The 144,179-nt window shown below is 32.7% G+C and overlaps 13 protein-coding genes across 16 annotated transcripts; 7 read left to right on the top strand and 6 right to left on the bottom strand.

Moving 5' to 3' along the window:
* Positions 1-31,064: 31,064 nt before the first annotated feature.
* On the bottom strand, positions 31,065-32,194 carry LOC122598035 (bZIP transcription factor 11-like). The gene has a single exon (XM_043770641.1). The coding sequence runs from the start codon at positions 31,795-31,797 to the stop codon at positions 31,267-31,269; it is 531 nt and encodes a 176-aa protein (XP_043626576.1). The 5' UTR covers positions 31,798-32,194; the 3' UTR covers positions 31,065-31,266.
* An 11,094-nt stretch (positions 32,195-43,288) lies between these two features.
* On the top strand, positions 43,289-50,299 carry LOC122594887 (phosphatidylinositol/phosphatidylcholine transfer protein SFH8-like). The gene is made up of 15 exons (XM_043767186.1): positions 43,289-43,395; positions 43,494-43,537; positions 44,638-44,968; positions 45,700-45,799; positions 45,943-46,209; positions 46,302-46,379; positions 46,462-46,563; positions 46,688-46,737; positions 46,859-46,958; positions 47,062-47,160; positions 47,261-47,371; positions 47,957-48,086; positions 48,456-48,859; positions 49,929-50,003; positions 50,087-50,299. The coding sequence occupies exons 2-15, from the start codon at positions 43,504-43,506 to the stop codon at positions 50,105-50,107; spliced, it is 1,902 nt and encodes a 633-aa protein (XP_043623121.1). The 5' UTR covers positions 43,289-43,395; positions 43,494-43,503; the 3' UTR covers positions 50,108-50,299.
* A 1,682-nt stretch (positions 50,300-51,981) lies between these two features.
* On the bottom strand, positions 51,982-58,537 carry LOC122594888 (phosphatidylinositol/phosphatidylcholine transfer protein SFH12-like). The gene is made up of 15 exons (XM_043767187.1): positions 58,461-58,537; positions 58,227-58,251; positions 58,043-58,146; positions 56,970-57,225; positions 56,022-56,121; positions 55,673-55,939; positions 55,493-55,570; positions 55,270-55,371; positions 54,773-54,822; positions 54,553-54,652; positions 54,383-54,466; positions 53,751-53,834; positions 53,555-53,657; positions 52,701-53,068; positions 51,982-52,179 (listed from the first exon to the last, which is right to left on the bottom strand). The coding sequence occupies exons 3-15, from the start codon at positions 58,128-58,130 to the stop codon at positions 52,087-52,089; spliced, it is 1,773 nt and encodes a 590-aa protein (XP_043623122.1). The 5' UTR covers positions 58,131-58,146; positions 58,227-58,251; positions 58,461-58,537; the 3' UTR covers positions 51,982-52,086.
* A 1,229-nt stretch (positions 58,538-59,766) lies between these two features.
* On the top strand, positions 59,767-64,696 carry LOC122595924 (bifunctional dihydrofolate reductase-thymidylate synthase 1-like). 2 transcript variants are annotated; one of them, XM_043768403.1, is made up of 12 exons: positions 59,767-60,016; positions 60,450-60,889; positions 61,248-61,623; positions 61,721-61,765; positions 61,883-61,948; positions 62,391-62,452; positions 62,557-62,631; positions 63,010-63,175; positions 63,266-63,389; positions 63,921-64,027; positions 64,107-64,224; positions 64,343-64,696. In XM_043768403.1, exons 2-11 carry the CDS (start codon positions 60,465-60,467, stop codon positions 64,215-64,217), a joined length of 1,557 nt encoding a protein of 518 aa, XP_043624338.1. In that variant the 5' UTR covers positions 59,767-60,016; positions 60,450-60,464; the 3' UTR covers positions 64,218-64,224; positions 64,343-64,696. The 2 variants fall into 2 exon arrangements, with proteins under 2 accessions (XP_043624338.1, XP_043624339.1); XM_043768404.1 differs by having other exon boundaries at positions 64,329-64,696.
* Positions 64,697-65,120: 424 nt separating this feature from the next.
* Positions 65,121-73,625, top strand: LOC122597949 (SNF1-related protein kinase regulatory subunit gamma-1-like). The gene is made up of 7 exons (XM_043770545.1): positions 65,121-65,434; positions 67,046-67,230; positions 67,644-67,754; positions 71,229-71,387; positions 71,770-71,852; positions 72,146-72,337; positions 72,922-73,625. The coding sequence occupies exons 1-7, from the start codon at positions 65,143-65,145 to the stop codon at positions 73,298-73,300; spliced, it is 1,401 nt and encodes a 466-aa protein (XP_043626480.1). The 5' UTR covers positions 65,121-65,142; the 3' UTR covers positions 73,301-73,625.
* Positions 73,626-74,671: 1,046 nt separating this feature from the next.
* On the bottom strand, positions 74,672-75,722 carry LOC122597490. The gene is made up of 2 exons (XM_043770079.1): positions 75,410-75,722; positions 74,672-75,273 (listed from the first exon to the last, which is right to left on the bottom strand). The coding sequence occupies exons 1-2, from the start codon at positions 75,720-75,722 to the stop codon at positions 74,672-74,674; spliced, it is 915 nt and encodes a 304-aa protein (XP_043626014.1).
* A 7,661-nt stretch (positions 75,723-83,383) lies between these two features.
* Positions 83,384-88,853, top strand: LOC122594956 (adoMet-dependent rRNA methyltransferase spb1). Its single transcript, XM_043767239.1, has 11 exons — positions 83,384-83,886; positions 85,054-85,101; positions 85,186-85,341; positions 85,472-85,518; positions 85,793-85,949; positions 86,069-86,130; positions 86,406-86,595; positions 86,746-86,835; positions 86,913-87,055; positions 87,146-87,272; positions 87,621-88,853. The coding sequence occupies exons 1-11, from the start codon at positions 83,410-83,412 to the stop codon at positions 88,632-88,634; spliced, it is 2,511 nt and encodes an 836-aa protein (XP_043623174.1). The 5' UTR covers positions 83,384-83,409; the 3' UTR covers positions 88,635-88,853.
* Positions 88,854-89,000: 147 nt separating this feature from the next.
* On the bottom strand, positions 89,001-92,367 carry LOC122594957 (probable pinoresinol-lariciresinol reductase 3). Of its 2 annotated transcripts, none has more exons than XM_043767240.1 (5): positions 92,024-92,361; positions 90,870-91,004; positions 90,200-90,437; positions 89,518-89,721; positions 89,001-89,293 (listed from the first exon to the last, which is right to left on the bottom strand). In XM_043767240.1, exons 1-5 carry the CDS (start codon positions 92,240-92,242, stop codon positions 89,127-89,129), a joined length of 963 nt encoding a protein of 320 aa, XP_043623175.1. In that variant the 5' UTR covers positions 92,243-92,361; the 3' UTR covers positions 89,001-89,126. The 2 variants fall into 2 exon arrangements, with proteins under 2 accessions (XP_043623175.1, XP_043623176.1); XM_043767241.1 differs by lacking the exon at positions 89,001-89,293 and adding an exon at positions 89,336-89,432 and having other exon boundaries at positions 92,024-92,367.
* Positions 92,368-94,116: 1,749 nt separating this feature from the next.
* LOC122597489 (putative pectinesterase 11) lies at positions 94,117-97,022 on the bottom strand. Its single transcript, XM_043770078.1, has 5 exons — positions 96,784-97,022; positions 96,227-96,386; positions 95,913-96,101; positions 94,536-94,774; positions 94,117-94,441 (listed from the first exon to the last, which is right to left on the bottom strand). The coding sequence occupies exons 1-5, from the start codon at positions 97,020-97,022 to the stop codon at positions 94,255-94,257; spliced, it is 1,014 nt and encodes a 337-aa protein (XP_043626013.1). The 3' UTR covers positions 94,117-94,254.
* Positions 97,023-101,095: 4,073 nt separating this feature from the next.
* On the top strand, positions 101,096-105,947 carry LOC122595963. 2 transcript variants are annotated; one of them, XM_043768449.1, is made up of 5 exons: positions 101,096-101,548; positions 101,670-101,749; positions 105,328-105,446; positions 105,542-105,618; positions 105,698-105,947. In XM_043768449.1, the coding sequence occupies exons 1-5, from the start codon at positions 101,362-101,364 to the stop codon at positions 105,751-105,753; spliced, it is 519 nt and encodes a 172-aa protein (XP_043624384.1). In that variant the 5' UTR covers positions 101,096-101,361; the 3' UTR covers positions 105,754-105,947. The 2 variants fall into 2 exon arrangements, with proteins under 2 accessions (XP_043624384.1, XP_043624385.1); XM_043768450.1 differs by having other exon boundaries at positions 101,106-101,548; positions 105,713-105,947.
* Positions 105,948-107,746: 1,799 nt separating this feature from the next.
* On the bottom strand, positions 107,747-111,370 carry LOC122595548 (transcription factor bHLH63-like). Its single transcript, XM_043767928.1, has 7 exons — positions 110,697-111,370; positions 110,364-110,582; positions 109,972-110,106; positions 109,779-109,850; positions 108,998-109,207; positions 108,650-108,752; positions 107,747-107,999 (listed from the first exon to the last, which is right to left on the bottom strand). Exons 1-7 carry the CDS (start codon positions 111,123-111,125, stop codon positions 107,962-107,964), a joined length of 1,206 nt encoding a protein of 401 aa, XP_043623863.1. The 5' UTR covers positions 111,126-111,370; the 3' UTR covers positions 107,747-107,961.
* A 23,788-nt stretch (positions 111,371-135,158) lies between these two features.
* Positions 135,159-136,166, top strand: LOC122597488. Its single transcript, XM_043770077.1, has one exon. It carries the CDS (start codon positions 135,159-135,161, stop codon positions 136,164-136,166), a length of 1,008 nt encoding a protein of 335 aa, XP_043626012.1.
* Positions 136,167-140,298: 4,132 nt separating this feature from the next.
* Positions 140,299-142,188, top strand: LOC122598392 (epoxide hydrolase 4-like). The gene is made up of 4 exons (XM_043770988.1): positions 140,299-140,979; positions 141,246-141,338; positions 141,486-141,553; positions 141,929-142,188. Exons 1-4 carry the CDS (start codon positions 140,338-140,340, stop codon positions 142,059-142,061), a joined length of 936 nt encoding a protein of 311 aa, XP_043626923.1. The 5' UTR covers positions 140,299-140,337; the 3' UTR covers positions 142,062-142,188.
* Positions 142,189-144,179: the final 1,991 nt, after the last annotated feature.

The raw sequence follows: 144,179 nt of genomic DNA, 5'->3' as shown, positions 1-144,179 counted from the left end.
CTGAAGTCGTTAAACGTCTCCCTGTTGTGTTTGTATCAATATTTATATTCATATTATTATTATCATTATATTTATTTATTATTTATGTATTTCAATTTTGTATCTTATGTATTATCTCAAGCAACAAGTTCACACCCTAAAGAACACTGTTTTTGTTAATATTTTTATGTAACGTGTGACTACTTTTTATTTATATTATACACTATTTACGCAAGTTAAGTGTACTAAACCATCTACGTTTTAGTTAATTGTGTAGTTTAAGAATAAAATAAAATAACTTATCGTTTTATATCCATTGATAAAATGCATTTACTAAAGATATCAATTGATGAGATAAAGATTGACTCCTCATCTTATACTAATGCATATAGTTTGCTCACCTATTGGATATTGATACAGGAACTTGGATGTATATCCAACAACCAAATTTATAATTTTGATGGTACCATATTACCACATATAAGATGCACAATAGTATCACGGATGATATAAGCAGTTCCAAATTTGGAAGGTTGTTTATTGTTAATCATATTGTCTGCCTACTTTAATTGTTTAAGTACGTCCATATACGAGAAAAACTTATTTATGTTCATAATCAATGCCCTATATATCTATATATATATCTATATAATTATTAAAAAAAGTATTAATCCAAGCATTTTAAAAACATCTTCAAAACTAAATCTATACTAAAAAGTTGCCACATAGGATTTTACCTACATGGCATCTCCATAATTTTTTTGACAATATTTATATATCTTTAATCAAATTAAATATTAAATACAAGAATAAATTATTACTTTAAATTTAAATACAGTAAATATTAAATAAACAAATGAAACTATATAATACAAAATTAACAATGGAAATCCTGTTAATCTTAATAAAAAAAAAAAGCATCGTACGTGTATGGGGAAAAAATGCAATCTTGGAAGTTATATCATGAAATCTCAAGATTATGAAGAATTATATATTTCAAGTTTTAGTAGTTGATATTGTTTACAAATTGCATTAATATAAAAACTATATATTTGTTTATCGAATTTTTATGTATTATTTTGAATGCTTGAAGAACGAGCAACACCCCATGGAATTGTAGCAAAAGTATTTAAGATCAATCTAAACCAACAATTTGAAATTCTTTCTTGACATAGTTTTATTATACATTATAAATATAATTGCATAACCATAAAATATAATTGCATAACCATAAGTTTATTGAGTATGTTGCCTTTTGTTGATAATATTATTGATCTTTTACATTTTATATGAGTAACGAGTGAGAATGACTTGGTATGATTTGAAACTTTTTGTTGACTAGCTTTGTCACTATTTGTGATTTGCAAGTAATAGTTGTTTACCAATCCTAGGATGGAGCCACAAAGAAAAAAAAATCGGAATACAAGTGATTGTCGTTAATGGTTTGTTTTTTTTTTTTTTTATCTTATGAATTTTGTATAATTTAGAAATATCTACCAATTGGTTATGTATAATATGGTGATATAACAATAAAAACAACAAAACATCATGAACCAATCATGAATACATGTACATCTGAACTTTTATTTTTAAGTATTTTTGGACACTAATTATAACAGCTCGCGCATCGCGCGGATAAAATACCTATGATTAAAATAGTAAGAATCCTGGTCTTCTAAAGGCTTCTTTCAACTTAATGCTAGCTTTAAAAATTGTCACATAGGATTTTGTCTTACGTGACATCTTCATAATTTTTTTACTATATTTATCTTAAATTAAATACATTACTAAATTTTAAACATATAGAAACTATATACATACAATATTTAAAAAATAAGTTACGTACGTAAATAAAAAAAGAAGCACCATTTGTATGAAAATTTAGATCCACTAGATCTAAATTTGGTAAACATATTTGACAAACTGTTTATAGATTGTGATCATTCACATATATGCTATATACAACGTAAAATTCATGAATATCCTTATTTGACAATATTTGCTTAAAACATATAATGTGTATATAATTTTTGGCATAACCATTCAAAGACCCACGAGTTATGGTCATTTATTCATCACCTTGAATCAAACGTTTAATATATTATAAGCAATTTACCGAAAATTGAAAGCAAACCATCCGTGGTTTTACAGACTGTACACTTAGTGGTAGTCGAAGCAGGCAACCATTGTGTTGTATATATCCACGAACATCATCATCCCTTAACTCAACCGTAGAAACCCCATTTAGGCTTCACCTATTAGTATTGGTATGTTATACATTTATACCATCTTTTTATGGTTTCTAATTAAATACTCATGAATATGTTTATTAATTAAGTTTGTGATAATACATCAATTTTAAATTACCACATAGGATTTTATCCTATTTGGCATCTCCGTACATTTTTCATAATATTTATCTTATAATACTTCTTCTCAAACCAATATAATTTATTTTATTAAATATAATATAAAAATATTAAATCAAAACTATATACATAAGATATAAAAAAAAATAAAATCAAAACTCATATTAAATTAAAAATAAAAAGTCGTCCAACACAATTGTGTTGTTTCTCTCCTTCGTTCTCTTGGCGGAAACACATAATATACAGTAATCAAATTGGTTGTTATTCTAACCACATAACAAAGTCTATAATATGCATAAAATAACTTTTTTAACTAGCCGCGTATCGCGCGGGGTAAAATACCTAGTATATATATATATATAATGTATAACCGTAATAGAAACTCAACATAATATAGATTATAGAACTTCATTTATTCATGTTACACAAAGAATTGATAATCGATCCTACCAAACATTTTCCTGCCTAACGTTAACTAAGATATAAGGATAATTTTTATACGTCTTCTCATCATAGGGTAGCTTGTATATGTATATTTTTATTTTTATTTTTTTTTGCATTATATATACTCATAGTAATATTTATATGAGACATTAGAAATAACCATTGACATATTATGTAAGTGACTACATATATGAACTCTTTTAAACTAATATGAGGGACTTGCTTCTTTTTAACACTAATTGAGGGACTAAATGAGTTCTATTTACACAAAAACGTCAACGTGTGGAAGATATAAATTTGGTCAATTTTGTAACCCACAAGATTTTTAACGTCAAGTAGTCGATCGATTGTGTGCCACACTGCCACATACCGCATATAGATGCGTAGTTGTACTAGTAGCGCATTGATGAGTGTACGTTGACAAAAAGGTAAACGTATACATGTAACATGTTTCGGAAACAGAAGTGGGGTTTGCTTTTTATTTGCAAACTCTAAAAAGGAAAATGTGTGAACTACAAAAGTTATGTCGACTAGAAGGAATGATATATTATTGGAGAATTACAAAATAGTCCCTCGACTAGTTTTGGTATACGAGTGGTGGGACTATAGCGGTTTTGAATGTCTTTGTTTACATTTAGTCAAGAGATCGAGATATGTATGGTTCATATGACTTTGAATGAAATTGTAGACTAGCTAACAAGACATAAAAAGGCCTACCAATATACTAAAATAGGATTGTGTATTTTGTTTATCGACATTTGGCTCTTTTCTTGCACGACATGTATCACTTTTGGTGTAATTAAAAAAGATTTTTAATTCATAATTACTTAATTGTAATCAAATATTAATCCTTAGATTTAATATATAAAAGAATTTTAATCAAAACTTGGCGCATTCCTTGAACGACATGTATCACTTTGGTGTAACTAAAAAAGATTCCTAATTCATAATTACCTAATTGTAATTAAATACTAATCTTTAGATTTAATATAACTATATAATTTCCATATATATGATGTATAAATTTTTTTAATAATGTTAACAACTAATATATTAATACAGAATACAACTAACATATATGCTAATAAACATCTAATTAAACACACACACACACACACACACACATATATATATATATATATTATACAATTCATGGGGTTTCATATAATATGTAAAAGGATCTGTATCCAAATTTAGGTATTTAATAGTCACATATCTCTATTCTATATATAAATGTAATTGTATTATCATATATTATATAATTCGTACATCGTACGAGTATTAAGACTAGTTTATAACTATATATTTCTTTTTTAAAATAATGATAACTCTATCAGTACAATGTGTCTTTAATTTAGGTCAAAAAAATGATAAATAATGAGAAAATTTACGTCATATGATGTCATATCACACTTTAAGATGTTGACATAAACGTCTTAAAGTAATATAGATAATTAACATAAACAATAAAAAGTACACTAAATTAGTTATTAATTATTATTATAAATAAAGAAAGAGATGTGATTAGTGTATATCTTATATATTTTTCTTCCAAACACACTTAAAACATATATTTTAATTATTTTGTCCAGACATCACAATATAAATAATATTGGAGTAAAATATTTAATTGGTTAGTAGGTCATTAGTAAGGTCTTATATCTTGAGGAATCGATCAGGGTTTGAATTTCACTTTTTATAATTGGGTGGTTTTCAAGAGTTTTGAGTTTCATGCCAACATACGTATTTCAAACTACGCATATTATCCAACTGGATGTCTTTATGGTGTATGTATCATGCTAACTATTAATTACTATGTATAAATTTGTTGTTCAAAAGAAAAAAATATTGGAGTAAAATAAATAGAGTAGACATAAAAGTGGAATGAAATTAAAGAAAGGAATTGCGTGGTTTTTCTTTATTGCTGCCACCGTACACGTAAACCTGTTGTTGATGGTACCCTTCTAGTGCATATGACACCCTTCTATCTATCTAAATTTAATATGTGTGTTTGTTACATCGTCATTCACGATTTCACTAATTCAAATCAACACGTATGTGCAATCAACACGTATGTGCTATGGGTTTTTTTTTCTTTTTTCTTTTCTTTTATCTCATCAAGCAACTTAATTATATATATACGTATAATTTGATGTATCACTCGTAAGATTGTTTAAAACATACTTACGTGTGTATATTAACAAGCATCTGATAAGATTCCAAAATTATTGCTCTAATAATTCAACGTTTGTAATGATAATTAACACATTAATCATTGATTAAAAAAGTTACCAGAAAATGCCAATGCAATGTCACCCGAATGGTAGTAAAAGCCTAAAAGGTATTCATTTTGGCATACCAAACCATCTCACTTTGCACATAACCAAGGGATTCACGAAATGCAATAAGTAACATTCACCGAAACCATGGTCGAACCTTTAAATGGTCATTTCATGTTCAAACGTAAACAATTAAGTCAAAGAGAATATGATAAAACACGATGAAAAAGAGCTTGTTTTCAATCACATCCGCCAACCAACAAGTGAGTTTATGATATTAATTAGTTAAATTATACAGTACATGTTTTGCATAATTATTTGTTAGTTGATATCAACTACTTGTATACATTTTGAGTCAAACTTTATGAAGGTTACTTAGTATTTGCATAATATTTTGTAGGTTCATTATGTGACAGCTAGAATCTTAATGTAGCTATTTAAATGCTAAAATGGACAAAAGAAGAGTTAAAAGTGACGTACAAGTGAAGTGATGATATTCAGGTATGTTCGAGGAATCGAGGCAAAGTCATGGCGTCAGAGCACAAAATACAAAAGCTAAAAATAAAAAGAGGGGTTGCGACGCAGACGCATTTGTGGGCTGAGATTTATTATTTCGGCTGGGCTTTGACTATGATTTCAGATGGGCCAATGTACAAACCCAAGTTTTGGTATTTTGGGCCGTTTCTTTGTTGTTTGCACACTCTGACACTCACGCAGTGACGCAGCAAGCTCATTGGTGAATTTCAATTTATGAAAAGTTTGAAATTTTTTATGGATGACTTTTGATGGTAAACAAGTAATTGCTGTTTATACATTAATCATTTTTGGATAGTAAAAAAATCAATCATGTGATCTGTTAAAGAAGTTAGTAAATACGTTATACGGCTGTGTGGGATAAAAAGCCCGAGAGATAAGAGGTTTAAAACCGAATATGAATGTATGATTATGCAAAAACTTTTCTACACTAATTTATGTGAAACTCTTAAAAAACTTAACTAAATTTATATATGCTTGTGTTATAAAATAAAGCAACCTTCATACTCCTGCTGTTTCTCCTATTAACAAGCCCGACCTGCGACTCATGTCCCGTGAATAAGGCCAACAAGTCAATACTTCTTCCACTTACTTATCTCTTTCTCGTAGTTGTTGATGAGGATGCCACCATCATGACTATTGACGAAGCTTTCTAAGTCTTGCGAACTTTTGTAAATGGTAAGGAATCACTTGTGACAACACATCCAGTCGTGTAACCTCCAAAATTTTTGATAAATCACTCAACATAACCTTCTCATCTGACCTTTACAAGCAATCACACCACAAAACTCTTGAACTTCAAAATAACGTATATATTGGCACCCTGCCTACTTTAGGTAACCTCACTCTTCTCCAACAACTAAACCGCCATTACCACAAAGGGTTCTCTTCAATATTCCCTCTTCAATTACTCTTTAATTACTAGCTAATTAAACAACTCTCCTTTTTGTAATTTATATACGACTATACGAGTACTTTACAACCACAATTCAATTTTCCGCATTCGTATAATGGAATTTTAATGTGGTAAATAACTCTTTCACACTACAACACTTTGTTGAGTATATATATATATGCACGTTCTCCATCTCGATGAATCAATATTAGTTCTTACTTCCAATATGAGCTAAATACAACATATTCATTGTCTTCATACAAAGAGAAACTACAAAACAAACGGGTTACTTCATTTTCATTCCATAAAAAGAAATACCATTTTACAGTTTCTAATTGTTGTTCCCTGAGAAATTTATAGAGTGTTGGAGGTTATTCAACTAATTTACATATATGCAAAATAGTTAATAAGTATCATATGAATGAGATATATACCTAAATTGTTGGACGAAAATTAAATTTAACGTTTACAATAATAATTATTAATTAACACATTAATCGTTTATTAAAAAGGGTACCCAAAAAAAGTGCCAAGGCAACCTCACCCAAATGGTATTAAAAATTTAAAAAGGTATTCCCATGTCAAAACCTTTAAACATCCATTTCAAGTTCACCAGTAGTCAAAGAATTGAATTCGATAAAAACACAACCAAAAAGAGCTTGCTTTCCATCACGTCGACGAAACAAAAAACAATTCACCAATTAATGTACTTCATTTAACACTGAAAGACAGCTATATATAATTTTGTCATTTTGAGGTACAGAGCTATATCCACATATGGGTGTTGACTGTTGAGAGTGAAAAGTCCAGCCCAAGTCACTTACTAAATGGGCTACATTTTTATATTTATTTGTTTGGGCCTTCTATCACCCTTGCCCTTGCCTCTTTACTTTCAAATTTTAAAGCGTTGAAGCTGAAGCTGCTCAGTCTTTACTCTTTACATCCATCACCCTTGCCTCTTAACATTCAAACTTTCCGAAATATACTAAGTCGTTAACTGATAAGAACACAAAAATGCCAAGCAGCCTATAATTAAACTTAAAACAGAAATGGTTGCTGGCGAAACGGGTGTAATAACGTAGGTCATATATGAGAAATTTTTAACAAGTTTGAGAGACCTTACTTTGTTAGTTTCTACTGGTATTGATTTTGAGGGGTCTATTTTAATGTATGTGGAGAGATTGAATAATTAGTTTGTAACAAATGGTGTTGCAACAGATAGTACGTGGTACACATAAAATATACTGTAATATATAATCACATGTTAAGTATATATGCAAACAAATTTAATTAGGTTATCAAATGAAGTATGTTAGAAATTAGTGACAAAGAGATGAGATGATTATTGGAATAAACATTATTCGATTCGAGTGATAAAACATCCTCAATCGTCCTGTAGAACCTCTAAGAACATTAAAGCATAATTGCTATTAATTTCGGGTTCCCATAAGAAGATGATTGGGTAATAATGGGATGAGTAATTCGGCTGGAACATGATACACGAATTTGAGAGGAATACCCACACGAATTTTAGGGTTTATTATGTGTTGGGATTAACCTTAACTTAGGGTTAATTACCCTATTTATAATGAGAGTAATTACACATTCAACCTTTTAGTATTTACGTATTCAACCCTTCTGGTGTTTAATGTGTGTGTCATTAGTCCTCTTAGTTACAATCACCTAATGGGAAACCCTATACTACGTCTCTAAGAGTAAATACGCCCATCATATATTTACTTAGACATAGGGATTTCAGTTATCGTCAATTATCATATCAAGAATGATACATGATCAGTGATGGTCACACTAACGTGGTTCCAACAATGATTACACATTACCGGCCTATCTAATTTAACTAACTTTAAAATATATAGCAACTCTATTAAAATACGATATCCTTTTCCTCCTCCTTTTGCATGTGTCTATTCAACAGATATTTGTAGAAAATTATATATAGGGATGAATTAATAGTACAAAACTACAAACCATAATCATATTACTGACCAATGACTAATTTCACCTACGTTTTCATTCTAACAAAAGTAAAGAAACAACTCAAATCAATCAATTAAAGTACAGTTGGTTGCAAGAAAACAAATTGAACAATAGAAAATGACAACTTTGTCGCCAAGTAAACCGATCACTTCGTCTAGTGCCCTTCCTGTTGTGAAAAAATGATTAGGCCGAAGAGGTGCAACCGATCGACACCCGCTGAAAAAGCATTTATTTATTTTTGTTACTTTTAATGTAACTTCTGGACAATTTTATATATCATAATATCATTCTACTTAATAGCCCGCTGACTTTATAGATAAACATTGTTGATTTTAGTTTTGAAATCACTGAAGAAATTGGCTAACAAGTAAACCGTAGAGGAGCTATGTGGTGGTCACGGGTGGCCATGACAACCTCACAATATTTCTAAAACTCTATATTTTTAGTACTGTTTTTATGAATTTATTTATTTTTAAGGTAATTGGCAACCCCAGACTAATGTAATTGAATTTTGTAGTTTAATTTTACACTTATTAGTATCATATATAATCGTTTGGCGACACCAGAACAAAAATTCTGGCTCCGCCACTGCAAGTAAATGTTGTATATACACTAATCACTCCTTTTGGATGCATGGTAAATACATATCCATCATGTGATCCGTTGAACAAGTTACTTGACACGCTATTCGTTGCGTGGGAGAAAAAGCCCCAGAGATCGAGAAGAATTAATTTTCATGTAATTAATTAATATATTTAGCAGATTCAATTCGTGGATATATATTTAATTAGCTTGTTGAATTGAGGAGAGGTTTTAATGAATGACGAGTTTTGAAGCAAAAGCAAATGATTGGTATATTCTTAAAATTTGGAGTTGCTCTTACTAGCATGTATGTGAAATGTGGATGCATTAATATTATAAGTGAATATGCTTATATATATATGGTCATAATTTGTCGGTTTAAACATAGTTATAGTAGGATATTTTTTATTTTATTTTTTTTTGCAAGAGATGATCTAGATTTAGATGTTTGCAGTTTACGTACATTTCTTGATAACATAGCATGTGATCACTTGCTTTATTGGTTTCCTTTTTCGTTAGTGGATAGTGATGCCTCGAATAGTCTGGTAAATAGGTTGTTGATGAGTGCTTATAGGAAGCACAAATTGATTGGTAGCACATATATATGAAAAGGTTAGCGGGTCTACTATTCGAAGATCACATTCATATGTCAAATTAAAAAAGCTTCTTACGTACAATCGATCTTCTTTTCATTAATCAACTTTGTTTCTTTTGCTTTTTCTTTTCGGTATATAACAGGTCTCTATTCACTTTGATGGTGGCTGATTTTCATTTGCAGTGAAACGTGTAAGTGTTCATTTATGTCGATTAGACAACTTTTGGAATTTGACTATTCGTATTCTCATTTTCTTCTCCAGTTTTAAAGTGGCGAGTAACATGGCAATAGTGGCAAGTACACACTATAGTAATTGAGGGATGAGTGATAAAACATATGTTAGTAATTATTAACTAGTAGAAAATTACAAGTCCCTTTTTCGAATTTCGATTTTGTTTAGGCAATATGTCACAAAGGAGGAGCCCATGGATCTTGTTGATGTACCTAATTAGTGGGCCTACTTACTTGGATTTATTGGTAGAAAGATAAAGGTATACCCACTTTCATTATGTCGATATTTACCTTTGTATTTATCTAAATTGTAAATGCTTGGAGTTAAAATGGGAGCTACTGCTTAACAATTTCCTATAAGTAATTTTACTAGATCGAGTTACTCATTCTTCGATAAACTAGTTTGTTAATGAATTTTGGTGCTAACAAAAATGTTATAGTAGTGACATTCATGGAGGATCATTGGCGACCTATGAAGTACGAATTAAGTTGGGTTTTTTTTTAACAACAAAGGACATTGATTTGATTAACGTACGTTCTAATAAGATACAAGTGATTAACAAAGTTGTATCAAATTATAATACAAGTAGGTTGCAAATCTTAATAATGCGTGCTACAAAATTAACCTAATACGAAGTAATAAATTTTTAGTCTAATTAATGATATTTCCTCATGATACTTTTTAAACTTTAAAATAAGGATAGATGGTCACTACTCTTTAATCTTTAAAGAAGAATATGCTTTGTGTAATATCCTAGTAAACCATGTCGATATTGGCTGGCTAGCTTTTTGAAAACTTTAGTCGATACTAACATCTTAAGAAAAATACATAGTGTTGTTGACATAATAAGAAATAAAAACGTCATAAAGTCGTCCCTTCGTCCATCCAGTATTTCTGGAATACCCATCAGTAACTTTGACATGTACGTCATAGATAAAAAAGTGTTCCACTTAATTGTGTAAGTGCGATATATACGTCTATCATCAAATGTGACAGTACTTGATCTTTTCTTTAATTTAATGTACCGAGTGTTATCTTACTACTACAATTAGGTGATCTATACAATAATAATTATATTGTAAATTACAGAGACTTTTTCTAGCTATGTATTTTACCTTTATGGCCAATCGCAAGAAACGGTATATAATTAATAGTTCAATACCGATTGTTGTGCAAATTTATACAGAAAATAATTGCTTGGTTAGTAGCAGCATCACATGGTTCATAGTTTAAAGTGTTTAAGTTTCTAAACACCAACACAAAAACCATGGATTAACTAGCTAGTTAGTTAATAGAAAGTAGGGGTAATAGTTGATGTTCCCATTAATCTTGGGGGATGTCATTGCAATTGACTAAACATGAAAGGACCTCCCAGTTCCAATGCGATAGAAAAGACAATTCCTTGTCTTTCTCTTCTAGTCTCTCTTTAAAAGAAATGATTGAATAGGTTGATATTTATAATTAAAGATCTCATCATCCTCCATAAATTTCAACTAATAAGACAATTTCAATAGTCCATGATTAAATTCTCTGTTTGCTGTCATAATCATAAGTTAAGTGTACGTGACGGATCTAATTGTTGTAATATACTATCTTACCACGAAATCGACTCAACACAACTCTTACAAAATACGGAGTATAAGAACTTTGTTAACATAGATAAAATTGTCCTGGATATATATAGATACATATACTTTCGATGTACGTAGATAAAAACAAAAGGACAATTGATCTCGATCAGCTACACTTTCTCTAGTCACCTCAAATATATATATATATATATATATATAATAAAATTCTTCCATAAAATTAACCAATTAAGGATCGAGACTAATTAATTGTATTAAGATCAATTAAAGTTGTAATTGATCTCAGCAAGGAAATAATAAAGCTATAGGGAGTGCATGCTTTGTGCATAACTACATCTATACGAAGATAAATTTAATTAGTTGAGAATTACTACTATAATTACTTAAAGAAATATATAAGCAAGTAATCACCCACTAAACCAAACTAAGAAAAGGACACTTTTTATCAGAGCTCATGTGAACCATTCAAATTATCATGTCTGGCCACATGCACCACAACCGTATAAAGTATACACCCTTAATTGCAGTCTCCCTTCTTTTATTCAATCAAAAGATCTCTAAAGTGAAAAAAGCATACCATGACATGAGATTTCATCATCTTTGTTCCCTATTATTAATTAGTTATACGCCAATATTTATATGTATAGTTTTTTAATGTCAAAATTAACCTTGTATGCTTGTGCTTTTCAAAAGCAATGCCAATTAATACTTGTATAACAACAAAGGTTAAAATTCAACCTTATTAATTCTACTAGAGGTATAGTAAAATGAATGTCAAAACACATGATCGCTCAGTGGATAATGAGTTAATTGGCAAATATTTGTTAATGTGTCTCAACTTTCGAAAATAATAACATTATTATTATTATTGTCTAACTGATAAAATTAAACTGCATTATCGTGGCAAGAATCTATAAGTACGTTTGCACAAATATTGTTTCACATATGTTTTCATATATATATAACTCAATTATACTGAATACATATGAAGATGAAAAAGGAATTATCTATACTATATTATAAAACAAATAGGTTTCAACTTTCAATTTCAACAATGTACACATGATAATACATAATGTACCATACATCAATGCCTACAACTTTCTCTCTCCTCCATAAATCATATTATTCATCTAATTCTTTCAAAATTTTTTATCTCAAAAACCGTAAATCGATAAATTATAAAAATTATATGGGTGTTCTCAAAAAATTTCATGCTCTTTCATTAGAGATGTCATTCGATATACTTTCGACGAATTTTTAAATCCGAGGGCGGAGCCCGTACGGCTAAGACATTTGGCTATGACACTTTATGACATATCACATCCTATGACCTATCATACTCTATGACCTATCACCCTCACCGTCTCACCGCCGCAACACGCGGGTACTTGCTCTCGTATATATATATATATATATATATATATATATATATATATAAGCACATTAGTTATTCAATTCTATCTTTAAATTATCATATTCTCGTAATTGATAGAGTGCTTAAATCAACGTAAGTAAATATGCTAAAATATCCGCGACCTAAATCGATCTCCGGTTTTGTTAAGCATTCTAGCTGTCATCAATCTAATTAAGTCTAATGTAACTCTAGAATATATAGGTAGATATTCTTAACTTGAAAATTAACTAAACTTATAGTAAAGTTTTCTATTGGAATCAAGCATTTGCTAAGTGGTTTTTATAGAATAGCTGATCAATAATAGGCTTTTGTATTCAAGAATTCACCTTCCCCTGCTTTTCGTGTCATTTTTTTAATTGAACTTCTTCAACTTTATGTGTTTGTTTTATGCGATGCTTTCCATACATATAGCAAACATAGAATATTATCAAACATGACACTTGTTGCACTGAGTATCTTCAGTTGTATAAAAAATATATATATATATTATAGGCTAGCTGTTAATATGGTTCGTTGATTCGTTCATATAAGCCGAAAGTAGAATGTAAAGTACAAGTAGTATCCTTGATACTATATATAAGGTCTTTCAATACATTTCTTATACGAGTATATATTTTGTGGGTGGAGAAGAAATAATCTATGGAAAAAAGATAGATAAATGGTTCAAAGGAATAAAACCTTAACCAACCACCACTCAACTTGATCGAAGAATATATCAATTATCAAAGGGTTGGGGAGGACTGAGGAGATCAAAGAGAAAAGTTATATCTTGTTGGCTAAGAACTATATCGACTACTGTCTTTTTTAATTTACCCAAAAAACTATCGTCGATCTGTCTTTTAATTCTTTTTTAATTAATACCTCAAAAACTATGATATATTTCACTTAAGGATACACAATTAATATAAGGTTTTTTAACTAAGAAACTATTGTTAATTAATTATCATCCCAACTAGGAGTAGTATTTAATTTCCACCTATGGTGGGTTTGTGTGAGCTTTCCTCTCTCCAAATTTCTGGTTGACAGGGATTTTTCATCGAAAGTTTCAATTGGAAATCTATTCTGCGAGAGTACTTTTTTTCATGAGTCCGGTTAAGATAATGTATGTTAAACCTCTTAATATTCACGAATAATTCACACCTTTAATCATAGTAAAAATAATGTATCATTTATCGCACGGGAGGAAAAATCTTATCTAAGGCAATTTCGCAATTTTTTTAATATATTTTTTTTATCGAACAATTTTCTACACATACATTTATATTAGCAATAAACATTTAAATGTACGAATAATTGTAATTGAAATAAATTTGAAAAAACAATACTAATTAGTAAAATGATGATAAAGTTAATTTGATCTAGAAGATAAATTATTTTCATATTTTCAATAGCACTGTTTTTTTCCATGTGGTTTGCAAAACCATTTATAATATTGCAATATATATTAAGAAACATTTTCAAAATCTTAAATATTTTCAAATTAAAATATACATCATTTTATCGTTCAACAACCAAGACTGTTTAAGTCATTTATATATATTTAACCAAATGTGAGACTTATACAAATGCTTTTTACATGTTTAGTGACCAAGCATCTTTTAAAAACTTTGGTTGATGTGATTGTTCATGAACATTGAGTTATAGCTAGTAAAATTTCCCGCAACGAAGTGCGAATGTTAACAGCTTACCCCAAACATAATTTTTATTGTAAAAAAAAAAATTTATTTAACATTTGATCTAAATATATCTTATCAAATATTAATAACCAATAACAATTTCTTTGCTATTATTATGTTGGAATATGTAATAACATCTTTATGTATATTAGGTTTTGATAAAGTATAAGTTTTTGTTTTATTAAAGAGAAAATATATCATATTATTTAGTGTAACATCCCAAACTTTTTATTTAACAATTGACCTGAGTCGTTAAGTCAACATTACGTGTCCGTTAAGCCTATACATGATTTAATGACTATATGTGTTTAATGTGTTATATGTGTCAAGCTTTAGTGCCTTAATGATTAATGTGCTAAAGTGCTTAAGATATGTTTTATATGTCTTTTGATGTGCTTAAAGTATTTAATGTGTTGTAAGTATTCCCAATAGGTGTTTTGAGTTAAATATGAGCCATAAAGAAGCCTAAGGACTAGTTTTGACATAGGTGGAAACTAAAAAACGGGATTAGGGTCTTGGAGCAGGTCATTAGCTTCTAATTACTCATATTATCCTTTTCTCTTTGAGCCTTAACCATTCCCCATTGCCATAATCAATTCCTTGTTCGATTTCATCTTCGTTTGGTTGATTCGAGAGTGTTTTGATCAAGTTTTTACATTCTCCTTATAATCTCCAGGTATCCCAGGTATAATAACATTGATTTCATGTCCTTTCAATCCTTTGATTCGATTCATAACTGATCTAGGTCTTTAGAGGGTTGATTGGAGTCAAAAACGTGAGTTTTAATCGATTCGGTAACCTAAAATGATTGTTGTTGTGTTGCAAATCAATTGGATGTTGAGGGTTGTTTTCATGACATCATTAGAGTCTTAAAATGATGAATTTTGAGGGTTAAAAGTCGTTCATAAGGTTTGGGGTCGTTTGGGGTGTGTTTGGTTAAGTTTTGGAGGTTAAACAATGAAGTTTGTGCAGAAACGGGGCTAGCTGCGGCGCAGCTACTAAGCTGCGGCGCAACTGGAAACCAGTGACACATAGCTGCGACGCAACTTAGTAGTTGCGACGCAATAGCGACGGAATTTTCAAATGGCCATAACTTTTGAACCGTAACTCCGTTTTTAACAAATAAGCTATCCACGGAATCGTAAGAGAGTCTACTTTCTAATGGTTATGTTTTCAAAAGATGATTGTGATGTCAAGTTTCCAGAAAGGTTAATATAGTGAGTGAATGTCGAGTTTTGTAAGCTTTAAAGTACTAATCGAATGTCCGATGCATCAAGCCTTGTCATGGGCCATGTTTATAGATACTTAGGCTTGATTCATGAACAAAAGTAAGTAGGTACTTATTTAGCTTATTATATCGTTTAATGATTATAGGTAGTCGGGAATACTTGCAAAGCTCGGTAACTTACGTTATCATTTTGTACGCTTCTAAGAGGTAAGATACACTACTTTGACATGCTGAGGGTTCAACAAAAGATGGTTTCTATAATAGCTTCCATTTGATATCTTGATCGTTTATGGGTAATCGGGATACATGGGAGGTGATATGGGCTATGTAAATGACATTTGAGGCCTGATATGCAGTCCCTATGATATGAAATGAAATGAAATGATATGTTTTGAGATGTATTGTATGGTGCATGTTTGTATGGCTTATTAATCTAGTTCACTAGACTCTTTAAGTTGCCATGTCACGTGCACGTTTAAGGGCCCAAACGTAAAAGATGATTATGTGTTATGTTTAGGTAATGTAGATTCCTGAACTATATGTAATGTAAATCGAGCTCGTATATGATATGAAAGTGTTAAGCTTAACCCGTACTTGCCCTTGCCCGGTGAGTACGTATATGGTTGCTTGGGTGGCTCCTTGCAACATAATTACGTGGTTAGAATATCTCCGAGTGGCGTGATTAACCACCAATGTCTTGAACATACGGACTACTCCTGGATTGGCTTGTCATTCCTTAACGACACTGATGGACCGCCGTAAGGCTTATCCATCCAGTCGGGTGTGAGGTCCCCGTTAGGTCTTTTGACCGCCTACACACAAACTTACACCTTATATGATATGAGTGACTTATGTCACACCTGAAATGATGTTATATGTGATGATGAAAAGATGATTAGGCACATCTAAGACGAACAATCCTATACGAATGATGTTTATGGCTATATGAGATGTTATGTGCCTTAATGATGAAATATGACTTTTAATACGTTTTAATTGGACAAATGTTTTTATAAGCTCGTGTTATCTTACTTAGCTAATTCGTTAGCTAACACTTGTTTCTTGAAATGTGTTGTTCCTTCAGGTTTAGAAAGCTTTGAGTGTTGATGAATAAAGAGCGAGGCATGGGTAGATTGTTTGAAAAGGATTATAGTTTACCCATAGTGGCTGCTCCTTTAGACCTTTGAATTTTATGTTTAGATATTTATGAATTGTATTGACTTGTGATCGGTTGTTTTATGTTGGGCAACCGATAGATTTCCATTTAGACTTGTTTCAATGATATGGCTAGTAACACCGTTTGATGAATAAACCAAACTGAAATTATTGGTTTGGACTTTTAAATGTTTTTCCGCTTTCTTTGACACCGTTAGGTGAAAGCTCTTGGAAATCCTTGTTTTTAAATGATGGGTGTTACATTTAGAACGAACTATAACATATCAACTACAGTTTAATAACAACGTATAAAAGTATACACTATTTAACATGTGGTTAGAGTAACCACAAAAATGATGCTAATTATAATACGAGTAACACACTGGATAACATTGCCAAAAGAATAATATTACAACAATTTGAAGTAAAATAACATTGTATAAAAGCGTATGTTATTATTTAATAAAAGATATCAGAATAATCAAAAATGTGATTTACAAATATCGTATACTATTTAGCACCAATCATAACATATGAATTATAGCAAAATAACAACGTATAAAGTATCCGCTATTAGTCAACATGTAGTATTAAAATAATTATAAAGGTTACATTAATTACAGATGTATTACGGGCGCACAATCCCAAACGAACAATATCATAACGACCACAGTAAAAGAAGAACGTGTAAAAGTATGTGTTATTATTTAAAACATGTTATTAAAATAATCACAAAGTTAGATAATATTACAAAACTGCTATTGTGAACAGTGTTGGAACGACATATATTAGGCATGAAACGACAGCCAATTCTCGTCATAATTGAGTTGTAGTTAAATATCCAGCAAGAATATATCGTAGTATTTAATACAAATTAGAATTTTCGTAAGAAAGATTTATCACATTCAAATTTGTTAAGCCAAGATACTAATCAAGCTATGTTAAAACGAAACTTGTACCACCAAGGCACCAACCAATACCTTTGCATTATTTGTATTTCATATTATCTAAATTAACTATATTAGGAAAACAGAAAAAGATAATAATAATAAAAATTCAACAAAAGTAATTAATGCCTGGATATAATCTTAAAAAGTAGTGGTTAAAATTGAAAATAATAAGGGGTTTGCTAAATATAGTCTTTAGGGCTGTATTTAAGGTGCATAAATTATTTGTACATTTACCATGAAAATCAGGGGACGAACTTTTAATATGAAAGGTACAAGTTTTTTTATGCACGTTACATACAGCCCTTAAGGCTGTATTTAGCATTTCCCAAATAATAAAAAAGTTAAAGATCGAAAATGGAAAACTATATAAAGTTACTATTTATAATCTAACTAAAATAGGGGTTTGAGGATACACTTGGCACCTCTAATAACCTTTTTTAGTCTAAAACTCTCTCCACATTAATCCAATATTTTTTGTATCTTTTTTTAATTATTATTATTAAATTTATAAGCCGATTATACTATTAATAAAATAATCTTTTCAACTTTAAAATTCTCCTAAAAACTTTCAACCCTCACGGCTTCACAAAAATGAGATTCGACCTTCTCAAAATGATTTTTTCTTTTTACGTCTTAACAATTTAGTTATAATATTAATATTAATATGTTTTATATTACACCATTTGCCCCAACCTTTTTGTTTGTATTAGTAAACTTTGAAACAATGCATGCTAAATTGGAGAATTTGGTGTTTGCGAGTAAGTTTTTTTTTTAATAGTACACTACCAAGAAGTCAACTACCAAAAGATTTTTTTTTAATATAATTTATTTATATTTAATTATTATTATTATTTAACATTGAGTTCTTATATTATTGTTATTATTATCTCTATTAATTTAGTTTGTTATCTATTATAGGTTCATCATGACTTTTTCTTCGACAACCAAAAATAAGACCACGTTAGTTCATTTTGAAGATCTTAAGCCAATACATGTTAATCATTATCTACAACTTCGTGTTATGCATGTATGGACTGTTTTGGAGTAGGACAACCTAAAGAAAATCAAAACACTCGATATGGTCTTTGTTGATGAATTGGTTTGTACTTTTCAAATTATATATTTTTCTTTAGTTTTTAAAATTATAGTTTAAAATTGTTGTTTGTGTTAGTCTTAAGTTTAGATATAACAAACTACAATTTTTTATTTAACCGAAATTGAATAAAAAAAGGGTTAACTAGATTAAATATTTTTATAGAGTTAAATTTCATATGTTTTCTTTTTTAGTTTTCGTAATTTTAGTTTAAAATTGTTTTTTGTGTGTGTTTTAAATTTAGATATAACAAACTACAAAAAATTTTATTTAACTAAAGTTGAAAAAAAAAAAGGTTAATTAGATTAATCGTTTTATGTTTAATTTTTAGGTATTTTAATTTTATTTGGTATCTATTTAATATACTTGAATTTTAAATTTTTAGTTTTGATTAATATATTTTAAGACTACCCGTCCAAATGGACGGATCTCAACACTAGTATAATATACAAAAGGTTATTATTGGTAAAAATATGAAAATAGCTAGAAAAGCTAAAGATGAAAAATTAAATGTTACTATTCACCTGGTTTGGTACTTGGATATTTTAACTTTAATGTTATTATTTTACCTTTTAATTTATAAAAATTCTAATCCTTTCACTTTTTGAAAAATATTACAAGAAAGTAAGTATATAAACGATCCAATTGTATTTAAAGAATCTCAATTTTATGGAAGAAGTTAATCGAAATTATCCAATTTATCTTTAACTACTAATTCACATAATAAACTCTTGTCTTTAAATTTACATTTTAAGCTTTTATCTCCTAAAATACTTCCATTACCACCTTTACATTGGTTATATTATGTATACCACTAGAAACCACCACTACCACCAATAGTCGTTGCCATCACCACTAGAGATCCCGACGCTTCCGACATCATAGCAGTGTGTGGAAACTTTGTTAATAAATTTACATGGTTTGCTAATTGCTAATTGCTAATTTATATTGTAGGAAATAATAATCCAAAGTGCTTTGATTTTGCATATTGTTTGGCTAAAAGTGTGACTTTGTTAAAGTCTTGTTTGCTTTAGTATCATATCATAACTAATGCAAAAAGATATTAGAACACTGCTTATCAACACACTTAAGTAATTAATGGATATGCATTTTTACTAGTCAAATGGAAATAATGCATTGAATCTACCATTAGACTCTTGATCTTTCTATGATTCAATTAAATCCAAAGATAATTAGTTTTTCACGCGTTTCCCACTTACCCTTCTTGCTAAAACCAAAATACCCTTCATGTTATCTTATGCAATTAAACTACACATGTTTTGTGGCAATTCTATTTAATCTTAGTTATTTTATACCGAGTAACTCCTTAATTGCTTGTTATGTTAGCACACGACTACTTGAATCGAGAGGCGAAGTTAGTATGAGGGCTAGAGGAAACTCGGTTTTTCAACTAATTAAGACAAATCTCTATATAACTAAGAGAGGATAGTATTTTGATTAGTTGACAATTATGAAAGAATGTCAGGTATGATTTTTCATTATGTGTCATACTTACATTAATTTCTTAATTTTAAGGATTCTTTTAAAATTATTCTTTATCATAATCATCATTAATTAATAATAAAAAAATTAAAAAGTAAAAAATAAATAAAAGTAAACATGATAACAAGTCGAATATATGATAACTAGATTCACATCATCCTATTTTTTTATAGTTTTCAACTTAAAATTTGTCTCTTAAATTTTACTTTCTTCCTTCCATTGCCGTTCAACATCTTTTTATATTGATTTTATATTTGTTTTAGGGATTAGTTTCCTGGAATATAATTATCTTTGACCGAATGTTTATAGTAGGAAAAACCTAAATTCGTGTGTATTGTATGTAAGCAACTCGAAAAAATATTTATTGTATATAAGAAAATATACGTGACAAACATATACACATGCCACTTGTCAGATTTTAATTGGTTGAAATGAAATTCTTACATACAATAAACATTATTTCGAATTGTTTACATACAATACACATAACTTTAGTTATTTCCTACTATAGACATTCATTTAAAGTTTTTTACATTTCAAGAAACTAATCCTTTGTCTTTATTATGGTAGATTCAATTAAGGATGTAAGTCTTGTGAAATGAAATATTGTAATGAGATATTTCTTTTTACTCACGGTTAATCATACATCTCCTTTTAAAGAGTTAAAAATTAAAAAAATTTAAATTTTTTAACATTGGACACAAAATATATTGGGATAGACAGTATAATTAATTTTACAACTAATGTAATTATCTATGAATTAGATTTGTAATTTTGCGTGATTATTTTAATGATTTTATTAAATAATGTATTTTTGTTTAACTTTTTCTAATAATAAACTTATACGGTTAGAACAATTTATATCGGTCATTATTATGTATGAGTCCTTTACTAAACAACTATGATACCATTTATCAATATATTTTTTTAATCAAATTATTTTATTCTTCCTTCAAATTTTATAGATGAGATATTTGAGTTTTTTTTTATAAGTATGTTTAAGTAGTTCCATTTTATAATGATTTCATGTATTAGTTAAATCAAATGATATTAATTAATCGTATGCTATATTATGAGTAAAAGGTATAAAACGTTTTAGTCTTTTAATCAAGCAATGTTTTTTTGACTTTTATAGATTATATTTTGATAATATATAGAAGATTAATCATTATATATTTCGTAATAAATTATGTTTAGTTTACCTTGCATCGTACGTACGTGCTTAATCTAGTTATTAATATACATTTTCAATCCAAAGCTTAGACTAATGTTTATTACTCCAATTGTCTATCACAATCGAACAACCGGCCCCTTTAATGTCAAATCCTGTCTCTGTCACTGCTTGAATCTGCTATTTCAGTTTTAACTTTTGACTGATACCGGTTTGAGGGATAGTTACGTAATATCACCAGTTTGGGCTGCTTGATTTTTCTTGTGATGTTTAATCATTGACTAAGGTAAGCAAAATCATCCTTAAAAAAAATAAGTCTTAAATTCGTAAAGCTTGTACTAAACCATAATTTCTTTGCTTCAACAGCGACATGAACGTGACAACTCTTTGTCCATTTGCCAACTTCCTTTTTCAAAAAAGGAAGGAAAAAAAGAGGAGCTAAGGCAACAAAGAAAAAACCAATTAGGTCTTGATTGCAAAAGTTCACCAATTAATTAATTAATCTTTTCATTTGTATGATTTTTGTTGTTTGTTTCTTGACTTGAGATAGATGCAGAAAAGTTTAATGGAATCTAAAGAAATCAATCACTAGTATTTCTTGAATGGAAATCAAGTTGCAGTCCCATCTGCTAATTAAGGTGATCATTCTGTCACTTTCTTCACATGAAAGTATATATGGTGAGTACCAAATTATAGATATCTTTTCTTCTGTTTGGGAATTTCTTTTAATGTACATTGGTGGTGGGACGAGCCTTTAACAACCGATAATCTTGCACTTTTGCAATTGAAAGAAAAAGGTCAATAAAAATGCCTCTTTATAAAAACTACTAGAAAAAGACTCTTTATAAAGATTTTGTAAATAATTCTAACAAAATAGACGTAGAGGATCGAATGGCAACTAGCTAGAAAGATACACCCCCGTAGTAAAAAAATGTTTAAACAACTACTCATAAAGTAATTATTATAACGTCATTTCTTTGCATGATCAAGAAATCTCTAAAAATGATCTGTTTGCAAAAACTGCAAGAAAAAAGACACAAGATTTTCTTAATGATCCAAACAAACCAGACGAATCTTGATGGGTGGGGGGCCATGAATCAGGAAAAATGGGAGATATGGTACAAGCCTTTAGACAGAAACATCAATATATAAAAGTTAAAAGATGATGTGTCAAACTGTCAATATATGCAAACATTGCTAGCTAAGAAAAATATGTATATGAAGATCATTTTCATTTTCTTGATGCACCAAGGGATCATATATACTCATACATATGTATTACATGAAAATTATGTCTAAAAACCTAGCGATAATTAATCTTTATGTATGAGGTTAGGAGTTTAGAGAAAGGGTTAAGTATCTGGAAGTGTAAGTAACTTTTATATTTTTCTATTGTGTGAATGTAACTTTCATTTGGTTCATTGTATGTAACTAACCTGTTTTACGTTGACCAATCAAAAACTTCTACATGGCAGCTCATATGGTGTGCCACGTATACACTTTTACATTAATCGTTCAATTTAGTAAGTTAGTTACATACAATAAACCAAATGAAAGTTACATTCACACAATTAGAAAAGTGTAAAAGTTACACCCCCAGATACTAAACCCTTAGAGAAACGACCGATAGTTTAAGTAATAGTTCAACTCTTTGTCCAGCATGAGGTTGGCTGATATGGAAAGTTAGAAACGATTAATTCCAACAAGGACGCGAACCCAAGTGGAATATATATATGAAGACATAAAGCACACGAGACATTTTTATGGCTAACTATGAGATCAAATCATCAAAATATCAAGATTTAGACTGGAATTCATGATGCTCTATTTCGATGTGTAACCTTTTAGTTTTGTTATTGGTATTCTTCTAGTGCCTTAATGCTAGTTTCAATAATAATAATATAACATGTTGTCGTTCAAGAAAAACAAGGCTTGTTTACAAGAGATATACAATATACATCGAATATGTATATGAACAAGTGTGGCAAGAAATTGATAATTCAAATGGGCCAAAATTCATTATGAACGTGGAGGCTATGGGTCAAACTAAACCTGACTCATTTACTTTTCCTAACGGTAATTAATGGAACTTCCATTAAATACCAATAACGTGACTCATTTAACGGTCGTACGTAGTTATAAGATGTCTATATGTTTTTTCATAGCAAAATATAAATCATATATTATCGATTGAGCTACAAGTCATTGCGCCATACAGAATAATTCATCATTAATAATACTCGTAATTAGTAATGCATGAGATCGCCTGTTGTACGGGTATATAGAATTATGTTGTGTACTTTTTTAAATTTCGTTTTAATTATGCAAAGTCTACAAAAAAGAATGTATGAATACTAGACTATACTTTTATACAATATAGAGAAAGCTTGAGTCGCCAAGTAGCTAGGTGTTTGATAATAAAGAATTATAAAAGAGTGAAAAATATAATAGAAAATGAAAATAATATTAAAAAAAAAGTATGAGTATTAAAAAAGAAAATGTATTCTGTTGTTTAATACCCATACAAAATAAATATAAAAGTTAAATAATAATAATTAAATTAATACATATAACATCTTAGAAATTTTTTTTTTTTTTCATTTTCATCTATTTATAAAAAATGAAAAGAATAAAATTGATTCTATTTTTCCATTCTCGCTCATTCTTTTTCTTTTTTTGCAAACAATCAAAAAAAGTATTTCTTAAATTTTTTTCCCCTTAAGTTACATTTCTATGATATAACTTGATGTGAAGTCAGTGAAAGAATCATGTATTGTCAATTTTGACCCAACCCGAAAAAAATCAGGTTAGGGTTGAGTATTTTTGACCCATCAACCCGCCAACTTACCAACCTGATTTTTTCTGGGTTGGGTCCGGGTTGAGTTGTCAGGTCGACCCGCCAACCCAATATCTTTAAAATAATTGAATTATATATAATAGTTCATACTCCACATTACACTAATTCATACATCATATTCTCATTTTTTTTATATTTCTAACCTAAAGTAATTTCAAATATGAAATAAAAGGAGGATTCAAAATTCTGTGAGATGATAAGTGATGTAGGATGAGGCGGTAAGTTTGTTAACTTTGTGCCAAGTATTAACAATACCCTCGTATTTTTTTCTTTTTTGTACCATTCGTTTTCGGCTTACACCATCAATGATAAAACTTTATATTGGTTGATTTATTCCATTTTATATTTATATATATTTGCTTCTCGGGTCACATGGGTTGGGTCATGGGTTGGCGGGTTGTGGGTCAAGGTTAAAATTTTTGACCTGAAACTTTTAATGGATTGGGTTAGGGTCGGAGTTTTTCAACCCATCAATCCGCCAACCCGAACCTGTCAACTCGAACTCATTGACAGCCCTTTATTTGTAGTTAATTTTCTGATCGAATCTTGAATCGCCAGATGTCAAAACATGTGTATGGAATCTAATAAGGGAACAGTGGGTGTGGGTCAGATATTAGTCCCGTACAGACATTTTACTTTTCTCTGATGTGATGAAAAGAAAAACAGCAGAAAATTGCTACACAATGATTTTCTTGGTAATTTATCTATAGCTCAAAGTATCTTTATTCACCGAATTTCATGATCCATGACATCTAAGCTACGAGAGATTGATGAATGGGAAATGTGAAAACGCTTAACAAAGACCAAATGAAAGTCTTAATTATTTAATTTCCTGATTAATTTATGCATCAAATACACCATTTTGAAACTAAAGATCTCATTCATCTATTTTTATTTACGGGCTGACATTGGACGCATTATAAGTGCGTGGTCGCTACGGCACCACCAAAGAACACTGCCGCCATCAAACGACCACGTGTGGTGGTGTGAAAATGCATGGTCAGACCACGCTATTGACAATCCATATATTTTTACCAATTTGATGCACTTCAAACGGCTAGATTGAATGGTTTGAACGATCACTTTTGATTTTTTTTTTTTAACTTTAATATTTTCTTATATATACAACTAAAACTCTCACAAATTACAACTCAAACACAAAACACACACTTTTTCTTTCAAAAAACACACTACAACTCAAACACACACACAAGAAAAAAATAGAAAAATGTATTGGTTTCACTTCAATCATAGATTAACTATTCGAATGGTCCGACGTCGAAAGTTCTATCGCGACTACTTTTGAAGAACCCAAAATACAACGATGAGTTTTTTTGAAGGTATCGTATGCCTAAGCATTTATTTTTAAAGATCGTGCAAGATCTTGAGTCCGGATACGAGTATTTTCAGGACTCGTATGATGCCCGGTTGACAAAGAGTTTTACCCCGATACAGAAATACACATCTGTAATCCGGCAGCTTGCAACCGTTAATCCACCAGATGAGTACGACGAGTATTTAGAGATGGTCGGGTGAACATCACGTGAATGTCTTCAATTTTTTGTGATGCTATTGTTGAGACATATAGCAGCGAATACTTGCGTAAACCAACAACACTTGATATCATCCGTTTGTTTGAAGCACACGAAAAGAGGCATCACTTTTCTGGGATGCTTGGTAGTCTAGATTGTACACATCTTGTTTGGAAGATGTGTCCAATAGAGTGGAGGGGTCATTACAAAAGGGGTGATCATGCATACCCCAAATGTTGGAAGCAACGGTGTTTCAGAATTTAGGGATATGGGACGCATTTATTGGTCCTCCGGGTGCTCTAAATGACATCAATGTGCTGCAACAATCTCCCTTGTTCCTCCTCGAGTGTATGAGAACTGCTCTTTCCTGTCCATTCATTGTGAATAGGCATACTGATATGTCCATTTATATGCATATTCCCATATCATTTCTAAGACGTTTTAAGCTTAATTATGTGTAAATTATATGTATATTCGATGCTTTGATGGTGTTGCTAGTGATTTCAGGCTTAGAACAGGTAAAATGGTTAGAAACAGCTGTTGGATGACTTTTAGATGCATTGGGATGATTCGTGGACGCATACGAGTGAAGATGGAATGGAAACTACAAGTTTTGGCTGAAAACAAGGTTGGTGCGTCGAACCATGTAAGGAGGTGCGGAGCATTTTCTATTCAGAAACTTGGAAGAAGTTGGAAAGCAGGGAGGTGCGACGCACCAACCCTGTGGTGCGTCGCATATCGAGCAGCTTCAAATTTGGTAACAAGGCCAGGTGCGCCGCACCTGAAGCTTGGTGCGTCGCACCTGAAGCTTGGTGCGTCGCACCTGTAGGTCGGTTTGTGAAGACCTCTTGCAAACTCTATAAATACAAGGCCATAACCCTCCCATTCAACACACAATCACTTCTAGTCGACTTTAGGGTTCTTTGGGGGTATTCTTAGCAGCTTTTTCGTCCATCAAGGTCTAAGGGTTGTTCGTGATCTCCAAGACATTCGGTTGTCGATTTTCTTAGCGTTTACTTGTTTTCTACACATCGGTACAATATGTTCTTATATATTTTTACTCTTTGTGCTTTGTTTTTGATTATGAGTAGCTAAATAATTCGTCATCCACTGAGATGAAGTGATACATTGAATAATGGTTGCATAAATCTTTTGAATTCAAGTTGATTTGATTTAACGTTGTGTCGTAATCTTAGCTTATTAATTCTTTGTTATTTAACTCTCAATTGCGGATAGTTTTTGCATAACTTCAGTGGTAACTAGGTTGTGTAGAAGTTATTTTGATTGCTTGGTTAGAAGCAATTGTTTCTATGACGGGTACGGTATGAAGTAATTGATAGTTAATAAGGGTTAACGGGTTAATGGTTGGGTACAATCAATAGACACAATTGTTATCTAAATAACCAAAACAATTAATTGGCTAGGAAAGTTATGAAAGGCGTCTTGGGGTACCGGTCTTAGTAATAGAACTAGTTAATTAAGGGAATTTAATAAAGTAACGAACTTGACGGGTACGGAGTGAGTCTTTATTAGTTCTCGATAATAAAATCAACATAATTGAATTGTTTCTTCAAATATATGCAACCTAAATAATGTGTATCATGGAGTCGAAGTGGATGATCTTCTCATCGTATTTGATTTAAAACAAATCTCTTTTCGATAAATTCTACGGAATTTCTAACTCTTTCAATCAACTAACTTTCAATTTAAAATCAATATGACGTGGTGTCTTTAAAAACCAAACTCTTTTTAAATTACTTAAAACTCGCTAACTCTTATTAGTCTCTGTGGAACGAAGCTTTACTTACTTCAATCTATATTACATACGAACGGGTCCACTGCCCGATTGTGTGTAGTAAACGATTCAGAGTATTTATAGGAATTTAATTTAACTAGATTTTCACACATCACATACTTATAGACGTGGCTACTATTTAGTCGATGACATATATCTTACGTGGTCTACGTTTGTTAAAGCGTACAAATACCCTACCGACCCGAGTGAAAAAATGTTCAAAACAGCACAAGAGGCGGCTCGCAAAGATATTGAACGGGCATTCTGTGTTCTTAAAGGAAAATGGCATATCCTTTCCCGATCGTTTCGACAACACTCACTTAAAACAATAAGGAACTTGGTGTACGTGATTATGCACAACATGATCATTCAGGATAGTGGTCGTGCGATCTGCCCAGTTCATATATCCAGTTGTCCAGCCAAGTAGTGACTGCGACATCTTACCGGAGATACAAAACGTGGAGACACATTTCCGTCTCTAGTATGATCTGACATAACATATGGCGGGTCTAAACTTACCACACCTCCAGCCGAACGATGAGTAGTATTAATATTTCTATTATTTATGTTATATTTTTTAAGTATTTATTTTATTTTATTTTTTTTGTATTTGTTATATGGTTTTTAAGAATTATTATGTAATGTTTATGTATTTTAGTATTATTATGTAATGTTTTTAGTTTAATGAAATTTTAATGTTTAAATAAAATGAAAATTGTAAGATGGGTGGTGAAGTGAGTGGTTGGATGCCAACAAAATTTGGATGAGTGTTGAGTGAATGGTGAAGTTGAGGTGGCATAATGTGATTGATTAGAAGCAAGGTTGTAAATATCGATTTCGGTATCGTATCGGCTGACCCCCGATATGCGATATATCGGATATGTCGGGGATATATCGGATAATCTAAATTGTAAAGGAATTCATCTAAATATATATATATATACTAACAATATATACAATTTGACATAACTTTACATACCTTTCAATCTTAATTGCTATGTTATGAAGCAAATTTTACATACCCTTTAATCTTAAAGTCAGAAACCCTATTTTTGGTTTATAAAAAAAAAGGAAAAAAAAGTCAACTTTTTTGACCTATATTGGCCGATATTGACCGACATTTGACCGAAACGATAAGTTCATCCGATAACCCATACATCGTATCAGTTGAAGGCCGATATCCGAGATATTACCGATATATCGGCCGATATGACCGATATTTGCAACCATGCCCCTATATATATTATTTGAACCTACTTATTTGTGTCAATATTGGTGTAAAACTATTTTGTTCATTAAGATTTTTATAATGCGCATGTGTACGTACTTAGACAAAGAAAATAGTACAATAGGGGTGAGTTATTTTGAGAACTTATAAATAAAATAACTCAAAAATCATTCTGGACCACACATTTTTTTTTTCTTTCTCTCTTCAATTAAATAATAAAATTCACCAAAATCATTCAAAATGTTTTATCTTACAAACCGTAAATCGTTCGACAAAACAAAAAACATGGGTACTCTTAAAGTTTCGTCCTATTTCATTAGAGATCCAATTTTATATACTTTTGACGACTTTTTAATTTTCGTTTTCTTTTTGGTAGTTACACATGTGTAGGTTGAACAAAAAATTATAATTCGGAGCGGGATTCACCCTTAAAGATATTCATAAACCAAACCTGGTGGGGGTGATAGGTCATTGAGGGTGATAGGTCATAGTGTGATAGGTCATAGAGGGTGATAGGTCATAGGGGGTGACCGGTGATGGGTGATCTACCTAACGGGCTCCGTCCTTAGGCTATGGCTCCGCCATGGACTGACGGGCTTCGCCCTTGGCCACCATGGCTCCGCCATGGATTGACGGGCTCCGCGTTTAACCTTCATTGTTGTGTACATATATTCATTTACTAATTTACATGTGAAAACAATGATCCTACACTTGTGTAGGTACATAAGTACAAGAGGAAAAAAAACGAAAATTAAAAAGTCGTCAAAGGTTTATCGAATTGGATCTCTAATGAAAGATGACGAAATTTTAAGACTACTCATGCTTTTTGTTTCGTCTAAAGATTTACGGTTTGTAAGATAAAACATTTTTAATGATTTCGGTGATTATTTAATTGAAAAGAGATAAAGAGTGAAATAATGTATAGTGTAGAATGGTTCTAAGTTCTTTTTTAGTTGTAAGTTCTTAAATAACCATTTTGCTAGTACAATAACCTTATATCTACATGCGTTTTTACACCACTTGTTTAATTACTAAAACCCAAGATTTGGTGGCAGCCGGAGGTTGCAACGTGTACCATAATGATCGGCAATAGCAGCAGTGTGGTCGCCAATTGGAGATAGCGGTTGTTGGTGGAGGGTGGTTGTGCAAGGCCGGGCAGTCACCAAAAGTTTGTATCAGTGTAAACGTGCGGTGGTAATGGAAAGGATCGATGGCTAATGTTTTATTTCCTTTAGTTTTAAAAGTAATTTATTATTAAAATCATAAAAGTAGATTAAAATCATAATACTAAATTAATTAGGGTACGTAATTGGTGATCATTTCAATTAGTAAAGTGACGAGCATTGATACGTACAATTGTACAAATTTAAAGTTTAGGTATGCCTCTTCAGAAAAAAAAAAAAAAAAAAAAAAAAGTTATTTGTAAGAAAATAATGAACCGATTCGTGATAACATCCGTGCTTTGTATTAATATTTGAGTAGATTAACTTACAAACATAAACTATTGACCAGTGAAAGAATAACAATCTCCAGATTAATAGTTATTATACGTACGTACACTAGATGATTCGTTTACGTATAGTACCATGATTCAGTATTCAATTGATAAAGCAAAACAATTTAGTACGTAAGAAATTTAGCATTATATTTATATGTTAATAAAAGTAGTACTTCAAAGTTAAGTTAATTTACGTCATTACGTACGTATATATGTGATAATAACTAACATGAAAAATTATTCAAATATTATCCCAATAACATTATACGGAGTATATTAACTCAAAGCATATTCCTTCCATATATATATCACAAATACTTCAATTGGGCATTTAGATGAATATAATGGATTCGACAATTTTGTGAAGCAATCAAATTTACTTGCAGTTGTTCATGGAGATACTTTTAATGCAATCATTCCAGACTTAATCTTTATAAAATTTTAAGAATACTCGTAAAAACATACTTATGATAACGATAATATTATTAATAGCGACAATCATTATATCTTTAACTAGATGGTCCACATGCATTACAATCATAGCTATTTGTACACATAAATCATCCCATAATCTTCATTCTCTTTTAATTTGTACACAAATCTTTTTATTCATAATAATTAACATTACCCCCATGATCCCCACCCCCACACTTTTGGAGACTCATTCTCAGTATTGAATCATGTAGTCTGCGGAAGCCAAGATTGGCTGATTAGCATAATGATAACTCAGTGAGTTAACCGTGAACTCGTCTACAAAGTCAGTTCCAAAACTAGTTGCAGTTCCTGCTCCACCTACGACATCTCCATTTTCGTTGCAATATTTGTCCTCATCAAACCTACAAAAGGCAATAATCTCGTGCAACGAATGCAGACGGTTACTTAGCTCAGCAACTTGAGCTCTCAAGACACGGTTTTCAGCTTCCACACTCATATAATGTTGTGTGGTGATACTTGCACTAGATATGACCTGGTTGATATCTTTCCTGAGCTGACTCAGTTGGCTTGTTAGCTCATCTAGATGTTGTTGCTTCCTCATTCTTGATCTCCTAGCCGATTCGCGATTGGATATCATTCTCTTCCTTTTTCTCTGATCCATCAGGTTCTGAAGATCCTCTTCAGAACCTGGATTTTGGTTCTGGTATGAACCCGAACCACCTGATGATGTTGTAGTAATAGTAGTACCACTAGATGAAGCCATTAGATTATAAATAATAATGCTATTATAAGTTGATATAATTATTATTAACTATTAGTTATATTAATAAAGCTGGTTTTATAGTAAGATAATAAAACTAAGGGAGCACAATAATCATGAAATGTAATAAAACCAGTAAAGAAAAACAACTGAAAATGATTGAACTAAATGTGTCCTTCTTCTATATGTAGAATTTATCATAAACCCGGAAAGAAACAATTCACTGAGAATTTGAGACATGTATTTCAAACATTAACAACAATAGATTGCACATTAATGTTTTATTTTCTGATTGACCACGCAAATTAAGTTACAATATTTATAAATGGAACAACAACAAAAAAGCTATGGGTTTTTGCAGTTTTTCGAAACAGCAAATACTTAAGCGGAAAATTGAGGAAAAGAAGGAAAAGGTTTAAAAGCCTTAGCAAGATGAAGAAGAACAACAAAGAGAAGGTGATCGATCTAAAGGATCAAAGGAAGAGAAGAAGGAGAGGGGGAAGAAGCTTAGGAAGGATTTTGGGTTGATTTATAGGGGAAATTTTCTAGACTAACTAGTGAAAAAGGTATCATTGTGGCATCTTTTTCATTAAATAATTCAATAATCGTATCAAAAAGAGAATCATCACTTTATTTTTCAACTATGATGACTAATACATTATTGACGTTTCACCGTAACTATTTATATGATATTTTGACCACAATGTTATATATATATACATATTTTTTTAACTCTATATATAAGTGGTTTGTATATATCTATCTATATACTTATTAAAACAGTAGTTAACCAAACGATTTTAGAGTCTTCTCAACCTAAAACTAGCTTCTAAGATCGTCACGTAGGATTTAATCTTATGTGACATTCTCATAATTTTTTTACAATTACTATATTAATATTTATTATATATATAATAAAATATTGAAACAAAATTAATATGGAACGGATCGGCTTCCAAAACAATTGGCAACAAAACTTTAGAAACTATTAAAAAAAAATACCATAAACCGTATATGAAAATAAAATCAATTCATCTATTAGATCAAAATTAGTAAAGTTATATGACTAAAAATATATCTACATTATAGTATATTATTAAATCCTTTGATTAGGAATTTAAATCTTTCTAATTAGAATGATATCAATTAACATTAACCAAAAAATCACAAGCATATTCGCCCTATACATACACGAACATTATGTGTTCTTGGATATTTGTGCACCCTATACATACATGAATATTATATGTTCTTGCATATTTGCTCTACAGTCTACACAATATAATTAAATCTGTAAGTTTGTATATTACTTTTTTATTTATTTGAAATATATGTACTTATGGAATTTAGTTTCTATTTTTTCTCATAAAAAGTAAATGAAAAGTAAGTATATATTACATTGATATGATGAATTTCTTTTTCCTGAATTTGACTATTGCTAGCATTTTTATTATCAATTTGATTTAATTTAATAGGTGATTGAAGTTGCAAGATGATAAGCAAAAGTTGTAGATAATGGGAATCCCAAAACTTTGTCAAATATTGAAGTTGCCAAAGCTAGACTTCAAGAGCTAAAGTGAAGTATGACTATTTTGGATATGTGAATAACTTGAAGTCTTCGAATAATGGCGATTGCTTAGCATTTGCTTTCAAAAGAGGAACATTCGTGTAATCGTGCATCTACCTTGTCAAGTATTTCAAAGCAAGCTTAACAAAGGTTCGCTAAAAACATTAATTTGTCGCATTAGTCGATTGTTTATAAAACAATATTTATAACAATCTGCGCATTGCGCTGGTAAAAGACCTAGTATATATATATATATGCGAGCAATAGTATCCGCACAATACGGTAGTGAGATAGTGGGGGTGATAGGTCATAGGAGGTGATAAGTCATAGAGTGTGTAGCTAAATGTCTTAGTCGTACGGGCTCCGTATTCGGATTTAAAAATTCGTCGAAAGTATATTGAATGACATCTCTAATGAAAGAGCATGAAATTTTAAGAACACTCATACAATTTTTAGAATTTATCGATATACGGTTTTGAGATAAAGATTTTGAATAAATTAAATGAATAAAATGATTTATGAAGGAGAGAGAAAATAATGACTGGTTGAGATTTGAGGAGAGAAAAAAAATGAGTGATTGAAATTTAAGGGTATTATAGGTGCATTAAATAGAGATGTTTAAATTAGTTAATAAAAAAGAATTAAAAAATGACAAAGTGTTTTATAAAATAATATAGTATAATCTGAATCAGATATGTGTATAGTAGCTTTGTACATGATTCTTTTTTTTTTTTACTGGCAGGAATAATTTTGTGTATGAATCACCTCTTTTTATTTACATGTTACACACACCGTCCAATGCAAATATAAATATAAAATATTATATGTTCGTATATATGCTTCTAAACTTTTCTGACTATAATATTGAAGATGTTTGTATTGTATTGAAAGAGGGGACGCAGGTGCAGGTGGGTAAGGAAATGTGGTGCTCCAGTGTTGAAGTCAGGTCCCTGGACTAGAGTGACTGAGTGAGTTCATGCGCACTTAATCGTGTCCTTTTCACCATGTGCAATTTCACGTACTCTTTATCATTCAAAAATATGAATCCGTACATCTAGCTAAAAGTTTATAGTTAAATACATAAGTAAACTCATATACATAGAAAATTCAAATATACGATAATATAGTAGCACATTGATGTGTAATTTCAAGTCCTAGAATTTATAATTACGAATCACCTAACTACTGACTACTACTATACACATTTGCGGACAGTGAATCCGCTTATATGCAGTATAATTTATTGATAAATTCGAGATTAAACGCGAAAACTGTTGTATATTAAAGTAATGCAATTAATTCATGTGTTTTTACCTATAGAGCTTTAACAACTGTTTAATATAAATAGAGAATTAAACCGATAAACTCATAGATATGAAGTATGAACCACCAAAATTTTAATACGTCATGCGAGCACCATGGTAAATGGAAAGATCTAGAAAAGGCACGTTAAAGCATCTTTACCCCCAACATAAATTCTTTCATATTTGCGGAGGGTTTTTTTTTCCTTTGATTGGCAAAAAAATTTCGGTTAAGTTGGTGAAGAAACGAGTCTCTACAATTGTCATTTGTAACGGGAAAACCAACGTAATTTCTTATTTGTACACGGTTGTCCATTATATTTTTTTATTGATTAAGTTTACCCATAAACTTTTTTTTTGTACACGGTTGACTCATAGTTGACCGGTTTACCGGTTATAGTCGGTTAATGAAGCTGACATGGATTCACAACGACATATTTAATCTCTGGATGACTAATGTCCTTTTCCATTTATACATGTTTGACCATTGAACTTTTTAAATTGATGTGTATTACCAATAAACTCTTAAAATTTATACGTGGTTGACCCAAATCTTCAAAACTGATTATTTCTCATGCTCAAATCTTCAAAACTGCTTATCTCTCTAAAATGAAAACTCATAAATTTTAATTAAAAAAACGAAAGATTTTTCAAAGAAAAAATCCAACAATTATATACATGTTGTAGTAGAAATTTTTTGATTCGGAAATTTGTCTCATTTGGTTGACAATCTGGTAGATAATCATAAATGTATAAAACGAATAATTGGCTAATTCGGCATTTACATTATCAATTTCAAACTCACATTCCTAAGTCAGATAAAAAATATCTTATACACTCACCTTTGTTAGCCTGCAAGAATTCAAACATCTCGCCGGAAAACTCAAAATCGACATTTTCTCTCTCGTTTCTTCGAATTGAAACTCGAAATTTGTACCAAAACACTCGAAATTAAAATTCGCACAAACCCTAACCAACAGAAATACGAATTACAATTTTCCGGTGACTGAGCGGTTAGCGGTTGTATTTTTTTAAGAAAAATCTTTTGTTTTTTTTATTAAAATTTATAGGTTTTCTTTATAGAGAAAGAAACAATTTTGAAGATTTAAGTATGAGAGAGAACTAGCTTTGAATATTTGGGTCAACCGTGTACAAATTTTAAGAGTTTGTTGGTAATACACATCAATAAAAAAAATTCAATGGGCAACCATGTACAAAAGGAAAAGTACATTAGTCATCCAGTGATTAAACTTGTCGTCGTGAATCCATGTCAGCTTCATTAAACGTCCACGTGGTTGCCACATCATTAAAAAAATGTGATTATCGGTAATATGGGTCAACCGTGTACAAAAAAAAAAGTTTGTGGGTAAACCTCATCAATAAAAAAATATAATGGGCAACCATGTATGGGAAAATACGTTGGTATTCTCGTGATTAATCCCATTAATTAAACATGTGATAGTACATTATATTCCTCTAGCTTGTCACATGCCTTCGTCTTGAAGTAATTCTTTAATTTTTGAAGTAATTATGCATATAGCTAGCTAGTAGTAGTATATGTCTAACAAAAAAGACCTATTAATTCAATCCTGTGTGATTCAACAATACTTGTTAGAATTATTATGAATGGAAATCATAGGACAATTTATAGAAGTTTTCATTTTTGGCAAATACATGTTAAATCGTAGGACAATATCGAAGATATCTTTAATTCCATATCATAGAGTTGCATATTCATGCTTTCCATTCAATATATGCTTTATGACTGGTATCCTACCGTGTCAAACTGTCAATTGTGTCAACTTAACTTTCAGACTTTCTTAAAATTTAAAAGTTATAATCTTAAGACACATGTCATACATTTTCAAGTTATATGGGTTCTTCTACATATAAACTTGATCTGCTTCTTTTTTTCTATCACTCGTAATGTAAAACAAACAATTTCCATTTCTGACAATAGGGTAATACGAAAGTTCTGAGACTAGTGTATGGACGTATGGTGCATTGGTACATTAATTAAGTTGGTTGATTTTTCAATGTCATGGCTTTCTATGGAAAGTAGAAACACATTTTAGTTTGTATTAGAGAAGTAGAGAAAAGGTTATTATTTTGCAGCTTCTGCCCAATAAAAAATAATGGTCCAAAACTTGACAAGGCCAAGCAAGAAAGCTAATCGGCGCATGTGGGCTTAAATGAAATATCTAGCAAATATGAATTTTATGATTTGGGCCAGTTATGGATCCGGTACTTTGGGGAATTGGGAATTTGGGATATACTTATGATTTGGGTGATTTTTTTTTTCTTCATAAAACCCCTACATATTTTTCTGTTTGTTTCTTATAGACTATCATATTTCTCTTAATTATTTCTAGGTCAATAAAAATTGTCAACTTGTTCCATATAGATCATTTAGGTTTCAAATTCTATTAACTATGATGAACTGACTATTATTTTACTGGATATAGACTCATAACTCTTTAAATTGAGATGACATTGTTTGTGTGTCATTTAAGTATGGGTGATGATTCTTAAGCCACTTTTATTGAGTCGTACTTCACCAAACATGTTTCACTTCATTATACAGTATAACATCTTAAAGCATCTTTGATGATATACGACTAAAAAAACAGCGGTATGCGGATCATTACTCTTTCAATAAATGTCAAATAAATAATGATACATGAATTATATGAGTTAATGTCACCTAGAATGATAAACACGTTGTCATTATCAACAAGGTTTGAAAATAAATGACTTAAATGAGACAATTTAACAATTTTTTATGACAAAAAATAGAATAAAAAAGTTTGATGATCTAAAAAGAACAAATTGATAGTATGTATGGGTATTAAAGAAAGACCGCTTATGATTTTATGAATTTTTATGATGGTTCTTTTTATCTAAAAGATATTGCATTGCAAAAATTATTTTTTCTCATTCAAAATTTTATATATCTACCAATACAATAAAATAGGATTGAATCTTTTTGATCGACACGTGATGTTTTTGTTAAAGAAAACCTGACATTTTTAACTTGTATTGAATAATGATCTTATTTTTTAGATAGCATAGATTTTTTTTTATTTTTTATTTTAAAGGTGTGGATTACTCACGACAAAGGGTCTAGCATATATTGTCTTAATCGGGTCTGCGCTAGAAAGCTCTCTCACCTCTAATACCTAGGAGGAGGAGATACACTTAACTAAACCGTCTGAATGCACGACATTTAATTAAAATAAAGCACTGATAAGTGATAACTAAAAATTTCAATTATCTAACACAATTAGTACTCTTATTAATGAGACTTGTAAAGTTGTAATAAAAGATTTAAAATAATGCAATAATAATACCTATAGAGATAAGTATATTGTTAATAATAATTCTTAAAAATAAAAAGAAAAAAAAGGTAAATGCCTAGAAACCCCTTAGTTCTATAGAGGAATTTTTCCTCTCAAGCTAGCGAACCTGCAACGCTACCTGACATTGTTAATAATAATTCTTAGGATATGGTTAACACATAATAATGTATTTTATATAATATAATATTTTAAAATAAATAAGTTTCAACATGTACAAGTCACTCATACATTATCAATAATCTAATATCTAAACCAAAAATCTTCATACATATCTTACATTCCACCAGTGTCCCTTCTGGAAACATACGTTTTTTTATTAACTATACTATCATTTTACATCAGTTACATTTACATTAATAATAACCGCACCACTAACGCCACCATCACCCGTCGTCATCGCCGCCCCGCCGCATTGTACGGATACCATTCTCGTTATTTGAATCACATTAATATTTTAATACTACTTAAAATGACCATGAATGAAAATTATGGGAAACAAACACTAGTCTCCCTGTCAAAGGTAAACAAAACTCTCCCAAACAAGTTAAGATTTAGTATATCATTTGCATTTAGTTACTCATTAATACTTAAGTGTGTCTATTTGGTAAATATGCTAAATCTTGTAATTTGAAGTCTAGCTTACACTTCCATACATCATTTCCAAAATACATTAGAATATCATATGCGAAAACTAAAAATTGTAAGAATTTCAACATGGCAACTTTCATGAAAACTATATATTTGTATATTTACGAATCTATGATCAAGGATAGGATGCCACTTAAAAAAAAGTTGAAGAATATAAAAGGATCGATATTGGTAGGTAGCCCCTAATTATTGACTATAATCATAATTACTCATAATTTATCCACCGCATGTCTATTTGATTAATTTAATTCTTGTAGTATTTTTATCTTTCCTCATCTATTTTGTAACTTGACTTGATTCCATTTCTATATTTGATCATCGGTGTGGTGTTATATCCAAATTTTAATTAGGATAATTATTAAAAAAAATTATTACTATTATTATTATTTTTAACAGTAAATTTGGGCTCAACGACATACTTTTTCATATACCCAACTACGATTGACAAATCGTGTCTTAACAGGTTCGATGCGCACAAAATATTCAGCTTCCAAACATGAAAATGACTCATTTAACACTTGTTTTTGATGATTTGAGCATGACAGTTATTCGTTTTATGTATCAAAAAAGTTAAATGTTGAACTTTAAAATATTAAAAACAATTACTTTTAAAAATATAAAAAGTTGCATAGTACATTTTTTGCTTAATAGTTACTTTAACAGGTTTTAACAGGTACCCAATTGTCAGCCTTGTACCTAACTCCAATTTCAGAGGAAACCATACTGGGAAAACCTCTGTCTCCATTCCTGGGAGCATTTTGCTCACACCAGGATTTGAACCCAAGACCTCTCAATCTCAGGCTCCACCATATACCAATCCATCTATCGATGATTGGTTCAAAAAATTAATTAATCAATAATTCTTTTTTATTTTTAACGAGATATGTTACCCGGGCGTTGCCTCGGGAGACATTATATTTATTGTGTTCCATACTATGTAAAAATTATCACATGCTTTTAAAAACATTATATAGCTCAAACCTGGGTTGATATTAATTTTTTAATGATTAAGCAATTATAAAACCTTTGAAAGACATATTGGGAAATCTTTGCCAATGAGGTGGAGCATAGGGGTTTTCTATAGCATTAGCTAGTTTCCTCCAGAACTGTAGTGGGACTTCCACCGCCTGTCATGCCCTCGGATTGACTGTGCTGGTGACGTGGTCGATCTCTACCAGACGATGAAGAGGTATGCCGCTAAGTCCAATCACTACTGCTGTTAAAAAAAAATCGACAGTAACAGATTAATATATTATATAAATTCTAAAAGATAATAAGTATGAAAGTAGATTATTTAAAAAAAAGTTTTTACAAAATATTAATACAAACATAATTAAAGCTAATTTCCCAAATCATTGAAAATAGAAAGTGAAACAAAAATAATCTATAATAATAAAACATCAACCGAAATAACATTGAAACTAATAAGTATTTCAAACAAATTTTTCGGAGATGGTTAGGTGTATATATTCAAAACATACACCTTGCTGTTATGTGTATATATACTATGTAATAGTTTACTTGTAATAAGATGAGATAATCTTAAAAATGTTACAAACTTAAAAAATAATAATATGCAATTAAAATAAGTGATCTTTGTAAACAAATTAAAATCAATTTAAAAGATCGAAACATAATTTGTCAAGCCCAAAATTAAAAATATAAGATAGGTCCAAAAGAAAATGAAAACGGGCCAAAAAAAATAAAATGGTCCGTTACTATTCTTTATACGCATTTCCGTACCTTTGTGATTGTAGATGGATATGTCCAAAAGAAAGAAAAGGTATAGTTTCATCAAGGATTATAAAAAATAAAAAAATAGTGAGGGTTGAAAAGAAAAAGTTTTAGTTTAGCAAAATATTTTATCCATGAATTGTCTGATTGTTCACGTGGGTCAAACACTCCAATATGGGCAGGTTGCACTTTTGGAGAACTGGCATAAGCCCAACAGAACAAAAACCCGATACTGTAGTTTACACGAATTTCGATGGCTTTCTTTTTAATATATATATTATAATAAATCAATCAAAAAGTTACAAATAAATAAACTTATCATTTTAAAAAATTATATAAAGTTTTAAAGTTAATTTAAATTCAAATTACTTAAACATAAACGTTTTTATATGCTCAAAGTTGTGGGTTACTACTTGACAACAACTTTTCATCATGGTTTTTAGTTCATCCGAAAGATATGCAAGTATCCATTGTTGTGTAGCTTTGTGGCATTACGAAATGTCGAAATCCCATTAATTGCCCTATTAATTTCATTCCTAAATACTATTACTAATAACAGTCTAAAACAATTTTACTATACCCATTGACTTAAAACGATAAGAAACTCAGACAACTTGACAATAACAGTGGTTACGAAATCCCATTAATTGCCCCATTAATTCCATTCCCAAATACTATTACTAATAACAGTCTAAAACAATTTTACTCTACCCATTGACTTAAAACTATAAGAAACTCAGACAACTTGACAATAACAACGGTATGATGGTGAATACGATGATTGGTGATAGTGGTGTTGGCGACAACTGACAATGGTCAATGTTGGTGGAGGTGATGACTGACGGTGGCGGGCGATGGGTGGTGATTGCAGTGACGACGACATTAGAGGTGACGAGCATTATAGGTTATTGATCCAAAGGTAATTGATGTAAAAGAGCTGATGTAATTATTTTAATATTTGAAGGATAAATTTTGTAAATTATTTTATTAAAAATAGTTTGAAAATCATTTAAAAAAGGAAGTGAAGTAATAATAAGTAAAAAGTATTTTAGTATTTCGTTACCTTGTGCTTAGAGGAGAAAGGGGTAACTAACATGTATTTAAGTATTTAAAAAGAATTTAAATATATACTAGCATTTTATCTCGCAATGCGCCGGCAGTAATGGTGACAACTATGGTTGGTAGTATGGTGGTGTGACGGGTGGTGGCAGTGTTGTTATTGTAAAAATTTTTGATGTAAAATGCGTCGTAATATAGTTATTTCAGGAATTAAACTATTTATGTTGTAAATTATTGCATAAAAGGTATTATAGGTATTTTAAGTAAACATGTTTAAATTAATGAATTAAAAAAATGAAATTAAGGGGGTGTTTGGTTCATTACTTTAAATTCCTGAAACAGTTTTAAGTAAACATGTTTGGTTCATTACTTTAAATTAAGGGGGTGTTTGGTTCATTACTTTTACTTTAAAAAGGTATTATAGGTATTTTAAGTAAACATGTTTAAATTTATTAAGGGGGTGTTTGGTTCATTGGAATTCAATGGAATTATAAGGAATTAGAATTTAAATTCCTTTCATTACTTTGTTTGGTTGAGAGAAGGATGGAATTGGAATTTATAAAATTCCATCAAATTCCCTAAAACAAGGAATTAACAATTCCTCCACTAATGTGATGGAATGTTTAGAATCCAAAGGAATTCAATCTTGTTTACCAAAATATCCTTTAAAAACTAAACACTTACATAAAAAATTCTCGCGGCTAGAAAAACTGACTTACGGATATATGTAAACCATTATTCACCATCGCTACTGAGACACCGCCATCACCGTCCACCACCACTGCGGTTGTTCCGGTTACCGGAAAAACCTTATGGATGAATGAAAACAACCATAGATCTTTGTTACACCTTCGGGACATGATGGAAGCAGTCATAGATCATCGTTACAGCCATAGATCTGCCGAAACAAAAACTTTATGCGTGTGAAATTAGTGTTTGTGTGGCTGCGTTCAAAAAGAGGGTAGTGGGTGGTTATGTCTTGTGTGCAGATAAAGGGGATGGTGGGTTTATTAATATTTATTCATTGTAAATGGAATGTTATGTTATTAATTATTATTTATTTATTTATTTAATTTTTGTAAAATTATTATTATTATTATATCTTGATTTATAAGTATAAATTATTACATTGAATATGGACTAATATTATATAAAGGTTAATTTTGTCATTTGACATAATTTATATTTATTTTTATTACCTGAATTCCATTGAATCCTGTCAACCAAACACAACACAAATTTTAAAATATTCAGATTCCAATTCCCTCAAATTCTAATTACTTAGACAGATTCCAATTCCTTTAAAATCATTATGTGAACCAAACACCCTCTAAGAATTGAGTAATCATTATTTTTAACATTTTGTTTTGTATACATATGCGAATTTTTCGTTATATAGATAATCAAAAGTAAAAGAAAAATTCTTTTATTCATTCTTATTCTTCCCATAATCTCCACGAACCACCTACAAAACTAAAAACCTAAAACCTTTGACTTTATAATCACATGTCACCGCCCTGCCCTGTTTTACCGAATCATTACTCAATAATACCAACAACACGCCGGCTCTCCATAATCCCAAAACACCCAATATACGGAGTACTTAATAATTCAATTAGATAAATTCTTTTGACTTTATAAAGAAAAGCAAAAAAATAAACCCAACCTGCCACGTGGCATCTTATACCCCACTCACCTATCCTGGTCCCACCTCCTCTCACAACTAAACCCCAAATTCGTGTATCTTTCTCTCTCTCATCGCCCATCACTTTTATTTAATTTTCTTCCAAATATCTTCCTTTTTTAGTTTTTCCTCCACAATTTTATAAATTTATTTCTATCTGAAATTGTTTTTTTTATAAAAATTTTAAAACTCTTCATAGTAGTATTATTTATTATACATCATATCCGATAAATCCAATAACAGTAAAAGGTACGTCTAATTTAATTGTATGTGTATATATCTGTATCTGTATGTATATGTATATGATGAATTCAGCTGATTTCGTGTTTTGTGTCTTTTTGTTGTAGCTGCGAATCGATGTCTGGACCACTCGATCGATTTGCAAGGCCTTGTAAGCTCTTTTTTGTTCCTTTTTTTTCATAATTATTTTACTCTATTATTTATGTAATTTTAGTTAATTAGGGTTTCACTGTAGCTAGGTTATAGAATTAATTGGATTAGTATATTCGGATTAGTATAGTTATGTGTTTTTATGTTCTCTATGTGTAAAAAAAGTGATTCGGTATGATGCTTAAGACCTTGATTTACGGATTGAGATACGCCGAGAAATGATGAGTAGAGGGGAAATGCGGAATTCATTTTTGAGTTTCATTGTAGTTTCGAGTCGGTTAGATACTAGTAAACTGAAAGTGTGTGTAAGGGATGGCTAGGACGATGTTTGAATCGATGATCACAAGGTCGTTAGGAGCTAATTGATACCAGTGGACCATGTATTGAAAGAAGTAGGAATATATGGCTGATGTTTTAGGCGTATCTTTTATCATTTTTGTGTGTTGTAGTATATCTTTGGGAATTCATGTGAGAAGGTCTTTTTTTTACTTAAATATACCGGTAAATTAATCACTAACATTTTTAAGCGGCATGAGGGCATTAGGGGTCTTACCATCAAGAGGCTGTGGGTTTACACCTTCTAGTGGATATAGCTTCAGTTGTTAGTTTGGCTGGATATTCGTTTGTTCATAATCATCTTAAATTATTTCCTTTTTGGGGATTTATTACTGCTGCTTTTGTTATTTTTCTTAGTTCTGCTAAATGTGTTATCTGACCAAGCACATCGATGCAGTATGTCATCACATTCACGATTTTTTCTTCCCTGATTGTATACACATTCATTGTGTTGTAAGTTACTGCCTCTAATTGTATTGATAAATAACTCGAATCAATTCAATGAACACTGGTATTAGATGGAAAGTTTGAAATTTTAACTCCCACTCTCCTAAAGGGGTAGGCTTATTGTTTTTTCTGCTGACGCATGGTGAATTTTTGTTAACTTGAAAAGTGAACTTTTGCACCTATAAATTATAGAGTTTGTAATTGCTGTTATCCGAGTTATGGATTTTAAATGATATATGTAAAAGTGGTTGTTACCATTGTAGAATTTGTCCGTGAGGCTTCAAAAATGTGTGTTCTTATGTATTTGGTATATGATAGGCTTTGAGGGGTCGTCAGGCAATGATGAGAGACCTGAGAGAAGAGATAGGTCAGAGCGAAGAGAAAGAAAGTCTGATTTTGAAAATTCAGAGGATGAAAGGAGGACAAGAATTGGCTCACTGAAAAAGAAAGCATTAAATGCATCTAGCAAGTTCAAACATTCTCTCAAGAAAAAGAGCAGTAGAAGAAAAAGTGATGGACGAGTCAGCTCTGTCTCAATTGAGGATATTCGAGATGTTGAAGAATTACGGGCTGTTGATGCATTCCGACAGGCACTTATTTTGGAAGAATTGCTGCCAGAAAAACTTGATGATTATCATATGATGTTGAGGTACCATAGCTTCTGCTTGTATTTTTGGTAATAAGTTTACTATGTACAAAAAGGAAACCATGCGCAGATGAAAGTATATGCTTTTAGACAGAATAATTTGCCTTGCCATATCTAATACCTGTTGTTTTTTTCCTTTTGTTTTGTTTTGGGTTAATCAAAGTAGGCACTCTTGTTTAACCAAATTGAAACCTATGGTAAAAACATAGGTAAAACCATATTTGCAGCTATAGTGATGACCAAATGATTTAACCTTAAATTCCCGGCACCGCACTGCAACATCCTGTAACCTCTTAAGCCTTCTGGTAAACATAGGTGAGGCCACAATTGTCAAGCACACAATAGTACCTAACAAAAACAGATATCTATATTATACCTGCAATATGTGTTTTCTGTATGGACTTCAGCGTGTAGGAATTCATGCCAACTACATTATCAATAAATCATGCTATAACCACTAATAAATTTTTACATTCAAAGATAGCAGTTTCGCTCATTGCAAATGATCTATTCAGTTTTAGTCAGGTGCATTAAGCAATAGGATGTTGTAAGCTCTTTTTTCACAAATTCGAGTCACATGTTATTAATCGTTTTTTAAATTTATATTCATAGTGTCGTGTACTTTCTTGCTATGTGTTAGTATTTCCCGGTGACAAGGTGAATTACCACTTGACTTAAAAACATAGTCTGATGCATCTATACTAGGTTATAATTCAAGTTTCATTTTGCTTTAGGTTTTTGAAAGCAAGGAAATTCGATATTGAAAAGGCAAAGCAAATGTGGGCTGATATGGTTCAATGGAGAAAGGACTTTGGAGCTGATACAATTATTGAGGTGATTATAGTCCGGGATGCATAAAACTTTGCTTACTTTGTCGTAATTTGTTTGTGATCTGACTCTAAACAATGATATCAATTAATGTGGTTTTGCCATCTGTCTAGCAGCAAAACTGATATTGCGTTTCTCAATTTAAACAGGATTTTGAGTTTCAAGAGTTAAGTGAAGTTTTAAAGTATTATCCCCATGGTAATCATGGAGTGGATAAAGAGGGAAGACCTGTCTACATTGAAAGATTAGGGAAAGTTGATGCTAACAAACTTATGCAAGTTACAACCATGGATAGATATATAAAATATCATGTTCGGGAGTTTGAGAAAAGCTTTGCTTTTAAGTTTCCAGCCTGTTCTATTGCTGCAAAGAGGCACATAGATTCGAGCACAACCATTTTGGACGTCCAGGGTGTGGTATGTTTCCCCTTTGGCTATATTTTGATGGACACTGGAACTTTTTCTGTAGTTTTTCTCGGTTATATTATTTCCATTTTTGAATATTTCAGGGACTGAAGAACTTTAGTAAGAGCGCCCGTGAACTTGTTATGCGGCTGCAGAAAATTGATGGCGACAATTATCCTGAAGTAAGATCAGTTGCTTGAAACATGGAAGCTTACCATGCTTTGTTTATCTTTACCATCTATAACTAAATCATTGTTTATTCAGACGCTTCATCAAATGTATATAATCAACGCTGGTCCTGGATTTAGACTGCTCTGGAGTACTGTAAAGTCATTTCTAGATCCCAAAACGGTTGCAAAGATTCATGTATGTTTGACTATTTTTATGCTGTGTTCATATAAATCACTGGTTTACGATATAAGCCTGTTGAAAGTTATCATTATATGTTTATATAATTATATCTAACATTTTTCTTTTGTTCTTTCTTTAGGTTCTTGGTTGCAAGTACCAAAACAAATTGCTTGAGCTAATTGATGCCAGGTAATTCTCTCTTCATGTTATTTTAAGCCCTGGTCTATGATGTCTGCATATTGGTTATGCTTCTAATTCATGAGTAATATATATTTTAAATAGTGAAGACTGAAAGTAACACTTCGTGCAGTGAGTTGCCAGAATTCTTAGGTGGCTCCTGTACATGTGCAGATCAAGGAGGTTGTCTATTATCTGATAAAGGACCTTGGAATAATCCTGAAATCTTGAAGGTTATCTTTGCTTGCATCACATATAAAGTTACGATGTTATGTTATTGCTAGTTTTGTCTTTATTGTATAACTGAATAAACTGTTAATGGACTCTATGCTGCAGTTGGCTGTTAACAGTGAAGCACGACGTGCTAGGCAGGTGGTTAAAGTTTTAAATAGTGAGGGAAAAATTGTTGCATATGCTAAGCCTCAGCTTCCGGTGGTAGGAAGTCCAAACTCTTGTAATCTAATACTTCATTGCTGCTCAACCTATTGGCCCCATTAACTGCTTGAAAAATTTACGTTCTTATTCTTCTGAGCAGTTAAGAAGCAGCGATACATCTGCTGAATCAGGATCTGAAGCTGATGACATTGCATCCCCCAAAGCAATGAGGAGTTATTCACATCTTAGGTTGACTCCTGTTCGTGAAGAAGTGAGTATTGACCCTTTTTTCTTCCTTTGATCACTCTTTTATCCTGTAAAAGTTACACTGTGGGTCCTTAAAGAATATATTGAAATTAGATCGTTCCATGACCAATTACTGTTCCGTGTCAGAAAAGATTGACCTGATTGATACAATATCATTATATTAAGTACTTGCTTTGAGTGAACCTCCAACGCGCTACTTATCTAATCTTTTACAGAATTGGTCTCCTTTTGAGTGTACAAGGATATGTGGAGCTCAGCATGATTGAGATAGCAATAAGCAAACATTCTTTTACTTGATCTAATGTAACACAAAACTAAACTTGAACCTACTAAAATAAACTTAAATGTTACGTACATATAACTGAGAAATCAATTATTTATATCTTTTGCTTTTTGCCTCGTATCATCTTTTAATAAATATTATGACCTAAAAGTATATACCTAGCATTCTAGCTTTACTGATTTCTGAAAAGTTAGCGGCCCTATGTGGTTTTTAGTTTTGGTTGGTTTAATAATTGAGTATGGATTATCGTTGTTCATAACACCATATTATTGTAAAGCAATTATCTAAGTTATGTGTTGGGTTTAGGCCAAGACGGGAGCTACAAGCTATGCTGGTCAATTTTCAGTATATGATGAGTATGTTCCCATGGTTGATAAAGCTGTTGATTCTGGATGGAAGAAACAACCTTCAACTCCAAAGCCTTATGACCTCAGAGGTCAGTAATATGTGCTTTCAGATGTGTCGAACTGGTGGTCTAGTCAATTTGGGTAATGAGTTGAAACAGGTTGGGTCAACGCAGAACATATTTTCTACAAATTATAAATCTTCGATAAATCCTTAGTGTGTTCAGTATGATCACAAATGTTATAATATTTCACTAAGGACACACTTTGGGTGACTTTCTTCTCATTTCCGATTAAGTTACTTTTAGAAAATTTCCTCGTTGGACCCATTAGAGATTAAGTCATAAAACAGTATCCAATTAAATCTATCCTTTGGTAACTGACTTGAAATTGCCATTTCCAGATTAGTGTAATATTAATTCTGGCACAAGAGATTAATGTGATTCCAAATGTTGGTACAGCGACACTTATTGAACCTACTGCTCAGAAGGGACCGGAAAAACTCCATTCTCAGATATGGCTGATGCTTGTGGCCTTCTTCATGACCGTATTCACCCTTTTTAATTCAGCCATGAGCCGTGTAACTAAAAAGCTTCCTGATTCACCCTCGGAGGATACCCAAAATGCACAGGAATTCTCCTTTGAAGCAGTAAACAAGGAAGAATTTCGGCCCCCATCACCTACACCATCCTTTAAGGAGGCTGAAATTCTTAATTCTGTTTTGAAAAGATTATGTGAACTTGAAGAGAAGGTTGATACACTCAATGCTAAGCCATCAACGATGCCATATGAGAAAGAGGAATTGCTAAATGCTGCTGTTTGCCGTGTTGATGCTTTAGAAGCAGAACTTATTGCTACTAAAAAGGTAAACATCCACTCTGTAGATTTGAAAGATTAGAATATGATTTAGTTTAGTTTTATAGCATTCTTTTTTATTGTCTATTTGTCTACACACAACATAAGGCAGTTCTTCATGATAACCATCTTATTGTAGTAGAACATTGTATGATCAAGGCTTCACACACTGTATACAGCTACAAGTCTATAACACAAAATTGCATCATGTTCTATTTTTTTTTTTTTTTCTTTTTTCAAGGTCTAACATTATCTAATAAGCTCTTCAATAAGGACAAACGTATCTTGTAGTCCAAAGTTAAAGTAATTAATAACTATATGATACTGATAATGGGACACATTGAAGTTTGAATCTCTAGGAAAGGAGATGTTGCAGTTTTCACACGATTGAGGAGTTGGTGACCGAACTTTCATAGCGTGACACATACTGAATACACATAGGAACCATAACGTTAAATATGATCTGTATGAGGCTCAACCAGTTTCCCGTGTGTATCGTCTATAAACGCTATAAATTAACAAATTTACAATCAATAATTTTAGCTATCATAACCGGTTTTGTACTTAAAACTCTGTGGTTGAATTCATAAAGTTGGTAGAGTTCCAGATAATAAAAAGCAGCTACATATCCATCACTCTATGTGTCATTAGAGGACTTTTCAACCCAATATATTGCTCTTTATTGGTGTGGCCATCTTTTGACTGGATTGGTGGCAACTTGGCAAGTACTTTGTGACTTGTGTAGTTATATGTATTACAATTGATATAATGGGCAGGTTGGGTTGGTTGAGTATTTGTCAAATACGGGTTCAAGCCAAAACAATACCTGAAACACTGTTAGAGAATTTGTACTACAGTATTGTATGATTGCAAAGATGTGTTCTCTTTTTTAAATAGAATGATGTTGGGGTTTTTTTTGCTAGGCAGTCAATTAAGGCAACCTTTTGATTTGACTGGAATCAATCTAAGCTAATTATGTCGATTTGACCCATTAGAGATAAACCATAGCTCGAAATAAATGATTCAAATTGCCACCGCTATTGTTTGCTAATCTGACAGAACCACAACGTTTTGTGCAGGCTCTGCATGAAGCTTTGATGAGGCAAGAGGAATTACTTGCATACATTGACAGTCAAGAGGAGAAAAAGTTCAGGGTGAGTTGAAACTAATATGATTGTTTAATTGTTTAGTATAGTTTTCTTGATAGTTGATGCTATTTATTGCTTTGTCTTTGCAGAAGAAAAAATCTTGCTGGTGAAGAGTTAACAGTAACGGATGTAAGGATGTATACTCAAATTTTTTTTTTTTTTTTTTCTCTCATTTTTTTTTTTTGAAAATACTGTATACAAGCATGTTAACATTTCTGCGGACCAGTTGTACTAAGTTTCTAACTCTGTTGACTTTGAGAGTGACACTATAATATTAAGTTTTCTGTGATGGTTTTGAACAAGCTTTTGGCAATATTCCCTCTCCCTGGCTTTTAGTAAAATGGTCAAATTAAATGTACTATTTTGGACCAGCCTGAGATTTGTTTGGGATTGCTTGACACAATGACTCCACAAGTTTTTGGTTGAACGATTAGCGATGTACTGATCCTACCAAACCTTATAGTCTGATGGTTACACTTTTGGTGTGGACAGTTGTTGGGACTAGGTTCCTTTTAGCTTTGGGTCTTGACAGTTTGCTTGTGTCACACCCCGTTTCATCTTTCCTGGTCCATGACTTAAGATCACAGCTAAATTTCTATATGGATTGCAGAAGTTAAAGTTTAAAGACAAATCATATATGCAATGCAAGAGTCCCTCTTAAAACTGCATTACTAACATAAAACATGGACGCAACTTCATGCTTTTAAAAACTATATTTAATATTTTTTTTCATGGTTTGAAGGTCAGATTGACATATGTACAACTCATATCTTTCTTAAAGGACAATAGCTTTCGTGCGATTTGCTTCAGAATGGCACACACTTCAGTTGTTTCACAAACAACATATCCTCATGTGTAATCAATCAAAAATCTGTTTATATCATCCGCATTATCATACGGTTCCAAAACTAGATGAACTTGCTTGGATTTAAATCCTTTGTGGTATCACAAACAGCCTTTTTTTTTGGAAATGTAATAAACTCATACATCATTAATCTCTATGAACACCACCCCCCCGGGACATAGCAGGATTTGAATCCCAGTCTCCGACTGAAAAGGGGAAATTAGCTTTGCCCCACTAATAGACTACCTAAGTTTCAATTCAAAAGGCCCTACTTAGTTTCACAAACCTTTGTCGTTGTCAGTCAACTAAGTAGGGCCCGAGTCCCTCTGTGAATCCGTATATTTGAGGAGCATGCCGCAACAAAAGGATGACCCCTTATGCTTTCATTCTTTCCAGAAGGGAAAAAAAGGAATACTCCCATCATAATGAACCTTTCCTGGGTCAAAACCCCTCATACCTCCACATTAGTCTCCACGTCAATTGATAGGCCTAATAGTCTAATAAAATACACAATACCAAGAGACGTGACACAAATATTAGTTTTCATCAACGTTAGGTATCTGCAATAATGAAGGGTGTTTTGTCCTTTTCAGTTTTTACCAGCCACATTTAGCCTTATAAAGTAGATGTTCACTAGCTTTATGTATTTCTTTTTGTGAAAGTGTGTAACTTGAAGGTATCCTACGAAACCAGTAGATTTATATAGTGTACAATATTTACGAGACAAACTTAATTTTAATCAGAACGATTAACATATCAACTAGTACTTAATTACACTACTTATACTACAAGTTAATTGTCCTTTCTTTTGGTATGTTTCAAATTGTCCATTTACAATTTTAGCAATAAAAAAATCATTTACAAATTCCAGATTGGTACGCTTTTCATGCCCTTTTTTTTGTTCTTTCTATTAGCATTAAATGGTAAATATTAAAATATTTATTGTACTTTCTTAGTTATTTAAACTACGTGATCTAGGAAGGAGCCAACTTGTAAATTTGATTAATTAATAGAATACCTTCTAGCAGTAACCTTTGAATTATTCATGAACAATCGAACATAAAAGAAATTGGAAGATAAAGGTCAAGGGCAAACTTTTATTAAGTGAATAGTTAAAGAGTTGCTACATGAGGTGACCAGTTAAGTCATCTAGACTTAGAGATTTTATGCACATAGCAACTTTTTTTTTTTTTGTTTCCTTAGCGAGTATTATGTGGTATATTATTTGGTGCATATATATGCAGTTCAAAAAACAAAGAACTTCCTCTTCCTTCTTCTCTTTTGCTTCTCTAGGTACGCCATGAGCTCTTTTTGTTGAGTAAGAGAATCATTAAGAGCCTGCATTATCAGAGCAAGAAAGGTTAAAAAGTAGTCATCAGCTCAAAAAGTTTAGCTTCAAATCAGCAAGTGGTCCGTCTGCACTGTTTATTTTTACTGCATCGTATGAACAAACGGTCACGGTCATCATGTATAATATCTAATATATCAGACCCTAAGTTATATTTTCATCTTTTTTTGCTGGTAGTATGAGTTTAGCTGATTGTGTAAGATATATTTGCTATAAATGACAACCGATACAGGCGAACTCTTAAATTACATAGATAGCAAGTCTTTCTTATACCATGTGCTTGATTTTTAGTCCCAGCAATTTGGTAGGCGTCACCTTACTAGTTGTCAGACAATAAATGATTAGAGTTGGCTTTGTTAGGCCGTTTATATGGAACTTGGTCCATTCGGTTCGCATTTTATCGGTGACGGGTCAAAAGTATTTAATGGTGAACTCCATCTGTTATGACTATAAACAACATGCTTGTTTTGGTATTCAGATGAGCACAAGAATCTTAAAGAGTTAAAGGTACCTTCTTGGTAGCAGCAAGCTCTGTTTCCAAGGTGCTAAGACGACTCAAAACGTTATTAAGCATCTCTTCTTTGTCAGGGGACAGCTCGGATGGTCGACTGTTTAGGACAATCACCTTTTCCTCCAAGTCCGCTAAACGGTTCATCAAGGTTAGGTACTCGGTGGTGGAGATTGTGGATGCTTGCTTCTTCTTTTTAAGAATATTAGCTTCTAAAAAACCAGTGGAATAAAGAGTGGCATTTGTAAGCTTTCTGGGCATACTACTGGTCACACGAAGCACAGTCATAACTCCCATCATCAAGGCCATAAAGAATGTTAGCAGGCGGTTGACTAGCTTACTAGAACAAACTTGCTTACAAGCATCAGTATCTATATTTACAAAAAAAAAAACACCATAAATATATATATTTAGCACTTAATGTTCTTTTAGGCGGTTTCAAATGAGTTAAAAGCTATACTCGTTCTCGTTGTTCAGTTAAATTAACGATTTCCATAAAAGTTTTGACCAATAAAGTTTCAAATAAGAAACCAAGTACTCTAACATGATAAGCAAATGGGCACTTTTTAGTTAACTTTGAACATATAAATTGCACTTCGGTCAAGCATGTAAAAAGGGTAATTGGATGGGAATCCCCTGATCCCATGTACCATTTGATACCCACTAATCCCCCAGCCAAGCTAGTATCCAGGTGATTTTCAACCACTTAATACTCTCCTGATTATCTTGAGTTTGCCTTTGTCAAGACTCGAACCCAGGATCTCCCTTGGAAAGTGGCGGCTGGTGGCCACTGGGCTATTACCCAGTGGTTCCTTCTGACAAGCATGTAGTGATCTTATTGACATCAAATTTTGTACCTTTGCTAACGAGAAGCTTCTGCTCTGATTTACAAGAAGTTGCATCGACAGCCTTGTCAATCATGGGCTCATTTGCGCTAGGATTGTTATTGTTCGTTGGATCCTAAAATCATTTCCAAACAAAATAAAATTTAGGATCCCTTTGGCCTTATAAACTCTATGCACATGATTTGAAAATAACGCTGATGTAACTTACGTCTTCACGAAGAGGAGGTAGTTGTGCCTGCTTGATGTGCTCCTTCTGCTTTTTGGAAGATTCATCATCCAACTTGAAAGAAGCCTGCTTAGTATCATTCTTAAGTACATGAGAAGAGTCATCATGTACCTAAACTTACAGATCTCCTATTTTTTCAAAGCTGCTTACTATTTGAGGTAACTATATATGGCAAGATAGGCGGGCTTGGTAACAATATGATCACATTTGCAATGATATGGATGTACATGTTGGACAGACACATGGGGTTGACCAGCAAGCTTGTTTTTTTTTTTTTTTATAAATCTTTATACAGACTTAATGCGTCAATTATGATTACAAAAAAAGACATCACTACAGTAAAAATTTGATCTTTGAATAAGACAAGCTAAGAAGTTGATCCATTCAGCCTGTTTGATCCATCTGACCATTTCCCTTCTAGCTAAATTTTTGATTGACCTGTTTAAAATCAACTAACGCTATCCATACCAAGACATTTATAAGTAAAGGGTGTGCAATTGCCACCTCTCGTTACAACGGAAACAATGAAAAGAAAAGATATTTTATTTTTCAGAAGTTACAGAATATGTTTGATGTTAAACCCTTTTATAAAGCATGTTTGTCACAGTGGATACCTTGTTAGCAGACTGATCCTCAGAAATGATCTTCTCTTCTGGAACTGCATGCTTCGAACATATGTGTTCACCGTCATGGACCATCTGCAACACAATTTACCAGTCATATATGTGTACAGATAACTATAGGATTCAAAAGGAGAAAGTCTCAAACTAATATGAATGATAACCTTCATGATATCTGGATCTTGCCATGGACCTCTATCAGAGCGCATGCAACCACCTTTATCTGTACAGGTGCAAGTACCACCCAAGAATTCTGGAAGTTCACTGCCAATGTACAAGATAATGAATATAATATAGAAAATTAGAAACTGTACGAGTAATTAATAAAAGGCTACTACATATAAATACATGGGTTTTTGCCCTGGAAATTTTTCGGAAAGCTACCTGGCATCGATCATTTCCAAAAGCTTGCTCTGGTATTTATTGCCCAAAACCTAGTCAACAATTTCCTTCACTTTACATGAGTTCAAACAGATTAAATTATCTTGAGGTCAAAAGATTGGTACAACGAGATGTGGCAATATGGGCGGGTTAGGCGGTTTGGGTAACATGTCCAAATGGGTGTCTTTCGTACATGTCAGTTGTATTAGGTAACTTAGGTTATACTGACCTGAGATTCTATTAGTCCATAAGCTTAAAAAAACTAAAAGGTGTCTCATATAGTATTAGAAACTTATTGTTCTTTCTGTATTTATCTGATTTAAAAAAAATGGTTTAAAAGGTCTAAGGCAATAAAATTCAATGTGTGCCACTTTCGACCTTTTTGATCTGTCTCCTTCTAAGCTCATTTGTAGCTTTTTATCAGTTTGGAATAAACATAACCCGCAACAACCCATTCAGAATTATACTGTTTCAAATGGTCAGATCTAGTATAAACTTACATGAATCTTGGCTGTAGTCTTTGGGTCAAGAAAAGATTTCACTGTGTTCCACAAAATCCTAAAGCCAGATCCAGCATTGATAATGTACATGCAACACAGAGTCTATATGGAACAGAAAAAACAAAATAAAACAAATAGGCGAACGGATTATCAATAAGCACAAAACCCATAACAAGTTCAACAAGAAACTTCTCTACCATCAAGTATTAACTAAAGATTGTACCTCAGGATAGTTGTTACCATCTATACTCTGGAGACTTTGGATAAGCTCCCTAGCAGCTTTGTTCATGCTTTTTAGTCCCTGATTCATTACCATGCAACTGATTTGATTACCTTATCAGATCCCAATGAGCTAGAACAGCATGTATATGTGGTTATGAAATTATCCAACCTGTAGACTTACCACTCCATGTACATCAAGAATAGTGGTGCTTTGATCAACATGTTTTTTAGCAGCAATTGAGCAGGCCGGAAACTTATCACTAAAGGTCCTTTCAAACTCCATTACGTGATACTTGATATAACGCTCAAGGGTTGTAGCTTGCAAAAGCTTGGTAGCATCAACCTGACCAAGTCTCTCAATGTATACTGGTCTTCCATCCTTATCAACCCCATGATGTCCATGTGGATAATACTCGATGACACTTTCCTTTTCTTCAAAATCAAAATCCTATACAAATATGTGAAATGGAACTTTAAAGAAGCTCATAAAAATGGGGTATGACCATTTCGACATGTAATCCCGAAAGTACCTCCATGATGGTATCTGCACCAAAATCTTTCCTCCACTGGAGCATATCAGCCCACATTTGTTTGGTCTTCTCAATATCAAATTTCCTGGCCTTTAAAAATCTGTAGTGTCATGTCAAAGTTGAAGGAAAAACATTGTAAGGTCACCCGTAGTGCACTGAAAGTACCAGTTAGAAATTGTTTTGATGCTTTCCAATACTGTACTAGGAAGAAATAAATAATGCAGTAAATGGGGCAATGTGAGATTGCCAGCCCATATATATGAACATGGATCATTTTGGGGTGAATTTCTATTGGAAATGAATCAAACATGTCAAATATAAAAATGTAAGTAAAAATGAAACGAGTTATATGGGTCGAAGGAATCAGAGTAGCCTAAAGTGTATCCAAGTGCTTACAATGTGCTATATCTATACTAGATCATAAAAGCATTTGAACTTGTAAAAATTTAAAAAAGTACAAATGTACTACTATATTACCCTTTCATCTTTATCCTTTCTATATCCGTTCTATCTAGTCGTTTCTGTCTTTAAGTATGCAAACAACAAACGATAAACCAAAGTTTTATATACCCATGTGTTAAACAATTCAAAGCCGGCGGTAAGCACCATCAACACTAACTGCATGTACTAATTGAAGTTTACGAATGTTGCAGGGACCACATAGTTGTCTAACACGACATGTTCATTGACCCTGGTGTATTGCACAGGCATCATGCTAGTTATAGCTGACAGTTATATTACAATTATAAAAATCATTTTATGTACATTAGTAGATTTACAATATTCATTAAAAACGGATGAAAAAGTGTAGGCAGGTCAGCCCAACCCAACCCATTTAGACCCGCACATATTACCTACTCATCTTGACCTCTTACCTGATCTGCCCATTTCGTATCCTTAGTAGTACACCAAAAATGATTGAAAAGAGATTATAGAAAATCGAATAACCTTAACATGGTATGATAATCATCATGCTTTTCGGGTAGTAGTTCCTCCAAGATCAAAGCTTGACGTAAAGCATCAACTGCCTTCAATTCCTCTGCATCATGGATATCTTCAACAACAGACATGACTCTGCTGTTCCTCCTTCCCTTCTTGGTGAGCGATCTGAACTTCTTAGAGGCACTGATTGCCTTCTGCTTAAAAGAATGGCGCTTAGACTTCTTTTCGTCATCAGTGCTTTCTAGGTCCTGTTTCTCCATACCTGTTCATAAGAAAATGTTACTTAAATTGATTGAAGCTTTTAATTTTAATTTTTTTAGCTTATATGAATAAGATCGACTGTTGTAATCAAACTTGACCATATGTTTTTATCAACTTAGTTTTGGTACACCTTAAAGTTGAATGATCAAAGTTCCTTCTTGCATATGACACTTGAAAAGTTCATGATTCTATTTACTTTAGCCAAGTGAATGTTATTAGCTGCATATTAATCACATAGTAAGTCTATACATGGTTAACAAACCTTAAATATGCAATCATGTTCTAAGGATAATCTATTCTTCTTGCTCATTTTACCAAAACTGGTGTTTTTTTCTTCCACCGAGAAAGAATGTTAAAAACATAAATTGGTTTTCCATGTCTAACAATTTCAGTCAAACTGCCAACATGTCTTTTATCTGTTTAATGACTGGTTTCATGATCTATTTTCTGTTGGAAGTTGAATTTACAACCACTTGGTTGATACCTTATTGACATCTTGGAGACTGCTAAAATGACGACATGTTGGCGCTTTTTAATGCTCATCCTAAATTGTAAAGGAACGCCATAATAGGTGGTAAAGTAAAGATAGAGCTAAGGTGATAGTTGGTGGAGAAGTATTAGAATTTTTGGGGTAAAATGAACAATATAGTATGAAACTTGCATAAAACGTCACAACATTTTCTTGTATGTTTGTTCTACATGTTTCAGTGGTTATAAAAAACAATAAAATCTGAATTCTAGTTAAAGTTCTCATGCGAAAGGCAAACAAAAAATCAATAGTTGGTGCCAAAAAGAAAGAAACTTGGGCAAAAACATACTTGATCGAATTGGCCGGTCAAGAGGTCCGTGCATTTCGTCACCTGCGGTAACTTGTAAGCTTGATTGTGGTGCCGAATTTAGGGTCATTGTCAAATGCCTACACCTGTAACCAAACACATGTTAAAATTGAGAAATTAAACAAATGATTTTCAAAATCAAGTTCTAAAAGGAAAAAGCCCATACCAGTGCTTTTACATAGGCGTGCATGCTGCATGATCCAATTTCGGCACATCCATAAACAAACAAAGATGATATCCATTAGTATCGTAATTATTAAAGGTTTTGCTTAATGAATCAATTTTCAACAGCAACAATCATCCAATTTCTTATGAACATCAATCATCCTCGCATCAAATGCTAAAGAAGCATTTACGTGTGCATACCCTAAAATAAAATCATGGAGGATCAAGGCATTACCTTTGACAAATAAAATTTGCAGGACCTTTTGGACAGGAGAAGAGGATGGTGCTTTAAAAAATTTTTTATCATTTCATTTGCCCATAAAAAAAAAATGCACGAATTTTGAAAACCATCCATTCAATATTGAGTGAGTTTTTTTGGAATATTTACATTGGTTTGACCAAGTCCATAGTTGTCAACTCGTGACTCGACTAGTTTTGTGAAATTTTAAATCGTGACTTGTATCGTAAGAATCATATAATAATATTATATAGCAAAAATATATAATATTATGTAGGAGTCTAACAATTCTTATAATATATTAATAACCATTTCTGTCTACATTGAAGGATATAGATAAAAATATATACAGGGGCTCAAAATCTTTCTAAGACAATCTCTCGTTTGTTCATGGCGAAATTGAGTATCATTTATATTAATATTGATTAGCACGTTACCCGCGCAATGCGGCGGTGGTCGTGACAATGCCGTTGTAGTGGGGGCCGAGTGTTGGTGATGGAGACGACATCGAGTGGTGTAGATAATTGATGTAAATGGTTAATGAAAATATACTAAAGAATAAATGATTGGTAGTGTAAATTAATCATTAATGTTATGGGTAATGTATGTTAAAATATTTTAAGAGGTGTTAAGTGAAAATATTACATATTTCCATAAATAAAAAGGACTATTTCTTTTATAATAAAAGTATAAATACTGAGTTATTGACACATTAAGGGAGAGACAAAATAATTGTAATGCAGGCCAGAAAGGGTTAAAATTGAGAATTTGTGTACTTAACTAACTTGCTTTCTCAATGCCTTAAAATCCTGTTTTCACATTGGTGACTTGTACATCAAAACTCAAAAACTATGCTTTATTTCAAATATAAAAGTACTTATCTTTCATAATATATTTTCATACAAAATGTGACGTTCAACATCATATAATAGGGCTATATATGTGAGTTATAACATTTTCTATCGACACTAATTTATGCTTTCCAAGTAAATTTATTGAACGACAAAACAAAATTAATATAAGGCTATCTCCAATGCTAAAGACGCCCTTAGGCGCCACATCATATCTTTACAAATCCTTACACATCCTTATAAATTCTTAAGATCGTATAATTTTATCTACAACCATACAAACATCATTATATATCCTTACATATCCTTTAACTCCACTAAAAACAAAAAAATATAAGTAAGGACACCTAAAGGCATAAAAAAATCTTAAGCTTTGGACATGCTTCAACCACAAAGGATATTAAAGGATACCCAAGAGCGCCAAAAAACGTCCCATTGGAGATAGTCTAAGTTAGGAAAATCTTCTCTGAGACAATTGATATTGACACATTACAAAAGACGGTCCCGAGAGAAAATGCCCCGATCCGATCCGTCTTACCCGATTGATCAGACCCGTCTTTAGTTTTTCTCTTCCCACCAACAAGAATTTCTTGAATATCATTAATCGTTTCAACACACGGAACGGAGCCAGTTTAAACCCATAATAATCATTTATCAAAATTAAGCAAAATTTCGTTCTTTTCACGCTTTGGTCTCCCATTGGTAAATCTCTTTCTTTTTCTTTATATATTTACTCTTTACTTGTTTCTTTTGGAAAAGGCTTTCTATGCTGTTGTTTAACACAACCCAGTATCATGGTTTCCTTTGATTTTTTTTTTTTAATTTTTTTTATGAATGTCTGTAGTGCATTTACAATATAACTTATCTATTGTTATTTGTTGTGATATAATAATGCTAAAAATAAATCTTAGTTTATTCGACATTAGTACTTTGGCCCTAGATGGACTCGCGAAATACTAACTTTGATTTATATCATTTAAATCTTGATTATCAAACTGTCTATAAGTTACTAGAGCTCGAGCTGACTCGACTCTGACTTAATTATTGTAATATTAAATCATGTATGTACTTTCAAACATGCCTTGATGTTAGGATAATTCTGCTTGCTGCTCATTTTTTTTTTAACGTTTTACAGACTCGTAGTATAGTCATGGCGAGTGAAACGATTGCTAATGGAGTTGCTGCTACTCATGCACATCCTGATCCACGGAGAACTTATCAGGTGGTTGTTGCCGCTACCCGAGCTATGGGTATTGGTAAAGATGGAAACTTGCCGTGGAGATTGCCTTCTGACCTTAAGTTCTTTAAGGATCTTACTATGACTACTTCTGATCCAGCCAAAAAGAATGCAATCGTAATGGGAAGAAAAACATGGGAGAGCTTGCCCTTGAAGCATAGGCCACTTACTGGTCGCCTAAATGTTGTTCTCACTCGATCCGAGAGTTTTGAAATTGCGACAGGAGGAAATGTTTTGATTTGTGGAAGCATGATGTCAGCATTGAAGCTGTTAGCATCGTCTTCTTATCGTTCATCTATAGAGAATGTTTTTGTTATAGGTGGTGGCCAAGTCTTAAGGTCTGTTCTCTGTACTGTATTCTCCCAAAGGTGGTAAAATAGGCGGGTTGGGTAATGGGTCACAAAATGTCAGTTTTTTAGTAAAAGTTGAAATGTACTGGTTGAACCTGTCCTCCAAATTCTAATAGACGAATACATTTGAACAAAGTGATTAGGAGGTCGTATGCTTTAAGAATACTTTTAGGCGACTTTCAGGCTCTTTGGCCTATTTGACCGATTCTCTTTTTAGCTGATACTCAAATTTGTTATCGATCCATTTTTAAGTGAATGGGTTGAAACTGAAACTTCTGTATCTACCTGTTGAGGTTTGCAGAGGGCTATATTGTGTCTGCAATTAAATGCATATTTTGTCTTGCAGGGAATCCCTCAATGCTTCTGAATGTGATGCTATCCACATTACGGAAATTGAAACAAATATTGACTGTGATACTTTTATCCCTGCTATTGATGTTCAGAAGTTCCAGCCATGGTGCTCATCTTTTCCGATTGTGGAAAATGGAATTCGCCACTGTTTCACCACTTATGTTCGTGTGAGGAGTTCTGCAGATGAAGCCCCTACAAAGGTTAATGGCTCATCGAAATTTGACGTGAAGTCATTTTCTTTCCTGCCCAGAAAAATATTCGAGAAACACGAGGAGTACCTTTATTTGAAACTGGTGGAAGATATCATTTCTAATGGTGCTTTAAAGAAGGACCGCACACATACCGGCGCTTTCTCTAAATTTGGCTGTCAGGTAATTTCAAGCCATGATTTTCTTTTGTAACAAAGATGAATTCACATGATTGTTGTCTGTGAGATTTAATTTTTTCTTTTTTGATTATTTGTCACAGATGCGGTTCAACCTAAGAAAATCTTTCCCCCTTCTTACTACCAAGGCATGTATGTTCCTGTCTAGATTTTTGAAATGTTTCAGTCACTACCAAGTATGTGACACAAGTTGATTAATGCTTTGTTTTTCATTATTATGATTATTATTATATGTGTTTGAACAGAAAGTCTTCTGGCGTGGGATTGTAGAGGAACTTTTATGGTTCATTAGTGGTTCAACAAATGCCAAGGTAATATTTTTGTTCGACGTTGTGTCTAAAAGCTGGATATGGACTCTCTTACTATGGGGGTGCCTTTTGAAAGTGATTATTACACCTCAGGCCCTCAACTATTATAAGTAGTTGATCAAAACTAGGTATAGAAAAGTAATTTTCTTTCTCACATGCTTCCCAGCATCTGATTATTTTCACCCTGAGTTGTTTATAATATCAGTGTAATAATCACTTTTACCTGAACGCTCTAAACTAGTTGTGGTGACTTCAAGTCTCGATTATCAATTTAAATCCAAATTGAAACACTCCCTGTATATGTGCGTGTAGTGAACCAATGTACCCTGTTCTACATTCCACAGATTATGAAGTCTCATCATCCATATACAGCTTATAATTTTGCTCTTCAGATGTGCTGTTTGGGGGAAAAATGTTTTACCTCTTGGTTGTTTGTTGCTATCAGGTTTTACAAGACAAGGGCATTAATATATGGGATGGCAATGCATCCAGAGACTATCTTGACAGGCAAGTGCATGCCTATATGCCAATTAACTTGCTCTAGGATGTTTTCTTTTTCAACATTCTATGTTATCGTTAATGATTTTTTAAATTTTTTTTACTTTATTTAGTATTGGTTTAGTGGATCGAGAGGAAGGTGACTTGGGACCAGTATACGGGTTTCAGTGGAGACATTTCGGTGCAAGGTTATTTTGCTTCTTGATCGTTTGACTTATTATATACATTTTATTCGTGTTAAGTCTAATCAACTTTTGTAATTGAGTTGTATCACTAAAATGAGACATTTCAATAGTTACCTATTTGACAATAAAATGAGACATTTCAACAGTTACCTATTTGACAATAAAATGAGACATTTCAACAGTTACCTATTTGACAACTAAGGACCATTACAAAACATTTATGAAATTGATTGTCTATTAGTTTTCTCATTTGTGAATTATTAATCAGTCTTCTTGTATACAGTGTTTCGGTAAACATTGCATATACACGGGAGAGTGTTAGCTTATGTATTTTTGGATAAATAACTCAATATTTACTCGTAAGATTTATAATGTTGGCAGTTATACTAATATGCATGCTGACTACACTGGCCAAGGATTTGATCAGTTATTAGATGTTATTAACAAGGTGAAAAATAATCCTGATGATCGCCGGATCATTATTTCAGCATGGAATCCTTCAGCCCTCAAGCAGATGGCCCTTCCACCTTGTCACATGTTTGCGCAGGTTTTTATGAATGTCCAATTGTAATTGCTTACATCATATATTGATTCCTAAGTAACACTCTATATGTTATCTTTATTTGTTTCACTATAGTTCTACGTAGCACAAGGAGAGCTATCTTGTCAAATGTATCAACGTTCTGCTGATATGGGACTGGGAGTTCCATTTAACATAGCATCATATGCATTGTTGACATGCATGATCGCACACATTTGTGGTAGGCATTTCTAAAATTTCAAGTAGTTAATCAATGTTCTGAATAAGCTTTACTGCTGAACTGGAGGTGGGAAATTCCCAATTACTTGTGAATGATTTGATTTGGGTTTATGTTATTACCTACAAAGGGCCAACTGGGTAAAATAAAGAAATGTGGCCTGAAGTAAACGGGTCAAATGGGTTCAACGGTTTAAAAGGTGCTCAAAGTGTACTTTAGTACCTATATCTATATTAGATTATTCTTGAAATAATATATATATGTAATATATGTTTCACATGCTAGTTATATGTTAACAGTATTAACAAGTTTGGACAAAGAGGGTTTCAGCCTTCAGGTCAACTTCCCTTCCACAAATCACCCCCTTTTATCCAGATCCATTATGACCCGTGATCGAACCCGGCCATTTTTGCCATCTATGGTTTACCAATGAGCAAGATTCATGCAAATTTGCACAGTTTGTTAATCATATTATTGTACTTAACCTTTATGTAGCATACAGTTTTACAGATGTTATCTTGTACATATGGACAGATCTTGTTCCTGGTGATTTTGTTCATGTTCTTGGTGATGCTCATGTCTATAGCACCCATGTGAGACCTCTTCAAGATCAGCTTCAGAAGACGCCCAGGCCTTTTCCAGTAAGCAAAGTTATGTTTTTTTTTGGAGATCGTATCTTGACTATGTTCGTATATCTTACATCTAAATACATTACTGCAGATTTTAAAGATCAATCAACAAAAGAAGGACATAGATGGGTTTGTGGCTGATGATTTTGAACTCATAGGATACGATCCTCAGCATAAAATAGAAATGAAAATGGCAGTATAAATTAGAGGTAATTTCTGCTACAGATAAATGATTATTTTTTTTATTGGTTTTAAGTGGTTTGAGCAAATTTTTATCGACACTATCTTTTACAACTTATTTGATTCAAATAAGTCTTGCACGTGCAGGTATGACTTGGCATAGAGTTTTCGATATCAAACGTTTCAGTTGTTGCTTATGTAGTATAGACTGAGAACCCATTGCCCTTGTTTCTTTAAGAAATTTGGTTTCAGTTTTTATGTGGGAATCCTCAAATTTTCTTGTTGGGATGAATTTTCTGGCAAAAATATACTTGATTGAATGAGTAGGCCAAGAGATCCGTCCGTACATATGGTCACTTGTAAGCATGATCGCAATGCGGAATTTAGAGTCATTGTCAAATGCCTAAGGTGGACTCCATCAAATGGCAGTTTTATATGGAAGTAGCCCAGATTGTTTTAAGTAACGATGTAACATCAAGTCATAAGTTTCCATTCGATATATGCCTCGAGAGATTATTTATAACTTTAATACATTTATCTATATATAATATTTTTTTTTTTTGTTAAATAGGATAGGTGTGGCTACAAAGATACTTATGGTTTAATAATGTATGTAATAAAAAACATTTTTTTTTTTACCAACAAACGAATAAAGTCTAGCTATCCGGCATGTAATTTAGTACACTAAAATCTGGCCTGGCTCATACTTGAATCTATGGATAATCCAAAAACTTTAGTTGGGACAAACAACAATACAAGCCCATGAAAAGCCACGTGGCAACATAGCTTACACGTGCTCACACACCAACCAACAGTCATTCTATTCCATATATAACCACCATTTATATATTATAATCAATAAAAACAACGTATATATAACGGAATCATATCATATAGAAGTATAAACATATGAATAAGAGGAGGAAGAAACCATAGGGAAAGAAAAAATGGATCTACGAAAGGTAGAGGAAATAGTGAAAGATTCAAAAGGTGGGATCATAGAGAAGAAAGATGCAATCATGTCAACCCTCCTCAATAATAATTCTAATTCTAATAATGATTCTCCTGAAGCATCATCATCATCTGGCCGTGAAGGTGGTGGTGTTAATATTCATGGTGATCCAACAACAACGTCACCAGCTGCAACTACTATAATAGATTCAGCTAGTGCTCTTCAACTGTTTCTTGATCATATCCCCATTTCATCTATTCCTGGAATCCATAATTCCCCTTCCACCGGTACCTACCTACTTCACTTTCCTCCATCTCCAGATTTAACATCATATCTTTTCTTTTGTTTATATGTATTTATATATTTATATATATGTGTGTGTGTGTGTGTATTATTCTTTGGCTATAAATATTTGTATGGCTCTGTCTGCCTCAAAATAAGTTAAATATCCTCGCTTACCTTTGTCTCAAAATGATTGTGTCTATTCCAACTCTAATAATAATTTTTTAGTTAAACGTTTGTGCATGATATGTCATGTTAGGATTTTCGTGAGAATAAATTATTTGGGATTTTCCGTTGGGTCCCTTTTCTCTTAAAAATTCAACGTGACCTTGATCATAAATTTGAACTTGAAATTAAGGATCCTAACGGCTATTAACTGATGTACTAATTATTATAGTCTATATATGATATATATCTCAAACTGTGACTTATTTTGGGACAAAAGGAGTATTGTTACTGGGAAATTTTTTTTTCATTTATCTATACTATCTATATAAACAAACTACCCCCTCCAAAATTTAACACTCTACCTTTAAAATCTCTAATTTACCCTTTTAATCTATACTCTTATCAAACACTTTATCCTTGAAATTCCAAAAATACCCTTAAAAGAAAAACTTTAGGCATGTCCCTTCCTTTCCCTGAAACAACAACGGCGGTTTGCACTTTCAGCCGGACTAAGAAACACTTGAGTTGAATCATACATTCATATAATAACACGGTACCGTTACTTAACTAACGTTTTTTTCCTATGTCCCGCCGCATCGCGCGGGTACAAGACTAGTTTTTTATGATTTAGTCTATGAGTAGGATAAGAAAATTCAATGAATAGCTTTGAAAGATTTAGACGCGTTTTCGGAATAGGCTTCTTAGTAATTAAAGTGTAATAGAAGGATTAAAGTTAGGCTTGTAAATAAGTCAGGATTTATAGAGTGTGAAAGTGTATGACTGTATGAGTCACTGAAATCTCAAACTCAGATAGGAGAGTGCCATGTAAGTGAGAATTGCATAGCATAGTTAACAAGCCTCATAGAGTTGACTCATGTTAGTGAGTAGTGTGCATGTTGAATTCATTAAGCAAAATGTCAAAAAGGCCAATTAAGTAGACGTGGCCCAGATGGTCGATGATCACCGTTGACCACGGACTTCAAGCTGATTAAACACCTTGTTGATTAGGGGACTCATGTTGTATTGTGGACTGCGTGTACCCCCTTGAACTTCTGGAAATCATGTTATGCATGTTCTATGTGTACATGATGATCTAGTCGCGTTGGTACCTCAGCCATCCCGCCTGCACTTTATTGTTTTGGTATATATATAACAGCTTACCTTTAAACCAAAAAAAAAATGTGTACATGATAATAACATATATAAAATGTCATAATTTTCTACCTATCGCCTTCTTAATATTCTGCCAAATAAAGGGTTGAAGTATTGTTTTTGGAAAGTGATCCTATGGGCGGAGCTACATACACCAGAGACTCAGAGGGGGTAACCAGCAGAAATTTTTTTTTTAATGGGTTTTAGTACATGCAACTCATGTGCTATTTATGAACGACACAATAATAACTTCATTACACAGATAGTATGATTGATGTGATTTGAATGTGTGGCAGTTGCCGTTGTGAGAACACAGGACAGTGTCAAAAGTGGGATAAGGAGGCTGTATGAGAATAATGCGAGTGGAGCTCTGATTGTGGACAATACAGAACCGGATCCGACCAAGATGCTCACCACATCATTCTCTCATCCATATGTTGGATTCATAAGCTTTTCCAATATGGTTCTGTGGTCTCTCCAGGTTATTATAATGTTTATGTTTACGAGTCAAAGTAATGTATCTAAATTGTTGGTTAAATACATCTGGGCTCGAGCCATAATAACTAAATCATGAGCGTCTTCACAATGCTATCTATCTTATCGGATGTTCCTAATGGGGCAATATATAGTCCATACTCCATAGTCCATTCATTACCTTGGTAGTAATACATGTATATATGTTATATTGTAGGCTTCCATCAAATTCTCCACCGAGAGTGTCGCATTCAGTACCTTGAAGTTGAATTTGTGATCACTGTCGAATTGTTCATTATTTTCATGCATGATAGATCTTCAAACCATTTTCCTAAGTTATATATATTATGTCAAAGTTTGGTTCATGCTAGAATTTTATTACTATATCAGAAGCATTTTGATGAATCTTTGTACTTCTAGGAATACAAAAAACATCAAAGCGGAATTAAGAAGGATCATGCTTTGAAGAAGATTAAGCCAGATGGATTCTTTTCTATGCTTGATAGAATTCCAGTTTCTTCCGAGGCTAAGGTGATCTCTCTATATTGTAGGTTTTCTTTAAAGGTTAATTGCCTAAATTAACAATCCACTTTTCTCAATCTCCATGTTTAGACATTGTACTTCTCTTTGCACTTTGGAATATTTTGGTTTTCAATTCATTGGTGGGCATTCTAGCCAAAAATGGTATTATTATTTATTTTAAAATAAAAATTACCTTTTATTTCGAGTAATTCTTATAGTTCATATCTGTTAGGAATAAAATTGCACACACACACAATAGGAACCAGAAAAATAACAAGAATGAAGGACACGAGAGATTTAACGTGGTATCTCACACTAAACTGTGTGAACTAATCCACGGCCTGCAACTAGAATGTTTTATTAAAGCTTTCTGCCTCTCTCTCGTGATGAGGAATTACAAGTACATAACAATATATTTATAATAGATAGATTAGGGTTAATGACTTAATTCCCAAGTTACCAAGTAACCAGGCCTAAGTTAATTAAAGGGCCTGCTGTGACTTAAGTTGTAAGGCCTGCTGCCTTAACAGCCTTCTAAACTGCGCTTGCCTATCAAGTCTCCATAAACCCAACAATCTCCCACTTGGAGGCTTGATAATCTTCAAACTGCCTTCTGCTGTGAATACTTGTACTTGTATGTCTAGTAACTCCATCATTCCATCTTAGTTGCAGCAACCTTCTTATCAGTTAACCTGAAGGTCTGTTGAAACTCCAGTGAGCTTCAACTCATCAGTCACGGCTATCTCTGCCCCTGACTCGTTCTCTGTCTCTACCGGCTCCCACTGAAACGAACTGCCAGACCCTGAGAAATTCCGAGAACAAACACTCTCCTTTATAAGCAAGAAATCATCTGGAGAGACTTTATGAGTCGAAATACTGGTTTTTACAACCCACTGTCGTCGGGAAGATGTAACTGAAGCTTTGACTAGCTTACTGCCAACACTCCCACTGTCACGATGTCCCTTGACTGGTCTAACCTTTCGAACTCGTTCATCCTGAATCTTCACATTGGCTCTAGGTTTCTCTTTTGCAAAGCAAACCCTCTTCTGCCCACGAGATTCTGTGAACCGGACTTCTTTTTTCTTCAGAACTGATCTGATCTTCTGATGTCAAGCTAACAAAGTATAATGAACACCTCTTGTGTCCACGAGCTATCACGAGATTACCTTTAACAACTTTCCACTGCCCATTCCTGAACTTTACCTCGTGCCCCGAGTTATCCAACTGCCCAACTGAAATTAAACTCTTCTTCAAGCTTGGAATAACCCTCACGTCTTTCAAAGTGAAGTAGTACCGGCTGAAGTTATCAAATCAACATCTCCTATGCCCGTAACATCAAGTATATCATCATTTGCCAGCTTAACCTTTCCGAAGTCCCCTACTTTAAGATTCTTCAACGTTACACTGTCGTGGGTAGCATGAAACGAAGCACCAGAATCCATTACCCAGGAATCCATACTATCTACACTACAGATTAAAGCATCTGCTTCATCATCTGAAGCAAAAGTAGTATTCACCTCTTTCTTTTCATTCGGACATTGATTCCTAAAATGACCGACCTCCTTACAGTTCCAACAGGTCACATCATTACGAGCCTTAGACTGACTCCTTTTTCTGTTTCCGCTTCTACTACCTCTGTTATTACTCCTTCCTCTACCTACATTCAACAAGTCACTCGATGATTCAACAGAATTCTTTCGTCTGACGGCTTAGCCTAGAATTAAATCTCGAATCCCTTCAAAAGTGAGCTTTTTGGATCCTGCTGAACTTGTGACGGCTGTAACAGTCCCTGACCAACTATCAGGTAATGAAGATAACAGTAGCAAAGCTCTCATCATCGAATTTTATCTCCACTAACTCAAGTCTAGACAAAATCGAGTTCATATTATTGATGTGTACTGTTATTGAACTTCCTTCCTTCATCCTTGTATTCACCAAATCTCGAATCAAGAAAACTTTATTTGCTGCCGAAGGCTTCTCGTACATATTAGACAACACATCCATGATTTCCTTCGCTGTCTTTTCTTTTAGAATGTTGAACGCAACATCCTTAGATAATGTCAGTCGAATAACTGCCTTGGCTTTCTTATCCAAAGTATCCAATTCGTCTTGTTTTATACTCTTTGGTCTTTCACCCGACAACACAACATCCAAATCCTTTTGAACTAGCAAATCCTCTACTTGCATCTTCCACCAACTGAAATCTTTCCCGTTAAACTTTTCAATTGTAATCTTTTCGTCTTCTGCCATTATATTGACTTAACAAAAAACTGATCACGAAAAGAGAGCATCTAATAAGAGAAAACAGTATATCTGCCGCTGATTAACAATGAAGACCCAAATCGACTGTTGATTGACACTGTATACCCAAAAACCGACTGCTGATTAATGCAATATACCCAAAATCGAAGCTTACTGACCTGGAATTCCCCAAATCAGCTGCTAATTCACAAACTGAAAACCCTAATCTACCAAATTGAGCCCTAGTCTACCCAATTAAACCCTAATCCACCCAATTGAACCCTAATCTGCCCAAAATCAGACCTGATTTTACCAAATCCGACCTAATTCTGTCTAATTCTCCCAAGTCAGACCTAATTATGGCTGACTGTGGTGGATGTAGTGGTTGGTTTTGGTCGAAACCCTAATCTGGGTGACGGCTGTGTTGGCTGGACTTAGCTAGAACCCTAATCTGGGTAACGGCTGGGTAGGTGACGGCTGTGTGATCTGTGTGAAACCTGCTCTGATACCACTTGTTAGGAATAAAAACTGCACACACACACAATAGGAACCAGAAAAATAACAAGAATGAAGGACACGAGAGATTTAACGTGGTATCTCACACTAAACTGTGTGAACTAATCCAAGGGCTGCAACTAGAATGTTTTATTAAAGCTTTCTGCCTTTCACTCTCGTGATGAGGAATTACAAGTTCATAACAATATATTTATAATAGATAGATTAGGATTAATGACTTAATTAAGTTACCAAGTAACCAGGCCTAAGTTAATTAAAGGGCCTGCTGTGACTTAAGTTGTAAGACCTACTGCCTTAACAGCCTTCTAAACTGGGTTTGCCTATCAAGTCTCCGTAAACCCAACACATATCTTGATTTGGGATATCATGCAAAGTTCGTTAATCCTATGAAAATAACCCTAGCACTTATCCGTTGGACACAAATCGTGAATTACTAACATCTGTCTAAAAAGAATCCAACTTTGGCTTTCGACATGAAAGTATTATATATACATAATTATAAAAGACCTCGCATACACTAAAAAATTGACATACATTGTACTTGGCCTTACTTCCGTAGGTGTTGGTGAATCATTAATATTAGCTTGAAATGAATCCGATTCATCTTTCTTACACGTAGTAGTTCTCTAGTTAAGAGAAGGTCACATATGCTCAAAAAAATGATGTTTATTTTCCTTCAAATAAGGTATGATTTCTGTATCATTTGATATTGTTGACTTGAACCAGATAGGCGAACTAGCAGCATCGTTTTTATGGAATCCTGTTTTTCCTGTAAAACCTGACCAGACGATCTTCCATGTTCTTTTGTTGCTATCTAAGCATCGACTAAGCGTGGTCCCTGTCACTGAACATTCCAGTTCAAAGGTTGTAGGCTATGTTACTGAGGTAACTCATTGTTTTCATAGTTCTACTCTCATGCGTTGCAGTGTTATAATCAACTGGTAAGTGTTCACTAGAGTTGGAAAATTTGACCAACATACCTATGAATGGTTCATTCGGAGTTTTGTATATCTCCAAAGGTATAATATCTCGAATATACGAGTATCAAACTTGTGGAAAAATACAACCTTTCAAAGTGTTATATTCAGAAACTTATATTATTAGTATCATACTTAACACTAATAATTTAGGAAAAACATTTCAGTTTGCCCTTTTACAGCCACCCCTGACATGCCCATTTTGCCACCTCGAGTGTTCACCATACCAGCTTTTTTATGTCACAGATGGGAGCTTAAGTTTTATACTTTTCTTTTTTCTCTTTTGGTAGGATTCAATCAATCATATACTTCTACAGTCAAGCGGACTAGAATGGTTTGACAGCATTGCAGATAAACCGCTATCAGATTTCAGGTTGCAACTTCTTTTACCTTTAATTACCATAAGGATAAATGTAATATATGGGCTATGCCTTGATAAGTCTAGGAACTTTACAGTTTAGCCAATTGATAGATGTATCATCTTTCCCCTCCATTTAATAACAATGTTATAGTTTAAGGAGGGGGAACTCTAATGCAACAAATAATGCATTTAACAGTTCCATACTGGTAAATAAATAGCAGTCGTGACAACGTTTTTGCTTGATGTTAGTCTAATTAGTCATATCTGTTTATGGCATTGTGCTAATTTCAAAGCTACTTCTACAGGTTTGAGTACAATAATCAAATTGTATCAGTCTATAATGACCAAAGCATCGCAGAGGCAGTTCATATGTTATGGACAAATAAAGTTTGTGCCATTGCAGTCGAGCAACGACATACACAGAAGCTCATTGGATGCCTCAGATACAGTGATGTTCATCGTCTTTTGGATGATGATAGCATCTTTTCTGTTAAAGAGTACACACTTATATCTGTATCAACATATTGTATACCACAAACGCGAAACTAACATCAAGTAAATCATGCATGTTGTGTTTCGAAGTTGTTCTTAAATATAGATCTAGTAAATAAACTTGTCTAAAGAGAGAGTCATCAGAAGACTCGGGAATGGGGACATCATTTTTGTGGTACACTATAGACATATCTCTGGTAATTCACCCGTAAGTTTTCCAAGTTCAAGCTTCTAACTTAAACGAGTAAGTTTTAGCGGAACGCTCTGCACACCATGTTAGTACTAAGTGTGATTGTGTGAATCATGAGCTGCCCTTGAGTTAACAAGGGCTACCCATTAGCTTCTTCCTAGTTTTAGTTTTTTTGATGTCAATTTAGCTGTTGATATATGCTTGGACAATAAAGATAGATAGTGACTGTGTCACTAGCAGCGGAAAAGGGCAACTTGGGTAATGGGCCAAACATGGTTTTGGGGTGAAAAGGGGTAAATTGTCAACACAGAGTTCGGATCTTTCAGTTATTTGGACCATTGTTGAGCTTGTCCTATCATTTTTTATCCTATGACCAAATATTGCCTTTTGTGTTTACAGGGATACGAGTATAGAACAATTCATACATAGACACACTGATCTGGACCGCCATGATGCTAACCATGAGCTCGGGGCTCTAATATCTGCAGGAACTCTTGCACTGCACAACAAGTTCGAACCGAGAATGGACTCACCTGTCACAAACACAGAAACGGACACCCTAAAGCAAGTCATGACAAATTTATCAGAAAAGAAAAGCAATTTTAGTTTTCTTGTAGATGGTTGTGGTAAAGTAGAGGGGATGATTACAATAAGGGATATTCTTATGGAGTTTGCACCTCCTAGTATGGACTCAAGGATTGATGGTGGTGGCTTTTTTGACACGGCTTTAAAAGAGTCAGGGTGCATCATCAGAGACGGAACCATGGTTCATCTATAATGAAATGATCAGAACCACAACCCGTCAAGTAGAATTTAGATTGCAAGTAGTTTTTGATCTGCCCATGTAGTGTTGTATGGCTCGAAGCTTTTCAAGCGGTATTTAGATTTCAATATAACTCTCCATGAAATACAAATATCAGGATAGATTGGTGGAGGATGTTGGTTGTAAACGTGCTGGTGTACGTATATGATTAACCGAGGCTGATACTGATTATAGTTGTTTATTTCTACTGTGCCTTTGATTTGGATTTTGTTCATTTCCAAATCCATAGAATAACCTATTCCTTCTAACAGTGTAATGTTATGATAACCCGTACTTGGAATCGTACCATCATCCACTTGCTATCTTAACTATGTTTGCCTTTCTTCGTATTTCAGTTTTTTTGGCTGGGGAAACTGTTCAGTTTTACAGTGAAGTACAACAGATTGAAAAAATATCCAAAAAATGATCCTGTACGGGATGGATTATTAGAGAAAATGTGTCTGCTATAAAGGATAACCATAATATGATATAGGATAGAAGAAGAGATTTAAAGTTTGGCATATCAGTTTGTACATCAATCTCCTTTTAAATGAGCAGCCAAAGCCAAATGGTTTATATGCATGCATTTATGTAAAAGTCTATGCGTTTATTTAGTTTTCATATATAAATTACTGGCTTTGGTTTCTTGATTTGTATACAAGTGCACCTATGGAGGTAAATATATCTCATAGGAACCGATTAACAATCTTCACAACTCCTAATCTTGCTCAACCTCTCAGAAATGTTGTCAATGAGATCTCGCAGTTGCTAAAAAGTTAGTTCTTTACCTTATGATATAGAAACATAACCTGATCTCAATCCCTCAAGTTAGTCGCAAGTTTTTAGAGAAAGCTAGATGAAAAACTGAGGCAGTTCATGTAACAGGTCAAAGTGGGCCGGGTTAACCAGCATATATATCTTATAAAAAAATCAATGTACGAGTATTAAATATGATTACCAAAGCAATGTTTTTAAAGTAATTTAGACATTTGAATTGAATGGTTTGATAGGTTGTATGCACTATAAATACACTTTGGGCGTAGGCACAATAAAGATGAAACAAGGTACAGAAAGAAAACATAGACCAACAACCAAAACATCGTAAACATCACATGTCTGGAACATCAGAATAAATATCAATCGCAATTAAAGACATATATTTCTCTTAAGCATATGACCTCTCATAAAGCAAATGATTTGAGCATCTTGAAGCAACACCTACGGAGGCACTGCAATGATTAACTACATACATGGATCACTTTGAATATAATAATCTATATAATGGGTCTAATCTCAACTCCTTGAATAATAAGCCCATGTAGAACAGTTGAAGAAAAATTAAGACAGTTAATTTGCATGCGGTGTAGAACAAGGTGTGAAAAAATCAATTAGTTTTCGAAGTGTTGTTCTGCTGCTTCTCTTTTTTCCTTGAACAAAAGATGGCTGCTGCTGGTTTCTCTGATCACAAGTAGTCCCGGTGTCTAACAATTCAAGACTTTCAACATACGGTTCCATGTCATATATGTGAGAAGATGCAATTGGGGTACCAGGGTTCATACCCTTCCAGCTTGATGCAGGGATATCCACAAGGCGTGATCCCTTCCTTGTCTCGGGATTATAAACTTGCCAGAGGTAAGGGAAATCAAAGTGTACCAAAAAATTACCCGTGGTAGTAATGTGTGAGGCATTTCCATATACTTCAGCAGATCCATACTCTTCCAGCTTACAATGTACAGACCAACAAGGAATATCATTATTGTGCTCTCTTCTTCTAACCCAAATCCAAGTATTGTTATGGTCGGAAGACATCACAGCTAAACAACCGTCGATGATCATTAGTCTACATCTGGTTTTCTCACGATTCGGGAGATCAATTGTTCCAAAACCATGAGTACTGAAATCAAAAGTCATAATACAAGCACGCCATTTTCCATCTGCTGCTGCACATTCTACCACCCAATGAAATACTCCATTGACCAAACATCCTCGAATCTCCGGATGGATAAACAAGTTATTGTGGGGGGAGCAATGTTACTCCAAGTACCTGTCTTCATGGTGTAAACTTAAGTGTATATCCATTATTACTGGGACATGATAGTAAATGCAATTTCTCTGGTGAATGTAGCGTGTAGAAGTCATCACCTAAGTTTTGTACAGTTTTAAAAGCGATGTGAACAACAATAGTATGTATAATCACTACTTTTTGTGGGTGGGATTGTAACATGTGCAGACGGATGAATTCACGACTATCGATACAAGAGCACAATGATTTCGAGACGGACCTAAATCGGAGGAGGGATTTGGGTGGCAGTCTTTTGAAGATATCAACAATCAAGTCTTCACATATATAGGAGGAGGACATCCTCATATCTACCGATAAAATATAACCAAATTTCATTACTATGTTCCAACGGAAAAAAAAAAAACCCCAGTAGTTGTTTTGGTTTCTTTGTTTTGTCGACCAACTTTCTTGGAACTTCTTTACTGCCACATGATCCAGACTCTCCTCAGGACACTCAATGTCTATAAGAATAACTTTTTCAGAATTTTTTCACTACATCTATCAATTAATTATAATTTATCTCACACACACAAATACACCTATATATACCCCACACATATATAAAACAAATAAAAAAAAAGATAAAGAATTGTTGTTGGACCCACCTGGAGCGTCCATCATCTTCTTGTGGAAGAATTTTGCTGAAGACGCAAACACAAGGACTATAGGTGTCAATAGGTTTGGAGCGTCTTTGGAGATGAAGACGCAGTTGGGGACGATCTATAAGCACCGGCCTTACAAAAACCAATCAATTTTGGTCTCTTTTTCTTTTATAGAGTCGGCTGTTCATATTTTATATTAATTAAATTTTGGTCAATGATATACGAATATAGATTTAGAAAGAATATATATGATCTTAAAAGTTCGTTCATTACTAACATATCTAATTTAATTCTTAGGATTAATAAATTAAAAGTATTAATAGAAGACAAAGACAATGCAAATTAGAAAAAGGAAAAATTCATAAAAAGGTAACATATTTACTCAAAATTCCTAATAAAAGGAACCTATTTTGCTTTCGTCTATCAAAATGATTTCATTTTTAAAAATTTCTCAATAAAGGTAATATCGTTAGTTTTTAACGTCAAACCTTCGTTAAGTGTCAGTCGGCTTGCCATGTCATTAAAAAAAATGACGTGGACACCTGAGTGTATAATACTTCTAAATCTTTTTATTTTGTTTTTCTAATAACACACAATGTATTGAAGAGGCCACATACAAAAGTAAAATCTAAATCATGATTTGAAAAATAAGTCAAAATTGAATGTCCGAGAATTTCAATAGCACACATAAAAAGGTAGAGCTAATATTGTAAACAAGCTTATAAAGATTCCACCTTGAAGAGCTCTGTCAAGAAGGCCTCAATGTTGTGTTATTCGGTGAAGGTATAACATTCATGACTTTTGACCCATTGACTTTTTGTACAATTTGACTAACAATTTAGTTAGTAAAATATTAGATGACATATTTGGAGATCAATTGTGGACATATGCTTATTTAGTCGTTTTATTTGGCCATACGAAGATAGTCGGCATTTAAATGGACTAGAAATGTGAAATGGGTTATCCGTGGGTCCGACCCATGAACCAACTAACTAACCCAACCCTATCCCCACCCCTCCTCCCATCCATCCATCCATTTTCATTTTCTTATCTTTCCTTCTTTCTTTTGTTACAAGACCAAACACACACACATACGCACACACACACACACATATCTCCTTCTCTCTAGAATTCTTACACCAAGATTATTTTTTTCAAGTTAGATTTTTGTTATAATCATCATCTTTATCACATATCAAAAATTTGGAATTTAAAGTGTGACAAATCTTTCACTATAGCTCAAAAACGGGTTCGACACTTTGAAGGAAGCTTTGGTAAGTTAAAACTATCTCAAATTCATCATTTTATGTTATTAATCATGTTTCTAGTCAAATCTAAGTGTTCTTGGGTTAAATTTCGAGTCGAAAACGGTTTGGGTCAAAATTAGGGTTTTGAGCTGGATGAAATAGGTCAAATTCGGTTTTGAGCATGAATTGTTGTTATGAACCGAGTTTTTGATGTGGGTTATGTCCATTTATGCTTAAGTTCGGGTCTTAAAGCTTCTCCTAATCGATTTTGAGGTCAAATTGAAGTTTTGGATTGAAAATGGAGTTCATGCCCACCAGTGGGAGTACGGCCTCTGAGAGGCTGAGCACGACCTTTGTTCTGCACAAGAATCGTGCTCTACTGATCTTGTCGACTACTTTCTCACTTCCCGTTTCGTTCTACATTCAATCGACTTGTAACTTTTAGGGAAGCCTTATATCATCAAAGAAAGGTCAAATAACTTGTTAAAAACACAAATTTAAACACCTTGATTCTTGTGTCAAATTTTGGTGCTAAGTCATTGGACCGTATTTAACCAAAACTTTTCAATCATTGTTTAAACGTTTTTGAACTCGCTTCTAAAGTACCTTTGGGGATTGTGACATAGTACAGAAAGTTAGACCTTATTGTTAGGATGCCTTTGTGATGATGTGATGTTGTAAAGTAGTTTGTGATCGTTGTTGAAGTTTCGGTTGTGGACATTTGACGATAGTTGGACATTCATAGAATGATCTTAACTTGTTATTGCTTGGCAAATGTGAGTTTCGTAGCTCCCTACTCAATTGAGATTCGGGCTGAAAAGTGTACAACTTTTGTGTGTTGACTTTTTTGAGTGTGCAATTATATGTTTGCCTTGATTTATGACATAATTCAATTGTGCATACGCTTAATTTTATTGATTGATGACATGACTTGATTGTGCATATGTTGAGTGTCTTGGGTAATGACATTATGGAGGACAAGAGGACAATTGTGGGACAATATGTGTATGCATGAAAACATAGGACTTGTTAGGATACTTGTTGATATCATTATTACTTGTTCTTGCTTACTATGCATATTTTAAATACCTTGATGTAGTTCATTATGTGATTACAAGTGCGAGGGTCATTGATGGACATGGTCAATATGGAAACATTGGATTGATTTATGGATTGAATGAGTATGATTGGTTTATTTATGATTAGGATAGTTGTACATACATGGAAGATGATGATACATTTAATGAGTTGTAGATGTGGTGGGAAGGTTGCGGGTGACCCTATATATAAGCATCTAAGATTCCTTAAATGTAAAGTCATATGAAATGTATGTGCTTGTGTTTGGTTGAGTTGATGGACAAGATGTACTTGATGACAATATGGGGACAATTTAGGGACAATGTATGCAAGTGCAATGAACGTATACTATACATACTCAATTGAGGGGCAATGTGTGCAAGTGCAATAAACGGGTACTATATGTACTTGATGACAATGAACGGGTACTATACGTACTTGATGACAATTGAATGACATGAGAACAATTGAGGATATTGCTGAACATGTTTGGCATTTTAGAACTTGATGGATACTTGTTGATATCAATATTTTTGTGTTATTGTGCATTATTTTCTAGCTATTGTATAGTTTATGCAATGGATACATGTGGGATTAGGTTGCGCTACGAGCCAACCAAAATTGAATACTTGTGCCTTTTAAGGACTTACTGTAAGTGTGTTCCTTGTTCATTATCTTTGTTCATATTGTGAATGGCTTTAGCATCGGATTCCTGTCATTCGCTCCTACGTCACCAACCTAGTGTTGACTTTGTTTAGTATACTTTTCAGGTAATCAAGTGAATCCAAGATGTGACGGTTGATTGATGCTTGCTAGAACTTGGGCTTGGACTTACATGGATCCAGGATTCATTTGCCCCTTATTTTGCTTTATGCATTATGTACTTGTTGTTGATGTTGGATTCACCAAATCCTCTTCTATTCATATAGTTCATGTTCTATGATAATCTCATGCATACGCTATATCATTTCAGTAGCATTTCGAGCCTAGCTCAGGGTGTTACTGAAGGTTTCCTCCTCAAACTTGAATGCTTGTTATCAACTGAACAAAACGGAGATCTCCATATCTTCTATTTATGAGTTGTACAAATCGATTTTTCCATAGACGCATTAGATTGACCAGATTCATTAAAGGAAAAAGAACTCAGGTAGCTAAAAAAGATAATAATAAACGGGTACTATTTGCCACATGTTAATATTTATATAGTATTTAAAGTGGTTTAGAGAAAATATAATATTGAATATCCAGATTTTCGATGGGGGAAATTCGATACTTGATAGTTAGTAAGTAAACGGGGACCCGTCAGGTTCGGATTTAAATCCGGATTTTGAATGGGGATTTTTAATCGGGTTTGGGCCCGAGATTACCTAAACTTTGCTTATACTTGGTCCGTTGCCATCACTAAGTACCAATGGATTTTTTTAAATTGAAAACCTAAATAAAACCTAATCACGATCATAAATCCTATAACTACAATTACTAATTTAGGGCTCATATTCTCTAAATCTCATAAAAAACGATTGAGAATCAAATGATTGTGACGATACAAACGGTGGATGTGGCTATCATTAAACTTGATAACATCTTTTAATGATCTAGTAAAAAATAGTAAAAGTTCAATGACCTATATGAGACAACTTGACAACTTTTAATGACCTAGGGGATAAAAAAGTTTAATGGTCTGAAAGGGACAAAATGAAAAGTATAGAAAAAAACCTTAACTTTTTTATGGAAAGTACTAAAATTAAAAGCTACTTCCTAATTAAGTATATCATTTCTTTAAGTATATTATTCTTTTATGGTATACGTATGGTCGTATAGATTGATTTTAAGTGTATTTTATTTTAAATTATAATTAAATACATATTTTAAGAATATATTAACTAAGCACATTAAAAATTAATGTATTATTTAACAAATTAAAAGATTAAAAAATATAATTTAATGGTCGTAAATCAAGTTTAAAATCATTCAATGATTTTTATCTTTTTAAAGATTATTTTAAAACTTTGATATATGTAGATTAGATATATCTAATGGATGGGAAGTTAGAAACCCAAACTTGTTCACAAAACTTTCGTGTCAAAAACAGAAAATACACAAAATTTCAAAGACTAAAAATAACGCCTCTTAAAACCTACCCTCCATCAGGGTTTAGAGTGTATTCTTGAGTTTTTTTAAAAGAAAAGAAAGGGGAAGAAATGATAGAAGATTAGATATATAAAAGTCATTTTTGAGTTTGAAAGGAAAGTGAAAGAAAAATAATCGGAACAATCGCTGGAAACCTGCAACCACCGCCGGAAACCACCCTTTCCACCTGCAACCACCCCTTCCACGCAGCAACCACCGGAAACCTGCAACCACCACCTGCAACAACCACCGGAAACCTGCAACCACCGCCTGCAACCACCCCCTGCAACGCAACCACTACCGAAAACCTGCAACTACCACCTGCAACCACCACTTCCACGAGTTTCCTTCCAAATCAAGCCAAAATGGCCAGAAAACTTTTGGGGGAAAAAACCTTGATTTTTCCTTCCCTTCACTTTCTTTTCTTTTGGAAAAAAAAAACTCTAAGAATGCAAAAAGGTGATTTTTTTTTATCTTTTTCTTTTTTTTCCTTTGGAAAAAAACCTCAAGAATACAGCCTTAGGGTTAACATAATCTTTCCCAAAACCCTAAAACCACCTAGCAGCCAAAAATGGGTTGAAAATTAAAAGGAAAACACAAGTTAGACAAATACTACAATCTAGCCAAAGAACACGGCTACAGATCACGTGCAGTGTGGAAAATCATCCAAATCGATTCAAAGTGGGTCGGGTTAACGGGCTAATATCTTAGAAAAAATCAATGTATTTAATATGATTACAAAAGCAATGTTTTTAAAGTAATTCTCCTTTTGAATTGAATGATTTGATAGGTAGTATGCACTGTAGGTACACTTTGGGCGTCTTGCAACCCCTTTACCCGTTCCCCTGTTTTGAAATGAGAGATCCTACATGTTTCAACACCATGGGTCAAAGTGTCAAACCACCAAGCTGTGGTGCTCCGCAGTGGTTCTGATCTTTTAGTACTTTACCAATGTAGCTTCAAAGGTACCAAGAGTCCAAGACGCCTTATACGTGCACTCAAACGTTCGCTTACGGTATTATAGTATATTAAACAGAACATAGCCATACAATTAAGATGAAACAAGGTACAGAGAAAACATAGACCAACAACCAAAACAATGTAAACACCACATGTCTGGAAGACTGGAACATTACGATGAATATCAATTGCAATTAATTAAAGACATACTTCTCCAAAGCGTATGGCCTCTCATAAAGCAAATGATTTGAGCATCTGGAAGCAACACCCACGTAGGCACTGCAATGATTAACTAACTACACGGATCAGTTTGAATATAATCTGGATATAATGGGTCTAACCTCAACTCCTTGAATAATAATTAAGCTCATGTAGAACAATTGAAGAAAAAATAAGACAATTAATTCGCATGCGGTGTAGAACAAGGTGTGAAAAAATCAGTTAGTTTTCGAAGTGTTGTTCTGCTGCTTCTCTTTTTTCCTTGAACAAAAGATGGCTGCTGCTGGTTTCTCTGGTCACAAGTGTCTAACAATTCAAGACTTTCAACATACGTTTCCATGTCATTTATGTAAGAAGATGCACGGATATCCACAACGCTTGATCCCTTCCTTGTCTCAGGATTATAAACTTGGTCGAAGTAAGGGTGAGCAAAGTGTACCAAAAAATTACCAGCGGTAGTAATGTGTGTGGCAACCCCAAATACGATAGCATATTCATACCCTTCCAGCTTACAATGTACAGACCAACAAGGAATATTATTATTATTATTGTGCTCTCTTCTTCTAACCCAAATATTATTACCTTGGGAAGACATCACAGCTAAACAACTGTCGATGATCATTAGTTCATAATTGGTTTCCTCACTAGGATTCGGCAGGTCACTTGTTCCAAAACCATGAGTACTGAAATCAAAAGTCATAATACTCCAATGATACCGTATTCCATCTGCTGCTAAACAATTTACGACCCAATGAAATACTCCATCGACGAAACATCCTCGAGGCACGTTTTGGGGGAAGCAATGTTACTCCAACTACCTGTCTTCATGGTGTAAACAAAAGAATTTGTTTCATATCCTGGTGCATGTTTGTAGTTTATCCAAACAATCTTGTAGTCATTGTTGATGGGATCAAAACCAAACCCAATCATGTCATGCGTCTTCCGGTATGTCAAAACATGATTATCGGGTATCTTTAGTATGCGCCTAATTGACGGGTTCCACATACAGATATGTCGAGATGCACAAGGTTCTATGTAACAAATAAGAATAAGTCCATTACAGGAACCAAGAATGTAGTAATTTTCGAAAGGAAATTCTTCCGGTGTTATGCCAACATATCCATTATTACCGAGTGGCAATTTCTCTGGTGAATGTAATGTGTAGAAGTATTCATCTTTACGACGTCTGTGGCCAACACAATGTATAATCACTACTTTTTGTGGGTGGGATTGTAACATGTGCAGACGGATGAATTCACGACTATCGATACAAGAGCATAATGATTTCGAGACGGACCTAAATCGAAGGAGGGATTTGGGTGGCAGTCTTTAGAAGATTTCAACAACTAAATCCTCACTTATATCAGAGGAGGACATCCTCGTATCTATCTAGTCTAGTATAATAAACTAAAACACTAAGATTTGATGATTATATATGTTCAAATGGTGAAAAAGAAAAGAAAAGCAAAGTATTGTTTTAATTGGTTTCTTTGTTTTGTCGACCACTATTACAAAAACCAATCAATTCTGGTCTCTTTTTGTTTATAGAGGCGGCCAAGATTAAGATTAAATCTCTACTAATATTCTATTGATAAAATTAGATTAGAAGATATATTTGTGGGAGGAAAGTTGGAACCCAAACTTGTACACAAAACTTTAGTGTCAGAAACAGAAATATACAAAACTTCAAGGACTAAAAAAAACCCACCCTCCATCATCCTTTCACTATAAACCCTACACTTAAACACAATCCTTCCCAAAACCCTAAAAACCACCCAGCAGCCAAAAATGGGTCGAAAAGCTAAAGGAAAACACAGGTTAGACAAATACTACAATCTAGCCAAAGAACACGGCTACAGATCACGTGCAGTTTGGAAAATCATCCAAATCGATTCAAAATACCCTGTCTTCCGCTCAGCACACGCCGTTCTCGATCTTTGCGCCGCCCCAGGTGGGTGGATGCAAGCTGCAGTCGAAAGGGCACCTGCCGGGAGCTTAATTATCGGTGTTGACCTTGACCCGATTCGGGCCATTCGCGGGGCGATTGCGGTCCAAGAAGATATAACAAGTAACAAATGTAGAGCAACTGTTAAGAGGTTGATGAATGAAAATGGAGTCAAAGCTTTTGACTTGATATTGCATGATGGGTCACCTAATGTTGGTGGTGCTTGGGCTCAAGAAGCTACTAGTCAGAATTCGCTTGTTATCGATTCCGTGAAATTAGCTTCTGAGTTGCTGGCGCCTAAAGGGAACTTTGTTACCAAAGTATGTTATATGGTTCTTCCTTTATATTATATATATTTTGCAATGTATCAGTATTTGTGTATATATTATTATCCGTTTAGAAAGTGTAAATTGAGCTGTGGAAGGTGTAAAAAGCATGTTTGTTTAATCTTTCAGAATTATGGGTTTTAAAGTTTTGGTCTTTAACCATTTGAGTTGAACTGTATCAGAATTTGTGTATATTCAATGTTGTTAGAATGCAGTAGTTCAGTTGGAGCAAGTTTAAAAAGCATGTTTTTTTAATCATTTTGAACGAAGGGTTTTAAAGTTTTGGTTTTTAACTGTTGAATTTGGGTGGTGTTGGAATTTTTTTTGGAAAAAGGTGCGTCTTATGGTGGTGTCTTTTTGATCCTGATTAATATTAGTAACTGTTATTCTGTAATAATGAACTTTTGAAGCTACTGTGATTATGCTTCTATGAATATCAGTTAGTTTATTGTTCATCATTTTGGGAACGAAAAACTTGGCTCTTGAGCTTTTTGAGTCGAGTGGTATTGTGTATCAACGAACTTTCAAGTTTAGTGCGATTATGCTTTTATGGATATGAGTTAGTTTAGTTATAAGTACTATAGGTTGCTTAATCTTTGTTTTGTAATGGCTGTTATCTTTAAGAATGTTTGTGATGGTTATAGCTTTCATGAGGCAGCCTGTTGAGTGTTGAAAATATAGTCTCTTTTATGTGATATATATTGGTTTGAAGATATCATGTGTTTTTGTTAGTTAACCTATTCAGTGATATAAAGTTTTCATCTTCAGTATATGTATGACATTTTGAGCAATAGCTTTTGATTGTGTTGTATTGTTGATTTTTCTATTTACTTCTTATGTATGCATGTATGTTGAGCTTAACTTTACTTTTGTAATGAATAGATGTTGTCTGTAACAACGGTGTGGTGCTTTTAGCTCTCTGTTACTTCTTGTGCTTCTATGCAAAAATGTGTTGATTTTATAACATGCGTACAGGAAATCACATTGAAAATGCTTTTATGTATCTGTATGTGTTTTTTTCACATGATGGAACTTAGCTAATTTCATCTCTAAATGTTGGTTTTATATTGTTTACTGATATCGCTATCTTTTTACAATTGTTTGTTTTTTTTTTTTTTAAGTTTGATATGACACTCACTAACTTGATATTACATGCAACAGGTTTTTAGGTCAAGGGATTACAGTGCAGTCCTATATTGTCTTAGACAGGTATTGGATTCTTTTCGTCTGCAGGTCATTGCGTTTAGTCCACTCTAAAGAGATGAAGTGTTTAACTTTGGATTTTGTTTGCAGTTATTTGAAAAGGTCGAGGTGGATAAACCACTTGCCAGTCGCTCGACGTCTGCTGAAATTTATTGCATATGTCTAAATTACAAGGCCCCTGCAAAGATAGATCCCCGTCTTTTTGATGTTAGGCATCTATTTCAGGGAGGCAAAGAGGCCCCAAAGGTATCATAATTTGAATCATCTATAAAGCAGTTTATCTAGTCGTAGATATCTTTATGTTCGGGATCCCCTTTCAGCTTTTATCAATAGAAAACTAAACAGACTATTGTTTTGCCTGAACTTGCCAATTCAGGTTCTTGATGTACTTAGAGATCCGAAACAGAAGAGACATCGTGATGGGTAAGGCCTTTTTATATGCATTATTGATATTAGCTATGCAGTTATAAGTTTCTAAGTTGTTTTTTTGTTGTACAACACTGTTTGGTATCTCCTTTGCGACAACATGAGCAGTTGAGCACCACCGGTGCCACTAGGATCTTGTCAATATCTGATCTATTTAATTCTTTGAATAAGTTTCTTAGTTAATTGAGATGAGAACCTTTTGCTGCCATTTATTTAAGGCACGAGAGAGGTTATGGTTGTTGGATTATTACTAACTCTTTTAATATATCAGGTATGAAGACGGTGACACGACTTTGAGGAAAACTTCTTCAGCTACAGACTTTATCTGGTCAAATGCTCCTCTTGATGTTCTTGGTACTGTTGGATCTATAACCTTTACAGATGCCACTTGTCTGCCTATCAGGGATCATGCATTGACTACAGAGGAGGTAATCTTCTGCGATGTTTTATTGAAACGAGTGGAGCGAGATTGACGTGGCTTTTTATTTTACCGTTTGATATATCCTTAAAAAGTCTTGTAATTATATATAACTTTTTGGTGTACCAGGTTAAGGCACTATGTGATGACTTGCGTGTTTTAGGGAAGCAAGACTTTAAGCATTTGCTGAAGTAAGGAACACTCTGCATTTTCTTGCCCTTTTTGTCAAGTATATTTGTGTTGTGTGTGCTTCAAACTTCACTACTGGATGTCGTATCTTTTACATGGAGTGTAGCTATGATGCGATTATTCTGGCCAAATTCTTGAATCTTATGATCACATTTTATCGTTGTTGAAATGATGTAGCAATATTCATATAACATAGAATAAATTATATGTTATATAATTTGTTTCATAGACTCTGTTTTTTTTCTTGTTTCATATTTTTTATGTTTGGCATGTGTAGGTGGCGTATCCATATCAGAAAGGCATTGTCTCCAGAAAAGGAAACTCCTAAACCTGCAGATGTTGAACCTGAAACCAAAGTTGATGAAGACGAGGATGATGATGGACTGAAAGAAATGGAGGAGTTGACAAATGCTATGTTGCGGAAGAAAAAACAGGCCAAAAAGATTCTTGCAAAACGCAAAGCTAAGGTTTGTTTACATTTTGATTATTGTCCATCTCATTTCTACGGCTTTTTCTATCTGTGTTTTTAGTGTGTTTGCATATTGCCAGAAGCAAGTTTTAAATTGACTGCAATTTTATTATAATGCTGATTCATTTTGGCATTCATTGATATGTAGGATAAAGCAAGGAAAGCAACTGGTATGCAGAGTGATGTAATGGAAGATGGTTATACTGATATTGAGTTATTTTCTCTATCATCTATCAAGGTCAGATTCATATCTTTTGGTAAAACAAGAGGTATAAGATTTGAACTTTGTCTAAACCCCATTTTGCTGTCATTTAGGGAAAGAAAGATTTGGTAGCCGTTGATAACACCGAAGATGACGGTGCAATTAATGATATAGTAGATAGTGATGATGAGGGAGGCCAAGTCGGTTCTCAAGATGAGGAAGACAGCGATATAGATTCTGACGAAGAGCGTCGAAGGTGAGCACATGCTTTGTATGTGTTAGCTGATAAGATATTGGTTAACAGTTTTAGGTAGTTATATGATTAAGTGTTGCATTTTGCTTTTAGGTATGATGAGAAGATGGAGCAGTTATTGGATGAAGCATATGAGCAATATGTAGCCAAGAAAGAAGGAAGCACAAAGCAGAGAAAGCGATTAAAGCAAAAGCACTCTGAGGATGGTGAACTTCTTGAGGTTTGGATTTCTTTTTTGTTCTCTTTGTCGCACACCCTAAAGGCACGCTTTTTATATCCTCTTTTGTTTGCAAATGATTAATGTTTGAAATATGATTAAAGAATTATGTTATTACGATGGTAATTGAATATTTGAAAAAGAATCATTTTTGGAGGGTTTTTGTGCATCGGATACTGTTGACCTGCTTTGCTGGTTTTCAGTCTCGCTATCTTTTTTTTTTTTTTTCAGACCGATACATTAACACCTAATTTGGGTTGACATTGCTACATTTGCTAACAACTGACCCATCCCATTTCTTGCAAATTTTTGCGTTAGAAGGTTGACCTTTACTTGTGTTCTGTCGTGTAGGGTGACGAGGATGATGATGATGCCCTTCTTCCAGATGAAGACTCAGACAATGATCAGCGTGATCAAGAATCCAATCCTCTAATGATACCTCTTGACAATGACGAACCAACTGAGGAAGAAATAGCTGCAAAATGGTTTAGCCAAGATGTCTTTGATGACGGTGATGAACAAGAAGATACAAAAATGGATGTGAGTGAAGATGATGAAGACGAGATGCAAGTAGATAACAAGCCAGATGACCAAATCATGGTCCCTAAGAAGCCGACATCAAAAAACAAAGCGAAAAAACCTCAGTCCTCTCTGCCTGCACCTAGCGAGGATTTTGAGGTTGTCCCTGCTACACAGGCAGATTCTAGTGACGATTCATCGTCAGATGAATCAGAATATGATGTAGAAACAAAAGCTGAAATATTGGCATTGGCGAAGAAAATGCTTAAAAAAAAGGATAGAGAAGAGATGATTGATGATGGTTACAACAAGCGATTGTTTGATGATGGTTCTGGATTACCCAAATGGTTTGTAGATGACGAGAAGAAACACATGCAGCCCTTGAAACCCATAACAAAAGAAGAGGTTAATGCAATGAAAGCTCAATTCAGAGAGATTAATGCCCGACCTGCCAAGAAGGTGGCCCAAGCAAAGGCCCGAAAGAAGCGGGATGCAATGAGGAAGATGGAGAAGGTTCGAAAGAAGGCCAACACTATTGCCGATCAAGCAGATATCAATGATCGATCCAAGATGAAGATGATTGATTCACTATATAAGAAGGCGGTTCCTGTGAGACCAAAGAAAGAGTTGGTGGTTGCAAAGAAAGGGGTACAAGTTAAAACAGGTAAAGGGAAAGTACTTGTGGATAGGAGGATGAAGAAGGATCTGAGGAAACATGGAATGAAAAAGGAAAAGGAAAGAAGCAAGAAAGGTGGGAAAGGAAAAAAAGGTATGCCCAAGGGTAAAGCGGGAAGAAATGAAAGTAAAGGATCCGGTCCAGCTAAGGGCAGGACAGGAAGAAAGTGAACTTTACCCGCCCAGGGATAGAAGAGATTAATGTTGAAGTTATAGACTTACAGCAATATGGAGATAATGGTTTAGTTCTTCGTAAAGAAGATTTTTGAAGTTAAATATTGTTGTGTTTTGATTTTAGATTTTATAACTTCGTTTGAAGGATATTTATATTTTAGCAACTGGAGACTATATACTTGTATTTTATTATTTAACATTCTCCTATTTCTACCATCCTATGTTGTCTGCATATGGAGTTTCTAAAGACACAACAAATACCCTCACTACTCTCAACTTCCCAAGTGAATGTTCGTCCATGACGGATCAAGTGGTGTTGCACATTGTATCAAAATAAATGGTATTCAATCTTCAACACTGCAATCCTTCTAACTAAATAATTATTAGAAATATTTTCAATCAATAGTACAAACATTCTATAACAACATTGTTTAGTTTTACTTCTGTTATATTAACAGATCTTCCAAACTAATATTGAGGTTTACAGAATCATAACAGGGTGTCTAAATACATGCTTATGGTGGTATACTTCAGGTAAGGATACAATGATGTCCCTTCCACTCCTCCGGATGCCTCTACATCAAAACATGTCTGAAATCCCTTCACGAATCCCGCGTATATGAAAACCATTTCCATGTTGTCTGGATATGGAGTTTCTAAAGACACAACAATTACATTCAACACCACATATAATAATATGATAAGCAATGGCACATACTTTCACATTTTCACCAATAGTATCTATGCTTTGAACCAAACCAGAAGTAGTAACCTTCTTACATTATTTGCCATTTCCTATTATTGGCAAGACCAGAGGTTTTGCTCAATAACTGAAATTATAAGTCAAAAAATATTAAATTACTTACTGGATGCACATTACCTTTGATCTTCTTGAGAAGGTCTTCTTCAGTGACATAAGTCTTCTCAAGCTGCTTCCCGATCTTGCATTCCCAACTCTCAACTAGTTCATTCATGGAGAGGACATTTCCAGGCGGCCTCAGATATAACACCTTATTCAGAGTGCGTGGATCGTCTACTGTACTAATTGTGAATGCAGCCACGTCTCTTTCGTTCATAAAAACACCTATAAATATCAAAAGTTCGCTCTCATTCTTCTAAGGGTCTAAAAGAACAAAATTAGATTTACAATTCCTGATCGAGACAGCCTGACCAGTGCTTTAGGAAGTACCTTACAAACAAGAACTTATGAGTTGGTTTTTGGTAGAGGTGGCAAAATAGGTACCGTGGGATTTTGGTTCTATCCAACTTTGTAAAACTTCAATTAGCATTATACTACATAAGTACATATGATTACTAAGACTAGAGTACCATTATGATGATAACATTATTTAATGAGTAAGGCAATATAATTTGTATATTTTGAGAGAGTTTCAATCCAATTAACCTGCTTACCTTTTAGCTAATTTTGTTTTTTACCCTCTCGCGCCATTAGAGATTAAGCTTAAAACTAATCAGCCCATTCAAAGTAAATGATTCAATATCCTCACCTCTACTTTTCAGGCAAAAAAGAAGGGCGTGACACGGATTTCCAACAAACATACCTTTGACAGTTCCATCCCCAAATATGGTTACTTTATCCCTTGGAGGGACCTTCAAGCCTGGCTGAACTAGAGAAGGAAGCAAGTAACTCATGAAAAAGTTGCAAGAAATGTAGGTGTGTGGAATGCCCTCGACTTCTACAAGGCGTCTAATTTCGGATTTCCTTGAATAAAAGCCTTGATCCATATTGGATATATGCATTCTATCGGGATCAGATCCAAATTCTGAAGGAATGAATCTCTACAATGATCATGAATTTCAGTAAATGAGTTATAATTGCTTACACAACTCACAATAGATGAATTTAGTGTGAATCAATTAAGGGTTCAAGCCTAATTCAAGATAATTGGTGTAAATAAAAGGTGTAAAAGAATGTGAGTTTATGTCTTTCAGGAAAGAAAAAAAAAAGAGCTTTAGTTTCATTTTGCAATTGGAAATTGTCATTGTCCAAACTTGAAATATGTAAACATTTAAAAGTAGGTTAATTTATTCACAAAGAAATGTAACTTGCTTGAAACATAAATTTGCAAAAGTGAGTTGTTTTATTCAACTGAACACAGAAGACCTCTTGTTAGAGCATGTTGAAAACTTAAATAACATAGACAAGAAAAGTATATCATAACCAAACGAAAAATTAAAATGTAATGAAGAAGTTGTGAGTTACAATATGACCTCAATGCATCCAACTTTCTTGATGGCGGAAATGAGAGGCTTTTGATCAAGGACTTGTTTCGAATTTACTGTACATATCACGACATTTACTTGCTTAAGTGCTTCGACAAGACTCTTTTCGTCATGCAATGAGCCCTACAATTCAAATATGAACTGATTATCCTCATATGCACAATTCCTTTATTATAAACCAGCATTTCATGCTTTTTTTATGGAAAAAAAAAACTCACAATATCTGCACGACAAGGCTAAGGTGAGCTAACTTAATCCTTAAATGCTAATGAGGGTATTTAGATATAGATTATGAAACTCTTTATCTTAAAGCATATGGTACGGTAAGGGTCTCACACTCCCCCCACACTGCCACACAACATCTCATATCACCCCTCTTACTCAAAACAAAACACATTTAATTGATAATATGGTCAGGCACCCATCTCGCCAAAACTTGAGACTCACTTATCACAAGCACGTCTCACACACCTTCCATGTGACCATCTTTGCACACATCGCTCATGCAGCCTCCAATATTTAAGGGAAGTAATAACGCTCACATTTCTCATCGCTAATGATATCATTAGCAACGACAACTGTTTTAGAAATGTAATCAATAAATAATATATATGCATGAAGATTAAGTTTAAAACCCGTAGAGCTAACCAGACATACCATTTTGGAATTGGACGTTTCCCAACGCCCCAAAGGGTCGACTTTGCATTTGTTGTCCCCGGAATTATATTAGGTTTACAATAGGCATCACCTAATCCGATTCAAGCTTTAATCTGAAAATTCGTTACACAAATGACTAATGACATCTACTTAACCTATATCCACTATCATATGATATATTAGCATTTTAGTACATTCAACCATCAGCAATAATGTGGTCCGCTTAGGAAACTTAGCTGGCGTTTTGTTCACAAAATTTGATAGAATCTGATGGAAACCAAATTGAATTCCATTCTTTAGTGTGTTTGGTTGTTAAAATACGAAGGAATCTCATTCTGTTGGAATATAAACATTTCCTTAATTTTTACTCCAATAATGAAGCAAAAATAAAACTTGACACAAGCATAAATGGTCACATAACTATATATAGATACAATTAACTTGTAACAAAAAATATAAAAACGGAAAAGAGCTAGCTAGCTTGCCTGAAGAATAACGGCGCCGGAATCAGAAAGAAGCTGAATCTTTTGAGACTTGTGGGGATCAGAGAAACAAGAAGATCTGACAAGACAAAATGTAGGATGAGATGCATGGAGACTTGCTTTGGCTACTTCAAAGCCTAAATTACTCGTTACTCCTATTATTAATATACTACTGCTAGTGCTACTCCATTTTTTATTTTTTGCTATCGTTAATTCTTCCATTTTTATTTAATGTATAAGGAGAATTGTTGGTGGCAGCACCGCCGTTATTCTGAGTAACGGCGAGTGTGTACGGTGGATATTATTCTAGGAATTGATAAAGTAATCTGGAAATGAAAACACATCACAATGTATTAAACTGCACATGTCTATTGAATGTTTTTTAAGCACACGTGTAATTTATGAAATGGCCGGTTTGTTTCACTTTTTATTTTTTTACTCGTAAAAGATTTACAAGCAAATTTTTTCTTTTGCAAAAGCACTTAATTCTAAAAATTTGTTTTTAGTGAGCTGACTTAATTTTTCATACTTTAATCTTTTTATTTATATGTTAAAAATTAGAAGAAAAAATTGTCTATAGAATTATTGAAAATTTTGAATTGCCTCCGGTTGTTTTCATAGGCTTGGAAAGACACATTATATTATTGAGTTATGATATATATATATATATATATATACTAGGATTTTTTTACCCGCACAATGTGCGACTGCTTTAAAAGGTGCTCAATAAAGTGATATTTGAGTTAAACTTGCTTAAAAAACATTTAATGAAATGCTTAATATGTGAACAAATGTGTTAATGGAATGGATCAATAATAATCGTAAAAAAACATATGGACAAACAATCTATTTAGTTTCACTTAACTAAGTTAGCAATAACGTATTCATTATCCAATCATTAAACTAATTGTTATATACACTTGTTTTGAACTAATTCTTCGTCTACCATCATAATATTTTTCTCTCATCACAATGAAAAATTGTATTGTTAAAAAACAAAAGAAAAAAGAGATTATATTAACCATTATCATAAAATTCAAAAAAAGATAAAAGAATTAAACCAAAAATTGTACATAATTTCCATAGTGATATGAACGAAAGAATTAACATAACTCTTTCAGAAAGTTATGATATTATACAAAGCTCTTAACTCATATAAGATGAATATAATTTAGTGGTGATAAAAAAGCTTATAAACTTTAAATATTGCCACTAATGATTAATGCGATGAGAGTTCCAACTAACCAACAGCTTGAGCAAACTTTCATATAATCACCATAAAAAAAACGAAAGGAACCTCATATAAATGTTGAATAAAAAAGATAATGAAATATCATTAGGTATATCTGTGATTTTTTAACCTAAAGAAAAAATATCATTTTATCTAATGAGAAGATCTTAGATTCTTACAATATATATATATTTATTTATTTTAACATATATACGTTCATTTGTTTTCTAAATATATAGTTTATTTAAAGAAAAATATGGAATTGACACATAGGATAAAATCTTATGTAGCAATTTTTCAAATTAGTTTTAGATTGCAAGAGGGCTTTAAAATGCTTGGTTAACTATTGTTTTATAAGAGTTATATATATATATATGGTCAAAATTAATGTCTAGAGACTTATAATTAATTCATCTAATTCCTTTCTTTTATTTTTCGCATTTAACTTTAAGGTTGTAATATTTGTATCACATTTTTTTTTATAAATCTACCAAAATATACTGTAAGTTATACATATCATACGACTGTTTAATGCACAGTAGTAATAAAAATAGCAAAATTGATGGTACAAATATCATTGTCCTTAATTTTAACACTGTCATGTTTATAAATCACACGTGCTCTTATAAAATGACCAAAATTTTATTTTATATTTTGAATGATAAATAAATTTTTATTCTTAAGCTATCGTAAACTATGGTAAGCTACTTCATTTTAAGAATTAAATCTTGATCTTTACTTCAATAAGTGAATCTTTAATAAATGGGCTAACGTACATTGACAAAACATGACGAAAATCATCTTATATTTTAAGCACAGAGTTTGACCATTTTTTTATAGTTTTAATTAAAAAGTACAAAGATAGTTTTTAGTTAACATTAGTATAATACATTAATAATATATAAAAATATTGTACAAGTTCTTACAAATAGCATCATTATCAAAAGCAAAATTCAGGACACATGACCCATGTAAAATTTAAGCTATCAAACATGAGTTGATTCTAATCGGCATGAGGCATGTGTTTCTTAAAACGTGTTGGTGTAGGTCTAAGCCAACTTCTGCCCCCAATTATGGTCTTGTTCATAAAAGGTGCACTCTCATCGTGTGATAGCTCATGAGACCATTTAACCCGATTAGATCTGTTGGCTCCTGGACCATAACATTTGTATTCGCCATAGTACACAGTCCTACAAAACCAAAAAAAAGATAAATTTTGATCACATTGTTATAATTATGAAATGAAATGTGATATTATGAATAAAGAGAAGTATATATTAGCACCTTTCGTATTTTGATTCATCCCAATCACGCCACCCCTCTGGTGATACTGCATTTGACATGTACGTATTTGCAAATATGACACGAGAGAATGGACCCCATGGCCTACCAAGAACAGTGCCGTTATCTAAGCCTGTTATTTTACAACCCAAAAAGATGAAGCCTGTATTCTCTGATGGTGAGTTGCGGTGTTGAGCTGTTATTATTCCCAAGTTTTTAGCAAGTGAATTTAACTGACAATTCTGCAACAAGATTTTGAGTATACTAGCTATGAGATAAAATATATGATCGGTGATCAATCATTAGTGTCTAAGCAAAACAATTCAACAGATCTACGTACATTTCAAGCTAAACATTTGATAGCAACACTTAACTATGTCAATTTTCATGTGAATTCAAATAGGATGAATAGTCACGACTAAAAGATGCAGAGCAAAAAACTATAATGAGTGAAATTGTACCATGAATAATAAACATAATTTTTCCTTGTAAGGACGTGATCAATGAATAGCAATCATAACTTTGGTGGTAACTTTTGATGTTTAATACTAGCCTCGTCTAGCATTGAATGTTCATAAAATTAGATAAAACAAGGTTATCACGTTAAAAAACATATATAATAATAACTATGTTCCTTAAAATATATGGAAAATGATGTGTATACCATCAAGTTTATCGCGTGAAGGAATGATTAAAATGTGAGTTGCAGGCTGCAGCACCATCGGTACCAACTTAAACATAAATAAGAAAAATACTAAATGCAAGTTAGTACATAACAAAATTTATATTTTTTATATAAAAAGTTCACTCTATTAACTTTATGATAGGCATACGACTATTTTAAGCATATTCATTTAACAAAACCCATATAAATTTATATTTGAGCCCATTACTATTTGGTTGGTAGTGTATTTTAGGTAGATAATGCGGACCTGTTCATCAAGTGATTAGCTATGTTATGTCAAATACGTAGTGATTATTCATTATACTTAAATAACCTCTTGGACAAGGCTTATGATTGGTAGAATCACATTTTAATTCCAAGCTTTTATTATTTAAATTTAAATTATTTAATGTTTTGTATTTTTTTTTTCCAAACATTCAGTCGGTATACGCTATCAGAAAAATCTCATCGTATAATGGTGAAGCATTGCACGTACTCTAGACAACAAAATGTTGATCATGGGCTGTTATAAATATTCGGAGGAAAAAACCCCAAGTCTTATCATCCTAAGGATCGAACTCAAGACTTTGGGTAAAATTTGAGATGTCTCTAACCAATTGGACTAGTTATGATTAGCAAATATTTTGTATTTTGAAATCAAAGTATCAAACTATAAAACAAAAATTAATAGATCGCGAACAAGAGCAGTAACTTACTTCAAAGAGAGATGCAGCATTTCCACAAATGAAATCCGTGGCGCCTTCGATATAACAATTGTTGTAATAATGCCTCCCATAATCATCAAGCAATGTGTCTTGATATGAAAGAATTCGACACCCATAAAATGCAGCCCGATCTGCGGATACTCTCAAAGCAATACCTTTCCCACTTGTCCCAAAAGTATTCTACAAATTAATGTTTCACAAAAATTCATTCATCATTATACATTTAAACATAGTAGTATTCACAATTAACATCCGAAAATTTTAAAAGTTTTGCACATAGAATGTATTTTGCTATGAAAACTTACTTGAATAGTGAGATGTCTTGCAACAAAATCAGAAGCCATTACAGATAGCGTTGGAGACTCGAATATCTCTCCACTGTCGTTCCATGTTATGGTGGTATTCAAGCCCTCCGTACCACTCAACGTTATAAAAGGTTTATCAGCCGGAATAACAATCTTTTCTCTAATCAAACCAAAACAATAATTAAATCAAACTAAATGAAATGATAAGTATTAACATAAAATTTGTCATGGCAACACCAACCAAACGGTTGTAACAAGATTCAATTTAATGTAGCACAACATTTTTAATATATCATAAAATAAAATACATTAAATTATATAAGAACACAACTTATTAAAAAATTGAGAACGTATATGCTACACAAAAAGATGTATTATTTAGAGGATCGACGAGTATCCAAAACTATATATTAGTATCGGCAATGCCAAAAATAAAATAGACATGTGATACCAAAATTAAGGACAACATATATATATATATATATATATATGTATCCGTATGTCTATGTGTCAACAAATATATAATATGTAGTACTCAAAATAAAATAGAGATGAACCTGTATATTCCTGGTTTAATCGAAATGTACATTTGTTGAGAATTATTAGAAGCAACCGAGTTAATTGCTTCTTGTATCCTTTTGTAATCACCTTTTCCGGTTTGATCGACAACTATCAAAAATGCTTCCATAGTCGAAGAAGAAAAAGAAACCACCCTTGACGATAACAGCAAACCGAAACAAACAACAATTTTATAAAACAAAAACCAAACAAATTTTTTTCTGTACGTGACGGCCATGATGGATAAGCCAAAATTTTGATATAACAGTACTACTAGATTTTAAAAGAATTTATTTAAGAAAAGAATGTGTTAAAGGAAACAAGAATCCATTAAATTTTTGTGGGAGTTACAAATTGGTTTCACTGAAATTGATGAAATGTGATGTATGTAATGGAATAAAATAAAATAAATTACTTGGGTGGAATTTTACTAAAATAAATTATTAAGAAATTAGTGAAGAATAAATGATTTGGTTAAAAATCTATTCAAATCAAAGAAAAGAAATAAAATGAACAGGCGATATGTGGGAGAGTGGGGTGAAAAGAATACGGAACGTGTAATGCTTTTTATAATATTTGTTTTCTTATTTTTTTTAATTATTTTTTCCGAGTCACTTTTGCTGTGCCAATTTTTTCGTGTTTTTTTTTTTCTTCTTCATTTTAATGAAACACGTCCAGTAATAAAAAGAACGATAACTAAAAAATCTACTATACTTAAACGAATTCGCTCATAAATTACTTCAAACAAGTATACATAAATTGTCAAATGCAATATCTTATCTACATCCATACCATATATTTAGCAAACTCTTATCTAATCATACATCTACATCCATTCTAGATATTTAGCAAACTCTTATCTAATCATACGGTAGAAAATTAAATCAGTTTATTAAAAAATTGGCTTACCAATAGCTTAATTGTGGGTTAATAACTCAGCGGCAAAGGAAAGTTCTTCCAATGAATGCTTGGATCTAAAAAGGTCTGAATTCATGAAAGCTTGGTTAAACATCTATGTTTTATTTTGTTTTAATTTTTAAATTAACTATACTTTAATTAATTATGGTATAAAGTATAGTTAACTCATCGTCTAATCTTTTCTCGAGTAAAAAAAAATTGTTTTTTTCCCTATCATTTCAGTTTTCAAAATACTTAAATTACCTTTTGATTTTTAGTTTTTCTATACTCACACACTAGGTGTACTCAATATACTTCTAAATTATATTTCAACCTATCTATCGATAATACTCATTTCCTTTATTTAAATAACTCAATCTAATTAATCTATAATAACATTAATGAAATTATTTACAACATAAATTTCTCAACTTTAAAATAACTAAAATACCTACCACACCGCTACCGACACCCGTCGCTGTCACTACCACTATCACCCGCCACAACCCTTAACGTAGCTGTTGCTGCCACCCGCCAAAGCTGCTACCCCTCTACTTTATTTTTATAAATACGAAAAGGAAATTGAATATAAACAAAGATATCATGGAAAGAAAAAAAATATATAATCAATCTGTAATTTGTATGAATATCAAAACTAATAAAAATTTAATAAAATATGATAATCTATTACTCCGTTAAAAAATGATGTGGCAGGAAAAATACATTGCTATGGACGCTGTAGCATTGGATATGCTTTAACACAAGAGATGTGAATCAACAATTTAATTATTTAAAGGCCAAGATTTGTTTTTCAAAATTTCAAACTTAAGAGACTTGACTAATATGAGATGTTTCTACGTGAAAATAGACTTTGCTTAATATGATACGAGTAATAGCATAAAATATTGAAGTTTTCTAGAACATATTCTTTATTGATTTAGACGTATATTAAATTAGTGAGTATCTTGTGAATATTAATATTATTATTTGGAAGACGAAACTTATGTATCCACGACTACCCGTGATATATGCGTTTATAGTTTTATATATCTTTCCGGCCAATCAAAATTTGGATTCATATTATATATGTGAAGACATTTTGAAATCGATTTCGTTACCACATTGTTTATACCTTCAAACTAGTTTTAATACGCGTACGATATACGATAGCTATATAAATTGTATTATAAAGAAATTCAAATATACCATACACAAGATTAGTTAGTATGAAATAAATTGTGGTTAAAATAAACCGATGATCGAAGCTAAATTATAATAAACAATAATGATAAATATAATATATGTTTAGTTAGTATTTTGAATTTACCTTAAATTTTTAGAATCACATCAAAATCGAAACTTGTAAGCATAGTGGATGACGACAATTCGAAAAATAGCCTTTTAATTTCGGATCGTAAACTCAAAATTTTGAAGTCTTCATGTTAATAACTTTTTATAAGTAATATAAGTAATAGGGGTTGAAGAATTGAGGGGAAAAAAAGACAATTTATTAATGAGAAAACGATTAATCAAATAAGGTTATGCTTTTGTATTAATAAGCCAAGAGTTTAAGTTTAGTTTTAAGTCTAATAAAGAAGTTAATTTAATAAAATTAATAAATTAAAAGAACACGTGTCGATCAAGGATTACGCCACGTGTCGTTTGAAGGATATCTCAATCTTATTTTAGTTTATTGGTTGATAAAGATGGGAGGTTCCCTGCCTAGCGCAGTGGTTTCCTCATCTCCGAAGTCCTCCCATGAAGGGATTCAACCTCGGTTCAAATCCTGAAAGGGGCAAAGGTTTACTTTAATTAAACGTCGTGCCTTCCTGTAGCGGTTTAATTAAGGTTTTCCTCCCCGTTGGTTCCCTGACTTCGTAGATCAATCGCTGCCCGTATAGATGTAACGGCTAATCATCTCATGACACGAACATTAAAAAATAAAAAATAAAAAGATAGGGATGGGGATCTTATCGTATAGTTGGTGAAAGGTGTCATTTAACGCTGTGTACTATTGACACTAATATAACTAATGCTAGTTTATTAAGACTTTTTTGATGTGACATATTAAATAATACAAGTAAACATATATTTTTACGTTTGTTGAATTGTTTTATAATAGAGGGTCCGCTGAGAACAGTCTTAAGATAAAAATGGTGAGAACACTTAAAAAAACATCATTTTGATGCATTAAAAGTCCATAAAACTAACATGATGGATAACTAATTATCATTATTTAAGTGTTTAACAACACATTGATCCGTCAAAATCGAAAAAATCACGTTTTTTGGTGGATGCATCATTTTGAAGAATATGCATCCAAGATGGATGCAAAAAAAAACATGCATTTTTTTTATTTTGACAAGCCAATGTGTTGTTAAACACTTAAATAATAATAATTAGTTATGCATCAAAATGATGTTTTTTAAGTGTTTTCACCGTTCTTATTTTAAGACTGTTCTTATTTGATTGTTCCCTTATAATATATATCGTAAGGATATATTATTTTGTTATATTCACGTCCATCTTTATGTGTTCAAACTATTTAATATCGTACATGTTTCAACTGTATCAGAGACTTAATGTACAAATTTATAAAAAAATTTATTTGTATCATTAAGAAATTTTGCTTTGTGAATTAATGTTTACTTTATATTTTTCTAATTAGTTTTCACATTGACCTTTAAGAATTTCAATCGTTATAAATGTATTGTTAATATACCCGAATTTAAAATAACCACAATGAAGCGTGGTTATTTTTTTAGATGCAAATCAATGTTACTGAGTCCGCTTGACTGAATAGCCGATTAAAAGTTATTTAACTTATTTTAGTATTCGTAAGTCGTCACAAATAGAATATTTATTCTTTTAGACTAATCCACAAGTCAAATTTGTTTCGATATGCAACAACTTTTTAAAAAGTGAATTTCGCTTGAAACTTCGTGTCTTTCTGACTACCTTTTAATAGCATAAAATTATATCAAAAATATGTATTTATTTATATTGTATAACTTGTAAAAATTCAATTTAATGTTTCAGCCAATTTGTTGCTACACTCGCCCGAATACATTTTCGCGAATCAACACGTCAACACAACCTTTCGTCTTCTTTTTCATCCTCATTCCTAAGACGAGGCTGGACTGAATCATATATTTATTGTATATGAGATTAATATCTCTACGTATTATTGTGTTGTGACAGAGAATCCGTGATAACTGGAAAGTAGTAAAAAGGTTTGGACGCATATTCAATATGACGAATATTCAACAGGTATGAGAAAGATACAAAAAAAAATAATAGCCAGATTAGTCACATTGGTCAATACTACCATTATATATTTTAGTAATAGTAATTAATTAAATAATGAACGTATAATTATTCATTTATGTTTCTTTTCCTTTCCATTGTACAGTATTTCTTTGCACCTTCCTTCCTACACAGTACACACGTTTCCACCGAATTATTAGTGGCGGGCGGCCGTCTCTGTTTTGGCATATTTTTCTTCTCATATAAAACACATCCATATATTCAGCAACAACATCCTTCTATCTATCTCTAGTCTCTAATAATTGTTCATTCATTCATTGTTGATAATTAATTAAATACCATAATTTAATTACAGTATAATAATAATAGTTGTATAAATCAGCAAATCGAAACAGTAAAGGAGGTGCAGCAAAATGAGTATGAGAATGCAAACTCTGAGCGAAGAAGTAGAATACAACTGGACAACTGATCGGAAGCCCGCCGCCCGTGATATAATTATTGCTGTAGATCATGGTCCTAAATCCAAACATGCTTTTGACTGGGCCCTTGTTCATTTCTGTCGGGCTGGAGATACTATTCATCTTGTCCACTCTGTTTCTAGTATGTTCTCTTCTTTTTTTTTTTTTTTTAAAAAGTTGTGTTTATGTATATTTATGTATGTATATATACAGGTTGGATTGATTTATGATCTGATGAAGTTTGTTTTTTGGTGTGTGAGTAGGTTTGAAGAATACTATCGTGTATAATGTAACACAAACGTTGATGGAAAAGCTATCTCTTGAGGCTTTGAAGGTTGCTATGGTGAGTTTTTTTTTTTTTTTTAATTGCTAAATTTGTGTGTGTTTATTAATATATTTTTGCTTAGATGATTAAGATTTAAGTATGTGTTATGTATTTAATTTGATTTTGATAATATTCATACAAAAGCATGTGCCAATAATACTGAGTAAAAGATTTCTAAATTGTAGAAAAACCAAAATAGTGAACACACGACAGACAACTATGTATAATTTTATGTGGTTTTAGGGGGGGGGGGGGGGGGGGGGGGGGGAGTTTAACAATATAAGAAATTTAGTTCTAAAAGTTTAAAATTGAATGTCAAAATCTATAAATTTTCAAGTAGGTAGTGAGCAAAATGTTTCCCGGGGAAGAGAGGGATTTTCCGGAAATAAACGAGGTTCATCTGAAACTGAAGTTGGATATATGAGAAGGCGACACTGCTGACTCCAAATTTGTTGTTTAGAATAAGTGGTAATGTAAGAAAAGGGTGACGTATCATTTTTTGTGTTGGGAAAATGGGTGTTGTCCAAATCTATTTTTTTGGATTGGAAACTTTCTGCTGTTACTTAATGATGGGTTTTGCTTTATATATATAATTATAATTATTATAATATATTAGTGTAGATATGATGCTTTTAGAAAAGATAAAAAAATAATACATATACGACACTATCTTAAAAAGTGTTCAAATTGAAGTTTTAAGCTAACCTTTAGTTTCATTTTAGAGATACAAAACTCTTTTTTACTTCTGGAAGTGGAAAATGAAAGCAACACATTTTCAATCTTTTCATTATTTTTCTAAAAATAAAAAAACGCGTTTAGTGTATTTAGGAAATCATATGCGAAAATCAAAGAATTTTATGTAACTAAATGCACCTGAGAAGCAAACTAGGTCACTTATTTGTGAGAATAAACTCAAATGAATCATAGTAACAAAATTAGCAAATTAGATTGTTTGTCAATATTATTTGAATCCTCACAGGCTCACATGATTCAGAGTCATTTGATACATACATACATACTATAATGCTAGTTAGTGAACTGAGTGTGTATCTAGTTGACTCAACGACCAACTGATAACCATTGTCTCATTAGCAATATATACTATTTCAACCTAGAGAGGAGTGTAACTAACTGATGTCAGTTATTGAAGAACTATAAGGCTAACATATAGGAGGATATTCGTATTAGTCAAAATGAGGTACCAAAACATGTGAGAAAATGATATTCAGCTATTGTCACTAGGAGTACTACTGCTGATTGCCAAAGTATTTTAAAGTTGTCAAAAAGCTTGTATGACCTTGGGACTTGCATTTAACATATTGGCTTGTTTTTGGTAACCATCGTTTCTTGAGGTTTCGCCAACCCAGTCTACCAGAATACATATGAACTTTTGGTGTCGAAGCATGTCACTTTCTTTTAAAGAAGTTGGTCTTCTTTTTTATTAGGCCTATAATGCAATTATGTCACTTGCATTATATGTTCACCCAAAAAAGTTTGTCACGGGAGATCTAATTGGTTGTGAGGAAGCCAAAATTAGATTTGGAATCAAAGGGTAGCGAAGTTACCGGTTGTGGCTGTCGGAGAGGCGGAACAAGGGACAATTGGGATGGCGGAGAAATCGAAGGTGTATGGTGGTAGTTCTTGATAGTTGTGTTTGTTTGTGAAATTGGTAGATGGGTTTTGTTGTTTTGCAGATCCAGTGATTTGGAATGAAACCATTGTTCAGATTTTGGTAACTTCGTATCCAATGAAGTTTCCGACGCCGGCAACGGTGGTTTTGAAATGGAAGTGGCTATATGCTGATATGGTACAAGGGAATATAAAGAAGTGGCTAAATTGAACTCTTTTTTTTTTTGTTGGGGCCTCAGAAAAGGTTTCATTGACAAGTTGAGGGACTTTTCAAGTAATTAGCCCTTAAAAATAAGGATAAAACCGGCTAACTACTGTACACGTCAGCAAAAAGTGGTCACGGTCCTACTATAGTAATTTTAGCCGTTTTCATTCCGTCAAATAGAACCTTTTTTTGTTGGAGCCCTACAAAAGGTTTGAGTGACAAGTTGAGGGACTTCTCAAGTAATTAGCTCTTTTTTGTTATTAGGATTCAAACTTGGAACCTCTAGGTATTTTCACCCTTACACACTAAGCTTTTACCACTAGGTGACCACCGTTTATATATATGTTTGTGTGTGCATTAAAGAACTTTGTTCCTTCACGTAACGTGTTCAGGCTGTGGTGGCTCCAGACCATGATCATTAATTTGTGCGTGTCTTGTTATCCCTAATACTTGTACTATTCTTGAGTTATGCTTCCAATCATATTAAAGCAGCCTTTATCTGATTAGCTTTCTACCGATCCCTGATTGGTTAACCCAAAGAGCAAGTATGTTTAGTTCTCTCTCATATGGCTGGTTGGTTGAAGAAAAAGACACAGGGCTTACAAATTTTTGTATAGTGTCGATGACTGATGTAGAATGGCTATTACCTAGATCTTAGAGAGCTAATAGGTTTCTGTCTTTCCTCTTCTTTTGCTGGTGGAGTGTAGAAATTAAGGTAAGAGCCTGCCATGTTTGTGCATATTGATAGATGACTTGGTACAATGTGACGTCCCCTGCTCTATATGATATATATGTTGTTAGTTATATCTATACAACGAATTGCCCCATATGTCAAGTAATTACTTCAAGATGAAAACTTCAAATGAAGCAGTCAACAATTATTGGTGGATTGATTATCATTGAGAAATTAGTACGTAAACTTAAAGTAAAACCATATGTGGCTGCTTATAACGATGATGGTCACAAAACCAGTTTTTTGATGTCTTCATGGAAAAAAGTTTTGGGTTACTATAATTGCACTATAACTTAAAAGTCTGGCCAAGTTGGGGTCTTTATGATTATAGATTTTTATGTATATTTTATCTATGCATATATATTAGTCTTTTAAGTTCAAACAACTCTTCGCCTTTTGAGTTGTGGGTGGGAAACGGGAGGTAGTAATGGGGAATATCTATTCATGGACCACCTATTAATAACCTTTTGAGATCCATGAAAATGTCTTCTTCAAAGCTTTTGGTTTTGCTTCCAAACTTAATAATTTTGGTTGCTACAGAGGTCTGTTTACTCAAACTAACGCTTAGTGTTCATAGCTCTATAACGGCCTACAATCACTTAAATAATTGAATGTTCATTGATCTTTGTTATTTTTTTCACTCGTAAGACTATGTCATAGTAGTTATAATGGGCATGATTCATGTGATGGTTCCAGCTTTGAGCACACTCTGCTTTCTCATTTTACTTTTTAAATACACATTGTAAGATTTATATAATGCTGAATGCAATATGGCAAAAATAATACGTTGATCATACTTACTGTGAAAAATGATAAGTTTCTCTTTATACGTTGTAAGCTTGGCTTAAGGTACTGCAGAGCTCTACGATTCTTTTATCAGATTTACGTGTCAAAATAGTGTAACATTCTAAGTTATAATCAATAGTTGATCTTGACATAGTTAAGATATATACTATGGAACCTTCTAATATGTTAACAATTTGTAGAATTGTAATGAAATAAATTTATTTACTCAATACTTGAAAACAGGTAAAAGTAGAGACTCGGATAGTGGAAGGAGATGCAGGAAAAGCAATATGCAAGGAAGCAGATAAAGTGAAGCCTGTAGCAGTCGTCATGGGTACAAGAGGCCGGAGCCTAATGCAAAGGTATACTTTCTCATTACCTTACTCTACATATCTTTTTCCTCTCACAGTATGGTTCTTTAACTTAGCCAGCACTTCTTTTTATTTCGTGTGCTCAGTGTATTAAAAGGAAGTGTTAGTGAGTATGTCTACCACAACTGCAAAGCAGCACCTGTCATTATTGTTCCAGGGATAGGTATGAAATCTTTTTTTTTTCCCGTTTAATCTGTTTCTTCTGTTAGTGAAGTGTAGTACAAATTGAGTTCTCATTTTAGTTATTATTGAAGCAGTAGAAGCTGGGGAAGAATCAGTGGTTTCTTCGGACGACTGACTTTATTTGGAGTTGCATCTCTGCCAAAAAAAATGTTCGGATTTAGTTGATTGTAGCGATGGGTCAGATGTTGATTTTGCTTGTTTTTGTTCAAATTGATTGTTTTCCTTCTACATTTGTACATTATGTGGTGTATTCTTATTATTCTTATATTTGTATGCTATATTATAATGGTAATGCTTGATTTAATACTGGAAAAACCCTGTTATTCTCCATGTAGCCTTATTTTACAAAGCATATTGCACTCCCTCCATTCCAAAAATACGCAACATATTTCTTTTTAGCCTCACTAATAGTATACCCTGCTACTAAGCATTTTAAATTTGGCAACACTGATATGAACCTTCAAGTTCTTTTATTCCCTTAGTATTCAGAAATACCTCATGTATATAACTAGTGATGATTAGACGTTTATCATATTAATCCGATGCTACTCATGTACACCACCTGAAAATCTGAAATCTGTGATACATGTCAGAATTTAGGTTTTATAAGCTTCTTACTTCTTTAGTAAGTTCATTGAACACCACAAGTGATGGGACACCCCCTTTACCAAGAATCGAGTATCTTTCTCGTATACGTCAGAACATCTCACTGCTACCTGATTAATTATAAAAATGCACTATATATATTATCATCTTGCATTTCCACTATACTCCGTAAATTAAAGTTGATTACGAGTCAAAACACCCAGATCAATAACATAATAAGTCAGGAATGCCTTGCTGAAATATTTGTCAGTAGTTGCTGCTAAAGCTGAATGAGACATGCTAATGAAACACAGGATCAAAATGGTAAAAGAAATGGTCCTAAAAGTATCACTTGAGAGGTTGACTGATATCCACATTTTGGCTAGAGAATCTTCTAATGTTATTTCTATATGAAATTATTTCTTGCAACTGCATTATATGAAGTGGAGAAATTGAATGGTTTCAAGAAGGAATAAACCTGTTCCTGTTGAAGTGGGCCTAAGGAGAAAAAGTAATATCGTATATCGCCATCGGATGAGGGAAACAAAATCAAGAAGATCTTGCTGTGGATGAGGCCGGATTCACCCGTCAATTTTACATATGGCCAGAAAACGAAAGAAAGCTGCTGGTCTTTGACGCCCTAAGACCATTTATATGCAGCGAAACTCATAGGCATTTTTCATGGTCCCCCTTGTCTTTTGATATATTTAAGTATAATTAATAAGGATAGTGATCTTTTATCTTAGGATCGTGGCTGCACGCGCTAGTCACTACCCACATTAGGACTTAAGAGTAGTAGCTCTTAGTGTTGATCGAGTTTCAAACTAACTACATTTGATATAATCATGGTTTGATAATTATGGGATAACTAATTATCTGAAAGTTTTAGATTGGCTGAATAAGGGAATGAAGGGTTACACTTGTGGCCCTTTCAAGAATGAGATCTCTCATCATTCATTTCACGGTATGTCTTTTTCGGTCCCAAAAGTGAACCTATACAACTCACTGGCTGGTTTCTGTCTGTTTAATTTTGAGTTGTCGCTTGCTAGGGGCACTTAGGTTCCCTGAGTTCTTTGATGCTATGGAATATGGATGAGAGGTTGTAGGTAGCTGTATTCATGGGTCAGATTCGGATCATATTGGCTAATGTTTGATCTAAACCATGGCCCGTTTAAGTGAATTATGAGAAACCTGGTTCAGATGTATAATATTCAATGGGGTTTCTGTTAATTGGCCTTACACAAGTGCGCTTGTCGTCTGTTTTTTGAATTCAATGAATATAGTTACTTTGTAATCCCACTAACCAAATCGACCCTTTATCCAATTATGGGTTACTTTGTAGATATTGTGGCTTTTCACAATAATATCTTGCAGTCTTCACTGCTGAATTATTTTTATGTTCATGCAAGTTGCAGTTTGTAGGCCAATTGTGATATTGGACCACCATATTAAGAATGGTTATGATCATGGTTGAAGTCAATTTATAAATTATGTCATATTCTTGGTCCCTGCGTTTGTTGATATACTAAATCTTAAATAACCTTATCTGTATCATACATTCTGCAAACATAAGGTGGAAATCGTGTTTGTAATATGCATTCTATATTCTAATTATTATTCCTACAATGCCAGTATTCATACTTGCATATATGATATATATATACTTTGGCAAATGAGTAAAGAATAAGGATCAATAACATTCCGGTCTAATTTATGCCACAAAAATTCCTTCAACTGATCACATCTCCATCTTCAGATTACTTCCTTCATTTGAACCTGATAAATAAACATGTAAATACCATTAGGTTATATTTTTGCACCGTATATAACGGTTAGCAAAAAAAATGTTTATGACTAGCTCTCTGAAAGTAGTCTCTCTATCCTTGAGTAGAAGTATATTTGTCTACTCCCTACCTCCCCATGCCCTGACCATGGCCAGATTGGGTATTGTTGTTGTTTTGACGAGAACCCCATTATGTATTGACCCTTTATGACAATGCTAGAAGTACATTTTCCACAAGTTATGATGCGTTTTGATGGGGGGTTTGGGTAGAGGTATGGGTTTGGGTTTCATATTGTGTTGTTTGGTTAGCATGAGAATGGGTTTCATACGTCCAAACGTATTCACTAACCAAACGCCTTCTTAGCTTACTGTTTTTTCTTTTATGAATCAAAATGGGCAATTTATGGTTATCTAAAGCCTAGCGGACCCAATGTTTGTAATCATTTTTGGTGGAAGACAGGGATAAAGAAAGATACCTACTATGCAACTTTCTTGGTTATTGAGCTTGGACCCCATTTATTGTTATAGAAAATCATTCTAACTTTTGTGGGTCTCTCAATGGTCACTATCTTGCAAGTATAATGTTTCATTTGGCATAATTTTCTCTATGACTTTTAAAGACTTTTAGTTCACTACAATTTACCTGTGAATTGATGGGATTGAAATGGTATCAATGTTCCTTGTTCAAATTCCATTTTGTACAGATTCTGTAAATCAGCATCCCAGTGTGCAGTTGGCTGTATTTGCTGTTACAAAAAAGGTTTTGATCATTGGTAAGAAATTATGACTTTATGGGATATAATGGACTAATCCAAAACGGTAACGTTGGCCCGCTTTTGTAATTGTACTTTGTGTCTTTATGGTTTTATCATATGGTTCTGCGTTGTTATTCGGGTGAAGATTTATATGCGCAAAGTACAAATATTTGACTTGTTTATATCAGTCAAAGAGTTAGTTGAAAGAATGAAGTGAAAGGATCAGAAGAAATTACATTGAAACAAGATGAATCCATAAATGTTTCGGGCATAGATATTGGCGCACTAATATTTCTTCTTAATGCCATTTCTGCAGAATGAACTCCCACGTCTAGTCCAGGATACGACATGACTTGATCCAATGTGTTTAACTGAAAATATGCAGAATTGGCCCTTTCCAAAGAACACCCAAGTGCTGGAAATTCGCTTGTTGTGGATTGAAACATCTAATGATATTAAAAACAAAAGTTTTGTTAATATACTACTAACTTTAAATTTTCGGAAATCACGTTCTAGAGGTGACAAAATGGGCAGGGTGGACATGTTGGGTAACGGGTCAAAACAAAGACTCTTTGGTATTGTCAAAAATTTTAAGCTACTAATAAATAGTTGGGGTGTGTACAAAAGTTTAATTGTTTCACAAGACACTTGACATAACCTACCATATTGAAAATGAACTTTGAAAGAATCTTGATTCTTGTAACAATCTGACCTTTTTTAACAAATTGAGGAACTTCAATTTCTGCGCTAAGTACAGTCCTTCAGCATACATAAAAAAACTTGTATTTCTCATATCAAAAGTTCACCCCTGAACTTAATGATGAAAATACAACTAGTTTATGCACGTTAATGACATAAGGTTGTCAGCAACAAAATGTGAAAATCCTAAATTCTATTAAGCTATTACTTTTACTGGTTTGACCCTTTGGTGATAAAAAACATAACCCGAATCTCATTCACAAGTATGCTGGTCATAAATGTCACCTCCGTTCTGCTAAAATCATGAATTTTTCTTACCTCTTTCAAGAATACACTATCGATGTTGAAATCTAGCTCCGGATTGACACTAGCAAGTTTCATGGATAGGAACTGTTGGAGATCAAGTTATACAAATTATATCAGGAGCTTATTCATTAACTTCTCCTTATATGGTCGCCTTTTCTAAATTACAGATATAAGTTCCAAAAATATAAGACGTCATATATCTTACCTCTACTTGTTTTTGAAGGGATTGAACATAGTTAATAATTTCATCAAGCATTCCAGCTTTCCCTGTGATCTTGTTGCACCCTGGTACCAAATCTTGCAAGTACTTCATTCTTTCACTTATTTTCTCCCTTCTTACCTATATATGTATTGTCATAATCAGATTTTAGTCATAAACATCTTGATGACGAAATAATAATTAAGAGGCTGTTCTGTTCGGAATTGCATAATTTTTTATTTTAAAAGTAATTATTTAAAAAAGTGCATTTAAACTTAGCACCAAAGATGTTACTAAAAAGTGCTTATTTTAGTATTAAGTAAACAATTAAGCTGCCAAAAAGTTTTCATTATACAAAACACAATCTACTTAAGTTATAATCGGTTGAGTTGACATACTCGTTCTGCTAGACTATGGCTATCGGTTGCTTGACCACGACGTGCACGGACATGAATATAATCCGGTTTTTGAACCTCGGTAACCTTGGATTTATCCTTAGATGAAGTGTTTGTAGAAGCTTCTTTGGTGTCATTGTTACTATTTTGATGTGTGATTTTGGAATCCCCTTCTTCAGCACTACACCCTTTTATCTTTTTTTCCTTTTCAGTAGTAACTACCTGAAAGTGTCACACATCAAAGTTGTTAAATTAGTGAAAAATAAACTATAAATGTACTTTTCAAAAAAAAACAACCTAACATTAAAACAGAAAGACAATAGAAAAAGACTAGACCTGTAGGCTTTGACCCTTAGTATCTGATTTTCTCTTCTTAGGTGACACTGAAACAGATGCAGTAGTAGCTGAAGCTGAAGCTGAATTGCCACGTGGAAATGTTTGATCCACTACTCCTAATGGTGTCACATTTACAACATTGTTTTGATTCATATACCCAATATTATTATTATTATAACCCAATTGATGATGATCATCATATGCAACACCATCAAACCCGGCCCAACCCTCGTCCAATATCCCTGGGTCGGGCTTCACGATATCTATAATATTAGATATCGTGAACATGTTTTGCATATGATGATCATTCCCATTATAAAAACATTGCTGTTGTTGTTGTTGCCATTTCATCCTTGCTTGTTGTCTTTCAAGCAAACTCGGGTCGTTTCCAATAACGTTTTGCAACTCGGGCTTGTGTTCGGTATTCATTCTGAATCAAAGAATTTAGACTAGTTGTAGTGTTGTGAAAAATGTGAATGTCGAAAACTGTATGTAATGTGTGTGTGGGGGTGTACGTAAAATGTAATGAAATGATTAGGTAAAGTTTGTAGTAGTAGTACTATATTTTACATGCCAAACTCACGTCCTCTCAAAAAAAACCAATATGCTTTTGCTTCTCTTTTTTGATGTAAAAAAAGAGCTTTTTTTGTACGTCAAAGTGGTGTTTATCTTTTTTTTGAAAATGTAAGGATAAGTAAAGGGAGTGGGGGTGGGTGGGTATCAATATATACTAGTGAGGAAAAGTTGCCGGAAAGTGACACCTGCCGGAGTGCTGACAACAAGTGGCCGGAATAAATTTATATAAATAAAAAAGAGGATATATGTGAGAGAAAACTAAACTATAGCCCACTACAAGGAGAGCCCATGGGCAATGGGCCCGCTCATGACATGACTGCCACGTGGGTATGTCCTGCCCAACATCCAAGTTTCCTTTTTTAAAAATTTCTTTTCTTTTTCTTCTTCTAATTATAAAGTTTGGATGAATCTAGCAATGGTTAAAATAGATAAAGATATTTGTTCAAACCTCGACCTATTTTTGGATAAACATTTTTCTATGTTAATTATCAACGGTTATATTTTCATTATCTTATCTATTTGTACATATGAACTTTCATTAACCATATAACAATTCTCATGCATTAATAAGGTCGGTCCTTATAAGGCTTCTAGCCCGCGTCAGACGCGCGTCCGACACAGCGAAAGACCAAGACCCTAGTAGCACTACGTGTGTCTAGCACCGCGTCCGACTGTGGCTTCCAAATTTAGACGCAAGAAAGTGGAGGTGAGGGGCCCAATTTAGTGTTATAGTGTTATATTTAGTGTTAAAATAATAGATAAATATTGTTAGAAGTGGGGGTTATAAGGAAGGGTGTTCTTGGTGTGTCTAGAAAAGATAAATAATGTTAGACGCGGGTTAGAAGAGGGTTCTAATAAATAGAGGCCTAAATAATGCCACAACTCATGGATACATACATATATTCTTATGTATCAAAAGATTACATCGTGGCTGAATACATACATATACGAATATACGATAGAATTTTCAACACTCAAATGATTGCTTTTTTATTGTAAGAATTTTAGATCTTATATCTTAAAATTCTTATATTCAATGATACCATAGTCCATATGTATATGGTACATATATACATAATTTAAAGGAGGCAAACAACTCTATATGTTTGTCATGCCCTTTATAGTTTTAAGTAAATGGCTAGTTAACTCATATATAAGTGTAAGGGGATAACTTATATGATGTTAATATCTTATTTTATATATAAATAAAACAAGATTTTGATTATATCATTATGTTTAAGGAAAATTTTACGTAAGATATTTAAAGTTTTTTTTATCAATTAACTTTTTTATATAGATGTATTTATGACATTAAATCAAATTTTCATTTTTAATCCATCATTAAGAAGTTTCTCGAAAAATATCAAACTTAATGTAAAATAACATATTTTTAAAGATCTAATATCAATTTTTAAGAATAACATCTCATTATTTTTATTTTCATTCTCCTTTTAACTTGATCATTATCATTTTTTGCAATTTAAATTTGATTTCAAAAAACACGTGTTACGTACTTAATTTAGTTTTGTTTTCTTAATTATATATGTTTTGTGTTTATTAGTATGAGTTCAATAATGATAGTTAGACATTCGTATTATGGTGTAGTAAAAGAAGTACAAGTAAGATGTATAATTACTATCTATTTGATCAACACATTTACGTTTATGTCCTACGTAAAAACATTTTAGTCTGAGTGTTAGTCACCTATTTTAGAATTTTCAATTGTGGCATAATAACGATTCTACGGTTCTTTATTTTTATTGTCAACTTTTATAAAGATGTAAGTAGTATTGTATTTTTGTATATATATTTTGTATGCTCATTACCTAAATATCTATGATATGCCCGGGTATTAACTGGGATGATGAGCTAGTTATCTAGTTAAATGATATTCTCCTCACAAACCATAAAATTTAAGGAGAATAACATCATATAACATTTTCCTTAAGTGTAATAAAAAAAATAGTTGGGATTGTAAAATAATGGTATTGGGGATGCTTATCAGGTCAAAGTGGATATAAGAGCCCACTAGTTTATGATGACACAAATGGTACCAGCTAGCTTAATGTTCAATGAATATGCATCTAATGAATATTGGTTGTGTTCTTTCTTTTTATAAAAAAAAAAATAAAGGTTTGTATATACAACATTCTTCATTTTGACATCACTTGAAGTTTTTTTTTTTTTTTTTATATTATTATCTAGTCTTTACTTAACTCGAAGTGTTTTCTCAACCCTTAACTTTTTTCTCATGTTTTCACCTAAAAATATCAACCTTGTTTATGAGAAAATGGTGAGGAAATATATATGTTGATAAAATGGTGAGGATATAGATGTTGGATAAGGCCTTATGTTTCACCAATTGGAAGATGATAAATCTTTTTAATAAAATAGTTTAATAACTTTTTTAATTACAACATAATTATATATGAAAAAATTAAAAGGTAATATTAGAAAAGAGATTTAAGAGAATTCATAATTTCGTATATCATTGTCTTGGTTTTAAAAAAAAAAAATAGTTAATTTTTAATGAGATTTATATTCATGTTTACAAATTACTTGGGACACATACATCTGTTCGAGACATATCACCCGTTATTATTGGTTTAACCTAACTCGACAGAATCTTTTACTATTTTTTTTTTTTAACTAATGTCTTTACTAACATATATAGTTAATAGTTAATTTAATAATACAAATTATAAGAATGGTACAAATCATGTTGTATTTGTCCACACTTTTAGTTAGTGTGAATAAATAAAAAAATTTGTCACGCTTTTATGTGTAAAATTATAAAGAAATAAAAATGTGTAGAAATTGTTAAACCCAATTATAAAGAAATAAAAAAGTGTGAACAAATGAAACAATTTTTATAGTGGTTTATAAGAATGGTAAACAATTATTATACCCAAAAATATTATAAGAAAATATTGATAACTTCAAAATAAAATATTTTTGTTTCACTTGACTAATACACCACTGTCTTAATTGTTACTTTTAGTTATTGACAATGAAAATTGATAAAAAGAAGAAAAATGTTAGACATTCCATTATAATTAGCCGATTTAGATTCCATAATATATGCCGATTTAGATTTTAGTAATAACTTCTTTTTATTTTGGTTTACAAATTCAATTCTATTAATTGATAAATAAACATCAAGTTTTCCTGATCATTAGCAAACGAAAAGCCATGGAACGTCCTAATACTAATAATAAAACGATCACGGGAAAAAAAATCTTCAAAGGCGAGCATAATCTATTTGACCCTAACATTGCACAAGTATTGTTTTAATAAAATAAAAAATAACATATAAAGTCAATATACATAGGAGGGAAGGCTCCAGCTGGGGGCAGTGGGGTCAGCTGTTTCCACTTTAATTTTTGTATAATGTAATTTTTTAAAATTTAAATGGTATATTTGTAATTTTTTTTTTAAGTAAAAAAAAAGAGTAGGAAATAAATACAAATGTTACCATTGTTGTCTACTTATCATAAACTTATTATTTAGATGTCATTGATCATCGAACATTAATTTTAAGATAGATTTTGTCATCGAGAGATTTAAAAAAACTCGAGCTGTTTGCATTTTTAATAGAAAGAATGAAATATATTTTTAAAAAATACTTTGGTTGTTTGGATATTAAGATATGTAAATGTGTAATACATTATAGTGAAATTGTTTACAGAAAATTTATTTTTTTCAATTTATTATATATATATATCACAAACAATTAATTATAATTATCATAATGTAGAGAATTTATATATATATATAAAGCTAATTATATCCAAAGAAGTATATTTTTTTGAGTTTCCTGCATTATATGATTGAATACGTTTTCATTTAATAAGAACTTGTTCGATACATGGTTATTATATAATAAAAAAAAACTAGTACTTTTAAATATGGGTGAAAAACCCGATGTAGATAACAAATTCTTTTGAGAGTCCATTTTCTATTTTTGAGCTAGGCTCTTTTTTTTTTTCATTATCGGATACAACTCTTATAAGTATGATAAACAATTTTTAAAATTGTCCCCTCGCAAAAAATTTCCTGCCTCCGTTTACATAGATAATGATCGCTACAAAAATCTTTAAACATCGATAAAAACATATGTATTATGCAGTATAGTAGTATACATTTATGTTATGTATCAACTTTCATGTACGTGTAGAAAAAATTTATGCACATTTGTACAAATCATCTCAGATATATCATATATACTCGTATACTGTATATACGATTCATAATTTTCCAAAAAAGAAGACATCCTACTTAAATTGAATGCATACATGGATTTGAATATATCATAGATATGGGGGCGTGGTCCACTGGATGGCAGGAGGCTCCGACTCCTTAACCTCCATAGCTCTCACGTGGGGCATGGGGTTGGGTTAGGTTACACGTGACAGATATATATTGGTTGATATGTTAGATTAATTACTTCGGAGTATATGATTTGAATTTTGAGTAACCTGAAATTAGCATGTTTTTTATTTTTCGTCTCTTAATTGAAAAATTACAATTTTGAGCTTAAAGTTGACAGATTATTTCAATCATTGTCTCTCGCCAAACGTCATTAAGTTTCAGCCGTTAAGTCGGACACGTGCAACACACATGAGGGACTGAAACTGCAAAAAATGACAAGTTCATGGACGAAAACTAAAATTTACTTTTATGTTGTTATCATCTTCATCTTCTCCGGCTGACTTTCGTCGGAAAATTCACCGGAAAACTTAAAATTCCGATGTCTCACTCGTGAACTTTTAATTTAGATAAGACACTTTAAGAACTTTTAATTAATGACCTAAAAAAGATTTAAAATGTAGGATGACTTAAAAAGAACATACAAATAAATACATAGAAACACGAGTTTAGAAAATAAAACACTTGAAAAATTGCTTATATTTGGATTTGACACTCATTCTTAAACCCATAACTAATTAAAAATAACTAAATCATCATAATCAACAGAGTTGAAAAACGTAAATGATGTAGATACAACTAAAAAGGAATAAAAAAAATACGATAGATTGAAAAGAACATACAAAAATACAAACAAACATTAGAAAGGAAAGAAAAAAAAAATTAAAATTGCTTATTTTTTGGATTATTTGACACTCATTTTCAAACCCATAACTAATTCACTATAACCAAACACTCATTCTATCTAGTCGGTTTTCACTTTTCAGTATTACTCAATAACATATTTTAGCAAATGAAGTAATAAATATAAATTTGAATCAAGCATTCAATCATAGAATTGTAGCAATAATAGTGAAACAAAATCAATGGTAGCTAGGTGATTGGACAGTCACATTTTCAATGACATGCTGACATCTTTAACTTCATGGGGGCCAAATTTTATGCCACTCTTGTGACCCCCTCTTACGAGTATTTACTTAATTAGAAGTTTTTTAATTAATATATCATGATCGACTGCCCATACAAAGTCCTTCACATTCTCGTCCCTCTCCCTATGAGAGGGGTTTGTACGTAATTTGAAAATCCTCATTTCAGTCAATCGATGTCAGTTTACTCGTGACTAAGTATATATCGTATTTATATCAAAAAAATTCGACTTATGGATATCGTAGCTAGGGCGCTAGCTGTTGATCATAAACCGAGTAATTATATCAACTTATTCCATTTTACACTTGAGTTTGGCTCGTTAGCTGTTGATGAATTGAACCGCATTATTATTTATATAGAATTATTCCAGCTTGAACTCGAGTTTCGGTTGATAACGGAATTCAGAAGTGAAAGAAGATTGTTAATTACAAAAAGATTTAATGACATTTATTCATTTTCGTTTTTCGTAAATAAGCTTGTTTTAGAAAATGTGGAACGACGTGGTGGAAATAAATGATAGGTCGACTAATTTTTTATGGATGATGTATTGTTATTTTTTGGGTTAAGTTTTTAAATTCTTTTATGGTGGCAAAAAATTTGAGTTTCTCATATTTGTAAAAACTAAAAACCTTTGTGTTTATGAGCAAGTAGAATATAATATACGAGTATATATTGATGTGTTACAAATTTTAATTTTGATTTGCGCGATGCCAAGTCTGCTACATAACAAGCCTACTATACTAGACTAGATCGACTAATTTCCACACAATGTGACTACGATGGTAATGATGACGAGTGGTAGCGGCGTAGTGGCGATAATCATGTAAATGTAATTTATATAAAAGTTGATAATAGTTTAGTTATTTCAAGAGTTAAATGATATGTGTTATAAATTATTTCATTAAGTTTATCTTTGGTAAAACTTGTATGTTAAAGTGATAAGCATATAAATTAAAGTAAATTGAAAAGACAAAAAAAATAGTTTGACAAATGTTATTAAATTATTAGTAATAAAAAAAATACAGATATTATTGTAGAAACCAATAATAATGTACCACATATAATGATATTTAACCCAAAGTCCAAAAGTTAAGTTTAACTTAGATAATAAACGATTACATTACTTGATCCCCTGACCGTTAAGCCATCTCTGATCACTAATATTGATCCGATATTTTATTTCTATATATAGAAACTTTGGAAGAACGCCCCCATTCCACTAGATTAACAAGTCCATCCAGATAATACAGCACTTCTGCATCTTTTATTGGGGGCCAGTGACACCATCTACAAATTCCCATGACGCTTATTATGCATTATTTTAACACCAATGTTTTTGCCAATATATAAAATATTATAAAATTTTACGTAAGGTAAATTACGTGTGATCTGTACATGTTACATGTACAGTAATGATCAATAACATGATGCTTCACTCGTTGGTAACGGCGAACATTGTATATTGGATATGTGGGATTCTAATGTCACGAGAATATATATATATATATATATGCATCAACAACTCAAAATTTTAGATATATTATGAGCACGTAATCATTGTCAAACGTTATTGAAACAGATTCCGTATTTATATGTAACAAACTGAATATATAGTCCCTAGCTAGATTCATTGTTGATTCAAATTCACCAAAGATGGTGTTTGTTTCATAACCATATACATATACGAGTATATTGCTAATTTAAAACTAAGACAAATACAAAATGATATCTGCCTAAAAAAGCTCTACTTTGACACATAATATATATCATTACGACTTACACATTAAAAGTAATGTTATACCTAGCTACAAGGCTTCAAACAATGTTTACAAACTGATGTGAACCAATAAAATAAGAAAAAAAATAAATAACAAAAAAATAAAACAAAACAATAATATATATATTATTGGTTTTTATTGATATCATATGGGTTTGTAACAAGGCAACGTACAAGCATTGCCCTTTAAAGAATCTCAAAAGTGATCGAGCTAGCTAGAAGAAACTTGGATAGTTAGTTGTATTATATTAGGCCTTATGAGGAAACATAAGATATAAGTTTAATTGGAAAACTTTTTTTTTTTTAACTGTACCACTCATGGCTAGGAAGTCGGCTAGATTAGGTATATATATATATATATATATAGTATTGACAATTTCCTCTTTGTAACTCATATTTTTACTTAAGTACTTAATTATCCGGCTGTCCTGTCAAGTAATACTGTTTATAAATGTTTGGGATATATACTTTTGTGTGTGACTAGCTTGTGTTTGTTGATACTCGCACTGTTGATTATATCGCTTTGATGAGTTGGTGTTTTTCCAATAAGGTATTAGAGCCAAGAGGTGCCTTTCAAAAAATAAATAAATAAATAAAATAGAGCCAAGAGGTGTTGAAACATAAATAGCCCTATTAAGGGGTTTTGGAAGAAGAAAAATGGATTTTGGAAGCCTTTTGGTGTATGATATTATGAACCTAGGACCCAAATAACAACGGAACCGGGTGAAAATATCACACCATAACTATCAAAATATAGGAACTGAACGCAGTATATATCCAATAATTAAGATCAGAATAGTTTATTCAATGGATTAACTAGAAAGATATATTATTATATTAGTTTCATGGTCACTATTTGGGGTTACAATAATGTTGTGCAGGTTATATTTATATGGATTCTAAACTTGGTCACGAACTAAATACAAGATAACCATAAAGTTTTTAACTCTGACCACTCTACTTGGTGTAAGAGACTGTCTCAACTCTATACCCAATGTCCCAACATGAGAAATGATTAATCCTTTTAAAAAATTTTTTATCACATGATCATGCCACATGAAAAAATAAAAGAAAGATATGAAGAAAGATAATTAATGAATTACACATGTCAAGTTTTAATAACATTATTTGTTAAGATTTAAAGTAAACAATCTTCAAAAGAAAAAAAAAATATAAGGATGACGAAATATAAAGGGACGACTTGACAAAAACTCAAAACGTGAATTCCGTAGGCCCAATGATAGAGGCCTGGTATCTGTGTGCGGATGGCCTACTTCAATAGCAGTCTCATGAATTTAATAGCTGTGCTGAAACATGTCTTCCCACTTCCTATTTTTCTATATAATGTTGGAATTATAGAAATTAATATTTGGGTTAGTTTAGTTCATCTAATATCACTATCTTAAATTCTCAAATTTTGGTCTTTGTTATAAATAATACGAGTATATTATATTTTACAAATATATAAACTTTGTATTTCATGAAACTTGATAGTTCCAAACAAAGAGTATAAGGTACACAACGGTAATTGCATATAGTTTTATTTTCATATTCAAGCAGTCTTATTATTCATATGCAAGCAACTTTTTTGTTTTGTAAGCAACTTAACTGGGATATCATGTCGTCATTCCCGAACATTTCTTCAGCCATTTTCAAGATTGTACTTTATAGGGCTCAAAATTGGAGCATCTTATAAAAGTTTCAGGATATTAACCAATATATTCTGAAGATGGTTAAAATACACAATACAAATAAATTGTAGGTTATGACATTAGTTGTTAATGGATTAGAGTTGGGTAAAAGCAACTTATAACTTTTCTTGCATAAACCTACATAATTGATAACTTTTAAAATATATTACAATAATAGATGTGTTTTGAATAATGGTTATATACTATACTAATAGAATAGGTCGTGAATAGTAAATTATTCTTCCATGCTATGACCTGTATCTTTATTCAGATTTTTGTCAAATCGCATCTCGTTCGGGTTTTATAATACGAGTTGCTTCTTCTTTTTCTATATGTTTTTCCTTTCGGGTTTTCAAATAATTATATTGAAAACATTTATTTTATTTTTTTTTTTAACAATATTTAGATTTTATCACATTGGATCTCTTCAAGGTAATTACGGGTTACTTCTTGTTTTTTTTTTTTAAAAAAAAATTGTCTTTTGGGTTTTCAAATAGTATTTTAATTAAAACTATTTTTTTTGTATTGCCTTTAAATAAATATCTATTTCATATGTCAAAGATTTTAACAAACGTATATAGAGATACATCATCAATAACAAAACATATCGTTTCCAGGTTTCCAAACAATATATTAAAAACTTTTATTAATTTTTTTGTGGTATTGTCTTAGAATTAATTGAAAAATGATTAATCCTCCTAATATAATAGCCTAAAAATCCTTTTAACTTTAAATTTAAGACATGTGAAAAAATTAGGTGGAAACTTTATACAATGATAATATGGATATAGATAATCATTTTAGCTAAGAGATACAAATATCTAGGCCACTATTTCATACTATAATTGGATAAGCTGCGAGTTTACAAGATTAGAAAGTTTTGAATGCGGAGAGAGAGGATTAGGAAAGACAAAAGCACATGAGTTGTAAAGAGATTTCTCAATTGCGGATGAGGTTTATCTTGTATCTGTTAAATGAGTTGTTGAAGATAAGAGGATTATACCATGTGGACAATGTTACAACATTTTGTGGCCTTCCTTTCATAGTAAGTAGTGGTTGGGGAGCACAAGATCAAAAACACTAGTATTTATTTATGGAATTTAATTTATATTTGTTGCAGTAGCCCTATATGTTTATATTATTACTAGCACGGTACTCGCGCAATGCGACGGTGGTCGTGGTGATGACGGTGTGGAAAACGAGTGTTGGTAGTGGAGGCGACGTCAAGTGATGTAGATAATTGATATAAAAGTAATTGATTTAAAAGTTTAATAAAGACATTTTAAAAGATAAATGGCTGATAGTGTAATTTAATCATTAATGTTATTTTCGATGATTTCCGCGTATAACATTTAAAAAAAGGGTTTTTTTTATTAGATAGTATAAAAATATACTAATGCTAACGATACATTCATGTCTATTGTATCTTTCTCATTTTTATGGATTTCCACTCGTGATAGGAAGCACTCGTATGTATGGAATGAATGGATTGTGAATCCATGGGATCATAGCTGAACACGTTGTTGTTTTGTATTTTGGGTTGAGCCTTCTCTCCAAACATGGTTGGGACTTCATCAACAACACCACAAGGTGAAAACCGGTAGATCGGCCCTTGATTGGTTGGGATTTTTTTCTCGTGTCTCGTTATGGTAAACGGTACGAGTTTTTTTCACTCCTTTTGAGGTCCTCGCAGTTAATGTTTCGGGTAGAGTTTAGAATTTGTTGTTTTGTTTCTTTTCCAGGTTGTAATTGTATTTGTATTTTTTGGCGACTAGTGACTTGCTAGTTTGTCCATCTTATTAATATATTATCTCTGCCGTTCTAAAAAAAAAGATGTATAAGAGAATTAGAATTAAGAAATAGGGGTATTTTGGGTATAAAAAAGTGTTGAATTTCCTAAAATAAAAGAATTGAATATGTTTTATAAGGGGTCATAGATATTAATAAAATTCGTTGTTAAAACAAAAATAACGAAGTCTTAAGCTTAGTCATGTGTATCATTGCAAACAAGTTACTAACAAAAGTTAAATAATTACAAGAGCTAGTAATTTGTTTGCAATGATATATATGAATGTCTATCATTCTATGACCTCCAGTGTAATGAATGATTATCTAGTATTTTGTATGATGAAGTTGTTTTAGATTATTTTATATTTATTTAATTTATTTATTAGAATTACATTATGAAGCTCTTAATATATATCAAAGTGAGTTAACTACTATTCACTGGAGACAGGATAATAGTAGCCACCCCAACAATGTCCCAAAGTCGACATGAGATCATTTATTAGATTATCTCACATCCACATAGAGACATTCTTAAGTTCAACCAAGAAAAGAGAAATTCCAAAACATCTCTAGCTTGAAACCTACTGTTGCCCAAAATTAGATTGAAGGAGCATATATACGGAATGTTGGAAGGTCTTCTTCATTTTTAATTAGGAACAAATGATAGAATATTTCTATTAATTAGCATTTTAAAACAGAACTATTTTTCACATGCCTAAACTTTTTATTCACGCATGAGATGGAATAATATGTTGTTACTTTTGGTAATGTACGTGATCAGTATCAAATCAAAAAAAACCATGACTTTGGAGCATATACATTATTTTATGACTAATAGAAGTGGGCTGCCGGCCCTTATTTTGTAGCATTGCAAAACTACCCTGTTGATCACTTAATCGAATGGTCCAAGGTCGTTGAATATATATTATTACTAGATTTTAGACCAGTGTCCAACACTGGACACGGGGTTTACGATATTATCAATATTAGATCTTCATACATTTAATTCATAAAATCTTATAATTTTGAAGATATATGATTCTAAGTGTTATAATGTGCAAGTTGTAGTACAATAATCGCATGTTCGTCACTGTCATTATTAGCTGAGACATATTGATGAAATTGTTTGACGTAGTCATTCCACAAGGCATATGCTACAATAATTTTTCTATTATAAAAGATTTTGAAACCAGTTATACTCATAATGTAATATTATTATTAATATATAGTTAAGAGTTAAAATATAACTATACTTGTGATCTTATACTTGACATTCAAGTATATGTATGTGGTCATGATGCAAGCTCTTTTTCAATCATTTGTTTTATGATAATTAGATAACAATTATGATTGTTTTCAATTTCTTTGATAACAATTAGGACTCTTGATTTGAGTGACAATTGTAACTTAAAAAAAAATATATGAATACTTTTTGTAACGTTTTTAAGAAATTTTAAAAAAATCCTCTCAAGTTGATGGTTAAAAATAAATATAGATTAAGTGTTGAGGGCTAAAAAGTGTAAATTGTTGATGTAAAACAAAAAAGTGTAAATTAATGAGACTTTTTCTACAAATTAATATAAATAATATTATAATAATATATTTGGATAATTATTATTAGGATTTTTAATTTATAGTCTATCTAAATGATGACATAAGCGAGAGTCAATTTGATAAAATTGAGCGATTTGATTGGTTAATAAGTCATTAGTTCAACTGTCTTATATAGTATATATTAAGATTCTTTTTTTTTTTTCAAATTTTGAATTAACCATCCAATTTTAGGTATGAAAATGTATTTTACCTGAATTTTATAATCATCAAAAACAACGATTTATACATAGAACTAGCTATTGCTGATTACCCTCAAAAAAGCGATGTGGATCGTCCTAATTGATCAACCTAATAATCTTTTTAATTATAGGACCAAGACACGCGAGAACATCACGAGATGATGAAAAAAGATAACTAGCAAAACTCATTTATTAAACACGTACATAGCTTGATAATTGATCATCCATTTAAAATATTTCTGAAAATAACGGATATCCTGATTAATAGCACTTGTATGCTGTAGTGAAATAATCGAAGATAGCACCATTGCAAGTTTACCCTTGTTGTTGCTAGCATTCTCTCAACATGTGAATCCATTAGTGGATCCATCACACACCACTCTCTGAACATGCATACTTGAGCCAGAACCTCATCAACTCCAAGTGCAATTAGATTATCTTGGTACTCAACTACCCACCCAGTGACCTGATTGAAAAATAAGAAAAGAAAACGAGATTTGAAAGGTGCGTTTAGTTTAAGAAAACTTCTTTGTTTTTCATTTTCATTTTTCAAGAAAACATAGAAAACAGGAAACGCGTTCAAATTGTAATTTTTTAGAAAAGTTTTCTTAGAAAATGAAAATTCTCTTTTCCAACTTTTGCACTAAAATTAGAAAACTGTTTTTTTCAGTTTTTGTTTTCACTTTTCTATTTTCTAAACCTAAAATTAGAAAACAAGTGAATTTGAACATGTTTTCTAGTTTTCTAAAATGAAAAAATGAAAACTCCATCTTTTATTTTGAACGCGTTTTCAAAATTTTCAAGGGTTTTTAGAAATGAAAAACCTTTTCATTTTCTAAAAAACTAAAAATGGAAAACTTAAAAACATTTTCTCCAACTAAACGCGCGCTAAGATATGAAAAAAAGCCACGTACAATGAAAATATATAAGCCATGGCACTCAATCATGTGCATGTTCATTCACATCTGGGACAATAAATTAAGTGTGTGACCACATTCACTGATTGACACGTACAACCCGGGGTTCTAGCTAGCTAGCGGTGTCATCCTACACTCATAGATACATCATGCATATATATAAGTTACTATCTCTTGTCTCAAGACCTAATGAAATATATGCATCTCCAAAGCTGTATAATGTAATTCACAACCTGCTGGATACTGCTAATCAACTCAATCAGAATGGAACTTTAGATGCTTACACAAAGAGCACATAACATAATGTTTGCACATTATTACTTTTATTTTTTCATATGTGGAAGCAGTAAGCTACCACTGACATATATCTAAACGATGAAAATAAGTGGTACTTTGATGAAGTATTGAATCAGATAGCATAGTAGCTATGTCATAGAAATCAACAGCCAGCACTAGCAGCCAAGCCATTTAATCAATTTCGGAATTTGCCTAACTCAGGTGTTTTTTCTTTCGGTCAGCGAAAAAACACCTGATCTAGATCAGATGAATTGGTATTTACTATGCTCAAGAGTGGCAGAAACGGCTGCCATAGAAAAGAAACAAAAAACAGTAATCATATGAAATCGCTGTCCTACAGATCAATACAAAATTGAATAAAAGTGAGAAATAATATAAACCAGAACCGTCTTCGATTCTAGTTGGTTTAGAGATGAAGAATGATGTATCGTATGAACCAACTCCATTCCAACTAACACCAGCATCTGGAAAAGGCTTTTTATCATTCCCATTCACGGGAGAACGGTAAGCGGCCAACTGAGATGAGTCTGAAGATAGAGCCTTGCACGGCCAACTGGTAATAGTAGCATTAATTAGCCATGTCGCCATGCTCGGAAGCTAAAGCTGTTTAACTCTCTAGCTACCATAATCAAAGAGGCCAGTACCGACTTATCTTAAGCCTATGCAAAAGACAACAGCCAAGGAAAGTTCTTATAAAGCGGTGGCAATGGAATCATAGGGTGTGTATAGTAGAAAGTCCAAGCCAACTCACTAGATTCATCTCTACAAAAGTCCTGTACTCAAAGGAGTAACAAAAGTACATTCGGGTTCATAAGTCCGATTCGCTCATGAAGCAAGGTGGCTGCTTACTTTGGCCTTGATTGGGTCTATTTTAGCTTGTGATCCCCAACAATCACCATCGATTCTTTGGCACAAGCAAAGTGACTAACATGTTTTTTTTTTTTTTGAAATTGCTCGGGTACACATGTTCATTTGTCAGGAAAGATTATTAATGGGTTGACGTACTACTAACCAAATCGACAGCTAATTTAACCTCGAATCTTATTGGCCACAAAATGAGGTTCTAAACGTTGGACAAAAGAAAAAGGAGGATGAAAAAGTTGAACAGTCTATATATTGAGAGTAAATGAAGCAAAGTACGTATCCCCAAATTAATTAAGGATGTGCCCGAGAACTGTACAAAGACTTGGGCGTGCACAACTAATATCTGACTTGGAATAACCATCGTGTCCTTCCTATATACATACATATATATAGTAGTACTCATATAGTATGGATAGCAGCAATAAGATGCATAATAATTAATGAGAAATAATAGTTAATGGTAAAAAGTGGTAGTAACTAGAAACGACAGAATTAAGCATATACTCGTATAAAACATGCAACATAACATGAAAAGTACCAAGTAGTTCCAACAACATAGATGACCAAATTAAGTTTGACAGAAGATCATATTATTAAAGAATACAAACACACATGAGCAAGCAAGCAGTAGCAAACCATAAATATCAACCCACAAACCAGATCCTTTTGACCAAGTAATGCTTCAATCTGCATCTTCCACCAACTAAAATCTGAACCGTCAAACTTTTCAATCACAAATTTCCCGTCTTCAGCCATAATGACAAACGAAAAAAACGATCAAAGTTACCCGCCTTCGACAGTTGATTAACACTGGTCAAGAAGAATCCAACAAAAAAAAAAAAACGATCAAACAGCAACCTTATATCTTCCAATCAATCAATCAACACCAAAATTTGTGATTGAAAAGTTTGACAGATATATATTGGTTGATATGTTAGATTAATTACTATATGATTTGAATTTATTGAACGCAGATTAGGCGATTAGCAACAATGCACATTCTCTTTCGCTTAAAAATATGTCCCGCCAATTCATATATTTTAATTTGACATTTTGTGTATTTTTTTTTTAAAATTTGACCTCAGTTTTTATTTATGTTACATTAGATTTGACATAAAATATATAATTGGATAGAGTTTTAAATGTATTTTATATTTATATAATTTTTATCAAGTATTATATAACATAAACAAATGTATTTACGATCAAAGTTGTAAAAGAAAGACTTATGAAGTCAAAATAAGACAATTAACTAAATTGACATGGAAAGAGTATAAGTAATAAGTGCATGATATTTGAGCCGAGGGACATTTTCCAGATATATAACGAACTTAATCGCCTTGACATTTTTAGTAAATCTTGGAAAAAAAACGCATTATTTTTCAAATCATTTTCTGAAACATTTGTTTGCTCAATGATCACTAGAAGCCACTAGCTATTGTTAGATATATAATCTTTCAAATGAAAATAAACTAGAATAATGTTACATTAAGTTACAGTCAATTATACAATACGTCTAAAAGAATATGATGATGGAATCACTACGCATAGCTAAAAGCCACATAAACAATGTTAGCTCAATTAAATGAATCTATAAAGCACCTGAACATCATAATTAACAGAGTTTGAAAAACTAAATAATGTAGATAAGACACTTTAAGAACTTTTAACGACCTGAAAAAGATTTAAAATGTAAGATGATTTAAAAAAACATACAAATAAATACATAAAAACATGCGTTTAGAAAAAAACAAAACACTCGAAAAATTGCTTATATTTGGATTTGTGAAAGTCCTCGAATGCACTACTTGTGTTTTACAAATAACTTGTAATATAAATACTAAATAACAAGAATAGAGATGAGATGTAAAGCACTTTGTTTAGTTATTTGTATTTCATACTAAACGATGAAAACATGGATGGTTGTTTGACAACAACAATAACAATAAACAGAAAAATATGTTAAGTTTTTGAACACACAAAAACTTAACAAATAACTTAGAGAGAATAAAGTAAAACTGTGGAACACACCAACCAGTTTTGTGGCTAGGTCAAGTGATTCCTTTTATAGGCAGATAAGGAATCACATAACTACTCTAGTAGATGTTGACACATGAAGGTTGTCAACTATCTATTGGTGGATCAATCAGATCTGCAGAGATCTCTTTCCTTCATCTTGTTTCTTTCCAAAAGCGGTATGAAAAAGAAACTCCATTGCCCCGAACTAGTACCAGGTCACATGTCTTTATCTTGATCTTTCAACACGTGTCCTTGGGACCATTCTTCTATTCTTCAAGTTCCCGCTCATATTTGACTTACAAATACTGGACGATGAGTCATTGAACATATCCTTTAGACTTTGAAGATAGATTGTGCTTGCAGATATACGAGTTCGCTGACAGCTCGCTGAGTGAATCACTTGCTGAGTCCCTCAGCGAATCCCTGATCCAACAATTTGACACTCATTTTTAAACCCATAACTAATTAACAATAACTAAATCATCATAATCAACAGAGTTCAAAAACGTAAATGATGTAGATGCAACAATTTGATAGTTTTTAATGACCTAAAAAGGAATTAAAAAATACCATAGATTGAAAAGAACATACAAAAATGGATTAGTTTCCTGGAATGTAAGTAACTTTGAACGAATGTCTATAGTATGAAATAACTAAAGTTGTGTGTATTGTATGTAAACAACTCGAAATAATGTTTATTGTATGTAAGAATTTCGTTTCAGCCAATTAAAATCTGACAAGTGACACGTGTATATGGTTGTCACGTATGTTTTCTTACATATAATAAACACTTTTTTGAGTTGCTTACATACAATACATACAACTTTAGTTTTTTCCTGCTATAAACATTCGGTCAAAGATAGATACATACAAACTTTAGAAAGGAAAAAAAAATTTAACAATTGCTTATTTTTTAGATTTGACACTCATTTTCAACCCATAACTAATTCACTATAACCAAACAATGTATTGGGGATCAAACTTATTTTTTTTTTAACTTCCAATACCTCTAAACCAAACACGTTTGTTAGTTTTTGTGTTTTTTTTTTATCTAGTCGGTTTTCACTTTTCAGTATTACTCAATAACATATTTTAGCAAATGAAGTAATAAATATAAATTTGAATCAAGCATTCAATCATAGAATTGTAGCAATAATAGTGAAACAAAATCAATGGTAGCTAGGTGATTGGACAGTCACATTTTCAATGACATGCTGACATCTTTAACTTCATGGGGGCCAAATTTTATGCCACTCTTGTGACCCCCTCTTACGAGTATTTACTTAATTAGAAGTTTTTTAATTAATATATCATGATCGACTGCCCATACAAAGTCCTTCACATTCTCGTCCCTCTCCCTATGAGAGGGGTTTGTACGTAATTTGAAAATCCTCATTTCAGTCAATCGATGTCAGTTTACTCGTGACTAAGTATATATCGTATTTATATCAAAAAAATTCGACTTATGGATATCGTAGCTAGGGCGCTAGCTGTTGATCATAAACCGAGTAATTATATCAACTTATTCCATTTTACACTTGAGTTTGGCTTGTTAGCTGTTGATGAATTGATCCGCATTATTATTTATATAGAATTATTCCAGCTTGAACTCGAGTTTCGATCGGTTGATAACGGAATTCCGAAGTGAAAGAAGATTGTTTACAAAAAGATTTAATTAATGACATTTATTCATTTCATAAATAAGCTTGTTTTAGAAAATGTGGAACGACGTGGTGGAAATTAATGGTAGGTCGACTAATTTTTTATGGATGATGTATTGTTATTTTTTGGGTTAAGTTTTTCAATTCTTTTATTGTGGAAAAGTCTTTTGAGTTTCTCATATAAGTAAGAACCTTTATGTTAATTTATGAGCAAGTAGAATAAAATATACGAGTATATATATATATATTGATGTGTTACAATTTGCGCGATGCCAAGTCTGCTACATAACAAGCCTACTATACTAGACTAGATCGACTAATTCCACACAATGTGACTACAATGGTAACGACGACAAGTGGTGGCGGCGTGGGTGGTGATATTCATGTAAATGTAATTTATATAAAAGTTGATAATAGTTTAGTTATTTCAAGAGTTAAATGATATGTGTTATAAATTATTTTATTAAGGTTATCATTGATAAAACTTGTATGTTAAAATGATAAGCATATAAAATAAAGTAAATTGAAAAGGCAAAAAAAATAGTTTGATAAATGTTATTAAATTATTACTAGTAATAAAAAAAAAGACAGATATTGATGTAGATACCAATAATAGCGTAACTACATATAATGATACTTAACTCAAAGTCCTAACGTTAAGTTTAACTTAATTAGATAATAAACGGTTACATTACTTGATCCCCGTGGTATTGTTGACTGTAAGCCATCTCTGATCACTAATATTGATCTGATATTTTATTTCTATATATAGAAACTTTGGAAGAACACCCCCATTCCACTAGATTAACAAGTCTATCAAAATAATCTAGCACTTCTGCATGCATCTTTTATTTGGGGGCCAGTGATGACATCATCTACAAATTCCCATGGCACTTATTTTACATTATTTTAACACCAAAGTTTTTGTCAACATATAAAATAATATAAAATCTTACGTAAGGTAAATTACGTGTGATCTGTACATGTTACACGTATAGTAATGATCAATAACATGATGCTTCACTCATTGGTAACGGCAAACAATATATTGGATATGTGGGATATTCTACGTACCCAATTAATGTCACGAGAATATATATAATGCATCAACAACTCGAAATTTTAGATATATTATGAGCACGTAATCATTGTCAAACGTTATTGAAACAGATTCCGTATATATATGTAACAAACTGAATATATAGTCCCTAGCTAACTAGATTCATTGTTGATTCAAATTCACCAAAGATGATGGTGTTTGTTTCATAACCATATACGAGTATATTGCTAATTTAAAACTAAGACAAATTATACACAATGAGATCTGCCTAAAATAGCTCTGCTTTGACACATAATATCATTACGACTTACACACTAAAAGTAATGTTATACCTAGCTACAAGGCTTCAAACAATGTTTACAAACTCATATGGACCAATAAAATAAGAAAAAAAGAAAAAATAACAAAACAATAACATTAATTATTGGTTTTTATTGATATCGATCATATGGGTTTGTAACAAGGCAACAAGCATTGCCCTTTAAAGAATCTCAAAAGTGATCGAGCTAGCTAGAAGAAACTTGGATATATAGTTGTATTATATTAGGCCTTATAAGGAAACATAAGATATAAGTTTAATTGGAAGTTAAGTTTGAGCTAGATGAAACTTGGTTGTTTTTAACTGTACCACTCATGGCTAGGAAGTCTCGACTAGATTAGGTATATATAGTATTGACAATTTCCTCTTTGTAACTCATATATTTTAATTTAAGTACTTTAATTATCTGGTTGTCAAGTATTACTGGTTATAAATGTTTGTAATATATACTTTTATGTACGTGTGACTAGCTTGTGTTTGTTGATACTCTCACTGTTGATTATATCGCTTTGATGAGTTGGTGTTTTTCCAATAAGGTATTAGAGCCAACAGGTGTTGAAACATAAATAGCCCTATTACGGGATTTTGGAAGCCTTTTGGTGTATGATATTATAAACGCGGCCGGGACCCAAATAACAACGAAACCGGGTGAAAATGATCACACCATAACTATCAAAACATAGGAACTTAATGCAGTAAATATCCAATAATCAAGATCAGAATAGTTTATTCAATGGACTAACTAGAAAGATATATTATTATATTAGTTTCATAGTCACTACTTGGGGTTACAATAATATAGTGGTGGTTATATTAATATGGATTCTGAACTTGGTCACAAACTAAAGACAAGATAACCATAAAGTTTTTAACTCTGACCACTCTGCTTGGCGTAAGAGACTAAGAGAGTCCCTTTGACGGAGAGAAAGACTTCGGGGATAGATAGTCAATGGCCTATGAGGAAGGCATCTCCTCTGTTTTTGCTCTTTTTTTTGGCCTTTGGGCTTTTTGACTGTCCAACTCAATATCTTAAAATATAAGTCATCTTTCTTCAAAGGCCGTTGACTCTGCTTCCTTGATTGAATAATTGAAGGTGAATCAATCGCTTATCCGCGTGTCTCAACTCCATGCCCAACGCCCCAACATGAGAAATGATTAATCCTCTTAAAAATTCTTTTAATCACATGATCATGCCACATGAAAAAATAAGAAAGATAATTAATGGATTACACATGTCTAACATTATTATTTGTCAAGATTTAAAGTAAACGATCTTTAAAGGAAAAAAAATATAAGAAAGCCAAAATATGAAGGGATGACAAAAACTAAAAAGGTGAATTCCGTAGGCCAGTAATAGAGGCCTGGTATCTGTGTGCGGATGGCCTACTGTAACACCCCGACTTTTAAAAGATAAATAACACTATAAATAAAGTGTATATATATACTAAAGATAAAGAAATAGAATTTTGAACTATATGGAAGTAATTTAACATAGATATTTAATAAACCAAATAGATATAGATAAAAATTATGATGCATACGTGGCTAATGACCACTAATGACAACCAAGAACTAGTTACCAATCTTTATAATTCCTATCCTTATTTATATTTATCCTCTAATTGCTAGGACCTATATGTATATATTATCTATCAGTATCTAAAACTCGGTCCTATCACTTCTTCTGTTCAATTTAAAGCATGCAAGATACTAAGTAATGAGAAGAGATTTATGGAGGCCCATACTGTAGGAACAATTAATAATAAATATAATAATGATAATAATAAACCAAAGACTCATTAGTAAAGTCGTGAAAGTGAATGGGGTGTGTGCGTGTCGTCCAAAAGAAGGCAGAGCAGGAGGTGCAAGAAAGCTTGTTATACTTGTGGAAATTTAAGTTACTTTTTATCCAATTTAAGGTTTGACTCTATTCAAGTTTTTATTTAGGGATTTTATTATTATTTAAATAAGGATCTGTTAAAGATTAAAAGAGATAATTTATAATTTAGATAAATCTATAACATGTTTGTTATTATGTTTCATACAAGAATTTATTTGATAACAAGCTTAGATTGATCAAGTAATGTTTTATAATGGTTATTGAATCGAAGATAACCAACTGAATCGTTGGAGTTTTATCAAAAATGGGTTAAAACATAGAAAGTGATTTATGTTGCTCGTTAAATACTAGTCATGGAGATTATTGTATTGGAAGCTAGTTATATGGTTATTAAATTTTAGACAGAAGATGTTAGATCTTGTCAGTAGTTTATATGTAACTTACAAGCTCTATGTGTATAGGTGAAAGAAGAAAAGACCAAGTTTCTACCTAGTCACTAGCCGTCATCTTCGAGGTGAGTAACGGATAGAATAGAATGGTAGGTGATATCCAAAATGTATCTAGATATGTATGAGGATATGTACCTATCGCATTATTAGAAGGTTACTTCATACGAGATCGATCTAGATATCTCTTATATGGGTATGTCATATGTTATATATATTTGAATGCATAAAGTTACTAGAAATTAGAATAGAAATAATGGGTAGTACTCGGAATGCATATAAATATGTATGAGGGTACGTACCTATTATATATTTTAGAAGGTAACTCCATTTGGGATCGATCTAGATATCTATCCTATGGGGTAGGCCACATGTTATATGTACGTTAGAGTACATTTACAGATTTAATAGAAAAGGAATTCCTGAACATGTTTTAGACTATGCTCAGAATACTTATCTGAATGTGTTTCAGATTATATTCTATAACAGATATTAGAATATGCATTCATTTTAAGATATAGATCTCGTTTACTCACTAAGTAGTTGTATTTACCGTTTTATATTTTATTTTTTTTAGGTATATAAAGTGGTATTAATACGGAGCATAGAAAGAATATCTCATATGGCCGGTGGTGTAGCTTGATGAAGGGGTAATGGGAATTTTCTTGAACCCTTCTTTGATATCAATGTTCGCCCTTTTGCGCAAGTTATAAAGTTTCAAGTAAATATTACGTGTATGTTGTCATTTTTGAAACTAGAAACAAATTGATTCATAAAAAGTTTGGCTGAATCTAGTTTGTTGGTTGTCAAGTTCTTATTATATTATGTCGCAAGCAATGTGACATGGTCATTCTAGTTTGAACTTTCTAAAGTTGTTAAAATCTTAAATCTTTTTGTCAAACTCAGAATTAAAATAAGAAAATTTTACGGGCGTTACACCTACTTCAATAGCAATCTCATGAATTTAACAGTTGGGCTGAAACATGTCTTCCCACTTCCTACTTATCTATATAACTAGTTTTGTCCCCCGGGCGTTGCCCCGGGAGACGTAACTTATTTTTTTGTGATAATATGTAAAGTTATAATATGTTAGAAACATTATACAATAAATAACTATATTAATGTAAATACTGACACATAAATAACAATAATGTAATGACATATTATAGGTATTATGCTAACATAATATTCAATACGGTTGCAAGAAAATGAATAGAATAAGCGAAAATTGAAACAATAACATCTATGTAATAAAGCCATAATATATATTTGTGTATTAATATGGTTGGAACAAACAAATAGATATTGAAAAGTTTTTATATGACACTGAAAATTGAAATTTCGGTTTTAATTTATTGTGCCTATAATTGTATTAATAATTAACGAAATATGTATAACTATGTTAATAACGATAATGTTAATCACATAAGAATGATATAACGTGTTACGAATATAATATGTAGCCAAAAACGCATGTTAAGTCCATTATTTACGTAAAACATGTTAATTATTTTTAGTAGGACATAAAGATACGTATTAATCTAATAGTTGAAAGTCACACTTGAAATCAAATATGCTATGTATATGCTTAAGTTTTCTTTGGTGTACCAGTATTTTTATTAACTCGTTAAAAAAAGAAATATTTTTATTAATAAATAATAAATTAAATAAAGTTAAAGTGGTAGAAAAGCAACTTTAAGCTTGTACACGTATCATTGATATCACTATCACTTACTCCGTATTAAACAACTACTCACTCACATCTGACATAGTCATATGGATCTAAAGTTATATATTTGACCTACTACTACTATATCTCTTTGGGAAATGATATTGCTATAACAACATTTAGCCATCTACAACAATACTTATATTATACAATTGTACACTATACAATGAAATTTATACATTTGTTGTAGATTACTAATTAATATTGTAGCAATATCCCTCCCTTATCTCTTTTCTCTCTTATCTTTTAAAACCTCAACTTGACAACCGCCTCCATTAAATCTCTATTTGACTATTTCCTATTCTTATGATTATCTTATTTCGATAAATAATGAGGGAGACGGCAAAGGCGGTACTAGGGGAAACAAGAGGGGCAGGTAGTCAGCGGAAAGGGGGTAGGGAATCTTGGTGGATCAGTGAAGAGGTCCAGACCAAGGTTGCGACAAAACTTAGTTGCTTTAAAGAGCTTATCAAGAGCAAGCAAAACGGGACAAATGAGGACTGGTCCTTGGCTAGGCAGAGATACTACGAAGCCAAGAAAGAGGCAAAGAAGATTGTAGCTATAGCAAAAGAAAGAGCGTACGAAGAACTGTATAAGAAACTAGACTCCAAGGAAGGCAAGAACGATATATTCAGAATTGCTAAAGCAAGGAAGAGAAAACGCAGGGATTTAGGAGACGTCATCTATATTAAGGATGAAAGCGGACGGAGCATTGTGAAGGTGGAAGACATTAGGAAAAGATGGGAAGAGTACTTCGCCAACCTGTTTAATAGGAAAGAGTCGGGGCGAAGTGAAGGAGGAATCGATCACGGTACCCACTCAGACATATGCTGCGACGACGACGATACTCCGAGGATCAGCCAAGAGGAAGTAAGGCTCGCCCTAAAGAAGATGGGGAGAAACAAAGCAACAGGTCCAGACCAAATTCCTATCGAGGCATATCTCGACGGCGGGAATGGGAGATTACCGGTAAGCCAGATGCTTCGCGGGATAAGCTTGCTGACAAGCCTTTTCAACAAGATTTGGACAAGTGCAAAAATGCCAGAAGAATGGAGACTTAGCGAGGTCATACCTATCTATAAGAACAAAGGGGGAGTACAGAGTTGTAGAAACTATAGGGGCATTAAACTCCTAAGTCATACCATGAAGCTATGGGAGAGAGTGATAGAGATGAGGCTTAGAAGGGTTACAAAGGTGGCAGAGAACCAATTCGGTTTTATGCCAGGTAGGTCGACAATGGAGGCTATTCACATCACCAGAAGCCTTATGGAAAAGTATAGGGAAAGACAAAAAGCGCTACACTGTGCCTTCCTAGATTTGGAAAAAGGCATACGATAGTGTACCACGACAGCTGATTTGGAGGACGCTACAAGCGAAAGGGGTAACCAGGAGATACACTAGGGTTATTAGGGACATGTACGATAGGGCGAAGACCGGTGTTCGAACCCCTGTGGGGAACACAGAACTTTTCTCGGTAGATATTGGCCTACACCAGGGTTCGGCGCTTAGCCCATACGTTTTTACGTTGATCTTAGACGAACTGTCCAGGGGCCTACAGGAGGAACTACCGTGGTGTATGATTTTTGCCTATGACATTGCGCTGATAGCGAGATCGACAGAGGAACTAAACCAGAGGCTAGAGAAATGGAGAGAAGCCCTTGAAGACCATGGTTTGTGCGTGAGCCAAGAGAAGACAGAATACCTTAGATGTGACTTCAATAACCAAGAGATAAGACAAAATGGGGATGAGGTTATTAGCATTGGGGGTCGCATATTGCGTCCGAAGGAGTCTTTTAGATACCTGGGATCAGTGATACACAAATCGGGGGGGATAGACGAAGACGTGACACATCGAATTCAAGCCGGATGGATGAAGTGGAGAGCAGCTACCGGAGTCATGTGCGACAAGAGGATCCCGCTAAAGCTGAAAGGGAAGTTTTATAGAGTGGCTATTAGACCAGCTATGCTATACGGGTCAGAATGTTGGGCGATGATGAAAGCCCAAGCGGCTAGAGTAGAGGTGGCTAAGATGAGGATGTTAAGGTGGACTTGCGGGAAGACCTTAGCAGACAGGATCCCGACGGGAGTTTTTAGAGCAGAACTTGAAGTAGGGACCATCATTAACAAGCTAAGGAAAGAGCGCATGAGATGGTTTGGCCATGTTAGGAGAAGGGATGAAACTGCACCACTAAGGAGAGTGGAGTCTATTCACGTGGACGGCATACGAAGAAGGGGACGACCAAAGATGAGGTGGGAGGATCGATTAGCGAAGGATCTAATAGAACTTGGCCTGTCGGAGGACATGACGGCGGATAGGACGGCATGGAGAACTAGGATTAGAGTAGAATACTAGGTTAGGGTGGGACTTTTGGGCGACCTAGATAGTCTTCTTTTCCCATATTGCCTTGCCAAAGGAGGTTTGTGAGGGTTTGGCCTAGAGAAGTGGCTTAGCTACGCTACAGGGGACTTTGACGTGACAGGAAGAGTAGTAGGTAGATGGAGGTGGAAGTACGGATTTACGAATACGTTAGAGGACCCTCCAGGTAGAGGTAGTGGAATGCGAGGGCAAGGCATATGGGTTTTAGATTAAGTACACTTTTTATTTAGACTTTGGTTCTCTGTGACCTTTCGTAGGGGTTTTTGGCCTTGAGTCTCGAGAGGCCTGAACCGAGGGGGGAGGTTACTCTTGTGTTTGTTTCCCCCAAAATGGCTGTCGGAGGACATGACCAATGAGAGTTTAGCTAGAAGACTAGGGGTTTAGGACTAGTTTAGGGGTTTGGAAGAGCGGGTGAGAGGATTAGGATTAGGATAGCTAGGCGACCTAAGGTCCTTTCCCCATAGGTTGTTTAGTAGTAGTTACTGCCTTGACTCAATCGGGATCTTTTCAGGTTTTGTCAAAACTTATTTATATGTATGTTTGTCTTGGTTGCTTCCTACTACTTGTTCGAGTCAGGTAGTAGTTTGCTCCTTTTATGTTGTTTAATATGCCCAATATGGTTGCTTTCGTTTTGGTTTTTGTACTGTCAAACATGTTTCTAAGATATTGGTAGGACGCATGATTGATAAATGTTTGACCCGCGGACAGGTATTTCTGCTTTACAGTTTCTCGGCAGACAGGTATGATTTTTTAAACATTTCTCATTTTCCGTCATGCACTTCTTTGTGGCCGGAGGTCCCTATTGGAAGCAGTCTCTCTACCTTTGTGTAGAGGTAAGACTGTCTACAACTTACCTCCCCCATACCCCGCGCAGGGATTGGGTCCGGTTGTTGTTGTTGTTGTTGTTATTTCGATAAATAAGATTTTAGATCTAGCCGTATGGGTTTAGAGAGGGGTGTGAGATGTGAGCCACGACGGCAGTCGGAAGTTGAATGACAGATGTTTTTGGTCAGATTTAATCAACGGAAGATGTATCATCGAAGATGGCCGACGTTATTTGATGACAACAGACAATGGGTTAAGTTTACTCTCAAAAGGTAAGGAGATTGGTAGGTGCTCTGGGTGTTGTCACCGACGGTTGAGACCAGTGTTGTTACCGACGGTGGAGATCAGCTACGGTTAACGACGGTGCATGTTATCGGAAATGTTTGTTGAAGATTCGGTGGTTCATGTAAATGTATATATATTTGTTGTACACGTATATGTATATGCCGAGATACACAATGGTTTAATGGACGATGGCGGTCAGCGCCTCAGCGGTGGTTGCCGGCGGTGGTTGTTCTGTTCCAGTAGTGGTATTTGTTAGATTTCATGGTTCATGTATATGTATATGTTTTTTGTAGAAGTTGTACATGTTGTTTAAGCAATTGTACGTTGAGTTGAACAGTTGTTGATACAAACCGGCTGTAGTGGTTGCCTGTGGTGGTAATTGAAGATTTACGATTTATCTGTGGGTATGTATATTTGTTGGATTATGTGTATATGTTAAAGCTATAGAAGTTGTACATATGGCTTAATAGGTTGTAAAGTAGAAAGAATAAGAAAAACATGCACCACTGTAAATGTGGGCCCCACCATAATTCATAAAGAATGAAAAGTTTGAGAGAGGGCACGGCAAAACACGTACGGATTTTAATCTATATATAGGAATGCTGGAATTATAGAAATTAATATTTGGGTTAGTTTAGTTCAACTAATATCACTATCTTAAATTCTCAAATTTTGGTCTCTGTTATAGATAATACGAGTATATTATATGTTACAAATATATAATCTTTGTATTTCATGAAACTTGATGGTTCCAAACAAAGAGTATAAGGTACACAACGGTAATCGCATATAGTTTTATTTTCCTATTTAAGCAGTCTTATTATTCATATGTAAGCAACTTTTTTGTTTTGTAAGCAACTTAACTAGGATATCACGTCGTCATTCCCGAACATTTCTTCAGCCATTTTCAAGATTGTACTTCATGGGGCTCAAAATTGGAGCATCTTATAAAAGTTTCAAGATATTAACCAATATATTCTGAAGATGGTTAAAATACACAATACAAATAAATTGTTGGTTATGACATTAGTTGTTAATGGATTAGTGTTTTTAATGTCTCCTGGTTGACAAAACTCGTTTAAAATATTTCTGAAAATAACGTATATCCTAATATTGTTTATTTAATTTGAATTCAGTTGGGCCAAACACTGCCAACTTGGGCCTTGGGGTATTGGAGAGGACTTCCACGATTTGGGTTTATCGGCTATTGGGTTTATCCATTTTCTTTTTTTATGAAGGTTATTGAAATGGAGAGGAAAAAGAAATCTTATACCAGTAACTTTTTGGAAATTACTACCATAAATGATATGCTATTCATGGAATTCAAGTATAAAGAATACGGACATAATAAACGAATATATAAATATAAAGTAGTTTCATGTTTGACGAAATCTAAAATTTATACATAATACAAAGTGATTTATATAAGCGGGCAAATCTTAAATAATACTGTAATTGTAAACATTGCCTATGTGTACACAATATGTGAATGTATACATAATAATTGTTACGTTACATTGCCTATGTGTACACAATATAGTCTAAGGGCTAATATTATACTTTAGAGGTTTAGGTTTTAACTAATTAAAAGTTCTTTAACGACATAAATTACATTAAAAGCGCGGCATAATAAGTGATAAATGTAATGTATACAAAGACTTAGCTGGATATATAACAGTCCAATTTGGAATTTAATTAAAGTTTTTCTTCTTACTTTTTAACCAGAGAAAGACCAGAATTTTTATCATTATCATGACTTCAATTCAAATTTTGCCGAAGACCCTTAAAAAGTTGTATGAACGAGATGAAAAGCAATAAGTGTACGTGGTGCATATATGGTTGGTGGTTTAATTCCAACTGCTTCTATTCCAAAGTCAAATAGCGGCATGGTAGCCGACACGCAAAATCATACTCAAACGTTATATGTATACCTATATATATGTCTCGAACATATTCATTGAACAAATATCACAATCTCACATTCTCTCTTTCGTTTTCATAAAATTCTAAATAAATAAACAAATGGGAAACATATTTGTTGTGCTAACCCCTTTGGTTCATGGACTCGTCAGGCTAGCAGGATTAACACGACAAACCATAGAAATAGAACATGGAACCTTGATGAATATTTGGGTTCCAAAAGAAACCGTCATGAAAAAGGATGGGAAAGCTGTTTACGTGCCACCTAAAAAGCCCGTGGTCCTACTCCTCCACTCTTTTGCCATGGACGGTATTTTCACATGGTTCTTACAAGTTTTGGCATTGACACGAGATTACTCTGTCTACGTGCCTGACCTCTTGTTCTTCGGTGGTTCAATCACCGATAGAAATGAGAGGTCAGCTAGTTTCCAGGCCGAGTTTGTGGCCAATGGATTGGGGAAACTAGGAGTGGAAAAAGTGACACTTGTTGGGGTAAGTTATGGGGGGATGGTTGGTTTCAAGATGGCTAAGTCGTACCCAAAATTGGTCCAGTCTATGGTGGTGTCTGGCACCGTCATAGAGATGACCGAATCTATAAGCCTTGATGCTTATAAGCAACTTGGTGGATCGAGTTGGTCAGAACTTTTGAATCCTGATACAATAGAGGGTTTAAAGAAGATGTTTTCGATTGGTTTTAGGAATCTCCCATGGCTTCCTGATTTCGTTTATCAAAACATTCTTGAGGTACGCACTCCACTTGTTTAACTATATACTCCATACACAATCATTCTAGCAAAATTAACGAAAGACATCCCTAGTATGTAATTACATAGTTGGTAAAGAATATATACGAATATGAAATTTCGTACAAGTAAATGCGTATATACAAAATATGTATATATATTGTTTTTTATTATTAATTTCCCAATAAATTTGGCCGGTTTGCTTACAACTAAAATTTCAAGTGCTATACGAGTATATTAACATGATGTTTTTTGACATTTTTGTAGACGATGTTCGGTAATCGCAAAGAGAGAAATGAACTTTTAGAGGCTTTGGTTGTTCTCGACAAAAATGCAACCGTAGATATTAACTACTCTCAGGTATTAAAATTGAAATCATCTACTCGTAAAACTTATAATGCTAGCTAGCTTATAGAATTTTGTTACTAAATTAAGTGGATCTTTATAAAACTTAATTTTCTTAATTATAATCCATGATTTATATTTATATTTTTCTTGTGTGTGTAGATGATATATATGTTGTGGGGTGATGACGACCAGATTTTCGACTCCGATTCTGCTAGGACCATGAAAAAGTAAGTCAAATTAATCCCTCTCTAAGAGATAAAATAAATAGTAATTCAATTCGATCCGATTATGTATCACCTACCTACGTGGCTACGTACTTATTTGTTTAATAAAGTCTTGTACCTAAGATATCTCATCTGTTTGATTTTTAAAGTTTTTGCTTACCATAAATATCAAATTTATTTATATATTTTAATTTATATCAAATGTTATATAATATAAAAAATATATATTTTTGCCGTAAAATATTTTGAAACAAAAAGACTTTTAAAATTTAATAGTGGACAACTAAAATGGGACGGATGGAGTATTATATATATATTATGATTATGATATTATATAAGAATCTAATATATCGTAATCATATCTTAATTATTTTGTAGGAGATTGGGTGAGAAAACAAGATTGGACTGGATAAAGGATGCAGGACACCTAGTGCCGTTAGACCAACCATTTGCATATAACAAACGCCTCAAACTTATTCTTGAACGCTTAATTACGAAGAAAGGGCAATGAGGAGATGCATATATATCATCATATCATAATCATTATATGTGTATACGATTAAGTTTATTCAATTCGTTTTTTAAAATTTCATCTTCTTGTTATTTAAATTTGTTTGTATACAAAATAAATCGAAATATTTAATAACATTATTTTTTTCTCTCTGAAGTTTATTATCGTTATATCAATTCATTTAATAGAATTCACAACTGTCAACTCTCTTTAAATGGTTGACAATCTATCTTTGTAACATGAAGTTTTACATATATTTTTAAAACAATACAATGGGTATGAAAGACAATATTATCTAGAGCCAATAATCGGAGCTAAGAGGTGAAGCTTTTATGTAAAGCTTGTAGTTTGAGAAATGTTAGTGTAAAAATATTTGACAAAATAGCTTAAAGTTTATTTACATGCATACTTATAGAAAATAATATAAAAACTCAATTTAGATAAATCTGGGTACTTAATTTCAATCTTTTCAAGGATTATCTTCCAATGAAATTAAAGTTTGAATCACTTCTCAAACCGCACAGTTTCAATTTAAGCCATTTTGCAAACGCAATTGGTTATACCTGGTTTTCCTTCCACATTTTTCTTTTAGCCACTTGGTAAGTTAACTCGTACCATATTGAACTAGATTCTTGCATTTTATATATGTATTTATAGATTTGAGATTGTTTTAGGACTATTATTATTTTTGGGTGTTGCTAGAATTCCACTGGAAAAAATTATCGAATGCCAGAATTTCATTGGAGAAGAAGACGGGAGTCGTTTTACAAAAATCATTTAAAAGGGTAAATTTCAATTTTTGGCCCTTACGTTGTCGCATTCTTGCAATTTTCTTCCTGATCAAAGAGTCAAGGACGCTTATGGCCTCACGTATTGGTCACGTGGGGTGACTTAACTGGAGAAACTAGACGTCGTTAGCGCTAGAACCTCAACTGAAAAATATAGCCAACTTTAGGGATTCAATTTGTTAGTATTTTACTTTAAGGATTGAAAGTTGAAACTTTACAAACTATAGGGGCAAAAAAGGTAATTTACTCAAAAAAAAATTAAAAAGAGAAAATGTCACAAATGATCCCTGTGGTTTGTTACTTTAACGTTTTGCCCCCTGTGTTTTTTTTTCGTTGCTACTGGTCCCTGTCTTTTTCGTTTTTATTGCCAGAAGTCCCTGACACTAACTTCCGTCTAAAATGGTCGTTAAATCCCTCACGTGCATATCATGTGAGGGCATTATAGTCTTTTTAGAATACAAAACTCCTTTCTTTCTGGTTTTTACTTTTCAGATACAAAACAACTTTTCTATCTCTTTTTCGGATCCAAGAACCAAAAACAGTATATAATCAACTCATTGTCATTTACATCAACAACAATTAATCTGGAAAAAAAAAAAATTACATGTTGATATAGAGCATAAAACAATGTCCAAAAACTATACCCACAATACTCTTGTAACTATAAAGCATCAAACAATAGTTATCTTTGTGTATATGAATAATGTAGATTCCATTTTTCATCCATTCACACGCATACATATAGCTTGCCATGTTCCCAGTTCATTTTAGTCTTCGTTTTTTTTGTCCAACCCATAAGTCAATCTTCACTTATCTATCTTTATATATTCTTAGCAGATGGGGAATCGGGGGAAAAAAACACTAAAAACTACCATTTTCAAAAAACAAGAAAACAGTCATTCTCTTCACCACCAGGAAACTCGCACCACCACCACACAACCACCAAGCCGCCACGAACCACCAAACATCCGCCGCCTCACCACCACAAGCCACCTAAAAACTATAATCATTTACATCCAAGATAAATTAGGTTAAATTTCCTCCTCTCGTACTTTCAATTTCTTTTATTGGGTGTTTAGTAAGTATTGCTTTGAACCGTTCGAAATGTGATTTAAAATGAATGTGAATATGTGATTAATAAAGGTATGAAGCAAGTTTAAGAGATTTAAGAAAAGAATAAAGGAATGGAAGGGATCTTGTGGGATCCTTTTTGGATAATGGCTAGAACTATATAGATATATACATAGATCTAGATAGATAATAGATACAAATAATACAAATATATATAAACGTAATTGTGTGTTATTAATACTCGTAATTTATTAAAAAT

The sequence above is a fragment of the Erigeron canadensis genome, chromosome 4 (assembly GCF_010389155.1).
Source record: "Erigeron canadensis isolate Cc75 chromosome 4, C_canadensis_v1, whole genome shotgun sequence".
NCBI classification, from domain to species: domain Eukaryota; kingdom Viridiplantae; phylum Streptophyta; class Magnoliopsida; order Asterales; family Asteraceae; genus Erigeron; species Erigeron canadensis.
The sequence above is the reverse complement of the archived record's forward strand: the minus strand, read 5'-3'. Positions and strand labels throughout refer to the sequence as shown.

Excerpts from the sequence above, each read along its gene's own strand:
- LOC122597489 (XM_043770078.1), bottom strand. The coding sequence starts at position 97,022 with ATGGCCGTCACGTACAGAAAAAAATTTGTTTGGTTTTTGTTTTATAAA. Across the intron at positions 94,775-95,912 it reads ATGCTGCATCTCTCTTTGAA|AATTGTCAGTTAAATTCACT; the intron begins GTAAGTTACTGC and ends ATCTTGTTGCAG. Across the intron at positions 94,442-94,535 it reads GATGAATCAAAATACGAAAG|GACTGTGTACTATGGCGAAT; the intron begins GTGCTAATATAT and ends TTGGTTTTGTAG.
- LOC122597488 (XM_043770077.1), top strand. The coding sequence starts at position 135,159 with ATGAGGGAGACGGCAAAGGCGGTACTAGGGGAAACAAGAGGGGCAGGT.
- LOC122597490 (XM_043770079.1), bottom strand. The coding sequence starts at position 75,722 with ATGAAATTTGGTTATATTTTATCGGTAGATATGAGGATGTCCTCCTCC. Across the intron at positions 75,274-75,409 it reads GCATTTACTATCATGTCCCA|AATGTGCAGCAGCAGATGGA; the intron begins GTAATAATGGAT and ends ATTGGGTGGTAG.
- LOC122598035 (XM_043770641.1), bottom strand. The coding sequence starts at position 31,797 with ATGGCTTCATCTAGTGGTACTACTATTACTACAACATCATCAGGTGGT.
- LOC122594957 (XM_043767240.1), bottom strand. The coding sequence starts at position 92,242 with ATGGAAGAATTAACGATAGCAAAAAATAAAAAATGGAGTAGCACTAGC. Across the intron at positions 91,005-92,023 it reads CCGGCGCCGTTATTCTTCAG|GGCTCATTGCATGACGAAAA; the intron begins GCAAGCTAGCTA and ends TTTGAATTGTAG. Across the intron at positions 89,294-89,517 it reads CCTTCTCAAGAAGATCAAAG|AAACTCCATATCCAGACAAC; the intron begins GTAATGTGCATC and ends TTGTGTCTTTAG.
- LOC122598392 (XM_043770988.1), top strand. The coding sequence starts at position 140,338 with ATGGGAAACATATTTGTTGTGCTAACCCCTTTGGTTCATGGACTCGTC. Across the intron at positions 140,980-141,245 it reads TTTATCAAAACATTCTTGAG|ACGATGTTCGGTAATCGCAA; the intron begins GTACGCACTCCA and ends ACATTTTTGTAG. Across the intron at positions 141,339-141,485 it reads TAGATATTAACTACTCTCAG|ATGATATATATGTTGTGGGG; the intron begins GTATTAAAATTG and ends TTGTGTGTGTAG.
- LOC122595548 (XM_043767928.1), bottom strand. The coding sequence starts at position 111,125 with ATGAATACCGAACACAAGCCCGAGTTGCAAAACGTTATTGGAAACGAC. Across the intron at positions 108,753-108,997 it reads TGGATTCATCTTGTTTCAAT|CAAATACAGCCAACTGCACA; the intron begins GTAATTTCTTCT and ends TTTTTGTAACAG. Across the intron at positions 108,000-108,649 it reads TCAATCCCATCAATTCACAG|GTTCAAATGAAGGAAGTAAT; the intron begins GTAAATTGTAGT and ends TTTATTTATCAG.
- LOC122595924 (XM_043768403.1), top strand. The coding sequence starts at position 60,465 with ATGGCGAGTGAAACGATTGCTAATGGAGTTGCTGCTACTCATGCACAT. Across the intron at positions 62,453-62,556 it reads TCCAGAGACTATCTTGACAG|TATTGGTTTAGTGGATCGAG; the intron begins GCAAGTGCATGC and ends TACTTTATTTAG. Across the intron at positions 63,176-63,265 it reads CTTGTCACATGTTTGCGCAG|TTCTACGTAGCACAAGGAGA; the intron begins GTTTTTATGAAT and ends GTTTCACTATAG.
- LOC122594956 (XM_043767239.1), top strand. The coding sequence starts at position 83,410 with ATGGGTCGAAAAGCTAAAGGAAAACACAGGTTAGACAAATACTACAAT. Across the intron at positions 85,102-85,185 it reads TCCTATATTGTCTTAGACAG|TTATTTGAAAAGGTCGAGGT; the intron begins GTATTGGATTCT and ends TTTTGTTTGCAG. Across the intron at positions 87,273-87,620 it reads AGGATGGTGAACTTCTTGAG|GGTGACGAGGATGATGATGA; the intron begins GTTTGGATTTCT and ends TCTGTCGTGTAG.
- LOC122597949 (XM_043770545.1), top strand. The coding sequence starts at position 65,143 with ATGGATCTACGAAAGGTAGAGGAAATAGTGAAAGATTCAAAAGGTGGG. Across the intron at positions 65,435-67,045 it reads CCATAATTCCCCTTCCACCG|TTGCCGTTGTGAGAACACAG; the intron begins GTACCTACCTAC and ends AATGTGTGGCAG. Across the intron at positions 72,338-72,921 it reads AGCATCTTTTCTGTTAAAGA|GGATACGAGTATAGAACAAT; the intron begins GTACACACTTAT and ends TTGTGTTTACAG.
- LOC122595963 (XM_043768449.1), top strand. The coding sequence starts at position 101,362 with ATGAGTATGAGAATGCAAACTCTGAGCGAAGAAGTAGAATACAACTGG. Across the intron at positions 101,750-105,327 it reads AGGCTTTGAAGGTTGCTATG|GTAAAAGTAGAGACTCGGAT; the intron begins GTGAGTTTTTTT and ends ACTTGAAAACAG. Across the intron at positions 105,619-105,697 it reads CATTATTGTTCCAGGGATAG|TTATTATTGAAGCAGTAGAA; the intron begins GTATGAAATCTT and ends TTCTCATTTTAG.
- LOC122594887 (XM_043767186.1), top strand. The coding sequence starts at position 43,504 with ATGTCTGGACCACTCGATCGATTTGCAAGGCCTT. Across the intron at positions 43,538-44,637 it reads CGATCGATTTGCAAGGCCTT|GCTTTGAGGGGTCGTCAGGC; the intron begins GTAAGCTCTTTT and ends GGTATATGATAG. Across the intron at positions 44,969-45,699 it reads GATTATCATATGATGTTGAG|GTTTTTGAAAGCAAGGAAAT; the intron begins GTACCATAGCTT and ends ATTTTGCTTTAG.
- LOC122594888 (XM_043767187.1), bottom strand. The coding sequence starts at position 58,130 with ATGACCCTAAATTCGGCACCACAATCAAGCTTACAAGTTACCGCAGGT. Across the intron at positions 55,940-56,021 it reads GTGCAGATACCATCATGGAG|GATTTTGATTTTGAAGAAAA; the intron begins GTACTTTCGGGA and ends ATATTTGTATAG. Across the intron at positions 52,180-52,700 it reads AGCTTGCTGCTACCAAGAAG|GCTCTTAATGATTCTCTTAC; the intron begins GTACCTTTAACT and ends CTGATAATGCAG.